Source organism: Schistocerca gregaria, chromosome 1 (assembly GCF_023897955.1).
Source record: "Schistocerca gregaria isolate iqSchGreg1 chromosome 1, iqSchGreg1.2, whole genome shotgun sequence".
In the NCBI taxonomy this organism is placed as follows: domain Eukaryota; kingdom Metazoa; phylum Arthropoda; class Insecta; order Orthoptera; family Acrididae; genus Schistocerca; species Schistocerca gregaria.
In genome coordinates, this window is record NC_064920.1 from 497106057 (window position 1) to 497250235 (window position 144179).

General features: G+C 39.8%; 3 protein-coding genes across 6 annotated transcripts in view; 1 reads left to right on the plus strand and 2 right to left on the minus strand.

Moving 5' to 3' along the window:
- LOC126353917 (threonylcarbamoyl-AMP synthase-like) overlaps positions 1–1070 on the plus strand; it is a 3159-nt gene extending 2089 nt beyond the window's left edge. Inside the window, exon 1 of the mRNA XM_050003152.1 lies at positions 1–1070. This exon is cut by the window's left edge and continues 2089 nt beyond it. The gene's annotated coding sequence lies outside the window, so the exon portion shown is untranslated.
- Positions 1071–13577: 12507 nt separating this feature from the next.
- Positions 13578–92415, minus strand: LOC126353918 (uncharacterized). Of its 4 annotated transcripts, none has more exons than XM_050003184.1 (5): positions 92318–92415; positions 91552–91723; positions 65109–65308; positions 50204–50247; positions 13578–15237 (listed from the first exon to the last, which is right to left on the minus strand). In XM_050003184.1, the coding sequence occupies exons 2-5, from the start codon at positions 91716–91718 to the stop codon at positions 14197–14199; spliced, it is 1452 nt and encodes a 483-aa protein (XP_049859141.1). In that variant the 5' UTR covers positions 91719–91723; positions 92318–92415; the 3' UTR covers positions 13578–14196. The 4 variants fall into 4 exon arrangements, with proteins under 4 accessions (XP_049859141.1, XP_049859121.1, XP_049859130.1 ...); XM_050003164.1 differs by lacking the exon at positions 92318–92415 and adding an exon at positions 92107–92300; XM_050003173.1 differs by lacking the exon at positions 92318–92415 and adding an exon at positions 91864–92241.
- A 50647-nt stretch (positions 92416–143062) lies between these two features.
- The window catches only part of LOC126353936 (S-adenosylmethionine sensor upstream of mTORC1), an 11054-nt gene continuing 9937 nt past the window's right edge, over positions 143063–144179 (minus strand). The window contains exon 3 of the mRNA XM_050003206.1: positions 143063–144179. This exon is cut by the window's right edge and continues 1363 nt beyond it. The gene's annotated coding sequence lies outside the window, so the exon portion shown is untranslated.

Here is a 144179-nt window from a genome sequence, read left to right on the forward strand (position 1 = left end):
TTGGATATTTCTGCCGTTGTGGTGACTTATTTAAGAAACCAAGTGGCATACTTCAATAATTGTGATTCTTCAATTTTTGTAATGTCGAAGTGTACGAATTAGCTTACTACCTTTTTGATGATAGTGTTATCTACAAGTTATTGGATGTTGTATCATGAAGTACTGCAGTTATTTTTCTCCAACTGTTAAAATATCTAGTGCATTTAAAATGAAATGGCGTGAATAACATATCGGTTTCAGTTTATTTCCAGGTTTTTTACACTCCATAATGACTTGGCATTTGCGAATTTAGGAGACGATGTAATTAGTTCCATAAGAAATATACCTGTGATACAGTTTATATAAATGTGTATACCCATTTTTCTTTGATTTCATTCATATGCATGTAATATTTGAGACTGTAATCTGAAAGTTACTGCCTGCATTTCCATTTTTGTATTTATAGTGGCTTAAATACCAGTCACCCATCAATTCCGTCAATAGGTGGGACTGGCACATATTGCTTAACATTGGTTATGGAGCGTTCCATGATGATTCAATCTAACGTAAAAGTATTTCCTCATCCCTTATTTGGTTCCCTTACAAAGAAAGGAAAACACAAAATTTTAGAATTTTTTCTCTCAATTTTTATCTTCAGGCATTTCAGAATGTAGAAGTTCTGGACTGGCACAAAATGAGACTTGCTGTCACTCTGAAAATAAATAACATTTTTTTCATCATCATTCAGTCTATGTGAAATTTGGTTGTTATATGCTCTAAATGATAAGGATTGTAAACAAAATTACCTTATACCTCTAAGTAAACTCATGAGGGCCATAAAAAAATATAGGCCTACTATCTATTCTTGTGTACCGATTTGTAAACAAACATGGCTTAGGTTGCAATTTGTGTCACCTGAATGGAAGGGGATTAACCCCATAATTCTCTTTCCAAAATATTCCCCAAGGCATGGGCTACCAATGGAAAAACTGAATATTTATATGAGGTTCAGCTGTTACGTATTTACTCCAATGAAAGTCAATTTCCTTGTGGCTGTGGTGGTTTCCTACCCCCCCCCCCCCCCCCTTCTTGCTTTGATATACATTTAATTGACCTCAAGACAATACAGTCTGTCTTCAATTGCCTGCAGAACACAAAGCACTCGTGATCACCTGCATTACCTTCATTTTGCATCTGAAGATATTAATTAAAAATTATCAGCATTCAAAATAATTACAGAAAACATTAGCTGTCGGATTCGCAAAAAATATTGTCAGTTCTATAAAACACTATTTTCAGGATATCGAAGTGTCATCAGATCACCGACAAATGCGTGTAATTATATATAGACATTCTGTGATGGTTGTTAAATAAACATTGCCCCACAATTTTTCTCAGGTCATATTTATTCTTAAGAGTTAGAATTTAGTGACAATATCAACAGTGTCTTCTACATGTACTATTTTTCGACAGTCTCCATTAAATTCTGTGGCCTTATGCCAGCATTGCATAAGAGCATGTATTCCCTATTGGAGGAAGCCTTGTCCCATGCTCATTGCCATGTATTCACTGCATGAATCTAGCTCACCCCATCCTCAAAGTTGTCCCATATTGAAAATCCCTAAGTGGAAATTCAGATAAAAAGGTTTTTCCTTCAATCTTGTGATGTGTGTTGAGCATTCATGGAAACCATCTTGAGCATGCATTTGAATGCCCAAGCATCTTAAATCATTGTATACTCATTTCCAATGCTCACAATAGCTGAAGAGTCAGTTCGATGCATCAGTCTGCATGAATAAGGGCATACGCATTATTCACTACCAGGGAGCAAAGGTTGTTCCAGAACATTCTGAATGAGGCACATGATAGAGCTCAGTATCTGCACTTTCAGATACTTAACTCTATCCATCATCCAACAGTACTCATATCAAATGCATCATTACCATATACTGCACACAAATGTTTATGGGCATCCACCATGTTTTCTTTTTGCACAGCCAAGAACTCAATTACTGCACATTGCTTGAAATGACTCTCTTGCATAGATGCCAATTTGATGGTTCATTGTGTTTCTTCCATCTGTTGGAATTGCTTGAGTCTTTGCACACATGCAAATGAAACATCAAATTTGAAGGTGCTAGGATACTTTCCTATATACATGGGTGTTAAAATAAAAACTGGAACATTATTTGTTGAACAATCCTTGTCATTGAAATTTCCAATCAAAATGCCACAGTGTGTCATATACCACTGTACTTATTAGAGAGAAGGGGGAGACTTAATTTTGGAACTGTACTACTTAGAACCAGTGGAAATGTATACATAGGGATCTCCTATATTGTACAAGTGTTAGATGAGTGCATGGAGGTTGCCATTTACAGTAGATTCATTGTAATGGTACCATATGAGCTGATGTCATAAGCCATAGAATGTTAAGTTTACCCACCGATTCATTTAGTGAGTGCTCAAGGTGAATTTAACTCATATGTTTGAGGCACTATAGACTTCACAGGAACTGTGACCAAATATACTGCTTCAAGTTAAATACATCTCTCTCTCTCTCTCTCTCTCTCTCTCTCTCTCTCTCTCTGTGTGTGTGTGTGTGTGTGTGTGTGTGTGTGTGTTTACTTCAAAATTACTAAATTTTGGGTTAATTGCTTCACAAACAGCTTTAATTGTTAATTCCAATACTAGATAGCCACTTACGCTCACATTCATCAGAATAACGTACATACCTACAAATTTCCACTGGTTCTAAGCAGTAGGATTATGTACTCAGCCATCACTCCCCCTTCCTATCTTTCATAAGACTGGTGGTATATAAGAATGTTCTGCACTATTTTGATTGGCTTTCATTTAGAACCCCTCCTAATTATACTGTAAACTCTTAGATGCATTTGTTTGTTATACTTTGAGATATATATAGATATCACATAAATAAACTTTTGTAGAACAGGCAGTGCTTTATGCAAAACTCTAAGCTATTTTATTTGAATAATGTGTCACATTTTATGTATATGTATGTTCCTAGACACTCTGCTAGCCCATAAGTCGGATTTTATGCAACTGACAACTTTACACAAATCCATATGATGCGGATCATCAGGTGTGTGTACTATGTGTTGCATAGGTACCTGAAAAATGCAATAACTGTCTTGAAATTGAATGTAAATACAGGAAATAAAAAGTGTGACTATAAGGAAATACTTTCATAGCACTAAATTGGAAATTACAGGTCAGTTTTTCTGTAATATCAAAAATTCTTTAATGTTCAAATATTCGTAAAAATAATTATTTAGAACCTTTTTGTATTTTAAGTGTTATCATTGTTAATGAAAGCAGTTTTGTGTGGAAACCAAAGAAATAGTGTTAACATAAGATGTATAGTTCGAGTGAAAAACTACAAATAAGTGTATCTCAGTAGACACACACTGAGGTGACAAATGTCATGGAATAGCAATTTGCAAATATACAGGTGGCAGTAGTATCACTTACACACGGTATAAAAGGGCAGTGCATTGCCAGAGCTGTCCTTTGTACTCGGTGATTCATGTGAAAAGGTTTCCAAAGTGACTATGGTCGCACAGCATGAATTAGTACACTTTAAACTGGAATGGTAGTTGGAGGTAGACACATGGGACATTCCATTTCGGAAGTTGATAGGGAATTCAATATTCTGAGATCCACAGTGTCACGAGTGTGCAAAGAATATCAAATTTCAGGCATTACCTCTCACCATAGACAATGCAGTGCTGGATGGCCTTCATTTACCAACCAGCAGCAACAGTATTTGTGTAGAGTTGTCAGCAACAGTGCATAAATAACCGCAGAAATCAATGTGGCATGTATGACAAACGCATCTGTTAGGACAGTGCGTCAAAATTTGGTGTTCGTGGGCTAAGGCAGCAGACAACGGCGCAAGTGTCTTTGCTAACAGCATGACATTGCTGATGCACATCTCCTGAGCTTGTGACAATATTGGTTCGATCCTAGATGACTGGAAAACTGTGGCCTGTTCATATGAGTCCCGATTTCAATTGATAAGAGCTGATGGTACAGTTCGAGTGTGGTGCAGACCACACAAAGTGATGGACCCAGGTTGTCAGCAAGGCACTGTGCATGGTAGTGGTGGTCCATAATGGTGTGGGCTGTGCCTAAATGGAATGTTCTGGGTCCTCTGGTCCAGCTGAGCAGATCATTGAGTGGACTTAGTCATGTTCAGCCATTCATGGCCTTCATGTTCCTAAATATGTCACGGGCCACAATTGAATGTGATTTGTTTCAAGAATGTTCTGGACAATTCAAGCGAACAATTTGGCCACCCAGACAACCCTAAATGAATTCTATCAAACATTTATGAGACATAATTGTGCACAAAATCCTGCATGGTGACGCTTTGGCAATTGTGAATGACTGTAGAGGCAGTATGACTCGGTACTGTGCAGGTGACTTCCAACAGCTTATGAGTCCATGCCATACCAAGTTGCTGCCTATGCCAAGCAAAAGGTGGTGCTACAGATTAGCAGGTATCCCATGACTTATCACCTTAGTGTATTTTCTGATCTATGGACTTTATTTCAGAAGTAAATAACTTACCTTTGAAATTACAGGCACTTAATGAGAACTGTTAAAAGGGATACGGAAAATTTAAACTCTGAAAATTAGGGGTAAATGTAAATGTGGAAGTGCCAGAAAATAATACGTTAGAAAATAATGTAGAAGAAAAGATTGTTGATATGGACATTCTACTTGATAAGATGAGGACCAATTTTTTAAAAAAGTCTCACTGAAGAAACTGACTATCTCACAACAGTGAATTGGTCTCTGCAAGAAATCTGAAATACTTTCAATGTGTGGCAAGTGCTGAATCTGTTTTAAAGAATAGTGTTTGTTAGTAGAACCTGATATGAGGAGTGATGACGCTGAAACTTGAAACAACTGATTTATACTCCAATTAAAATTACTTTCTGATTGACATTTCAGAGAGTTGAGTGAAGGGGCCAGCCAGTCAGTTGTAGTTGTTTCTATGTGTTAATGTGCTCACACTGTTGCGAGATACATACATGCAGAGCCCTGATTACTGTGGCTGGCTGCATGACAACAGCACTGCTTCTCCCCCCATCTGCCACAGCAATCTGCTAATCATGAAGTTATTCTAGTCAGAGTATAGTAATGGATTTTTATCAGCATATGGAACAGTCGAGACTTATGCTAGGTGTAAATCATATGGTACTCACAGAGAAACAACAGAAGGAAAGAAAATAGCCTAATTGATTTTGTGCAGTTTGCATGAAACAAACTCAAATTTTAAAATTGAGTACCCTGAAGTTAAAGTCATTTTTTCTAAATTTTGTTCACTCTGTTCCAAATTGTGTATAGTAACAGGTGCTAATGGTACCAACAAAGTACAATATGTGATCAAAAGTATCAGGACACCTGGCTGAAAATGATCTCTACAAGTTCGTGGCACCCACCATCGGTAATGCTGGAGTTCAGTAACGCCCATCCTTAGCCTTGATGACAGCTTCCAATCTCCCAGGCATATGTACAATCGGGTGCTGGAATGTTTCTTGGGGAATGGCAGCCCATTCTTCACGGAGTGCTGCACTGAGGAGAGGTATCAATGTCGTTTGGTGAGGCTTGATGTGAAGTCAGAGGTCCAAACATCCCAAAGGTGTTCTTTAGGATAAGTCAGGGCTCTGTGCAGGCCAGTACATTACAGGATGTTATCTTTGTGTAACCACTTTCTCACAGGCCGTGATTATGAACAGGTGCTCCATTGTGTTGAAAGATACAATCACCATCCCCGAATTGTTCAATAATGGAAATCAAGAAGGTGCTTAAAACATCAGTGTAGGCCTGTGCTGTGATAGTGCCACGCAAAATAACAAGGGTTTTACTGTTGGCACTACACATGCAGGCAAGTGACGTTCACCGGGCATTCGCCGTACACATACCCTGCCATCAGAACACCACATTGCGTACCGTGATTCGTCACTCCACACAACGTTTTTCCACTGTTCAATCATCCAATGTTTACGCTCCTTACACCAAGCGAGGTGTCGTTCGGCATTTACCCGCTTGATGTGTGGCTTATGAGCAGCGGCTCAACCATGAAATCCAAGCTTTCTCACTTCCCCCCTAATCGTCATTGTACGTGCAGCGGATCTGATGCAGTGTGGAATTCCTGAGTGACAATCTGGATAGATGTCTGCCTATTACACATTACGACCCTCTTCAACTGTAGGCGGTCTTTATCGGTCAACAGGCGAGGTCAGCCTGTACGCTTTTGTGCTGTACTTGTCCCTTCACATTTCCACTTCACTATCACATCAGAAACAGTTGACCTAGGGATGTGGAAATCTCGCTTACAGACGTATGACACAAGTGACACCCAACCACCTGACTACTTTTGAAGTCCATGAGTTCTGCAGTGCACCCCATTCTGCTCTCGCAAGACGTCAGAACACTGAGGTTGCTGATAGGGAGTACCTAGCAGTAGGTGGCAGCACAATGCACCTAATATGAAAAATGTATGTTTTTTGCAGGTATCCGGATACTTTTGATCACAGTGTATGTCTCAGAACAATTTATGAGAACAGGATTTTAGTATTAATGAGTGCCATTTAAAGACAACTATAAATTTCAGACATGTTGCTATGTGAGAACTCAACCCATGCATTTATACTGCAACACATTTTTGTAAGAAAGTTCTGGTAAAATGTAAATACTTTAGCAGTAAAGGAGACAACCCATTGAAAAGCAGACGTGCCGAGTCATTGGCAGGTAGACACAAAAAAAGGAAGAAAACTTGCTAGCTTTCAGAGTAATCCTCCTCCGAGTTTAGCTTGAAACCTAGCAAGTTTTCTTCTTTTCTGTGTGTGCCTGTGACAACTCAGCGCTTCTGCTTTTCAGTTAATGGCCTTATAACTCCTAAAGTATATATTGCAACATTTTAATGAATATGCTCCAAAAGAATAATTTTGTTGGGGAGAAAGTATTTGAAAAGTGTGATGAAGATGAAACCACTGAATTTGCTCAGTGGCTTTCAATGGAGAGAACACAAATGTTTTGCACAATTGCTGACTTTATTGATAGTCTTTCATCTAAATTGGAAAAATATGTTCCTCACTCTTTAAGTTGCAAGGTCTCAGTCAAAATATAGTAACGCACTTAAAAGGCTTACCTGATGTAAATATTGCCAGAGTATTGATGGGACTCTCCTGGATGAAGTTCACATACCACTGAAAACTGCTTCTTGCACTTGCCCTCAAAAACACTGAGGGTGAAAGACTAGTTCATCTTTTTGTACCATACCAACTGACATGAGTAATGATATCTGTATGGTCTACATAATTCAAAATTTGTGACAAATTTCATGAATGAAATTCGTGTATATCATTTGTTGCTGGGAGCCCCCTTCTGGGGAGTTTGGCCATTTAGTGCAAGTTTTATCTTATGTTGCTTTGACAACCTGCATGGGGGAAAAAAAGGTGATGGCTGTGCAAGCCAATACAAAAATAAATTTAATATTATAAACTTGTGTCTACATCAAAAAGATTCTAAGGTTAGTGTTAATTGTCGTTATTCTTTGCAACTAGCAGTGGAGAAACTGTGGTGGCATGGGAGACAGTTCAAATGCTCTGAGCACTATGGGACTTAACTGCTGAGGTCATCAGTCACTTAGAACTACTTAAACCTAACTAACCTAAGGACATCACATACACCCATGTCCAAGGCAGGATTCGAACTTGCGCGGTTTCAGACTGAAGCGCCTAGAACCGCTCGGCCACACCAAAAAATGTTTTACAAAAACCTCTACAAAGTCAAATATCATCATCAAAGTTAATTTCTATTTATGTTTGCAAAATCTATATGACAGACACATTTGGACCTTGCAGAAAATTTTGCAGTACTTCAAACACTGCTAGGTAACAGTAGTTTCCCGAAGTGTAAGCCATTAATTGATTGGGAAAGTTAGTAGCAAGTAATATGAGTAGTAATGTGGAAATAAACTGTAAATACAATTTAAGAACGAAATTTAAATTCTTTGTGAGAGTTGAATCCCAACTAGATATGTAGCTTGTAAAGATCCCAAGTTGTGGAACATCATTAATATCGCTGAAGTACATACAACAAAAAATTGTGTTAATGTTCAGTGTATGCAGACTTCAGGATCATTACCGTCTTTCAATTGGCCCAAACAGAGGATATTTGCCTAGTGACAGTTCTTCATATGGTTGCCATTATTCAAGCTTAGTCATAAAACACGTCTGTTGCGATTCATTCCTTGAGTTATTTTTAAACACACTACTACTTGTTGAAAGGATAACAATACTGATTATTTAAAAAGTTAATTTTACATTTATTTGAAGACTATTACACCTTGTAAAATGACCGAGTCAAAACTGATCGAAGATTCTCGTAACTAGATAAATACCTTAAGGCACAAAAACTCGTTAATTTTATTTTCTCAAGTGATAGCCCATGGTTGAAGGATTATTTTGGAAACAAATGGGGGGGATATCTTTCCCTACAAATGACATGCAATGTATTGTTGAGTGACGTTTTCTACAAAATGAAACAAGAAAAATTTAAACTCAGAATTTTTCTCTCTTGGTGAGTTTACTTGCGTAATTTTTGTACAATCCTTACATTTAAGAATACGTAACCCTCGAATTCATATAGTCATTCACACACAGTGTTTCAAATATCCTATCATGAAGGAAGCCAGGATGTAGAATGAGTCACATAATAACATGCTGAAGTAACTACTCTAGGCTGTTTCTGTGAAGTATGTTAACAACAAATCATGACTGGTACTAACCTTTGCCACTGTTACATTTTGGGCACATCATGTGACATGGTACATGTTTTCCACATGTGATGTTTATACTTGTGTTCATGGGACAGTGATACCCACAGAAAGTTGCCGTGTTTTGGCAGTAGAACAATGCTGCACCATTTCAACAATGTGTTGCTGTTCCTGCACAGATTGTGAACTACATTTTCAGGAGTAAAGTGGGAACTTGGAAGCATACCTGTTCTTCTTGGGAAGGCTACTTGCCCAATCACAAGCACAATGTGCTGAAAACTCTGGTATACTCTCTATGATCAGGAATTCAACATGTTGGAAACTGCCAAAAGTGTCAAAAAGTGCCAGTGGTAGTCTTCTATATCAGCAGGCGAACTACCACCATAGAAACCGTATCTGCGTATTAATTAGTGTTGATGTGTCGCATTTTAGCCTGTACATGTACAAAGACTGTTAACCAATGCTTCTCTCTAATACATTCTCAATACCTCATACTAATTCACTAACAACACAGCATGGACAACTGCACACTGAACGGACTAAATTGATGACAGGAAGACATCTTGAGCAAACAGCTGAAAGCAATGAGATATGTTGGGCTAAAATAAAACATCAGAGTCTGGGTGGGTAACACATATCTGGCACACCACTAGCCCAAAGATAAATGTACATTACGTGTGTTTCTGAAACCATTCAGAATAGGCCACATGCCCATATGAATATTTGAATGCTGAATGAAGTCCCCGAGTATTCACCATTTCTCCTGGAACATGCTGTATACAATACAAACAGCAAGGGTCTCAACAAACTTCCATACGGCACTCCTGAAGTTATTTCTACACCTCTTGCCAACATAACCATGTCCTCTACCATGTGGAACACATAAATTATGATATAACTTATGTAAAGAATCCTGCTGGTTTCTATAAAACTTGGTGAATGTGCTCTTGAACAATTTTTCCCTTTTTGAAAAAACTATACATTTCTCTCTCACTGCAGCTCCTGCTGAAAGCATCCCTGGAAAGCCTCTTTTTAGTATGGTGCACATCTGTTCCATCAAATTTTCCATAAGTCTTCTCTATTCTGAAATCTGGTCCTTTTCGGAGTCTTTTTCAGTACAAGGAAAAGCCTGAAATCACTCAGTGCTAGGTCAGGAGACTGACAAACCATAACGATGTTGTGTTTGGCCAAAAATTTCTGAATTAACTGAGAATGATGAGCAGGTGTATTGTCATGAGGAAGGTACCAGCTGACTGCTGCCCCCATGTCCGGCCATTTGTGACTCAATGCTTCAAGAAAACAATGCAGAACCTCTTGATTGTACTTCGTAGTGACATTAATATCTTCTGGGGTGTACTCATAAATCTAGGACTCATAAGTGGTGATAACTGTAAAAAGCTGGGATTATTGTTGACAGTATCCAGCTTGCCCTGTGCGATCTGCTCACTTGTCAGCAGCTGTGGCACAAATTTTGCTGAAATCCTCCTGAGGTGCAACTGTTCCTTTAAAATGGAATGAATGGATTCACTACTAATTTTAACCTCATCTGCAAGTTCTCTGGTTATAATTTGCCCATCCTGCATCTCCAGAGTCCTTACATGATCAACAACCACCTCACTTGTGGTTGATGAGAACCTACCTGAAAGTGCCTCACTCTTCACCGATGAGTGGCGATCTTTGAAGCAGTTACACCATTCCTTTATCTGTAGTTTAATACAAAATTTTATGCAATAACGTTGTTCCACTCACTTTTTCCACAATACAACGCACACTCTCCAATCCCCTAGTTCGTAAAAAAAAAAGGCAGATACTTTTTGAACAGCTCTCATACATACCACTTTGAATTAAAATGTCTACCGTGTAAATGTGGCTACTCTACTACAAACTTTATAAAGACTTACTATACTTTGGAACATTAAGGAGGCGAGGAAGAGAAAAGCAGCCAGGATGCCTAGGTAACATTCCAGAACTCAAAACTGTTAAGTGTGTTTTCAAAATTAGATCTTCTCTTTGAACAGCATGTTACAACTTTTTGTAAGCGAAAAAATTTTTCTTCGGCTAATTGAGCACTTTTCTGAATCAAATGAGTCAAAATTAGTTTCACTTGAGAGTAAATGTCACTTATTTGCACTTGGTATTGTAACCACAAACATTATCATTGTTTGTTAATTCCAATAGATCAATGTGACTGTGTAGCAACAGCTAAAATGAATAACTCTCTAAAGGTGTAAATGAGTGCCACAGTTTTGTTTAAATTTCTAACAGAGAAACTACCATAAATTATTATTTAATTAATTATTAGATAGAGGAAACAAATTAGCAAGGTAATTTTTCTCCCGTCACTAAATCGTGCATTCACACCGAGTGGACCAAGTTAGTGAACCTAGTTCTTTCAGAGTCGCCAGTACAGCTCTGCTGTCAGTGCATCTAAGAGCAATGCAGAGTACCTAGGCTTGATTCCCAATACTGCCAGGAATCTTGCATAGAGAACTGAAACAGTGCAACCACCCTTGTCAGTCCAATTGAGGAGTTATTTGAATGAGTAGCAGTTCCCATGTCATCAGCAATGTCTTGGAAAACAGTATATTGATCACATACTCCTCCATGCCACATCCAATGATTACCATATGCCAGGCCTTGCCAAACAGTTATCTGTTAGCTCTCTGCCTGTGCTACTGCCTAGTGCTCCAAGTGCAGCGGCTGGTGAGGTTGAAGAGCAAGGAGTGACAGGAAAAGGAAGGCTAGAGCCAAACGCCAGTCAGTTTGCCAACAGTACTACTTGCATTAAATTAGATTTATGTTCTGTTTCAGGAGTACTAGAGCGCCCACACACTTGACCACAAAAGAAAGGGGGAATAAGCCACTCATTCAATGCCAAAAGGGAATTGCCTTACTTTTCACATTGTTTATAAAGGCCAAGCAAAGAGATTAACATGCCATCACACTATTATAACACAGAATGTCGTAACACCAACCCCAGAGATGATATGATGCACTCGTTTTCAGACAAACGACAGTGAATGGAGGCTGTAGTAAGGAAAGTGACCATTAAGGAATAAAACTTAGTTAATTGTATGTAGAGTCATGAAATATCTTTTACTGTTGACATCACAAATTATTTGAATACTCTAAGTGTCTTAAAGCAAAGGAAGAATCATTTGGTAAGAAGATGTGGCGGAGAAGACTGATACTATCAAACAAAAATTACTCCTGAGGAAACATCATCTCAAGTGCATAACTCAAGGCAGTCTTTTGGGGACCAGACATGATTGAATACATATCAGTAATTGAAACATTTCATCAAAAGTTCCCAAAGAAGCTGCATGACTGAAGATGGATTTCGATTTGTGTGTCAGATCATTTTCACTTTTTACTGTTAATGTACCTCATTACGTTCGACTTTATGTGAAAGAAACTCAGCTCAATGACCTGTTTGTCCAATCCAGGAATTTACAAGACTTTTATAAAATGTTGCCACAAGAGCAATATCCCCAACTGCACAGCCAAGCCGCTTAAGTTAGTTTAATGTTTGGTCCAACAATGTGTGTTAACTTTTTTTTCCTTTTTGTCTTTCTTCCTTGCGAAAAAGACGAAGTCCCAGATTACAATATCTGTAACTCCACGTGTCTGACTATATCACAAATAACAGTTCCAGAATTATTACAAATTCTAAAATTAAAATGTGTAGTACAAGTTCATAAATATCACACCATAATGTTAAATGCCTGTATGTAATGCTTTTTTGTAATTCTGCTCACCATATTAGCACTATATAATGTATTTATTTATATCAAGTAATAAAAATAACTGCTTCGGCAGCTAAATTCGACATGAGATAAACGCCTGCTTGTAAAGGTACACCGCAATATTCATATCAGCTGCACTTCGTTGTAAAATTTGTAACCACCACTCACGAGTTATGCCTTAAGCCTGTTCTTACTCCTACCCATTAGGCAATACAAAGGCAACCTGATGGTGGAACATACGATCAGTATGTCCCCATACCCTTCAGTCATTATTGCCCGTAAATGAATGGTAATGGTGCTTGTCTACACAACAACATTAAATAAATGTGATCCAGAATGACATATTGTGAATGGTTTTTGTAAATGGGTAATGTACTATGTTCATCCCCCCCCCTCCCCCAAAATTGAGTTTTTCACTTTCTTCACTCCTAAATGAAGGGTGCAGCTTATATTTGGACCAATGATGTGTCATCCCCCTTCTCCCAAGAAACTAAAGCCACTGTTTTTTCAGGTGGAAACACACAGATTCTTGTTCCTGGGGAAGAAATATATAACAGCCTTTGCGCAGTAATAAAAAAAGTGACTGGTGGTTTCTGGAAATCAAATCTTCAACACAGAGAATTTGATCACTTGTATCATTCACAGATAAGTCAACATATGTTTTCAATTAAAAAGTGGAATTGATGTTTAAAAAAAGAATCTCAGCATGTTGGTAAATATGACAAGAGAAAATCTATAGCACAAGTCTACAGATTATATGGAACTTCTCTTCTGTTTAAACATATTAAGTGCAATTACTAACATCAGATTAATGCAGAGCGGAAACTAACAATTCTGACACAGTGCTTTCTCAAACATCAATAATAGATCAGAAGTGAAAAATAATATGATGGGTGTGCTCAACATAAATTCGTAATTATCTTTGTGGGACATAGTGCTGAATGTCACTTCTCCCGAATTCTGGTGAATATATTACACAATATCAAAACATAAAAATATGCAATACATTATCTTCAAATGGTCAGGTATAAGACAAATTGAAATAGTATTTTAATATATTCATTTTTTGCAGTAACATTCACTGAATATTTACAAAATATAATCAATTTATTTATTAAAGAAAACAGTCAATATCACAATGAGAGCAAACCTGTAATGACAAGATTAAGATGAAGTCTTAACTGCACAACAGTGCTTTGGGCTCACTGCTCTTTCTGGAAATATATCAAGCAAAAATTGTGCAGTTGTCATCAAGAATCAAACACTTGTACTTGTCTAAGTGTCCACAACAATCAATAATACAAACACAGGGAACCACAGTGGTGAACATCCACAAAAGGAATGTGAAGTTTACTTGGTAAACAATTGTATACCCGCTGTTGCTGCCAATATATAATTGTATATATACACACACACACACACACACACACACACACACACACACACACACACACAGCTTCACTCGCCTTGAACATAACTTCATTTCATTTCTTCTGTTTATAATAAATAAACAAAACATTTCAATCAATAACATTACTAAATTAAAACAAGAACTGATCAAGTAACTTTTTTATATTGGGACACTAATGAACACAATGGCCAATAAGCTATCAACAATTGATAAAATGTGTCTGACATCAACTCAACTCATTCCACCTAGAACTGAACATCTTGGCCTGAAGAAACGTGTGAAGAAACCATTTCATTCCACATGACTTCCACCATCTCCACTGTCCCATCATCTGCAACAGTCAGAACCTGCTTTGGCATATTTGATGTGTCATGCACTTCATCACCCTTCCCCACTTCCACTACCTGCACATATACAGCATTATTATCATCATTCATATTCTGCACTAGCAATGTCTGTTCAACGGCAGAGTTTTGTTCGGACATGTTCATAACACATATGGCTGTTGGAGCTGAATTTCCACCATTTCCATTTTGCATATGTTCCCCAGGCACAGAAATTCCATGATTCTGTGTTAAACTTGCAGTGTCCATTCGTAAACTATCACCACCATTCATTGCCACAGTGTTGAGAGTTGTCTCAATTCTTTGCATCTCTGAGACATTAGAGACATTACCAACAGAGATCTGTGATGAACCATCTGGCGCATGAGGAATATCTTGCAATGTTTGCTGTACAGAATCCAGTTTATGGGCTGACAGCTGGGGTGTACCAGAGGCAGCAGAAGTGACAACTGCTTCTGCTGCTGCAGCAGCAGCAGCACTTCTGGCAGTTATATATTCATTTATTTCAGCAGCTATCATTTGAACTGTTTCTGCATCTGAATCTGATGGACGATTCATACTGTCAGAAAATGGCTTTGTTGCCTGTCTGGAAAAGTTGCTGCTACTTGCTGATACAGGCCTAGAATTCTGTACAACAACTGATGTACCAGAAGTACTGCTTTGTGGTATTTCCGTCCTTTTCTTAAGAGAACAGTTATTTGAACATGACCCTGCTTTGATTTCACCGCCACAGAACTCGCAAAGATCTGGCTGCTTCTTCTTCACATGTTGTCGAATGTGATTTATCATAAAGGAATTTAAGTTTGTGGTATATTTGCACTTGTCACACTGCATCCAAATATCTTTTTTAGGGTCATTCTTCATTCTTTTGCCTGTTAAAGCATCTATAGAATTCTCACGTTCACTTTCTAGTTCAGCTAGAGCTGCTTTTCGTTTACGTGACTGAAAAACATAAAAAAAAATTATTAGCACACAATCATAACATCTACAGCTTTCAAACAAATGCCTGCATTGCTTCAGACTAGGACAAGACACAAATCCTCTCAACTAATTTTGACTTGAACTGGTGACAAATGCTATAGTATTAATGTCTCGGCTACATTCTATGTACTAGATGTTCTTGGCACATTAATATTAATTCAAAAGTAAACACAACTTACATCAAAGAAATGTCCATACATTACCGGACCATTAAAATAAAAGGAAGAAGAGAACTAAAAAACACTGAACACTGGAAACTGTGAGAGGGATGTTTGGTGCTCTTAATCAAAATGAGAAATCTGTACTTACCACACAATAGGAAGTATATAACAGCTAGAGCCTTAACCATTCCTTTTATGAATATGTAGAAACTTTTTACAAATAATTTTGCAGGATTTTGTGGCTGCAAATTCTACTCTTCAATATTTTTAAAAATTGCTACTGAATGCCACAATTTTATCAACGATATATGATTTGAGAGCAACCCAGAAACATGCCAATTCATAGCCATGTACCGAGTGAGAAGAGGACAGTGTTAAAAGAGCTAACAGGTATTTGGTATACTGCTGGTGTTGTACAAAGAGAAGTCAGCCTAACCCTTGTACTAGAAGAAACCGTTAAAAAGAACGAATTTTTCAATGTATTCAGTTGATTTAACGAGTTAAGTTTTAAACGTAATTTCTGTAAATTAAACATCAAACAACGTGTAATTTTAGTACCTATTATTGTAAAGACATATAATGGCCTGGTTCTTGGTCACGAGACAGTCAGTCCACGGCAAAGTTTCAGACAAGAACCTGTGTTGGTTAGAACAACAACAATGCATCAAATTAACTGTGAAATAAGTGTAACACAATTAGGCCGTGTGTTAAAACAATGGCATTGTGTGTTCCGTACATACCTTTCTGTTCTTCAAGAACTGTGAACTTTGTGGTTAGGTTTTTACTGCTTGTAGATGTTCAATAGTAAACTATTGTAGCAGCATGTGGAGGTTTGTCTGCAAACTATTAATGAGACTTATGGAAAGTTAAAACAATAGTGCACTGGCCATATATAACTGTGTAGTATTGCAGGATTGTGAACAGTGAAAGTAAACTACTGTGGAACGCAACTCTGCATCTGTTGGCTACATTATTTAAAGTAGTCTGTGTTGTACTTCCACGCCCCATTTTTCAGCCAGTATCACAACACAGTATGTCAACACTCGAGGACAACAAACGAAGAAACAAATTAGGGTGAACCGCCACATGTTGAGTGACATTATGATCATATTAAAACAAAACGGTATCGTTATAGATCCCACTGGTAATGCCTTAGAGCAAGGAAAAGGCGAACGCATCTAGGAAAAGTAAATTAGGTTGCAGCTTGAGAAGGTAGTTTTATTTACAAAACAAGTATTTCTGTGCTTGCTGCGGAGGATGACCACACAAACAAACTTGTTATTTGCGCCGCGCCAGGCATTTCCATGTGGTCCATACCAGAAATTCAGAAGACTTCATCTGAACATCCGTAAAACCACACAACACACAAAATTAAACATATGCAAATGTAACAGTCTTGTACCTAAATAAATCAATGTAAAAATTAAAAACAGTTCACCCAGTATCCAAAAAGCAGTGTATGCTGTTCAGAAAATGTGGTTAAAATACGAAATCAGACCCCTATACTCTAAAAAACAAGCACTAAATTATGAGTTACATAAGACACATTTAAAACTTGCATACACCATTAATAATATGACAGTTCTCTCTCATCTGGTCAACAAGGTCAAAAGGCATACAAAAACTGCTGTACAAAGAATTAAAGCAGTTCATAGAAAATAGATCAATCAACTCAAAAAAACTCCAGTCACAACACAATACCTGTACAAGCAACCAAGAAAAACACACACAAAAATTCTATCCAAGATTAGTGAACCTTACAGACACGCAACTGAACAGTAAAGAAAGACAGCTGTTGGAGAAAGGATTAAAATACATTGTAAATTCAGAAATAGATGAATGTTGCATAGAATATCTAGTTATAGAAGCAGAAAGTATTTTGACTAGGGAAGATAGGAATAAAAACATCCATGTCAACACTGGAATAACTAGAGAACAAAAAAACCGTAATATAATAAACAGTACAAAAACTACAAGAACACAGAATCTGCAACACTCCAAAAACTTTGGAGGAAGCTTCAAAATGGAAATGTTATCATTCCAAAAGCAGACAAAGGGAACACAGTTGTACTGACAGACAAAGAAAAATATATTGAAAAAACACAAACATTCATCTTACAAAACAACATTACACAATTAAAATCAGACCCAATAAACAGATTCCAGACACAAGTAAAAAACACTCTGAAAAATATAGACGTTGTACTGGATAACCTGAAGAAAATGAAGTCGACAAAGATTAATCCCACTGCACCTGTCCTCTGAAGCCAACCAAAGATCCACAAACCGAATACTGGATTTCAGGAAATCCCCACTTACAAGCTTGCAGGATACATATTAAAACTACTGTATGAAAAATTCAAAGTACAGGAAGACAGAACCATTAAAAACACTACAAAGCTCATACAACAAATAAAAGGTATACACAGCAACAATCCTCTCATTTGATGTAGAAAACATTTATTCCAACATAAAAGACGTACAATAGAGATCATAGATAAGAACCTGAAAACTTGCAGTCAACTCCTAGATGAACAGATTAAAAAAATACTCACACAAATAAAGCTCATAACAAAACAAAATTACTTCCAATTCAATAATGAATTTTATTGAGAAGAAGATGAATTACCAATGTGATCCCCCGTTTCAGGAGCTTAGCAAATATTTTTGTAAACCACACTAAACAAGTCATTTTCACAAAAATAGTAGCAAAATAGTACAATAAATTATATTGGTTCAGGTATATGGATTACATCCTTTGCTTAATAGACAAACCACAAACTAAGACTGAAAAACTACATGCTGGCATCAACAAGGTACATAAAAATGTAAAATTTTCAGTTGAAAGAGAACAGAATAATCAAATTAACTCTCCGGATATAACAATCAAAAAACAAAATAATAAGCATATGTTTGAAATTTACTATATTCTCACAGCAACGGACATTATCATTTCCAAATCTTCGACCCACCCATACTCTCAACAGCAAGCAGCACTTCAACACATGCTCCATAGACTCAACACAGTGCCACTCACCAAAGAAAACTATCAAAAGTAACTAGACATAATGATGCAGATAGCACAAAACAATGGTTATAATAGTAACATTCTCACAAAGCTAAACAACAAAACTAAAAGTAAAATAAAAGCAGAAAGCAACAAACCACAGACAACACCACAACAGAACCAAACACAAACTTGCTGTCCCACAGCAACTACACAGAACAATAAACAAAATATGAAAGAAAACACAAGATGGTAGACAATGACATACAAACACAAACTCACACATAAAATCACCAACATTTTCAAAAGATAATTAATTTTATTTACAAGAAATATAGCATACACAGCAGATAATACTATACGAAAATACACCCCAAAACTGACAAACAACAGACATACATCAGAAAGCAGGTATATATCAACTACAGTGTAACACTTACGAAAGCTGATACACAGGACAAACATGTATAACTTTTGAAGTCAGCTACACATGAGAGCCTGGAAATATGGAACAAACCACTCCACATTTGCAGAACATATAACAGAACATTACCACAAGCCTACCATTAGAGAAAAATACATGAAAATAATTAGAATCAACACCATTTAATCCTGCAAGAAAATTACCACATACAGAAAACCAAAGCAGAAAGGAAAACCCTGTTCAATCATCAAGTACACATGCAAAACAACTCATTGTTTACACTAATAGAATGATGCTCCTGAAGAGGATTCATATAATAATATCACCCAACATCTTTACACTCACTTATCCATGAACTCCTCCACAGAGCATTGAAACGAAAGGTCAAATTAGCCGTCACCAAAGCTTTCAGTCAATCATTAACAGCTAGTACATTCATATTTGACACACTGCACTCAACCCCCCCCCCCCCCCCCCCCCCCTCTCTCTCTCTCTCTCTCTCTCTCTCTCTCTCTCTCTCTCTCTCTCTCACACACACACACACACACACACACACACACACACACACACACACACACACACACACACACACAATCATCAAAACATCATGAACAGAAGCTGGTCTTGAACATATACTTTGTTATGGTGGCAACATGTAGGTAAACAAACCAAAGAGAAGGAAACACATAATGAAATTACAATATTTACGTTGTTAAAATCACAGTGTCCGAATAAGTAGCTAAATCAAATGGCAAAAGAATAATAGTACACCACAAAAAAAGGATGAGAAACCTGGGGAACTGCGGGAAAAAATTCGGAATACAAAATTGTGCTCATGTATTGGTAATAAAGTGGTAGTGTAACCTCAAGATCAGAGGAAAGGAAACAGATCAGAGCAAACTGTAAGTAATTACTTATTTACATAAACATTCAGTGTGAACTGTTTGATAATTAAAAATAATGAAACTGTATTATTATCGATCCCACTGATGAGGCCTTAGAGCTAGGAAAAGGCTAAAAGCGTCTGGGAAAAATAAGTTAAGTTGCAGCGAGAAAAGGCGGTTTTATTCACAAAACGAGTATTTTTGTGCTTGCTGCAGAGGTGATCACATAGACAAACTTGTTACTTTTTGTCTTATATAGGCATTGCCAACCCCAGCACCATATTCTGCCTGTTTACACATCTCTGTATTTCAATACGCATGCCTATACCAGTTTCTTTGGTGCTTCAGGGTATTAAGACATCAGAGAATAACTTCCATGCTACTACATGATGCCTGAAAGGGCAACAACTGTAGGGAATACTGAGACTAGAATAAATCTCAAAAATAATTTGAGGCTGTAGGATGCAAGTGTTATTCTTAGATGAACAGTTTGACAAAAGTGAGAAATTAATGGTGGGCCACAAACCATTCGGAAGACGGAGGACTGCCTCCCACCAACCACCCCCACCACCCAAAGAAAAGGGGGGGGGGGGTAGTAAACTTCAGAAATTGGAAAGCATGACTGGCTTCAGAGTTAACACACCATGGTAGTTCCTCATATGGTGTGTTTTCATGAAGTGGGTGACCACAATCTCCGCAAACTGGGTTGTCTGTACAAAGGGAAGACATGACCAAACTGCTGGCATTTAAAACACATAGGAGGGTAGGAAATAAAAGCAGCAGACCAAGATTTTAACATTACCACGAAATGAATTCCCCTCAAAACTGAAGATATAAGTTCCATTGTCAACCCTATTGTCTGGCAAGCCTTGACATACACAGTGTACAAAGTGGACCTCTCCTTTCTCCATGTTTTTGTGTAATCCCTCACCTATTTGCTCTAGTAAGTCACGATCAAAAATTGAACCTGTGAAATGTTCACAATCTTGTGGAGTGTTACAGCACCAGGTACATCACAAAGTATCTCACAAGACAGTAATGCTTGGGACTGGGTAGGGCTGATGTTTTAATTAAGACAAAACCACTTCGTAGTTACTGAGGGGACAGATCTAACCAAATACATTTTTAATATTAACTAAAAAGAAAGCTTCGTAGTGTCTCCATCAGTTTGGGCACAAACCAGGGACTGAGAGGGACACACCTGAGCAGTTGGTTTGATTTTATTTCCTCCCATAACACAGTCAAACAGAAAATGTTCTTGGGGTTATAATGATTTGCACTGAAGGATTCAGGTCCATTTGAAGAGTTTGCCAGAACCTCAGTGTTTCTTTTTGCTGTGCAAGGTATCCACTATGATATCGCCTACTCCGATTGGGGACTCTCCTCCTGGGACTATTGAGCAAGAGCACTCATCCTCATCACCACTACACCCTACTCAGTAATGTGGAAATTTGTCATTTACAGAAAAAAATAGCTCATGCAGATTTGTCCCTGACTATGCACAGAAAACATTACCTTTTCAGATATAGAAGGTTGCTTTGTAACTGAATACCAGCTTGGGGGTGAAGTGTTCATCCTCAAGTGCTTCCTGCACTGTGAGGCAAAACTGAAGGCACCAGCCATAATTTTTCGGTTTTAATTGCTGTACAAGTTGTAGATAGTACAGTATGATGCGTAACCGCCATCACAAGGTCTTTGCTGTACTATTCCAAGCTCGTAGCTTGCATGAACCCCAGATTTTTTTTTCCTCTCTCACTCTCTCTTTTTGACTGCATATGAAACATGCTCTTACACTCTTCACAGTTGCATCTAACATTCTTGGTAGACAAGTCCTTTTTGTTTACAGGTACAACTACAGTCCCTAAACTGTCGATACCAATACATAGTGCTATGTTTACAAGATCGCTCTTTTCCATAATTCCTTCTAAATACACATTGGACTGTTGCAACAGATAAACGTCTCGCATATTCGATCACACAAAAGCTGTTTTCTTGCTTTGTTGCCATTTTATCTATGCACTGCACTCTTAACGCCAACTGGTGGAAATAATGCAAACACTGGTAGTTTACAGTTCTATTCAGGCATGAATCATATTTGTACATGTAATATTTTGGAAAATCTAGAACTGCGAAAATGAATATCATTGACAGTAGCCCTGTAGTCAGAGATGAACTTTAAATGACAGGAAACAAAGAAGTACTGCAATGTCTTGGAGCCCCATCCTTGCCACGCATGTACTCGCAAAGGAGTTGTGAGCCTCTAGAGAAGAAGAGTGGGGTGGGGGTGGGGAGCGGCGTACAAAAAAATTGTGACTTGAAAAGCCTGAAAATGTGTTATGACAGTATTACGAGAAGGACCAAGAAATCATTCACGCATGACAAGGTACAATTTTAAAACACATTTCATTATTATTACTTATCATCATTACATTATTACATGTGCCATGTAAATGGGAGCAAAAGAATTGTCAAAATTTTTCAATGCTGAAATGCCTAAGTCTACTGTTTTGGAAAGTAGACAGAAGGTAACTGCAGCCCTGAAGCCCAAATTTATTCCTATTTACAACCCCAACAAAACAATGCAGATTTTCATCCCGATGTTATATACTGTACTTTGTGTACATTTTAATACACTCAGATAAAATTTCTGAACCAAATTTGATTTGTAAGGGGTAGTTTATAATATTATTTCTAACATACTTGTTCATTTCTTGTTCTGATACATATATTTTGAACTAAAAAATAACCTCTAATTACAGGCAAATACACAACACACATGCCAGGATTCTATTACAGAATCAAATCCCAGAAACAAAACAAAATACAGAAAATATTCTTGATGTGAAGTGCCAGATTTACAAAAAAGAATGCAGTGCGTCTAGCATGAATGTGAAATAGACGTACGCTACGTGCCTGGAGAACACGAAATAAGAATGACAATGCTGAAAACGAAACGCCAACAGCCTTGCCACAGTAGTAGCACCATTTCCCGTCAGATCACTGAAGTTAAGCACTGTCAGGGTTGGCTAGCACTCTGATGGGTCACCAACCAGTCTGCTGAGCGCTTCCGACAAGTGTGGTACACTCAACACTTGTGAGGCAAATTTGGGAGCTACTTGATTCAGAAGTAACAACTCTAGCCACGAAAACTGACAACAGCTGGGAGACCGGTGTGCTAACCACACACCCATCCAGATCAGCATCCAGTGATGCATAAAGGCTGAGGATGACACTGCTGTTGGTCAGAATGGTTAGGGTCTTCTCAGTCCTGTTCAGATGGAGTTCAGTTTAATACTGAAAACAGGTAGAGAACTTTACCAAAAAGAAATGAAAAGAAAATCAGGCTTTCAAACTGAGACTTTTGCTAATTTATCCCAATTATGTGTGTGTTTTATGGAAATATATTCAGTAAAGCCACCTTCATTACACTGTGGCTCCTGTTACTTGTATTTTCTGACTGTACTGAAATTTCTTTGTATACTCTTCTAACAAACACAGTACCATCTGCTTTTAAATTCCTCATCCAATGCACTGACGTCTATGTCGTATTGAACAAGTCAAATGTTGCAGCTATAATAATGTAGTGTGATATAACTTAAATCGTAAACTCAAACATCTTAGCATTTTGCATAGCAACAAACATTACCAGATGGAAAAAAGTGGAAAGTGGGAAAATTCCCAGATCTGACCTGAGACCGAATCTGATATCCTCTGGACTGTATTGCAGGATGCAACTACTGAGCCACCACCCGATACTGACAGATTTAGATATGTTTTGCTACCACATTTCATCATCAATGTGCATGCAATTACCACAGCACTTTTATTATAGTTAAAAATTTAATACACACTGTGTAGTTATTGCTACTCAAGCCTAGAGAACATTTTTGTAACTGGTGTTCAGTTGTTATTGGCTCTGTCAAACTCGATGTTCTTAACCCTCTATTGCAGCTTGTTTTTAGGAAACCAATTTGATGGAAAAAATATCTAAGGTAGTGTCTGACACACAAAATACTATATAGCATGTTAAACATAGACTTTTTAATTTAACTTGTATGTATTCAGTATTTGATGTTTGTTGCCATATGGCAACATCATGCTTGTATCACAGAATACTTACAATATTTTTATTTACTTACATGAATAAACAGATTGAAGAAAGATCTTGTTATTGTTGTGGTCTTCAGTCCTGAGACTGGTTTGATGCAGCTCTCCATGCTAACCTATCCTGTGCAAGCTGCTTCATCTCCCTGTACTTACTGCAACCCACATCCTTCTGAATCTGGTTAGTGTAGTCATCTCTTGGTCTCCCTCTACAATTTTTACCCTCCACGCTGCCCTCCAATGCTAAATTTGTGATCCCTTGATGCCTCAGAACATGTCCTACTAACCGGTCCCTTTGAAGAAAGATACAAAGGGTGAATCACCTAAAACATGCACCACAAATATTTCGATAACAGAAGGCACCACTGATATGTGGATTTCACATATTGGAATGGTAGGCATGGACCCGCCCATTCAGCCCATAAACAAAGTTTCAAATTTGTATTTATTTTAAGAAGGTACAAGTATTTTAATGGGAAAATGCCTATTAACAGTACCACAATAAAAGTAGACTAAATTAGAATGTCAGTGGTGTTTTTTTATAGGAACCTAGTGCACATAGTTTCCGAGATATCGTAATTTGTTCCATGTTTTCGTACAAATGAACGTGAATTTCACGTAGTGTGTATATGCAGCTAATTTTAGGATTTTACTGTCAATAGGCATCGTCCCATTTAAAAAAATTTGTAGCTTTTGTATAAAACTGCCCTTTTGACAATGTCTCAAAAATCTTTGTATTGGCTGCAAATATGCACACCCTTGCCTACAATTCAACTGTGTGAAAGCTGCATATATATAGTGCCTTTCATGTCTGAAATATTTGCAGTGTACTTGTTAGGGCAATTCATCCTGTATAAACATGCTCCTAAACAAAATCTTGAATATTTTAATGTGAAAGAACAGTTGTTATTTTTCAAGCATTTCTGTTGTATTCTTGCACAGTTTATTATTTTTCAAGCACTTCTGTTGTATTCTTAAACAGTTTGATACCTCATGTAATCACTGAGAGTGGAATTTCAAGAAATAGTTCTTATTTACAATGAAACATAAATGCACCTTGCATTTCACATTCTTCACTCTCATTATTCCCTTTCTTAATGGAAGTTACTTCCATATCCTTAATAGGCAAGTGTCTTTTGTCATCCAGTCACATGAGTTTTTCAAGCAATACTGCAGTTGGTCCCCCTCTGCAGTACAGGAGCTCTCAATTGAATTACTTCTAGGTCTTCCTTGCTTTCTTGTCTCGTTTTTCCACTGGAACAACAACTTGTATTGAACTCAGCTAATGTAGGTGTGCTTTTCCAATGCATTCCAGTTGATAGAGCAAGTCAGCTAATACAAGTCTGCTTTTCCAAGGAATTCCACTTGATAGTGCACCTCTTGTGTAAAGAATGCAAGCATTCACTACCATCAGATCAAGCATATGAAAAAATATTCTGAGGTCCCATTTCTTGGAACACATCTACATCCTGTACAATGTCACTCAATCCACAAGATCTACACCTCCAATGAACTGGTTATATTCCACTACCACCCTGGGGAAAGCCACTTTACTGATTTCCTCAACTTCTTGTAACATTTTTCTACTTCAGTTATTGAGTTTACTTAAAAAAATGCTGAGTAACATCACAAATCTGTTGTCTTGCCACTTTATAGCAGAATGCTGCATATTTATCAAGGAACACTGTCTTTCATCTACTGTACCCCTTCCAGATTTCTTCCACTTTCTTGTCACAGTCAAACATTACTTCAGACAGTTGGATCAAACAGTAGATTACTCTTTCTGTTAGTTTCATTTGCAGATCAGAATTACAGACTCAGCTGTCAAATAATATTTTACAATTTTTGTGCTCTGGCATTACACTAGTCAGTCTTATACCAATATTTCCAGTGGTTCCTGCTAGAAATATGTTCGTTTTGGTTACTCCTGCCAGTATACAGTTCAAAGTTGTAGATTAGCCATTCACATCATGCAGTACAAACATTTTGTAGCCTCATGTTGGCTGTTTTGGACTGTACCATTTCACTGAATGATGCCCTTTGAATAATATAATCTTTTCATCTGGAGTGATTTTTTCTGGCTTCAGAAGAACTTTAACACTTAGTGTAACCAACAAGGTTTCTAATTTTCTACATCATTTCATAACCTGACACCTTTGGGCATTATTCTTGTATTACCAGCAAAATGTATGTTACATTTTATTTGTTGAATGTAATTTACACTCTTTCCATCAGCTACAATGGAAACTCTAGTTTCAGAATAGGGTATTTGACTGCTTTCTGCAAATTGTCTTAAATGATTTATGCTCTAACATGCCTTCTCTCCTCTTGAATTTCAGTATTCTTGTATTAAAAAGGAAATGCAATTCAAATATTTTGAACACCCAATAAACCGCTCTGTTAGAGTCGTGTAATGCTTGTGATGTTACTGGGCAGCTTGCTGCTCCTATTGTCATAATACTAATTCTCTCAGTGATGTCTTGTTTTGGAATTTACGTTTCGGAAAATGAGTTACAAATGGTGTGTAGCACAATACTGTACAAATACATCTACAAAAACTCCTGAACAGTTGTTTTCGAGTTTTCCAGGGAATGAGAAGATACATACAATGTTGTTGCACTATACTGGCAAATTGCCACCACATAAATGCACAAGTGATAACTCAATTAAAAATGTTTTGTACTGTGAAGTTAATGTTAACAGATTCCTGACATATCCGAGATACGCTTTCCCACTGTTCAACGGAGGATAGTGCCATTCAGCAAAAGTAAACTCAAGTGAAAATTGTCTTTTCATTAAGACGGTGTACATAGGTCACTGGTTCAAATCTAACCCAATGGAACACTGTAAATAATTTGTTAAACAACTTGACTACTCACTCATATGAAAACCAAACGACAATTACAAAGCTTCACGTCAATCGAAAACAGAATATTATTGTGTTTTCCTTGCCGTTTACATGCACTACGCTTATAATTGCTGCTCACACACGACACACTTAAAAAATATTTTCTCATTAATATGACCACACACTTTTTACTTCATTTGAAACAATATTTTTATCTTCATACTGTCTAGGTAGGGTCCTTATTGTTTAAACTTTAGCAGTTTCATCATCTTACATAAACATGAAGTAAGTCTGCTTCAGACACAAAATAATGTTTTTCCTACAATGGATTTATGTCTCAGCACAGCACAAAAGCATTGTAGGCGGAAGTATCAATAACATGATAGAAGATGGTCATTGGGCAGCAGTTGGTTTTTCTCTTACATGTCTAGACGCCAATAAGCTGATCCAATATGTCTACTGCTCCCTTATTTGCATTGTAGTCCAATATTATTTTTTGTTTCTTGTCTTCTCTATTGCTTATTTCCTCACTGCAGTGCATTGTGCGTATCAGGACAAAATTTTTGTTCTCCCTTGGAATGTAAGATACAATCAACGTATCTTTAGTAAAAATAAAAAGAACTTTGAAGTGTGAACATATCTTTGGTTCTTGAAAATTTCTTGGTCATTCTGCCAGGTGGTAGTATCCAATAGGTGCAATATTTCGGCAAGCCACTTACTGCCATCTTCAGCCATTCCTGAAGTCTGATGGATTCTGACTTCATTATACGTTTCCTGCAGCATCTGAACTCACTGCACCAGAATATAAAGTCCACAATGGAGGTAGAAGAAAACAACCAGCTTCCATTTCTAGATGTGCTCGTCAAACAAAGACCAGATGGCACACTGGGACACAGTGTCTACTGTAAGCAGACACATACAGATGTGTACCTGCATGCCTACAAGTGTCATGCTCCTTCACAGTGAAAGGATGTCCTGAGCACACTGTTGCACAGACCACATGAAATCTTGGATGACAGCCTAAAAGCTGAATTGTAGCACCTATAGGCCGTATTCTGCGTGAACAGTTACAACAACCGCCAGATAAAATGTGCCTTAAGACAGAAGAAGCCAAGCCCGCAGCCTTCCTAGGACAAATTGGTTGCCATGGAGTTTATACCGTACACTGGGACACATCGGCAAATACTCCTAAAATACGATGTCAAGTTCATGTTATGGCCTCCATCCAAAATGGAGACATTATTTTAGGGTCAGTCAAGGACGACCTAGCACTCCACAAACTGGGAGTTTAGTGAATCCCTTGCCAGTGCGGGAAAGTGTATGTAGGCCAGACAATCCGGACAAAACAGAAGAGATGCAATGAACATAAACGCCACACAGATAACGCAAAGCCGACCAAGTCCGCTGTGTCACAGCACTGCATCTCACATGGACATGACATGAACTACAATGGCACAAGTTTGTTACAGCTATCAAACATCTTCTGGGGCTACATACTCAAAGAAACAGATGAGAACCAGCTGCATGACGAGCTAATAAATAGAAGAAGAAGATGCATTGTCACCAAGTGACAGAGTTCCACACACGGCCATGGCCGAGGAAGGCCTGCAGTCCATGATCTGTCGTGAGAGCCCACGCTTCCCCCACCACCAGCCGCAAACCACACAGAAGCGGCCAAGATGGAGGCTGCAGCAAGGGGGGTAATGAATGTATGAAGTTGTCATCCGTCAGAGATCAATCAGACTCCAGGAATACCTGGAGATGGCAAGAAGTCGGCTTGTTGAAATATCGCGCCTGTTGGATGACACCACCCAACTGAATACCCAAGAAATTTTCAAGATTTCCGTACACCGGGAAAACCTCAGATCACACGTATCTTTGGTTGATATTTGATTAGGGAGTTGAGGCTTATTTCTTCTCATCATCCCTAGCATTGTATGATATCTTCTGAGAAGTCCTTAGCCTAATGCATATGATGCAAAAAAACTGTCACATGTGACATTTTGTCTTTTGCGCTCACGTGTCTGATCCATGAAAACCCTCATACCATGATTTTTCTTAAGTGCTTGTCCAAGTAATTTTCCTGTGTAATTTTGCTTCTTCAAATCATAAGAAGCAGCACTAGCACACAATGTCCACTTTTTACCCATGTTTTGAGGATCTGCTAAATATACCTTGTCAGAATGGACAATGTCATCAGAAAGCCACCAGTTGTTCATCTGCAGATGGATACATTTGTGCCAGGATTATAAACTTTTGAAAATATTTCCACTCATTTATCCCACAGAACTCTTACAGGTGTCAACCTGTCATTCATCCTTCGTGCTCAATGATCAGACTTGCCATCTAAATGTGTGAGATGCAACAGAACAGTTTCAGTGGCATTACAAGAGGAAAGATGGTTCTACCTGTTGCTGGATCCCACAGATTCTTTGTTGATTCACCATATTATTCATACACAGCAGCCAGCAATAACAGGCCAATATTGGCTACTAGTGTAATTTCATCTAATGCTTCCCAGCTATCCCCATAAACTCTACCCAGAATATTAGCTACTTCCACCACAATACTCTGAATATGATCATTCATCATTACACAAAAAGACAATTTTATATCACTCACTCTGGCAATAGTCCATCTTGTCAGACCAGGAGTGAGTTTTATGAAGTTTGCATTAGATGCTCTTCCAGTCTGCAAAAACGGTTCTAAGCTTCATGTCTCTTTCTGTCTTTAGTCTGAATCAGTTGAACAGCTTACACATTGTCATTTGAGGTATCAATATCTGAAATGTCTTGAGAATCATGTGAAGAATGTGTGTTGTCCATCTCTGGTGCGATTTTCTTCTTCAGAAATATTCTGGTTGTTGTCAGATACTTTTACTAATGCTTCCAATTGCTCATCGGAAAGAATTCGTTTCACCATCATAGTCACACAGAAATTACTATGATGGATACACGAACTGTCTCTGTACACGACAGCTGATAAAATGTAAAGTGCTACAATGATCTGAAAGTCATCAGAGACTTGTATTGTTGCATAACTTCGGACGTTTCGACAATGAAGAATCAGATATTTACTTTGCCATAAAAAATTGTTGTGCATATATCTCAGGCATTTTGAAACAAAACTTGACTGACATTTATCCATTCTGTGAATTATTAAGCCCTTGAGTCATACTGACCCGAGGAACACCGGTGTAACACATTAAGTTTTAGCAAGGGGGATAAATACATATATTCTTTCTGACCCAAAGATATCAGCAGAGATCTGACAGAGGAGTGGGGAACTAGCTGCCTCAATCACCACTCCGTCACCCCCATGAAAAATTCTGGCATGTGAACATAGAGGGACAGTGACAGTGGAAGAGAGAAGACGTAGTGCCGGTGTTGGGAGGGAGAGTAGCAGTGAGGGGTAGATGCTAAATATGAAGCTTAACCAAGAAGAGAGACTGGGTAAAAGGTTTTATAAAGTTTTGGGTTAAAAGAGCATAAATACATTCAAAGGGCAAAACTTTTGGGGCAGAAGACAGAATGAGGATTAAGGCAGTCGGTTCCCCACTTTCCTGTCAGATTCTTTTAAAGAGGAACATATTCACACATTTTGTGCTCCGACATATGCATTTTGCCCCTGACTAAAATATCCTTTCGCACTATGTGCACGAGAAAGTTTGTCAATGTACCACTCCATATCACTCTTTCCAGCATTTCTTCCTACTGTACCCAAGTTTAGATTTTCCTCAGGTTTTCCTGACCCAAGTGTAATGTGATGCGAATACATAGAAAGATAGGTCCCTTATCATTTAGCTACAAAATAGCAGGTCAGCAACTGGAAGCAGTTAATTCCATAAATTATCTGGGAGTACGGATTAGGAGTGATTTAAAATGGAATGATCATATAAAGTTGATCGTCAGTAAAGCAGATGCCAGACTGAGATTCATTGGAAGAATCCTAAGGAAATGCAATCCGACAACAAAGGAAGTAGGTTACAGTACGCTTGTTCGCCCAATGCTCGAATACTGCTCAGCAGTGTGAGATCCGCACCAGGTAGGGTTGATAGAAGAGATAGAGAAGATCCAACGGAGAGCAGCGCGCTTCGTTACAGGATCATTTAGTAATTGCGAAAGCGTTACAGAGATGATAGATAAACTCCAGTGGAAGACTCTGCAGGAGAGACGCTCAGTAGCTCGGTACGGGCTTTTGTTAAAGTTTCGAGAACATACCTTCACCGAAGAGTCAAGCAGTATATTGCTCCCTCCTATGTATATCTCGCGAAGAGACCATGAGGATAAAATCAGAGAGATTAGAGCCCACAGAAGCATACCGACAATCCTTCTTTCCACGTACAATACGAGACTTGAATAGAAGGGAAAACCGATAGAGGTACCCAGGGTACCCTCCGCCACACACCGTCAGGTGGCTTGCGGAGTATGGATGTAGATGTAGATGTAGATATGGCAACAAACTGAAAATAGTGATTCTTGATTTATTATTCATTTAAAAAGATGGAGAAACATGATTTTTGCTACCATTAAGCATCATTTTACATACCTTAAAACCTAATTTCTTCAGGTATGACCCCAAGTTGCTGAAATAATTCACTCTTAAAAAGCCCCCCACCCCTTTTCTGCACATGAACATTGAATCACACTAATCCATTTTACAAACATGCAATCACTTTGTAGACAGCATGTGTGTGGGTAAACAACTACAATTGGTCACTGATCACATGGCAATCCACTTGATCGGATTTGGTACGTGGCAATACAGTTGGCTTGCTGTGGCTCGTGTATTTAATTATTAAGGGTGGCTGTGTAGCTTAGTTGTGTTTCATTTTATCCAGGTTGAGTAAGAACTCTGCGTTATGATGTATAGTTATTCAGGGACCATGAACCAGTCTCTTAAGTGAAAAGTTTAGGCCAGAGTTGCCATTTACAATAAGAAGTAATATGAAATACACCCTCTGATCTTGCAGTAATTAGTATTTTGAAGCTTCTTCGGTAGAATTAGAATTGATGGGAAATTCACAGTAATCAACACAAAACATTGGCAGCATTTGACAATTTTGTACAGTTATTTATGAAACAACAATGTGCATTATTAAAGTTTCAGCTTCTAAACAGAATGATGTACTGTAATGTTACATGGACATTTTAATTTTATTGTTCAGAACAAATTTGTTATATAGCTATACTCAAGCCCCCTGTAATTTCATATATAACTCTTCCTCATACAATCTATCAAGTGTTACAGCAATCAGCAGTGCTGTTATTAGCAACATTTCTACACACACACACACACACACACACACACACACACACACACACACACACACACACACACACAGAGGGCAAAACAAGCTGTGCAAATACTTGCAATCAAACTATAAGGTTAACGAATAAAAAAAGAATTCAGGGCTAATACATGAGAAACGAATTGTATTAGTGTTTTGGGAAGCTGTATGAAAGTCACTTGGCACCAATGAAAATTTTAATGTATTCTGTAAAGTGACACAGACTTCTAAAAGTAAAGAAATAAATAAAAAGGTTTAAAATATTACAATTTCTATTCTATCTATTTTTTGCAAAAGCTCATGGGGCTACACACAGTAGTTCATTTTCCATAGCAAAATTTCTCGACGTAGTGCCACTTTTAATACTAGTTGAAATTGCCTGAAAAATCAATTGTGTGTGGTGGTGTCAAAGCAAGTAACCGATTGCAGCAATTATCACTTGCAAAAGATCACTGCATCTACTGCTTACGCATGCATTTACATACAATTGAGCTTCAGCAAAGATTATTGATTAACTACAGTTTCTTACAACATTCTGAAAGTAAACGCAGTCTAGCTTGTGCAGCCAGACTGTGTGTTGCCAAATGGCAACAACATGCAATGGAGGGTTAACTTTTCACTGCAAATGTTTTGGATTTACCTTTCATACCCTGTCATTAGGTGCTTATAAAATGCCCTAAAATATTCACATTAATACAAGCAATCCCCAAGGATTGTAAGATCAATTATTACCTGTACACATTACTTAAATCATCAATCATTTCCTTATTCCAGCTTTACAGACCAGGAGGGGGAGGAAGAGGAGGTTGAGCTACAGCAGTGTGAGTGTGGAATATTAACATGTTTATCCAACATTTTTTGTTTTAGTAAGAACTTCTTTATTGTTTATTTCCCTTTAACTCATATTTGCGCCAACAAAAGAATTGCTTTGTAATATCACTATGTTCTGAACTGAGGAGCGTAAATTAACTTGGCTTGTTTTTAAAATTTAGTCACCAATCATAGGCCCTCCTTCATGGCAATATAACTAAAACGAACATTTATAGAACACACATCTTTAAGTTCAGCCAGATCTGAAGTAATTTTCTATATTAGTCGAAAGTCAACTGCCTTATACAATCGGCCCTAAGTCATTTAACCTCTCAGACACACCAAGTTACCATGAGCCATCTGAACTACAGTGAGTGGGACTTTGGCACTGTGTGCCAAAGAATGGCTGCAGGAAATGGATGATCCTTGCATTTAAATGCACAGCCTTGCGCATGAATATTCCGAGAGTCCACATTCCAACATAATATTAGAAACATACAATACCACCCAATTTGTGTAACAAATAAAGACACCAAGGGCAAAATTAAATAAACCTGATTTCTGGTTGCATCCGGGGCAACATTGGCAATCTTTATTCCCACATTATTCAAGACTGGAACAGGGAAGATGAAAATTATATTTGTGGAATATTTACACTGCTGGGCATTATTATTGCAGTATTATGAATGCAGTATGCAACAAACATCAATTTGGCATGATGTGTACTACACAGTTGGAAGTGTATCTGATCCAAAACAAGTGCACAAAGTACTGATGTTACATTTCAACAAGAAAACATAATATCAAGTGTTGCCTGTGCTGTATGATGTACTTCAATGCAGATTGTGTTCGACTGTTGCCTGGCCAGTTCTCTCATTCACTGAAAACATCTGGTCATGGGTTGCCAAGAGACTGGCAAGCCACCACTTGCAAGCTATTACAATTGGCATAGAACTGATGCAGTACAGAATGAAATACTCCACAAAACGTCATCATCATCATCATCATCATCATCTACAAATTTAATTATGTACTCTACCTACTATACTGTATATGAACAGAAAGTAAAGCTTTATTACTAAACAAAACACTTTATTGCCATGTTACAAAACTTTTACTTACGTACAACCTAGGTTTCACACTTCAAGGCCATTTTCCAGTGCACAAATCTAGTGCTTAAGATGCCATCTTTGGAATCCATTGTGTACTGAAAATGGAGTTACAGCCTGAAACCTAGGTCGCACAGAGGTAATTTTGTGAAACATGAAAAAAGCCTGGGGGATGTTTCCAGAATGAGATTTTCACTCTGCAGTGGAGTGTGCGCTGATATGAAACTTCCTGGCACATTAAAACTGTGTGCCGGACCGAGACTCGAACTCGGGACCATTCTAGAAACATCCCCCAGGCTGTGGCTAAGCCATGTCTCCGCAATATCCTTTCTTCCAGGAGTGCTAGTTCTGTAAGGTTCGCAGAAGAGGTTCTGTGAAGTTTGGAAGGAAGGAGAGGAGGTACTGGCAGAATTAAAGTTGTGAGGACCAGGGTGTGAGTCATGTTTGGGTAGCGCACTTGGTAGAGCACTTGCCCGCAAAAGGCAAAGGTCCCGAGTTCGAGTCTCGGTCCGGCACAGAGTTGTAATCTGCCAGGAAGTTTCATATCAGTGCACACTCCGCTGTAGAGTGAAAATTTCATTCAAGAATATAATGTTTTACAGTCATCTTCTGAGGAGGAACATTAAGATATAACACCACCACCCTGCACTGAAGCTGCAGCTGCAATTGCTGTTCTTGAGAGATATGCACCACTTCTGATGTCTCCACAGCATTTCAGGCTGCTCTGGATATGGTATTCCTCAGAGAGTAATAGACCAACAGTCCGACAAACAACAAGTAATTTATCAATGAAAACAATCAATTTCTGAAGAAAAAATCTACACCAAGTGGCAGCAGGAGAGAACACACACACACACACACACACACACACACACACACACACACACACACACACACACACACACACACACACACACACACAGTTAAGAAAATTTGCACATTTTTGGAGCTAGTGGCTCTTTCTTCTGGCACATGAGCTGAAGAGTAACAAAGAGGGATGAAGAAAAAGGACTGGCTAAGTTTAAGAAATGGAGAGTTTTGAAGGGTAGCCCGGAACACTGGGTCATGGCAGACTTGCCAGATGGAATGAGAAGGAAAGACAGATTAATGATTATTTTTTAATCCTTTAACTTAAAACACAGAGTTATCTCATTATTTTGACAGAAACTTAAAATCCGAGTGCACTCAGGGCAACTTAAGAGCATACCTTTGAAAAAATAAAACCCTGCTTACATCCGTTTCAGCACTAATAGTTAAAAGTTGGCTGCTTGGGAGCACCTAGTATTACTTTTGTTGCCTGATTGTTATGTATTGGTTGAGCTGGTTGCCATTATATGTCATCTTTATTGTGTGCAACTCTGGATGTGCACTTTCAGAATCTCTCCTGGATTATTATTTAGGCAACACTTTCTAAAAAGAATAGCATAGAGATCCTAAGCTTGACTTTGAAATTACAGAAAATGAAGAAGACTGTGAAGTTACTTCATTAGAGACTAAACGTAATGACAGTAAGAAAGATGAGCAATATGGTCGTCAGTGGGACAAGATAAACACATCCACTGTGCTCCAGCCAGCTCCTCCAAGATGTTCATAGGAAACCATTGTGAAATGCTTGGTTAGACTTCACAGCTAGACAGAAACTAGGAAGTGACTCCAATTTTCAGGATATTTTAGTCAAAAGTCCGTCCACTACAGGAGAATACTCAAGTTTTTATTACTGGCAATCTTCAAAATTTTGTAACTCATTATTTTGGACTTAAAAGCTTCTATATGTAATGACATTCATTACATGTTTTTCATTAATAACAAAATAACATTTTTTGGAACATAATTTAGAGGGAGAAAAATCATTAACCCATTAACACCTCACATTTCCATACGGCAACGGTACACTTTTTTTTAACATATCATGTGCTGGTGCCAGATACGGTCTTACAGTATTTAGTAACCTGAGTAAATAATGACTAGTACATCTTAGTTTGAACAATACTGAAAAGATGAGGATTCAGCAGGTGAGAACTAGCATGCGTAAATATGTTATTTCCCATAAACACCACAATTTTGCAATTAATATTTTATATCACTTACCAGTGTTAAATGTATCATTAGAGGCTACTTGCTAATTTATCATCTAGGCTTTTAAGGACTAGTGTAGAAGTCGAACTTCCCAATAACGAAAGAACAGGTATTGATTATGACACAGCCACTTCATTGTCAGGGTCTTTACACTTTTGTCAGATCCAGCTTCACATTCTACTCTACCTTCAACCAATGATAGTACTATACCAATCCCTTCATTGTCAAAGATAGCAAAATGGAGCAATGAAAGGAGGAGATCCTTCACAGGGGGTACACAGAGCAGATTTTGACACTGAACACTATACTTCATTTCCTGGAGCTGATTATTCTAACTACAAAAGTATGTCTGCTTTCGAGATTTTGAAAGGTTTACAGCAAAGAGATAATTGAGCATTTAGTTGATGAAATACGACATTATGCATTAACTGTCCACATCCAGATATAACAGCTGACAGGATTAAATACTTCATTAGGATTTTGTTTGTTAATGTACACAATATTCTAAAATCTGAAAGGGATTACTGGGATAGTGATGATGATGCCATTAAGGACTGAGTTCGCCCATTTAGGATCAGACAGACAAAACTGCATTTTTGCCACTTTTGAGTTGTTAGTACCATAAGGTACACGGAAACAAGACCTACATTACAATCAGAGAAGCATAACTATCTTATGCGGTTTCCGTTTTAGTTGTCAACATATCTACATTTTACGAGAAAGGGTAAGGACCAGACACATGGAATAGCTGATCCGTTTTTAGACCACAGGACACAGCGTTAATTTGTGAAACGAAACAGCTCTTAAGTTGCTCTGATCCAAACAGAACTGTTAGAAGTTGCTTTTTCCCGTACTTCTCTTTAAACTCATTGTTGCCGTCTCTCTGTGACAACAATGGATTGTGACTTCCTGGCAAGGAAGATAAATAGGAACGCGCAAACGCTATGAACTCAGTCTCCGACTCGCCTTGAAGATGGCTGGGAGGTTTCTAGCCGAAATATCGCAAGAAGAATTGTCACTGTCCTGAGTGCACGCCTGAATGATGATGAAACAAGATAAATATTGTTTCAGTTGTGAATGTGTTTACAAGCAAGTAGGAGCGCTATGGAGCCCAGACGAAGAAGGATGGTGAAAATGTGCCTTTAGAAGGAATAGAAGTTAATGGAATCTTGTATTATAACCTGTTTCTTAGTGTATATATTTCAGTAGTAAGTACTATAATAATAATAATAATAATAATAATAATAATAATGCTACTGCTGTTGTCATTATTATTATATTTATAATTATTGCTGTTATCATCATCATCATCATCATCATCATCATCATCATTACAGATGATGATCCTTCCTCCTATGAACCGGACAACACTACAGATACTGGTGAGTAGCCAACCAGTTACCAGACACTATAGCAATTTTAATTAATTTTCTTTTTCCTTCCTCTGAAAACCTGTCATGTTATTGTTACAGACAGCGGTGTTGGACATGGAACGTCCCTTGTAAAGAATGCCACAAAAACTGCTGAGGATGCAACTACTGCACAAGAAAATAATAACAGTCAGGATGGGGAAATTGCAGATGACGATGCTGGTACTGAGAATAATAACAAAACACGAAAACTAAAAAGAGTAGCAGTTAAAGAGGAATGGAAGAGAATCAAAGAAAAATCAGTTGGCAGCATGGTAGGGCATATATTTCTATGAAGAATTCTGAAGTTCCTGCAACAAAATATGAAGCCAAAAGATTGCTCTAAATGTCAACAACAGTTTACTAAGCAAGACAGACAAAATATCCATAGAGCCTATTGGGATCTTGGATCAGTTGAGCTATGAAGGCAGTATCTAAATAAGCTAGTGGAAGAAGAAGACAAACAAAGTGTGAGGACAAAATCAGGTAACGCACCAAGGAAGAGGATCAAGGAATTCTTTCTAATAAAGGGATATGATAATATTCAAGTGTGTAAGCAAGTTTTTCTCAAGACATCTGACATTTCCAAAACCTTTGTAAGAAATACTATTAAAAAAGAGATGTGCATCCTGTAATTAAGAAAGGGCGAAGAGGATGTCATGAGCCAGGTATAAAGAGACCAGAAGAAAGTAAAGTAAAGATGCTATAGTTTTCCTACCCTTCTTTCTCATTACAAGAGGAAAGAATGTACAGTAGATTATTTACCTGCCGATATGAGTATTAAGATAATGTGCGAGTTATATCGAGAACAATGCTATGAGGAAAGAAAGACAGTCCAGAAATTATGCCTGTACAGGAAGATATTCACAAAGGATTTTAATCTGAAATTCCACAGGCCACGAATATATATGTGTGATAAGTGTTTAAAGTTTTCACACAGTTCAGCTGAGGAAATGGAAGACAGAGATTTTAAAAGGCAACAGGAAGAGCATTTGAAAAGGAACAAAGTTACAAGGGACTTAAGAACATTAAGAAAGAAAGGGCTAGCTGAATTTGACTTACAAGCTGTGCTTTACTGCTTAAAGTGAATGCTAAGGCAGTATTCTATAAAAGAATGACCTCCGTCTACAATCCACAGTTCTTAATGTAGGAGAAAACAAAACCGATTGCCACATGTGGAACAAGACAACAGCAAAATGGGGATCTATACAGGGTGGCTTCACGTCAGTGGGATTTTTTTGAAAATTCATGCAGCTGGAAAACCGATACTCTTGTTTTCTGATACATGTGGGGGGCCAGAACAGGAATGCCAATACACTGGACATTCCAACTATCAGATAATGCTTTTTTGAGCCTGCATATTCACAAATGGAAGTGCATGCGAGCATTGAAAAAAAAGGTAAACATGTGGATGTTTTTGATCCCATTGGCTGGTACACAACTGTAAGAATGACCAACAGGTACATAGTAAAAGAAATGAATAACGCTCAAATTTTAGATTTCAACCAGCTTCAGAAGAAAATAATTCGGAATAGGAAAACAGCTGAGAATGGATAAACTGTGAAATGGCTTAAGACTGTTTGGGTGCAATATAGAAAAGATCAGCCTGACATGATGTTTTTCAAGTATTCGTACGATGATCGTGACTTTCAGGGCTTGCACATCAAGAAAAGACCTGGCCTACAAAATTCTTCAAATTCAGGACCTGAAGACAATATTCTGCACCCACCATGTGACAGTCCTGTCTGCGTAAGTAAAGAAAAGAAAAATGATATTATAGATTTATTTAATAAGTGTATTATGCCTCCTAGGCATCACACATTGTATCAAGGACTCAATGCAGCTAACGATTCAGAAAATGAGGAAAACATAGAAAAATCATGGGAATAGATTTCATGTTTGTTTGTTTGTTTGTTTTTTGTCTCCTTTATTATTGTTGCTAGTTCATCACCTTAGCTATTTCATGTAAACCACTAATTTTGGCTCATTTAAATGTTTGTGTTGTATTATTTTTTAAACAATACTCCACAAACAGAAAAACAGGTGTGAGGAAACAATGTGTTTCGTTAAAATGATTTTTCCTATGTTTGTTAAGTGAAGATTTAAAAACAAGAATATTATTTCTGCTACCTGTAAATTATTTCAATGTTACTTCATACAAATAATGCAAAGTGAAAATAATAATGACTTTTATTCTCTTGCTTGTAGTACTCATTGAATAGCACTGACACACATTCCCATAGCTTATTCTGTGTAATCTGTTTTTATATAGACATTACTAACAACTGCAGTAATCTTTAATATGATAATATTGCTTAGGTTGCATATTATTTGTTTGACATTCATATGTTATACAGCAGTAGCCATTAAGTTAAGGATCGGACAAACATAACTATGTGTATAATTTCATAAAATAAGTCATTAGTGTCCACGTAATGACTAGAATATGTAACATCTAGTAGAAAACAACAGTCAAAGTACACTCTATTTACCATAGAAAGGTTTGTGAAAAACTATTAGAAAATATTCATATATATATATATATATATATATATATATATATATATATATATATATATATATATTGACAAAATCTTTAAATTGAATTATCTCAAAACAGTTTTTGGAGTTACGTTTCTTTGATCCTAAATGGGCGAGTTGTGTGTGTAACTCCATGAGGCAAGATAAATTTCTACAAATCTGTCTATTTTTGCACTGTGCTGATAACACCAACACCGACCCTAATGATAAGGCTTGGAAAATCCGTCCAGCTATTGAAATGCTAAAGAACCTGAGTACAGATAATTCTGTACCTGAAGAGCATTTGGAATATGACGAATGCATGGTTGAATATTTTGGCCACTATGGTTGCAAGCAATATATTAGGGGTAAACCAATACAATTTGTGTACAAAATATGGAGCCTCAACACCAAGAATGGCTGTTTAGTACCTTGTCATCCCTCCCCCTCCCCACCCCAGACTACTACTCCTCCTTGCCCCCACAACCCAAATTGCTTCGCTCATCATGTGCTACTGCTCACAGTCTAGCACTGGCAGCCAGAGACTAGTCATCTGTGTGTGAGCTGCATCTGCGAGTGTGTGCATGTATATTTTTTAATTCCGATGAATGCCCCTTTGCCCGGAAGCTTACTTGTCTGACAGTCTTTTTCTTGTGCCTCTCTGCAACTCATACCTCCACTTTGTGGTGAGTAGCAATCTGTCCTTTTCATAATACTGTCAAGAATACATTAATACAGGCAGGCTTCTGTTTCACTGCAGTATTTGCTAAACGTTTTTGACATTGTTTTGCAGCCCTAATACATTGTTTAAGAAGTCATTGTCCACTTCTGGTTATAAAAGCTTTATTGCAATGTGCTATCTGCCACTTTCAGGTGTTATATCAAGTGAGTACCTTGTGATGCATTGCTCATACGCATGCCAGACAGCATTGTCTAACTGCATAGTCTGCCATTAGGCTTGACACATGCTGGTTTTCAGCTTGTGGCAACTGAAGTGTCCTATGAGTACAGAAGTGTGGGAAGCACAACAAAAAGGTGAAGAGTGTGCCTTCTACACTTGCCTCTCCAGCTCCCACTTTTTGAGTCATTAGTCTTCTGAGTGGTTGATGTGGCCCGCCATAAATTCCTCTCTAGCGCAATCCCTTCATCGCAGGATATCATTTGCATCGTACAGCCTCAATTATTTGTTGGCTGTAGCTTTTACACTCTGCTCCCTTCTTTAGAACCTTGGAGGTTATTCCCTGGTATCTTTGAGACAAATGTCTGATCATCCTGTCCTTCTCGTTGTCAGTGTTTTCCTTGTGTTTCTTCCTTCACCTATTCTGAATAGAATTCATTCCTTACTTTTATCAGTCCACCTAATTTTCATCATTCTTCTGCAGAAATACATCTAAAATGGTTTTAGATTCTCTTCTGTTACAGTTTTCCTACTGACCATGATTCACTACTATACAAAGCTGTGCGCCAAACAGACATTCTCAGAAATTTCTTCCTCACGTTAAGGCCTATGTTTGATACCAGTGGACTTCTCTTGGCCAGCAAAGGCATCTTTGTGTATGCTATGTGCTTTTACGTTCTCCTTGCTTGATCTGTTGTGGGTTATTTTGCTTCCAAGGTTACAGAATTCTTGAACTTCATCTACTTTGTGATCACCAATTTTAATGTTTAAGTTTCTTCCTCATCTCATTTCTGTTAAGTTCTCATTACCTTTTTATTTTTCTAGTTTACCCACAAACCATATTCTATACTCATTAGAATGTATATTCCATTCAACTGTCCTGCAATTCTTCTTCACTTTCCCTGAGGATAGTAATGTCATAAGTGAATCTTATCACTGATATCCTTTCACCTATTCTTGAACCTTTATTTTATTTCCTTCATTTTCTTCAGTGTAAAGATTGGGCAGTAGGGGCAGAGCACTGCATACCTGTCTTACACTCTTTATAATCTGAGCACTTCTTTCTTGGTCTTCCACTCTTATTGTTCCCTCTTGATTCTAGCACATATTGTATATCACCTGTCTTTCCCTGTAACTTACTTCTATTTTTCTCAGAATTTTGAACATATTACACTATTTTAAATTACCAATCTTTTTTCCATGTTGACAAATCCTATGAATGTGTCTTGATTTTTCTTCAGTGTTGCTTCCATTATCAAGCACACTGTCAGAACTGCATCTCTGGTGTCTTCACCTTTCCTAAAGCCAAAATGATCTGAACCTCTAAAAAATCCTCATGTTCTTTTCTATTCTTATGTATATTATTCTTGTCAGCAACATGGGACGCATGAATTGTTAAGTTGATAGGGCAATAGTTCTCACACTTATCTGCCCTTGCTATCTTCGGAATTGTGTGGATGGTACAGTGTCAATCTCATAGATTCTACACACCAACTTGAATAGTAATTTGGTTGCAATTTACCCCAATGATTTTAGGATGGAGTGTTATTTATTCCTGCTGTCTTATTTCATCTTAATTCTTCCAAGGCACTGTTAAATTCTGACTACTAGGGGATTCCCTGTACCTTCCACATCAACTACAATTCCTTCTTCTGTCACATCATCAGACAAATCCTCCTCCTCATAGAAGACTTCGGTGTACTCTTTCCACCTGTCTCCCCCCTCTACTGTGTTCAACAGTGGAATTCCTATTGCACTCTTAATGTTACACCCTTGCTTTTCATTTTACCAAAGGTTGTTCTGATTTTTCTATGTGCCGAGTCAGTCCTCCCAACGACCATTTCTTTTTCAATTTCTTCACATCTTTCTTGTAGCCATTCCATCTTGGCTTAATTCCCAACAGATTTATGCTGCTGTATTCCTGTCTTTTCATGAATATTTTTGTATCTCCTCCTTTCATTGTTCAACTGAGGTATTTGTTTGGTTACCCAAGGTGTCTTCTTCACTGTTACCTTCTTTGTGCTTATGTTTGTCTGTTCACCATCTGTAGTTTCCCTTTTTAGAGATGTTCTCTCCTCTTCAACTGCCTACTCTGGTGTGTGTGCTTTCATGAATGTTTCATCAATTTTTTGTGTTAGTATGTTACTGACTGCAATCACCACCACCACCACCACCACCACCACCACCACCACCACCACCACCACCACCATGTAGAATAATTCTTGAACAAATGAATACATTGATGAACAACACTTTCTCTCAGTGTATCTGTTTATTTACAATACAAATTTTATGAAGACTGTTAATAACTTTGAGATTCTTTGACAATAAAATCACATTTTCTGTGATTTTCAATTGCAGTGCTCAAATTTATGACCCACTACTAAATATTTAGTTTTAACAAAATTGTTAATTTAACTCCCTTCTCTACAGATGGATATTGTAAACGGTGCTTAACTAATGAGTTTTGTCCCTTCTTGCACATTCAGCAAATCAGTTCCACATTGTCAGTTAACTTCAAACAAGTATCATCATTCCTCAGTACTTCAGTATCCCACTTTCATCCACACTGATGCGTCTGGACATCTCCCTTTAATTTCAGTCTACTCTTCATCATTGTTAAATTGTGATGTGAATCTATATCTGAGCATGGGCAAGCAATGTTAGTGTTGCTTTACTATTGAATCGGATGAGAACAACCAAATCACTGCACAATTCACTGTAGCTCACACGCCCTACTTTTGTATTCATAACGAATGCTACTCCTCTATACCATTTTCTGCAGCTGTTAATATTATCCTACATTCATCTGAGCAGAAATCCTTATATTCTTTCCATTTCACTTCACTGACTCCCACTACATCTAAATCGAGCCTTTGCGTTTGCTTTTTCAGATTTTCTAGCTTTCCTACTACTTTCAAACTTCTGACATTCCATACTCCGATTCATAGAATCCTTTGTTATTCTACCTTTTTCTAATGATCACCTCTCCCTTGGAAGTCCCCTCCTGGAGACCCGAATGAGGGACTAAGCTGGAATCTTTTGCCTATGGAAAGATTTCAATAACAGGCTCCATGTCCCATGGATACCCATTATGTGCCTCTAATGCAATGGTTTCTATTTCCTTCTGCATCCTCGTGCCACAGATCATTGCTCATTCTTCCACCTTTTAATGGCTGATTCCCACTCAAAGAGCAACACAGTCCCTGAACCTCTGTCCTCTCCTCTGTCCATTTTATCAAGGAGTTGGAAGAACAAGGGTGACTTCTTATACTGTAAGTCCTTGGCTGCTGAAGAATTTTATTCAATATTTAAGCAGTTGGGGGGTTAACTCAGGACCCTTGATGCTCTGATTGCTAGTCTAAGAGCTTTCCATAGACCATGTGTTAAATTCTAGAAGTTTCAAACAGAACGTTCTGCGTGGGTAACAATATGCAACAGTATGATTTTGGCTGAAAAATAAAGTGCCAATAATACACCCACATATTCTCAATAATACTTGTTAAGTAATAGTGAGGAGAACTTGGAGAAAACACGAAAGTTAGTGTGTAACTTCTTTATTGACACTGTGTGAACTTTATTGACACTGTGTGAAACTGTGTGAAGAGTCTAAAACAGTAACTGCAAATTGATAAATTGCCATACAATATAGCAAGCTGTGGAAATTACCCAAGATACAGTGTCCACCCGCACATTAGCCAAAAATACGTCAGACCCAACGTCATTTATTTCTGTTTGCAAAAACATCAAAACTCGTCACATGTATTGTCTAAAATCACAAGAAGCAAATTTGTGTACCTCTGAAGAAATCCTTAACAATTTTGCCATTTTCACTAAGTGGCTTCAGACGACAAATTGCTGCATGCTAATTGTTGGACAGTATTATCAAAATGCTGAAAGGTGGGCTTTTTGAAAATCCTAGATTTGCATCGTTTTACTAAAACTTTATGGTGACTAATAACACAGAGCTTGGATAATATCAGGTATCGCTGTTAGCAATTCATATGCTTCAAAGGATTGTAGCTGGTGGGGGTGCAGAAAATATTAGAACTGATTTGCTGAACATGCAAGAAGGGAGCTTATAGGTTAATTACTTATTAATTAAGCACTCTTAACAATATCCACATGGAAGAGAAGAGAATTAATAGTTTTGTTAAAACTAAATATTTATTATTGGACTACAGATTTGAGCACTGCAATTTAAAGTCCCACCAAATGTGAAATATATTCTGTAATTTGATGTTATTGGCAAAAAATTTCAAAGCTGTTAACACTAATCACAAAATGTGTGCCGTAAACAAGCAGGTATGAGTAAAAGTGTTGTACATCAATGCTGTCATTTGTTTACAAATTATTCTACATGATAATGACAGACATGGATGAGCACTGGAAATCAGCAACATACTAACACAGGACACTGACACAAAAATCACGAAAACAGACATTTAACAATGTTTCAATTGCAAACAACGTTTCATAGATTTATCAGAATGTTTAGCACAAGAATGTTACTAAACACGAGACAGGGCACCCATTCCATCAAAGCCCTCCTCCTGCACCCCTAACTCTCAATGGCTACATAAAAGTGACCATTTATCTTCCAACATACTCCCAAGTCCAGCCCCCCCCCCCCCTCCCCAAATGCAAGCTATCACATGCTTGCCCTTAACCACAAGCTGTGTGTTCACTGCATTCCAAAATACTCTTCTGAGGACCTCAAAACTCAACAGATGATTGCTTTTCTGGGCTATCTTTCTTTTTTTTATGATGCAGAAACTTAAAGTCCAAACTTAATCATGACTGTTGTCAAAGTATTGGTTCCTATGCAAAAGCAGAGCCAAGACAGCAGTCACCCATCCATTAACAAAAAGCAGATCAAATTCTGACAAAGAGGAAAGTTATGGATACGTTAAATAGGAACCTCGTTTGTGGACTGCATGGAATGCAGGATAATTATTCTGAAGTCAAATGTGGAACATAAGCAAATCTGGGAAGGGACATTCAAAATAAGCAATGTGGCCTCTTACCTACGAGTTTCTTATTTTCGCACAACAAACGCTTAATCACAAACACAAGAATTAATGCATCAGTTCAAACAGGAAATTTTAGGACATATGTCCCACAGTCCCAACTGGGTGCCAAGTGATTTTCATTTCAAAACGCACTCAAAGAAGGGGCTTCGATTCTAACTTTTTGACTCTGACAAAGAACTTCAAGATAATGTCACAGGCTTGCTGCAATCTCAGAGGGAATTTGTACACTCATGGTGAAATAATGATAAACACTTAAATGAGAATGGTGATTATGTAGAGAAATAATATAATGCAGCAGTTTTAAGATTTTTATAATAAATCTGCTTTAACCATTTCATGATTTTATTTATAGGCTAATGGAGCTTACCTTCAGGAAAAATCATTTAACCAATATAACCATGGTTTTTCCCCCAAATTCGTCATTCGAAAAATACAGGATCGTCTTTTATTTACAGATCAAAACTAGCACAGCTGAGGTTAACATTTTTATGTTGTTTAATACAGTATATAGGGGTTGTCTTTACATTTACAGACGAAGCTTTGCCTGTTCAGATCACATGCAGATTTATTATGAAAAACTCCGAACGGTTGGGCTATGCAAACGATAATCGTTTTGGAAAAGGATCATGATTTCCTGATACACCAAAATGCTTGATACAATACCAATGTTGCTTGAACAATCTCTTCTCATTTGAGTCGCACAGCGCTAGTGCAAGACATACGCAAGAAACCATGAACTAACCACTACAACAATCTATTTCTCTGGTTAAAATTTGACAATTCTGTGAAGCACAGGAGGAAACAGCAATAAATTCTAACATCTCAAAAATTATTGTATTTGTACAGATTTTCAACAAAAGTTCTCAAACATGTATGGGTCCATGTACAAACATTACAGTGATGCTGCTTTTTAAGTGAATCCAACGTTCAAAAACGGAAATGTTGTCCTTCAAAAAACAGTACTTGATTCTGAACCCAGTTCATATTTTATTTGATTACAAGAGACTGTAATGATTTACTAAGTGGATTGCAAATGAGAAAGTTGCTGTTCACTTATTAGACTACTAGATTGCCAGCTTTTAATCAGCTTTAGAACATTATAGCAACATTCAGCTGAAACAAGGTGGAAAATTAATCCACTATGCAATGCCTAACGAAATAAATCATATTAAACTGTAGTAGTTGTTGCGAGAATAAATTATAGCGGCAAGACCCGTCATGAAGATAGTACGAACAGATGCCAGGATGAGCGAAGTTCAAGAATTGGACCGAATCGTGGTTGCGATCTTTTATTCATGTGTTAGTTGCTGTTGTTACAAATGACTTGCGCACTAGAAGATATTGCAGTTCGTATCTCACAGTTGCTCCAGCACAGCACTGTGGAAATGTTGGAGGGGGAACAATGGTACTATCTTGGCTGAGAACTAGAATAATGCAGGGACAGGAATAGTGAGAGGGCAGCAAATAATGTCATATCACCAACCATGGAAAGCTATAATGAATACTTCAGCTTTTTTTGGGACATCTGCCAAGTTTAAACTGCAGTTTGCCTGAATCCATTTGTAGTTGCAATTGAAATAACTTCAAACTGGACTTAAGGAGAAGTCTGGATACAGGCCACTGGTGCACTTATTTATTTTGTGCTGCAATGCTGTTGATGCTTACTGGCACATGATGGAAACAAAAGGGGGTATGTCAGTTGCTGGTCCTACAAAGCCAATAAGAGAGCTGCGGCCAGACAATATATTTGGTAGCAAGAGACATTGTAACATTCTCACGTCAGTGTAGAAGTGGAGCCCGAAATGTATTCGGATAAAAACAGCTGTGTTCTCAGGTCCCATGGTAACCACAGTCTCAGAAATCTCAATACATTCTGAAAAAACAGTCAAATATTTATGGCAACAAAGATAAAAAATTTCACTGTTCTGCTATTAGGATGATGATAGTGAAACCTTAGACGACAGGGTTAGTAAGCAAAAAATGTAGAAAATAAAATGGTCTGCAAATTAATGTAATCCAGTTCTTTTCATTTATTTTACTTCTCCATGTATTATCAAAATGTAGACAATCAATAAATTGCATAAATTTAGAATAGTTATAATATTAACTTTTCAGGAAATTTGTAATTTTGACAAGTCAAAATGTGTTAAAAATAAATTTTTCTCAGAAAGCTTCTTGAAAACAAAGTCTCATAATCAGTGGTGCCTTATACTTGGGTAAACATGGTAATTTCCTAAAAGAAATAAGGGGAGATGAGGGAGCTGAAAAGGAAGAGGAACATCACACGAGTCCTGCAAGCGATATTGAAATAAAGTAATATTGTTTAACACTTTCAACACTGGCATGTGCTGCTGGTGGCTCACACTAGATCCTCCCATAGGGCAGCGTGTACCACCAGTGGCTCAAGCTTCCCATCATACGGTGTGTACCATTGGTGGCTGGCACTCTACTACCAATTCTGCTAGAGACCATGCAGGATATGGTGGCTTCCATGCAGTGACAAACTCATCTGAAGCACTGGGCAAGCTCATTTGTTTGTTCAGAAGGGAATATCAATATTGTTTGCCTGCTTTTGGCCAGATGGCGTCTCACTACGATGACAGAATCAAGGCACACATCCTGCACTTTCTCAAAAGATTTTACTAAAAGATTTTACTAAACTATTCAGTAAAAAAGAAATCTTTTTGCCTTAATTACAGCTTTATTATGTCAGTTCCATGGTGCTGTGCCCATCATTATAATTCATTATGGTCATAGTTATTGTGATATTTGCAAATAAGTAAGACAGTGCACAAAATCCGAAAAGGTTCGCAATGAAAAATAGGGGTCACTTTGATTTTGAATTTGGTGCATATTACATAATATGCTGCTGCATATGAAATGTAGGTAACATACTGAATTTTTATTTAGACTGGGTGGAGGTCTCTGTCCTTCACCAGTTTCAAGAAATTTGATCTCACATAGCACACTGATTTGCAATTGTGTGCACCAGCAATAAAGCCAGAATGAAATATCCATAACATTCCTCATATTACATAAACAGTTTCAGATACTGAAACAAGATTTTGGCAAATACCATATGGTTATTATGCAAAACTTCATTACCTACATCATTAACTACATACCTTTTGATGAACAAATGTAATTTTTAAGAGTGAAATACAAAATAGTGTGGGTTTTGGAATAACATAAGTGAAGAAATTACATGTTTATTTTTGTACAGATGATGCGCTTTTTCATAAGCTACTGACCATACTTGTCCTCAGTTCCTCACTTAACAAAATACTGTTTCAGAATTCTTTCGCAACTGTGTCTGCACACTGTGTCAGTGAGGTGACATCATGTAAACTCTGCTGTGTATTAACAAAAAGAAGCAAATTTTTATATGGCAACAAGAGCAATGTAGGTTTTAATCAAAATTGGCCCCTCATGATGCTTCTCTGAAAGTTGTAAGTTGTTAACAAGTCTCGCAAAACTGAATTACTGCTTTCGTTGCCTCTTCTGCAGAATTATTTTTACATAGTAACCAATAGAGAGGTGACAGCTAGTTTTTTTCAATGGTCACCATGCATGTGGGTGTATGGAGGGGCTCCACTTTTACAAAAAAATGTGGAGCACAGGCTTCAGTTTAGAATTTCCCCTCCAGTGTTTGGGATTTCCCCTACAGTCTGTTGACCTGATCACCATCCCCAGTCCTATCACTCTCCCTATGGTTGCTCTGCCGAATGCAGATCTACCAGTCATCATATTCTGCACATACTCTACCAGCAATACACCAATGTTTGAACTATTATTTATCAGACAGGTGCAACAAACAGCTGTTAATACAATTCTGTGTGAGAGAACTTTATGAAAAAAATGAGAAATAACAATCTGTTATCAATCTAGCATAAAATTATTTTATGTAATCTATTGCCTTTAAAAAAATGGGCATACACCACTTTCAAAACACAAAAGTCAACATATTATAAAGTAGCCTAGGGCATTTGAATGAATACGACCACCATCCAATAGCAAGAAACTGGAAAAGCAGTGCCGGCAGATGAGGGGAACCAAGAATACAACTAGAAATCCAATTCTTAGTGCCGGAGTGAACAATTTTCTAGAACACTACACCGTGCCAAGGACATGATTCTTAAAAACAAACCCTTCAAAACACACACACACACACACACACACACACACACACACACACACACACACACACACACACACACACACACACTTGCCAATTATGCTCAAGAAAAATGAAGTATTAGCACGACAATACTGGAAGTAAAAATCACACAAAATTTATCTTTTAATAATTCAATGATCCTAAATGTTTTGCAAATTTGGTTACTGATGTACATACCATAAAATTTTCTGTAGTTGGTGCTGTTTTCCTCGAAGATGAGGCTGTATGGAAAACAAAATTAAAGATTGTTAGTAAATTTGTTTGCTTATGATACTTGATAATTAAACAACTCAAAGAAATATAACTGCATATGCTTCCGAGGCCAGAATCAGTTGACATAAACCTTTTTTTTGAGAATCGTACCATGTCATAATCAAATCAGTAGACCCAGAAGAAGGCCACTGTAACCGTGGCCGAAATGTGCATTCTCCAATATATTTTATTATATTATGACACAGTATAATAATTAGTAAACGTTTATATCAACTCAATGACAATTAGTAAATTCTTAATCTAACCGAAGAAGTATTTTTAATTATACTGTCAGTCCATGTTTTCTGTACTAGCTTCATTAAACCTGACTATACCAAGATGGCAGGTGTGAAAAGGTACCTTATACTTTTTAATTATATCTTCTACCAGATTCAATAACTGTTTTAATTTCATCCAGTTAAACTTAATCTATTTCAGAAATAGTAGTACGTATGACTTTTCACAACAAATACAACAGTCTATATTTCCAGATACTGGATCCTACTTACTTATCTTTAAAACTTTAAAAGCTTTGTTGTTATCAAAGATTAAAAAAAAAACAATTAACTTAATTTTATTTATTTAAATTCTTTTGTGGTGGTCATAAAATAACCACCCCTGCACTGAATAGTAAAAGATAATCAGTGGGCTTAATTTAAAGTTATTTGTTCACTGTCTTGAAATACATTACACCAGCCAAAATGAAGCCCCACAGTGCATGCTCTTCTCAAACACCAGATGAGTTGATTAACGTTCACAAACAGTTGGAATCTCCCTGACTACTGTCAAACAATTGGTAGCTGTTGTGAGTTGGTGTGTTGAAAGAGCTCTCCAGAAGTCGTTCTTGGGTCATTCCGGCAACTGGCAGTAAAGATTCAGAAGGCCAGTCTTGCAAGTGGAATTTCAACAAACCTCACGATTTGCAGCATTGTCCCCAAAACAGATCATGGTGCTTTCGTTCTGAATCAAGTAGAAGGACAGGATCAGAGACTTCCAAAGTTTTGTGACAAGCTAGGCTGCAACTTCCTGGACTTTCGCCATTGGGGGTTGAGAACTGTATAGTTTCCCTATATAGGTCAGTTGTCCACTACACATCAGAGGCTGCTACTTAGGTAGCTGACTGTGTGAGGTTTTTTAGATTAGGCGACTCTCCATTCAATCCAAATAAAGATAGCTATAGGAAACAAAGAAGTATCAGTGTAAGATAGAAAGAGATGCCTCCCACAGTTGAAGAGTATTAAAATCCTAATGGTGAACTGCCAAAGCAAACTCAACAAAATGTCAGAGTTTGAAGCGCTGATGAAAAGCAGTGGAGCTCATATAATACTACGTATCGAAAGCTGGTTGAAAGCTGAAATTGGTAGCAGTAAGATTTTTGGGGAACATTTAAGCGTACATTGAATGTGAGATTGGGTAAGACTCAGTACCGAGTGGGGAGGAGCATAAGAATCCTCCTATCGCCTACCAGACTCATCTGATGTAACTGAAAACTGTAGTGAAAACCTCAGTTCACTTGTGGGTAAGTTCCCCAATCATACTGTAATCATGCTTGGAGACTTTAATCATCCAACAATTAATTAGGAAAATTACAATTTTTTTTTAGTGGTGGACGTGATAAGACATCCTGTGAAATTTTACTAAATGCTTTCTCAGAAAACTACCAAGAACATCAGAGGATGGGCACATCGAAACTAGTATCAGTGACCATGACGCAGTTATGGAAACAATGATAACTAAAATACAGAAGGACAACTAAATGAAGCAGCAAGATATATATGTGTTCAGTAAATTGTATGAAAAATCAATAGTGTCATATTTCAACGAGGAACTTGAAACTTTCAGCACAGGGCGGGGGCATGTAGAGGACATCTGGCTATAATTTAAAGTAATAGTTGACCATGCACTGGATGTATATTATCCTGTGGAACAGTTCTTAATGGAAGGGAACCTCTGTGGTAAACAGCCATTGTAAAGGGACTTCAAAAGAAACAGAGATTACTGAATAATAGGTGTAAAACAAAGCGTTGGGCTGTAGATAGAGGGATGTTCAATGAAACATGTTTGGCTGACAAGAGAGCAATGAGTACGGACAGGAGGGTCATTGGTCCGTAACCTTACACACTACTTAATCTAAATTAAACTAACTTTTGCTATGGACAACATACACACCCATGCCTGAGGGAGGACTCGAACCTCAGACAGGGGGAGCCGCGCAGACCGTGAGAAGATGCCTCATACCGCGCGGCTCGTCTTTTGCGAGCGCATACGAACGACCACTGTGTGATTTTTGATTATTTACTTATTTTTCAGTGCATGTGCCGCAGTGTGCCATTTCAAAGCAATGGCGCAATGAAAATTTATCACAAACACATCACCAATGTTTATTAAATGCGGTTAATAACGCAGCAACGATATAAAGCTTGAAGAAATGTGATCATTGAGACTAGACAGTAGCCGAATGAGTAAGCCATGACCGGATAGTTTAGTGGTTTACAATATGAATGGATGTAAGTTTGTGTTCCACTGCATGCAAATATATATATTTTTTCCATTGTAGCATTGTTGACACAGTCTGGGTATTTTGTTATGAATGTAATGCAAGTATATGGAAGGAGGGTGAGTGCGAACACTACCAACACCGTCATAATCATTGAGGTTACAACTCCACCACTTTTCACAGTTAAAGTACAGGGGAAAAAAAATCAGAAAGTGTAATACAAGCATGTTCTGCAATAAATGATGCATTTCCATCTGCTTAGAGATTGAAGAATGAAATAAATATTTGGGTGTTTATTTCCGAATACGTGATGAGTTCCGAATGGCTGGTGAGGCAGATATCTTACAGGACAGCGTTCATTTCTAGGACGGAAACGAGCAGCTATAAAATTCATCTTTTTGGATTCCCAGCACGCTGGATTAATAACAGGAGAGCAACTTGAGTTAATCAGTTTGATGCAGAAAACAACCAAAGTTGCAAAATTCAGTTACTTTTGTTTAATTGATAATCAGTTTCACATATCAGAACCCTTTCTCAAATCATCCAAACAAAGAAAAAGGTGTACTCTGTGATAGTACGCAAACCACGTTAATATTGTGCATGATTGTGCTTAATCCATTAGTCAAGTTTTCAGAGACCATTCATTGGCAGGACTACTGTTTTGCACATGCTCACTGCCAACCCTTATGAATGAGTGCATATTTTTCTGTGTGTATTAACTTACAAAATTTTTAATTAATATCCATACGATTGTTTTCAAATTTCATTGAAATAAGGTTCGTTTAAGCAGCTTGCTGCGCATGCGCAGAGCTGAAATCGCATATAAGCAGCGCCTACTTCTGCTTCTGGCTACTTGGGACTGTGGGTGTTTGGTGTATAAACAGTGAGAGAAAGCAGTCAGCATCTACACGTAAAAAAATTTCTGAAGAAGCCAAGCTGCCAGATTCGTGGATGCGCATAGCTGTTTGAGTTAGAGTGGGGGTACAATTCACTTGACTCGTGTTTTGTTTGTGGCACGTTTTCAATCGTTTCGAAGCTATTGTAGTTCCCACATTCGGATATATTCGTTTACACTTCATTGCTAATAGTAAGGTAAGCATATCAGATGTTTTGTCTGTTTTCACCCATTTGTCCAGATCTTGGTAAAAACTGCTGAAAATGCAGTATATAAATATGTCTTACTACCAGCTGTATATATGTGTGTGTGTGGAGGGGGGGGACCTACATTAAAAGAAAGTATTTTTCTATTGAAGACTGAAGTTAAATACCTTTCGCAAACATTTATAAGAATTTTGTTACTTAAAAAAAGAAAAAAGGAACCTTCAAGCTTGGTGATATTCGTACAGAAAAATCTCCTGGGTATGCAGCCAAGGCATTTTATTTATTAAGAATAGCATTGCACAGGCAGAGATTTTTCTTTAAATTAAAAGATTTTCTTCTAAGTTTCATTACTGCTATTCCATAAGAAATTTCAACCATTTAACATGATTATAAGTCGATGAGAAAAAATTATCGAGTGTTGACTGCAAACCTGAAAAAAGGGAAAGTTTTATATATTTTTTCAATCTGCTTGATACACCATTGATAAATAATTTTTTTCCCTATATTTAAAATACATGTATCACTCCACACCATTGCGGCCAAGCGCAGCAACAGTATAAACAAATTTTAAAAATTTAAATAATAGTCTCTGTTGCACATACTTTAATGGTGACACGTTTCACACTCCTAGCAGATCTTCATATCATTCTTGAGCCGCGGAGACCGGCTTCTGTGGTCTCCACGGCTCAAGAACAATATGAAGAAGGGAAACATGTCATCAATAAAATATCTGCATCATACTGTTATTTTCATTCTTACCTTTGGTATTTCTTTTTAAATAATTATTTGTGTCAAAAATTGTTTTTAAAAATAATTTATCTCTACAAGTCTCACGTTTGGCCCACCCTATCTTAGGAATAGTTCTATTTTCAACATAGCATTGAAAAATTGGTAAATATGACAAAAATAGATAAGTAATAATAGAAAAAACTTGCCAGAAAATAACACCGACAAATAACACCGAAAAGTGCAAAAAATAACTCCAATTTTGGCCATAAAATAACACCGATTTTTTCCTGTCCCTAGCAATGAGATATGCCTTCAACAACTACTGTAGTAGAATATTGTCAAGTGATCTTTCACAAACCCCAAAGACATTCTGGCCATGTGTAAAGGCTGTTAATGACACCAAAGTTAGTATCCAATCTCTACTAAACGAGACAGCAACTGAAATTGAGGGTAGCAAAGCAAAAGCTGAAATGCTTAACTCTGTTTTCAAATGTTCCTTTACAAAAGAAAACCCAGGAGACATGCCCCAACGTCATCCTCGTACCACTGGAAAGATGAATGAAATAAGTATTAGTGCCAGTGGTGCTGAGAAACAGCTGAGATCATTAACATTGAACAAGTTCCAAGTCCCAATGGAATCACTGTCAGATTCTATAATGAATTTGCAGCTAGGCTAGTCCCTCTTCAAACTGTAATTATTGTCGAGCCCCCGAACAAAAAGCCATGTCCTGTTCTTGCAAAAAGGCACAGGTCACACATGTCTACAAGAAGGGTAACATTCAATATTCTTGCCATCGATTTGTTTTACAATCTTATAACACAGTCTGAGCTCAAACATAATGAGCTATCTTGAACAGAATAACCCCCTCAGTGCCAACCAGAGTGGATTTCGAAAATATCATTCATGTGAAACCCAACTCGCACTTAATGAGCTATCTTGAACAGAATGACCCCCTCAGTGCCAACCAGAGTGTATTTCGAAAATATCATTCATGTGAAACCCAACTCGCACTTTTCTCGCATGACATAGTGAAAGCTTCGGATCATGGCAACCAGTTAGATGCAGTATTTCTTGATTTCCAAAAAGCATTTGACTCAGTACCACACCTACACTTATTGATAGAAGTACAACATATGGGGTATCAAGTGAAATTTGTGACTGGACTGAGTACTTGTTGGTAGGGAGGACAAAGCGTGTTATCTTGGATGGAGAGTCATCGTCAGATTTAGAAGTAACTTTTGGGACTCTTTCCATTCAGGTTGTATATTAATGGCCTTACAGACAATATTAATAGTCAAATCAGGCATTTTCAATCAGATCTTGATAAGATTTGAGTGTGGTGCAGGTTGGCAACTTTATCAAAATGTTCAGAAAAGTAAAATTGTGCACTTCACAAAATGAAAAAAACATAGTACCCTGTGACTATAATATCAATGAGTCACTGTTGGAATCGGCTAACTCGCGCAAACAGCTGGGTTTAACACTTTATAACCATATAGTTTCAGTCGAGTGTAAAGCAGGTGGTACACTTCGGTTTATTGGTAGAATAGTGGGGAAGAGCAATCAGTCTACAAAAGAGATTTCTTACAAATCACTCTTCCAGCCAGTTCTAGTATATTGCTTAAGAGTGTGGAACCCATACCAGATAGGCTACAGGGGATACTTAATGTATAAGGGAAAGGTAGAAAGATTTGTCAGAGGTTTGTTTAATCTGTGGGGGAGTGTAATAGAGATACTGAAGTAACTGTATAGGCAGACTCTTGAAGACAGGTGTATACTACCCCGAGAAAACCTGTAAACAAATTTTCAAGAACCAGCTTTAAATGATCATTCTAAGGATATACTACAACCACCTACGTATCCCCACATTAAGGATTGTGAGGATAAGATTAGAATAATTACTGCATGCACAGAGGCATTCAAAAATCATCCTTTCCACAGTCCATACACGAATGGAACAGGAAGAAACCCTAATAAATGGGCCAATGGGAAATACCTTCTGCCACGCACCTCACAGTGCTTTGCAGAACGTAGATGTGGACGTGGATCAACACGTGGCTCCAGCACATGATAGGTGCCAAAATTGGACCACTTCTTCATAACAAAATAAACAAAAAGACAGCAAATATGAAAGTGGGATGAAGTCTGCGACGTTGTTAGTCACTGTACCACATTGACATTAGTTAATACTCTCATTATGTGAGCCAGAGGGGGTTTCAGTACAGTGACATTACTGCTTCAAGAAAAATTCTAAATGCAGTGCGAAAGAAGTCAGCTCCTCTAAGAAGCATATCAACATCACAGACTATTTTAAGAAATAAACAGCCTACAGTACTTCTGCACAGAATATGGATAAACTTTCAAACAAAGAATACAAGGTTGAAAATATCTCTAATTATTTGTGCCTCTTTTCTCCTACATTACCCCAAAGAATCAGGAGTACAGCATATTATTTTTCTGTGTGTCTACTGAGAATATCTATATAGCTTGATTGTCTCATTTTCAATCTTGATCACATTCAGGCCAATTGCATTCAGATTAAATTGTTTGACTTATTTAGCTACACAGTTTATAGGTGTATTTGCATGTCCATGCTGTGGAATTTACATTAACAAGGCATGTGAGTTACTAAATTTCTTTGTACTATGTCAACTTTATCCTAGGTATTTATCGAATTCATAAATCATAATGCGAGCTAGAAAAATTAGATTTAAGTGGTGTTATGGAATACAACAACTGTGTCACAAGGTCCCCACCAGAACACCATAGATAAACACTTGTTTATATTCTGCCACCAAGCTAGGTTTTTTTTTTTTTAAAGTCAAGAGTGATTGCACACACATGAGAAGACGCTTATGTCTTGCTACTTCATAGAACTGCCAACTATAACGATGGGGGTAAAGAGAAGGAAGAGTAGGGTTTAATATCCCATCAAAAGCGAGGTCTTCAACAAGTCTATCCTGTGCAAGCCTCTTCATCTCTAAATAAATACTCCAACCTATCTCCATGTGAATCTGCTTATTATACTGTTCTAAATAATTAATGGAAAATCTCATACAAAGAATATCTTTGGCTTCCCTCTGACAACCATGCCTCCATCCTTGCTACCCTCCCTGTTTTCCTTTCCCTGTTGCTTCATAACCTGGGTTGTGAGTAACTAAATCCACTTTCCCTTCTTCCCTCACTTTCCCCTCTCTCCTCCCTGATGAAGGCACATTTATTCCGAAAGCTAGGAACGTAAATTTTTGGTTGTTTTTTGTGTATCTATCAGCTGTACTGAGCTGAGGTAAGTACTGGCCAGCCCCTCTATCTCTTTGTTAGTATTATACTGTTCTCTTGGTCTCCCTCTACAACTTTTAGCACTCACACTTCCCTCCAAAAAAACGGACGATTCTTTGATGTCTCAAAATGTGTCCTGTCACCTGATCTCTCTTCTATTTAAATCATGCCATAAATTTCTTTTTTCCACCATCATATTCAGTACTTCATCCTCAATTACGTGCCCTGCCCATCTAATCTTAAACATTCCTTTGAAGCAACAGATTTCAAAAGCTTCTATTTTCTTCTTCTCTCATTTCATTTCCACACAGGGCTACACTCCAGACTACTACTTTCATAAAAGACTTTATAACACTTAAATTTATGTGGATGGTAACAAATTCCTCTCATTCGGATATGTTTTCCTTGTTACCAAAATGGCTCTGAGCACTATGGGACGTAACATCTGAGGTCATCAGTCCCCTAGAACTTAGAACTACTTAAACCTAACTAACCTAAGGACATCACACACATAAATGCCCGAGGCAGGATTCAAACCCGTGACCATAGCGGTCGCGCGGTTCCAGACTGAAGCGCCTAGAGCCGCTCGGCCACAGTGGCTGGCTTTCCTTGCTACAGCTAGTATTCATTTTATATCCTCTCTCCTTTGACTATCATCAGTCATTTTACTCCCTGAGCAGCAAAACTTACCTACTACTTTCAGTGTTCCATTTCCTTATATAATTCCCTTTGCACTGCCTGTTTAATTCGATCCCATTTCATTACCCTTCTTTTGGTTTTGTTGTTGGTCATCTTACATGCTCCTTTCAAGCAACTGTTTATGCCATTTAACTGTTCTTCCACTTCATTTGCTGTCTCTAAAAATTACTATGTCATTGGCAAACCTCGAAGTTTTTATTTCTTCTTCCTGAATTTCAATTCCTTCCCCAAATTTCTCTTTGGTTTCTTCTCTCGCTCACAGACACAAGTTGATTTAAGAAAATAATAATAATAAATCCTGTGAGAGGTCCCAGTTTCATACATCTTGATGGAAATTTTGGCAACAACAACAAAAAATCACAGAATCTGTTCAATTCATGAGGTTACTCATCATATTATAGAAAAGTTCTGTACCAGGAAAGGAGCTGCAGCAATGGAATGAACAGTTTAATGGGTATAGAATATTGATTGAGAGTAAATTGAAGAAAGATGAAAGTAACAAAAAGTAGTAGAAATGAGAACAGCAAGAAACTTAAGTTCAGTATTAGTGATCTCGAAATAGAAAAAGTTAAGGAATTCCACTGTCTAGGCAGCAAAATAACCCACGATGGACAGAGCATAGCCTGTAATTTTTCTTCACTTTCACTGAGGATAACAATGTTGTCAGTGAATCTTACCACCAATACCCTTCACCCTGAATTTTAATCCCTCTCTTGTCTCTCTCTGTTCTTTCCAGCATTGCTTCTTTGTTGTATAAACTGAACAGTAAGGGTTTAAGACTACATAGCTGTCTTACATCCTTTTCAATATGAGTACTTGTTCTTGGTCTTGCACTCCTATTGTCCTCTTAGTTCTTGCACATATTGTATATTACCTGTTTTTCCCTATAGCTTACCCCCTACTTTTCCTCCGAATTTCAAACACATCTTGCACCATTTGGCACTATCCAACACTTTGTCCTGCTCGACAAATCCTATGAATGTGTCTTGATTTATCTTTAGTCTTGTTTCCATCATCAAACACATCATCAGAATTGCCTCTGGTGCTTTACCTTTCCTAACGCCAAACTGATTGTTATCTACCCAATCCTCAGTTTTTTTTTTTCCATTCTTCTGTACATTATTCTTGTCAGCAACTCGGGTGAATGAGCTGTTAAGCTGATTGTGCAAAAATTCTCACACTTGTTGGCACTGAAAACTTCAGAACTGGTTGTACATTGCCAGTCTCATACATTCTACATAAACGTGAGTAGTCGTTTCGTTGTCACTTCCTCCAGTAATTTTAAGAGTTCTAGTGAAACGTTATTTATCCCTTCTGCCTTATTTCATTTTAAGCCTTCCTACGCTCTTTTAAATTCTGATTCCAATAATGGATCCCATTTCTTCTCCTGTTGTCATCAGAGAAGACCACCTCTTCATAGAGGCCTTCAATGTAGTTTTTCCACCTATCTGCTCTCTCCTCTACATTTGACAGTGGAATTAACATTACACCCTTGCTTTTAATTTCACTGAAGGTTGTTTTGATTTTTCTACACACTGAGTCTGTCCTTTCGACAATCATTTCTTTGTCAATTTCTTCACACTTTCCATGCAGCCCTTTTTTTCTGTTACCTTCTTTGTAGCGGTTTTCTCTCTCCAACTTCTGTGATTGCCTTTTTTTATTTTAGAGACGTCCATTCCTCTTCAGCTGAACTGCCTACAGGAGTATTAATTACAACTGTATCTATAGCCTCACAGAATTTCAAGTGCACCTCTTCATTCCTCAGTACTTCCATATCCCACTTCTTTGCATACTGATTATTTCTGAGCGGTCTCTTAAGCTTCGGGCTACTCTTCATCATTACTAAATTGTGTATCTGCTTCTGGATACACCTTCCAATCCAATAACTGACTTCAGAATCTCTTTCCCATATCACACGGTCTTTTCCAAGTATACCACCTCCTCTTGTGATTTTTGAACAGAGTACTCACTATTACTAGCTGAAATTTATTACAGTACTCAATTAACCTTTCTCCTCTCTCATTCCTTGTCCCAAGCCCACATTCTCCCGTAACCCTTCCTTCTACTTCATCCTCCCCATCACCAATGCCTATTAGATTTTCATCTCCCTTTACAAACTGAATTACCCATTCGGTATCCTCATATACTTTCTCTCTCTTCACCCGCTGCTTGTGACATCAGCTTGTATATCTGTACTATTGTTGTCGGGGTCCGTTTGTTATCAACTCTGATGAGAAGAACCATGCCACTGCACTTTTTTACATTAACTCATTCTGTGCCCTACTTTTCAATTCATAATGAATCCTACTCCCACTATACCATTTTCTGCTGCTGTTGATATTACTCTATATACACTCCTGGAAATTGAAATAAGAACACCGTGAATTCATTATCCCAGGAAGGGGAAACTTTATTTCGCACATTCCTGGGGTGAGATAAATCACATGATAACACTGACAGAACCACAGGCACATAGACACAGGCAACAGAGCATGCACAATGTCGGCACTAGTACAGTGTATATCCACCTTTCGCAGCAATGCAGGCTGCTATTCTCCCACGGAGACGATCGTAGAGATGCTGGATGTAGTCCTGGGGAAAGGCTTGCCATGCCATTTCCACCTGGCACCTCAGTTGGACCAGCGTTCGTGCTGGATGTGCAGACCGCGTGAGACGACGCTTCATCCAGTCCCAAACATGCTCAATGGGGGACAGATCCGGAGATCTTGCTGGCCAGGGTAGTTGACTTACACCTTCTAGAGCACGTTGGGTGGCACGGAATACATGCGGACGTGCATTGTCCTGTTGGAACAGCAAGTTCCCTTGCCGGTCTAAGAATGGTAGAACGATGGGTTCGATGACGGTTTGGATGTACCGTGCACTATTCAGTGTCCCCTCGACGATCACCAGAGGTGTATGGCCAGTGTAGGAGATTGCTCCCCACACCATGATGCCGGGTGTTGGCCCTGTGTGCCTCGGTCGTATGCAGTCCTGATTGTGGCGCTCAACTGCACGGCGCCAAACACGCATACGACCATCATTGGCACCAAGGCAGAAGCGACTCTCATCGCTGAAGACGACACGTCTCCATTCGTCCCTCCATTCACGCCAGTCGCGACACCACTGGAGGCGGGCTGCACGATGTTGGGGCGTGAGCGGAAGACGGCCTAACGGTGTGCGGGACCGTAGCCCAGCTTCATGGAGACGGTTGCGAATGGTCCTCGCCGATACCCCAGGAGCAACAGTGTCCCTAATTTGCTAGGAAGTGGCGGTGCGGTCCCCTACGGCACTGCGTACGATCCTACGGTCTTGGCGTGCATCCGTGCGTCGCTGCGGTCCGGTCCCAGGTCGACGGGCACGTGCACCTTCCGTCGACCACTGGCGACAACATCGATGTACTGTGGAGACCTCATGCCCCACGTGTTGAGCAATTCGGCGGTACGTCCACCCGGCCTCCCGCATGCCCACTATACGCCCTCGCTCAAAGTCCGTCAACTGCACATACGGTTCACGTCCACGCTGTCGCGGCATGCTACCAGTGTTAAAGACTGCGATGGAGCTCCGTATGCCACGGCAAACTGGCTGACACTGACGGCGGCGGTGCACAAATGCTGCGCAGCTAGCGCCATTCGACGGCCAACACCGCGGTTCCTGGTGTGTCCGCTGTGCCGTGCGTGTGATCATTGCTTGTACACCCCTCTCGCAGTGTCCGGAGCAAGTGTGGTGGGTCTGACACACCGGTGTCAATGTGTTCTTTTTTCCATTTCCAGGAGTGTACCTTATATCAGAATTCCTTGTCTTCATTTCATTTTGCTTCATTGCTCCCAGCTATATTTAGATTAAACCTTAGCATTTCCCTTTTCAGATTTTCTAGCTCTCCTACCATGTTCAAGCTTCTGACATTCCATGCTCCGACCCTTAGAATGTTATCCTTTTGTTGGTTATTTAATCTTTTCCTCATGGTCACCTCCCCCTTAGCAGTCCCCTCACAGTGATACTCATTGTATGTCTTTAATGCAGTGGTTCCGATTGCCTTTCTGATCATTATGTCACTGATCAATGCCCCTTTTAGGGGCAGTTTCCCACCCCAAGGGCAAGAGAGGGCACTGTACCACTGTCCACTCCTCCACCCTCTTTGACAAGGTCATTGGCAGAATGAGGGTGACTTCTTATGCTGGAAGTCTTCAGCCCCCACTGATGATCAGATACCCATTTAAAATAGACCGCAAAACTTTTCATGCTATTGGCCGTGGGATAGACAATTCTCAGGAGTGCACAGACACTAGTTCCACCCACGGCATGTGCTGCAGTGTTAGTTACAGCAACAGCAACCTCTTTGATAACTTCCACCAAGATAGGAAGCCTTCCTCTTCTAGGTGCCACACCAGGCTTACCCATATTTTTCGAATTTCATGATCATTTTCTTTAATCCATTTTATGACATTAGGCCTCTCCTCAAACCTTTCTGTTGATGATACTCTTTCAACGCAGTGCTGTAATTGTTACCATTCACATGAAACAGTTTCACTAACAGGACGCTGTCCGTCTTCTAAATAGCCACATTGTTTAATCGCATTACAGGTTATCAAATGACAGGACAGGTGTCATACCATACAGTGTACAGCACCAGATTTGCACCTGGTGGCTAAAATTAAGAGCTATTTTTTTCCCAGTAATTATTGGTTCCATATTAACACATTAGAATATCCACAAGTTTTACTGTCATATGATAATTATGGCCCAAGTGGATTTCTGTGAGTAGTTGCACTTCAATAATAACTACCCAGAATTTCTTATCTTAGCCGTGGCACTGTTTTTAGTGTTCCCCAAAAAATTAAATCAGTATGACATATGCCCCTTCAAAAAAGTCAGTTAATACACAAAAAAATATAAGAAAGAGAGGACGAAAATGTTAAAGGTGAAGTCTATGAGGGTGTCTAGATATACAGATGTACTAGAGAGCAAGTTCCCATATCTGAAATTTGGGAAACTAGTTTCAGGTGGGCCTCTGCAGTGTGGCAGAAATTCAGGTCCCTTAAATCATGCTGTAGACAATACTCCAGATATTTAAAGCATGCCCATAACTGGTCATTTGATCTATACCCATTCAAGCACTAAGATAGTTTAGTGGTGACTGTTCCTACATAAAATGCTGTGTGCTGGGCACAAGTTAGTTGACGAATGAAATGGGTTTTTTTTTTTTTTTTTTTTTTTTTTTTTTTTTTTTTTTTTTTTTTTTTTTATACTTACATGTGGTGGAGTTGGAGCCTGGCGCAGACTGTAGTGGTTGATTAAATGGGGCAGATTTTACTTTTGACAATGATTATACGGGTTGGAACTCTGAGGTACGGAAAATGATTTGGATTTGTCATATGGTTAGACTACGACATTATGGAGGTTAGGAGGGCAATGGAAATGGATGGGTGAAATGGGGAGGATATGAGGAGGTGAGGATCTTACTTCAGAGCTTAACTTGAGAAAGTAAGCCTTGTCAGAGTATTGGATTGAGGCATTCAATACCTGGGTGCTGCTGGGTGCTTCTGAGCTTTCTGGAAATGAAGTGGAAGGAGGATAAAGTTCAGAAGACTTGCCTGCAAATAAGATCTGTGGGGTAACTGTAGGAAAGGAAAGCCTGGGAAAGGTTGTTGGAGTAGGTGTTTGAGGGATTCAATGGTGGAACAGATATGTTTGCTGAGGATGCCAACAATGTAGAGAACGGAGTGTTTGATGTAGAAGGTATGGCAGCTGTTGTTGTTTATTGGTCAGTTTAATGAGACTGAGGTTAGGAGGTGGCCTTCACCAATGTCAAAGTCAATGAAAGTCACTTTGGATTTGAACAAGGACTAGGTAAATTTGAGTTGCAAAAAGGATTTAAGTTGACTTAGAAAGTGGAATTGTTGTTCTACATCTGAATATAAACAGTTACTCTGCAATTCCCATTTTGGCAGACTGTGCACATAAAACATTACTGAAGATTTCTCTGTCTCTCTAAATATATAGAAACCAACATTTCTCTACGGTTTCACTCTCAAATAAGATGTGAGCAAAATGAACACCTAAATCATCAGCAATGTTTCCTGGAAACTTTTTTTGCCAGTGGCTGTTTGATATATCTGCCCCACTAGTTCTGACAGCCTGAATTTTATACTAATCTGTAAAACAAACAAGGACTTCCCGAATTAGAATAAATATGTTTACTGCATCATCACAGACCAGCTTCACCAGACCAGGCTCCTGCAAAATTCAAATGTACGATAAGAGGCATTGGTCATAAACAAGGCCTCTAACAGATAGTCGCTGATGCAACTGATCACTGGAGCCTCTCCACATAAGTCTACACAAATACTGTGTTTTCTTCTTAAAATTTTGTAATCCTAAAGCCTTGAGCAACAACAAGAAAATGACAGGACAGTTCATTATCATGTTTTCTAAAGCTGCAGTTTTACATTTTGTTATTTGAATAGAAGGTCCATATTTAGATTATGCATTCAACTGACCACCATATTTATTGATTAAGTCCATACCTGACGATACTTGAGGCAACGGTACCCCTGATGTCTTATTGTTCAGCAATTCTCCCTCTTCTAAAGCATATTTCTTCTCCAAAAATCGAAGTACAACATTACGAACAGATCCCATCTCAGTTTCCAAACGATCCAGAGTATTCATGAGGTTTGCGCAACTACGGCAGATGACATCATCCTCAGATATTACTACCATGTACCTGTAAAAACAGACTGTAAACATTTCACATTTGGGAGATTCTGTAGGTAGTATTCTAGGTTTCGATCAAGAGGTCAGCTTTATTTTTGTGTGACATGTTTCACTCTTACATTCATTACAAAATTTGGACACCAACAATCTGTGCAGATGATGCGGAGGAAGGGAAGGAGAAGGGGGGTAGGGGGGAGGGAGGGGAGAGAGGGAGGGGGCAGAGATGGGGGGAGGCAGCGGGTATCAAAACAACTTACTTCGACAACTGCTATATTGTTAGCTCTCAACTTGGCTGATTGAAACAGAGAAAGTACACAATGCAGCAATCATTCAATGGATTAAATAAGTTGAAATAAGCCCAGCAGCTTAAATAAGGCACGATGGATGATTTCTTTCTGGTTAACAACTGCTTGCCTATAAAAGACATAATTATGAGAATAGAACAATACTGCTGACCATATGTAACACCTGTGATTTTTTCCCCATCCTCCCAACTGTGCAACACAGTCAACAATTAACAAAGAAAACTCACTAGTCTATCAAAATCAAATGCCTTGTGAAAATTCATATTAATAAAACTATTTCAAAGCTATTCTATATTCTACAATACTAACTGCATTTTTTCTATCTGCATGAAAACTGCTGAACATATCCCAAACATTGCAAATGTCAGTTAGATTTCCAACTGGACTTCACTATACTGCAACAACATAGATAGTGCTACTACTGGAGAAATCAATACTCTAAAACAATTGAACATATTTCTGACACACCACAATAAAACTGGATTGAAAAACAAGCTTCACATTCATAACACGTACAGAAGTTTTTTTAAAAAAAAAAGAAAACGGGGGGGGGGGGGGGGTGCAACTGTAATAAAGGGTACTTCCCGTTGACAGAGAATCATGAAATTTTTGCAAGAAACAAGGTTCCACAGTACAAGTCATAGAAAATAATTCGAAAATAGTTAATTTGTAAATATGGGGTATGAAAAATTTATTTCTTTTGTTGTTTGTTATCCGACACCGAACTTTAAATTAAAACAATAAGTAGTTCTGCATTCAGGCTGACTGAATCACAATGGTAGAAGTCAAACATCAGTCAAGGAATGACTTTATTGGTCATATAACACGTTTCAGAATTTATCCACCATCAGATATTCGGGAGTGATTATTGCACATAAATATGTCGTTTCAAATTGTATGTGAAATAAACATTCACAAACTAATCTGTGAACGTCTGTTTCACATACAACTTGAAATGCCATAGCTATGTGCAGTAATCACTCCTAGATATCTAATGATGGACAATTTCTGGAACACATCATATGAGCAATAAGATCATTCCTAGCCAGATATTCAATTTTTAGCACTGTAATCCAGTCAGCATGAATGGAGAACATATTAAATAGTGAGTGGCACAAAGTACTTTGGGTAACAGCACACTTTCACACTTTCCTTTTCCATTTTGTGTAAGTCAGGTGCCAGTCTCTGCACCAAGTCACCTGCACGGTTCCCTGCATTTCAGCAGAATTTTTCAAAATTCCACTTTCCTATAGATAACAGTGTAATCAGCTAACTCCCTCAATGATCTTCAAATGTTATCCACTGGATGATTTACATGTATTGTCAGTCGTAATATTCCACCAACATACCCTTGAAGTATGTACAAATTTACTTTTAAATATTGCTCCACTAAGAATGTCATGTTGAGTTCTAAGTGTTAGGAACAACTGAATCCAATTACAAATCTCATTACATTTCTTCTAAGCTTATGTCTTGTGCACTAAAAGACTGTGTGAAGTTGTATTAACCGACTTTTTCCAGAAGTCAAGGAATGAAGCGTCAACATGTTTGCTGCAATCTATTGACTTTGTATATCATACTCAACAAATAAAATATTTATGTATATATAAAACACTGAAGAAGAGAAAATGAGATTTTCCATTAATTATTTAGATCAACAAATAAAATGCTGTTCAAGATATCTTGTTGTGTTAGAACATGTTCCAAGATTCTACAACAAATCAACATCAATGGTATTGGACGGTAGCTTTATAGATCACTTCCACTACCCTTGTTGTAGATGGGTATGACCTGTGCCCTTTTCCAAGAACTGGACATGGTTTTTTGTTCATGGGATCTACGGTACATTACAGTTAGAAGACGGGCTAATTCTGCCACAAATTTAGTATAGAATCTGACAGGATTCCATCGTGGCCTGGAGCTTTGTTCAATTTCAACAATTTCAGCTGTTTCCCAACACCACTGACACTAATACTTATTTCATTCATCTTTTCAGTGGCACAGGAATTAAAATGGGGCACTTCTCCTGGGTTTCCCTTCACAAAGAAACATTTGAAAATGGAGTTAAGCATTTCAGCTTTTGCTTTGCTACCCTCAATTTAAGTTCCTATCTCATTTAGCAGAGATTGGATACTAACTTTGGTGTCATTAACACGCTTTACATATGGGCAGAATTTTTGGGGGGGGTCTGTGAAAGATCACTTGACAATATTCTTCTGTAGCCATAAAAGGGCTCTCTTTCGTCAGCCAAATGTGTTACACTTTTTATCTATATACTTTGCTTTACACATATTATTCAGTAATCTCTGTTTCTTTATAAGTTTCTTTACAGTGACTGTATACCATAGAGGTTCCCTCCCATTATGAATTGATCTACGGGGTATATATCCAGGGCATGGTCAACTACTCTTTTAAACTAGAGCCAAGAGTCACTTTACATGATCCTGCCTGTGCTGAAATTTTCTAGTCCCTCACTCAAATAGGACACTGCTGATAGTTTTTCTGGTTTACTGAGCATATACACCTTCCTGCTTGGTTTAGTTGTCCTTTGTAGTTCGGTAATCACAGTTGCCACAATCACATCTTGGTCACTAATACCAGTTTCGATGTGGACACCTTCAAAATGGTCAGGGCTATTTGTTACCATTACAGCCAATATATAGGGTGATCAAAAACCACGAAATAATGTAGATAGAGAAGTAAAAATTGACGCACATGCTTGGAATGACATGGGGTTTTATTAGAACCATAAAGAAACAAAGTTCACAAAATGTCCGACAGGTGGTGCTGGACAGCAAAACTGCTACCGTGACAGGTGAGAGGTAAGCCGATATGTTACAGAATCACATCATCTCCAGCCTGGCTGATAAACACCTGCTGGAACATACAATTTTTATGCAGGATGGCGCTCCACCCCATATTGGTAGACACGTGAAAAATCTCTTGCGTGCATCGTTTGGTGATGATCGTGTGCTCAGTCGCCACTTTCGGCATACTTGGCCTCCCAGGTCCCCAGACCTCAGTCCGTGCGATTATTGGCTTTGGGATTACCTAAAGTTGTAAGCATATCGTGATCGACTGACATCTCTAGGGATGCTGAAAGACAACATCTGACGCCAATGCCTCACCATAACTCCGGACGTGCTTTACAGTGCTGTTCACAACACAATTCCTCGACTACAGCTACTGTTGAGGAATGATGGTGGGCATATTGAGCATTTCATGTAAAGATCATCATCTTTGCTTTGTCTTACTTTGTTATGCTAATTATTGCTATTCTGAGCAGATGAAGCGCCATCTGTCTGACATTTTTTGAACGTTTGTATTTTTTTGGTTCTAATAAAAAAAACCCATGTCATTCCAAGCATGTGTGTCAATTTGTACCTCTCTATCTACAGTATTCCGTGATTTATCTAGTTTTCAAATTTATACTGACAATATGATCACCCAGTATTTCCTTCATGAGTGGGGTTTCTAACTGTCTGTTCTAGGTACTTTTCAGAAAAGGCATTTAGTAATGTTTCACAGGCTGTCTTACCGCACCCACACTAACAAAACTTTAATTTTCCCAATTAGTTGTTGGGTGATTCCTGTCTCCACTGATGACTGAAGTATGATGGGGGAACTTATATAAAGCGAACTGAGGTTTCATCAAAAGTTTTCGGTTACATCAGGAGACAAGTCCGGCAGGCTATGGAAGGGTCCGAAATCATTTTATGCCCACCTTGCCCCCGCCCCTCCTTCCGTACTGAGTGTTGCCCAAATAATCTAGCAAGCAGCTTCATTTTCTGTGTCAGTGGATCAGAGTTTCTTGTCTGCGACAAAGACACCACCTACAATTTCCATTTGCCTATCCTTTTGATACAAACTTAAATTTTTCCCAAATATCTCACTGCTATCAATTTCAGTTTTAACAGCTTCCTGTACCTACTATTATTTGAGCCTGCTGCTTTTCATGAGCGCTTCAAATTCTGGCATTTTGTTGTGAATGCTCTGGCTGTTTACCATTAGCAATTTAATATTCTTCACCTGTGAGAGGCACCTCTTTCGATCTTACACTGATACTACTTGTTTTTTCAACAGCTGTCTTTATCTGGATTGGATGGAAAGTCGCCTCATCTAAAAAACACCTTGTGTGCACCCCACATACAAGTCAGCTACCTAAGTAGCAGCCTCTGGTGTTTAGTGCATAGCCGACCTATTCAGGGGAACTCTACAGTTCTCAACCCTATGGTGCAAGTCCAGGAAGTCACAGCCTAGCTTCTCACAGAACTTTGGAAGCCTCTGTTGCACTCCTTCCACTTGACTCAGAACCAAAGGGCCACGATCAGTTCTGGGAACTATGCTGCAAATTGTGAGCTTAATTGAAACTCCACGTGCAAGGCCGGCCTTCTGAACCTTCTCTGCCAGTTGCCAGAATGATCCACGAATGACCTCAGAGCCCAGGTGACAGGCATCATTTGTTTCAATGTGTGCCACACAATCTACAGTTGGTTGCACTTTGTTCCCTCAACAGCTGCCAGAATAACCTCTTCAATGTGCCGGAAGAGGGTCCCAAGCATACACACTGAGTGCACCTGGCATCCTTACCAGTCCCTTGCTGCCATTTCCCTAAGGGGTACCATCACTCGCCATATGTTTGAACTGCCAACAACTGTTAGACCCCTACCATTTTGTGATTGCTTCCTCCTGACACTGGACAAAACAGGTTTCCCCAAAACATGTGAAATAAGTCCCACTGGCTCAATTTCTAATTTAGTGAAAAACAGCACCTCAAACTTGTTGGTTAGGGGGATTGGTACAACACCCTGAGTCCTCCCTGCTCCCCATCCACCCTGTGCAGGATACCTAGTTCTACCACTGACATGCAACTTGCAGTGAAGTGGATGGTTAACGACATATCCTGTACTTTCTGCAGACAAGACAGGACCAAAGGAAGAGTTAGTACTTGAGGTACCTCTGGTATAGGTATCATAGGCACACAACTCTTGGGAGCTCTTACAACACACTGATTTGTAGCAGCTGCCAATTGTTTAACAGTAGTCAGGGCAATTTCCACCTGCTTACGAATGTCAACCAAATCATCCTGTGTTTGAGAACAGCATTCACCTATTTTTATTTTGATGTAATTTCAATTAGCTTAAATTTTGGGATTTTATGAATACATTCAACCTGATTCTTTTATACACATTGAGCATTGTTGCCTTACAGATTAACTGTTTTACTGAATCATTCTACACAATGAGTTCAGAATTCCAAGACAAGTTAAAAGCTCTGCATTAGGGGAGCTTGATTGAATTAATGGCACTTGCCATACAGTAGGATTAATCTGTGATATGGAGGTAAAAGAATACCAATGAAAATCTTTCAGCTTTGTACGTGTTAACTATTTTGCAAGCCACTGAATTATGCACAAAATCTAAATGCTTTACAATAGCAGAAGCAGCAGCAGCAGCCAAATCAACCTAAGCCCAGGTGCGCTTTCACCACAAAGCACTTTTCTTTCACTACTACAAATTTTTGCAAAGATCATGTTATATCTCTTTTTTTAGAAGAGAAACATACAATACACAAACCAACTGATTTGGAAATAGCAGATCTGCTAAAATTTATGATTAAGTCTGACACAAAACTGGGGAAATACCTGTACCCTTTACACAAATGATAATGATACTTAAGGCTTGCACTATGTTAGCATTTCAGACAGCTGACTGTCCTGCTTGGTCATTGCACAATGTGACTTTGTTTGTTGCCACGGTTACTGTTGCATGACATATCACTGTATTGGTTGCTGTTATTTCTTGTGCGGTCTTAACAATGTCAGAAAGAAGTTTGCTGAATAGAAACATTCCACATAGTTCTCCTGGCCAGAGGATTGGTATATGAGGTCAGTCGAAATGCTTGGTTTGTGAGTTACATGCCTATTTTCAGACTGACTCTCCATTAACAATGTAATCAATAGAACTGCTGCAGGTCTAAACATAAACAAAAAGATTATTGTGAGGATTGGTAAGCAAACATTTGAGATATAAAAAGGAAGCTGGCTTAAAACTCTTGGCAGAAGACTTATGTCTAAATGGATTAACACAACAGATTGATTTGCCAAGGAAGCAATCTGTCGTCACGTTTAAGAGTATCCCCGCGAAAAGGAGAATCAAACTCAGCAAGGTATTGCAGGTCTTTTTTAATGCAGCTCACACAGTGTTGCAAGATCTAGGATTTTACTATGAGCATTTCTGTGGCCTTAAGCTGTTGATGGAGAGGGAAAGTGTAGCAGAGCTAATTTTTTAAGGCAGAACCGCAGCATGAATATCCAAGTCGTGTGGCCTAGTAATAAGTGTGTCAATGCTGGGCATGTTGAAAAGCAGGGCTGGATAGATGAAATAGTAAAGAAACAATGGCAACACCTTTTGTCATGCAGGCACCGCAAAAGATTCTCCCTCAAAAGGTCTCTTGTTATTTAAATCAAAGGAGACAAGAGATTATCATCAAGAAATTAAGAACATTACGTTTACAAACTGGTTCACAGAATCAGTAATTCAGAATCTGGGAAAATCCTCAAAAATTGTTCTAGGTAATGCTTCTTAGTGTCAGTTGTTGACAAGACACCTATCACAGCAAAGAGAAAGAAGGAATGATTAACTGGCTTCAGCTTCATAACACTGATGTAAGCGGTAACCTTAGAAAGCTGGAGTTTATGGAACTAATCTTTCTCCATAAAACACAGTTCCTCATAAACAAAATCTACGAGCTGACAAAAACATATGGAGACAAAATCTTCAAGCTACCATTTCAACCAAACAGAATTAATATAGACCAAAATTAAAAGTTTACGTTGCCAGGAATAATAATAATAGTAATAATAATAATAATAATAATAATAACAACAACAACAACAACAACAAAATGCCCATTCTGCGGTCTTAAGCACTCACAAAAGAAAATGTTAGGAACATAATGTCTGAAGACTGAAAGAAGGCCAACAAATACGAACAGAGCATCAGTGAAGGAGACGATTATTTCATTACATAATAATGGTAACGGTAACCGTGATATTTCAAGCACCATCAAAATGATGAGTGATGTCAGTGGATTTTTCCACATTCACAATATAAATCAAATACAGGCAGATTCAGCTACACATTTGAAGTGTGCAATTTGCAATGGAAAGTAGATACATAAAAAACTATAATTTCATAAATTTTTATATTTTAATAAGAAGGCCTCATCAGCAACTAACGTCAAACACACTCCATCTCAGGAATTAAGTTCATACCACATGCAATAATACTGTTTCAAAGTGCTGAAGTTATGTTTTTTGTATTTCTTTTGTTCCTTCTCCCAATACTGATTGGCCTATTTAAGAAAAGTCAAAAATTTGGTAACATTGTCAGAAATTGCATTTTCTTAATAATTTATTGATGCAAGTAAAACTGAAATGAAAACAGTGCAGTTCTTCCAGAACATATTGACGCAAGTTCCACAGTTATAAAGTGAGTAGATTGTGAGTTTTAGCAAGTCAAATGAAATTTAAGATTATGCTGAATTCCATACGGGACGTGGTAACTATGCCTCACACACCCACATGTTCCTGCACAACTGTAAATTATAAAGTAATTTTGCACAGACTATGGTTTAATTTTGGCCTTGTCGTGTCTACAGGATCAATACGTATGGGGGGGGGGGGGGTGTAGTATATTTCTAGACTCGTCACTTGTAAGGTGATTCTTGAAATTTTGTCAGTTAGGCATTCACAGAATAGTTATTGTCTATATTCAAACAAATGTCATTTCAGTTTTTCAACCATCTCCGTGACAATTTCTCATGGGCTAAAAAAACTTGTGACTATTTGCACTGCCCTTTGTTCAGTATCATGTTAATCATAGATGGTACAGGTCACATAGCTGCATAATATTCTAAGATGGGCTGAACTGTTGAGCATTATTAAATATATACGTGAAGGCTTTCCGAAACAATGTTTTATTAATTAATCAGTACATGCATAACAACAACTACACACTCCAGAACACATAATGAAAACCGAGTAATTACAACACAACAGAGTAAACAAAGAAACTATCAATATCAATTTACATATCTTGACATGTTTCTTTAAATTGACATCGACACACAGTATGACTGTACATTCACTCCTTCACTTATTTTACAAGGCCACAGTTTCTGACACATGTTTCATGTCTGGCATTGCTAAGTGGTTTTGTGAAAGCATCGTCTAACATTTCTTCAGGGGGCAGATGTTCAACATTAATAACACCTGACTCATAAAGCCTCTCTCATAAAATGATACTTTATATCTTGATCCAGAGTTGGTCACTAGGTTCTTGGCCAGTTGAATGACTTCTTATCACAATATACTATAAGTGACTATGAGAATGCTTGGCTCTACCTCACACATAAGTTGTCCCAACCACAGTAAATCTTGAACAGTTGATGCCAAGGCCATATATTCAACATCACAAGTAGAAGTTTTTTTTGTTTTCTACTAGATCATGAAATTAAAAGAGTTTTGCAATTTTATGCATGAACCAGTAACAGGATGTCTGTAGTTGATTTGCAATTTTATGCATGAACAAGTAACAGGTGGTCTGTCATTGATTTTATTTCCCCAATCTGCGACACTGAAGGCCATTATTTCTGTTACCATCTCTAGAAAATTCTAGCCTGTAGTCCATGGTTCCTTTTAAATATCTAAGCAATCTTTTTACAACCAACAAATCTTTTTAAGGCAGTGGTTATATCTGCTAAGGAGATTTACAGTGAGATTTGGGATAGATATAGACTTCTTATTGCTTCTTCATATGGTACTTTGGTATCACGACTGCTTCAAAGTGCAAACAAAGTTCAAATGGTGTTGACACCGGCTTGGCTTCATTCGTTCCAAATTTCTCCAGTGAAATATGGAAGCGTCTGATTCCACCCATCTGCTTTGACCCATGATGTCACAAATATAGTGGAAACGACCATCCACTACAACTCCAATATGGCGTCTACGACGTCATTACGTAAACATGACAACAAACACGAAAATAAATCGAAAAACCAACACACCCACACCTTCCACAAAAAACCTAATCAAACTAACGGGACAAGCGTGGGGAAATTGAGGGTTTTTGGATGGGGACAAACTAAAGGTAAACATTCGCCCCTACACCAAACGACAAAAAACACTAAAATAACAAGACCCCACAACCTTCCCAAATTCCACTACACACAAAATCCACTGGAATCGAACACTTCCCTTGACCTAAATAGGTCAAGAGAAACAACCAATACCACACTATAAATCTCAAAACTTTCACCACCTCCACCACCAAACTTAATCTTACCACAATAAATCACCGAGAGAATCAAAATTGCAATTGAACACTTCCTTTAACCTGTTATGGAGGTTTTAATGTGTTGCAGAGTAGCTGGCTTTCCCTTTTTATTTTCGTGGTTGGCCAGCCACTGTAATCTGCTTTCATGTTTTACTCTCTTCTGTTTCTAGTGTCTCTCTGATGTTTTCTTGTACTCTTTTGTTCCTTTTAGTGTTCATTGCCTTCCCTTCGTTCTTGTGGCTTTTCCTTTATTTCCGTTTTGAGTTATATGTTTCGTCCATTTTATTCTCACATTGGTGGCATTGTTTTATTAGGAACAAGGGACTGATGACCTCGTAGTACTGTCAGGAAATTAGGGGATCATGATAAAGGAAAAATCCTATGCAATAAAGTTCTGGAGAAGGGTCGAGGGAAGCATCCGATTCCACCTGTTGGCGTTGACCTGTGACGTAAGGCTGTTGCGATGTGCGACGTCTCAATGGCGCGAAGTTTACTTTGTCAGAATGGCGTGTTTGCAGAAGTCGTTTTGATGTGATCGGTGGTGCTATCTGGTGGTGTGTTTATGAGTTGTGTGTTAGGTGATGTTTTTGGTTTAGTCTGCGTGTGTGGCACGTTTAAAGGTGGCATATTGTTGCGGTCAGTGGTTCTCTTTGGTGGTGTGTTTATGGGTAGCTTGTTATGTGGCGTATGGGGTTCACTTGCAAGGTATCATTGCAGGTGTGTGGATCGGTGGTGACAGTGCTTTCAGCGGAATATTTTTCAGTGAGTTAATGAATTTGGTTTTGTTATGTCGGCATTATTGTAGTTTTTCTGTTCACAGTGTGTGAATTTTGGTAAATTGGTTTGTTTATGTCTTTGGTAGATATGGATATGGCTGACAAGGTCAACAGTTTTTGGTTGTTAGCGATGTTGGGGGACAGTGCACTGTCTCTAATAAAATTTCTTCAGCTATTTGGCCTGTTGGGGCGTAAGTCGTGAAGTGTTCATTCTGTTGTGAAGAAATGAGGCTTACTTAATTTCCGGCGTCTCTGACCAGGCCAATGCAGAGCCGGCAAGAGGACAACCGATTCCCTGCGAGAAGACCGCATGGAAGACTTCCACACATTAGTAGTCTCCTTAATGACACGCAGTTTGTTGTGTGGGGTGTTATGCCATTCCGTCTCCCACAGCCAGAAAACCCTGTGGTGTAAGACAGAACGCAGGTCAGCTTCGGAGATGCCTATCTCCAGAAGTTGTTTCTGCATCGCCTGTTTGGCCAACCTATCGGTAAGTTCGTTGCCGAGGATTCCAACGTGTCCAGGGGTTCACACAAACACCACGGAACGGCAGGACTGTTCCAGGGCATAGATGGACTCCTGAATTGACGCTACAGAGGGTGGCGAGCATAGCACTGGTTGATAGCTTGTAGGCTGCTCAATGAGTCAGTACACAAGAGAAATGACTCGCCAGGGGATGAGCGAATGTACTAAAGAGCACGAGATATGGCCACAAGCTCTGCAGTGAAAACACTGCAGCCGACTGGCAAGGAGTGCTGCTCAATATGTCCTCCATGAACATATGCGAAGCCTACGTGACCATCAGCCATTGAGCCGTCGGTGTAAACCACTTCAGAGCCCTGGAACACGTCAAGAATCGAGAGGAAGTGACAGCGGAGAGTGTCGGGGTTAATGGAGTCCTTAGAGTCACGCAAAAGGTCCAGACGAAGCTGCAGCCGAGGTGTAGACCATGGAGGCGTAAGTGAATGGACCACAAGTAAAGGTGGTAAAGGGAAGGACTCCAGTTCGAAGAGAAGGTACCACACACGAATCGCAATCGTTAGCCCCGATCTGGGCAGCCAATGCGGGAGATGGACTGCCGGAGGCAGAAAAAGCTGCAGCAAAAGGAGACGGTAATTCAGATGCTCAGGGGAACTATGAATGTGTGCTACATACCTGGCGAGCAGTTGTGCACATCTGATCTGCAGTGGAGGGACACCAACCTCCAGCAGTACGCTGGACATCAGACTCGTCCTAAAAGCTCCCGTCGCTAATCGAACCCCACAGTGGTGCACAGGGTCAAGTAACTGCAATGCTGATGGTGCTGTCGAACCATAAACCACACTCCCATGGTCAATTTGGGATTGGACAAGGGCTCTGTAGAGCTGCAGCAGCGTACAACAAAATGCACCCCAATTGGTGCTGCCAGCACTTCTGCTTAAGCGGACGAAGATGAGGGAGCCAAGTCAATCGAGCATCGAACACCAGTCCCAGGAATTGATATGTCTCCACTACAGAGAGTGGATCGTCATTAAGGTAAAGTGCGCGTCCTGGATAAACACCATACTGACAGAAGTCCATGACACACGACTTTGCGGCTGAAAAATGAAAGCCGTGGGCTAGAGCCCATGACTGCGCCTTGTGGATGGCTCCCTGGAGGTGTCACTCACCAACAACAGTACTGTAGAGCAGTACGAAATGCAGAAGTAGTCTGCATACAGAGAAGGTGAGACGGAGGGCCCAACAGCTGCTGCTAGACCGTTAATGGCCACTAAAAATAGAGAGAGACTCAATGCAGAGCCCTGCAGGACTCCAGTCTCCTGGATATGGATGGAACTATGGGAGTCACCAACTTGGATATGGAAAGTATGAAGCTACAGGTGGTTTTGGATAAAAATCGGGAGTGGTCCCCAGAGACCCCATTCATACAATGTGGCAAGGATATGATGTCGCCAAGTTGTGTCGTATCCTTTCAGTAAGTCAATAAAGACGGCAATCAGATGTTGCCATCTGGAGAAGGCTGTTCGGACGGCACGACTCGATGGGCACAAGATTATCAGTCGTAGAGCGACCATGGCAGAAGCCACCCTGACATGGAGCCAGCAAGCCATGTGACTCCAGGACCCAACCCAACCACCGACATACCATACATTCCAGAAGCTTACAAAGAACGTTGGTGAGGTTGATGGGCCGATAGCTATCCACATCAAGCGGGTTTTTACCAGGTTTGAGTACCGTAACAATGGTGCTCTCCCGCCATTACGGTGGAAGAACGCCATTGCACCAGAGCCGGTTGAAGATGATGATAGGAAGATGTCGCGCGTAGTCAGATGAGAGATGTTTCATCATCTGGATGTAAAAGCGGTCAGGCCCAGGAGCTCTGTCGGGGCAATGTGCAAGGGCAATGAGGAGCTCCCACTCTGTAAATAGGATTAACTGCAATGTGTAGTGAATAAGAGGACGTTCCCTTCCAGCCGCCATCTGAGAGTGCGAAAGGCTAGGGGGTAATTCTCCAACACAGAGGCTCAAGCTAAGTGCTCGGCAATCGCGTTTGCATTGGTACATAACTCGCCATTTATGGTAACACTGAGGACAGCTGTTGGGGCCTGGTACCCGAAAACACGTTTGATCATTGCCCACACTTGGGAAGGTGACATGTGACACCCAATGGTGGAGACTTGTCTCTCCCATCACTCCTCCTCCCATTGTTTGATAAGGTAGCGAACATGGGCACGGAGCCGTTTAAAGGCTATGAGGTGCTCCAGGGAAGGGTGCCACTTATGAAGCTGTAGAGCTCACCCGCACACCTTAATTGCTTCAGCAACTTCCAGCGACCACCAAGAGACTGCCTTAAGCCTCGGGCACCCTAAAGAGCGAGGGATCGCATTTTCTGCCGTGGAAACAATTGTGCTAGTCACCTGCTCAACCATCAAATCGATGTTACCTTGTGTGGGAGATTCAGCGGTGACAGCATAGGTGAAAGTTCCCCAGTCTGCCTTGTTCTAAGTCCATCAGGGCAGGTGTCCGTGTACCTGATGCTGGGGCAGTGACAGGAAGATGAGGAAGTGGTCATTACCACACAGTTCGTCATGTGGATAGATGGGAGAAGTCCTGGGCTGAAAACTGATAAATCAACAGCCGAGTAACTACCATGAGCCGTACTGAAATGTGTGGTGGCCGCAGTATTTAAGAGGCAGAGGTCAAATTGCGACAGGTAAGTTTCCACATCTCTGCCTCAGCATTAAAATCTCCCAAAAATAGGAAAGGTTCTGGGAAATGATCAATCAGTGCAGCTAATACATTCAGGCATACTGCACCAGCTGGAGGAAGATATACATTGCAGACAGTTATTTCCTGCGTCATCTGTATTCTGACAGCCACAGCTTCAAGAGAGGTTTCAAAGGGCACAGTTTCACTACAGACTGATTTTAGGACATAAACGCAAATTCCACCTGACACTAGATTACCGTCGCTACGGTTCCTGTAATGTTTCTTATAGCCACAGAGGGCAGAGGTCCACATTGCTGGGAACCAGGTTTCCTTGAGGGCAATGCAGATAGCAAGTGTAAAGCTTGTTCAGTCAGGCGGTGGAAAAAACCGCCGCAATTCCACTGGAGGATGACATCGTGAGACTGGGAAGATATGGAACATTCAATGAGGTAGTTTACGCCTTAAGAGTCAACTGCTGCCACCGATTTATTGCCTGAGCAATCTATATCCATTGTATCTGATGGTCTGGCAAGATCTAGGTCCTCTGTGGACGCCAAAATCTCCACCCCATCCTCAGCCACAGAGCTTGTAGGTAGTATTGGTGTGGGTGCCACCGCAATTTCCTTGGTCTTAGGGGTTTTCTTTTTGGATTTATCTCACTGCTCCTTGGGTTTCCCTGACTGGGAGGACTTCACTGGCTCAGTCTCCAGGACTGAGGATGAGTTGAAGCCCTACAACCAGCTACTTTTGGGCTCTTCAACCAATGGTGGTATCTTTCCCACTAGAAGAAACATGGGAAGGGAGTGACCCAAGGGACCCGTTCCTAGCGAGGAAAGCCGAAAAAGACTTACACTTCTCTGGCTTCGAAGTAGGGACAGATGTTCCCGATGGTTGGGGGGGGGGGGGGGGGGGGGGGCGGCCTTCCTCACGAAGTAGGTGCTGCAGGAGCAACAGGAAGGGAAATGCCCCCACCATCAAGGGTGCAGGTGTAGTCTTCTGGCTCGGAGAGGTGACCTGTGTTGGCGGAGCCGATGGTGCCAGAAATGTTGTAGAGGCGGCGTAAGACAATGTCATCCACTCAGGACGCAAGTGTTCAAATTTTCTCTTAGCCTCAGTCTGTCTAGGGTCTTGTACTCCATGATTTTTCCTTTCTTTCTGGAGAATCCAATCAAGCAAGCAAGGTGAATGGTGCTCTCCACAGTTGACACAGATGGGAGGCAGGGCACATGGAGTATTGGGATGTGATGGGCGTCCACAATCTCTGCATGTGATGCTGGAAGTACAGCGGGAAGACATATGACCGGACTTCCTTCTCTTAAAGCACCACATCGGAGGAGGGATATAAGGCTTTACATCACACCGGTAGACCATCACCTTGACCTTCTCGAGCAATGTATCACTCAAAGGCCAAGATGAAGGCACCGGTGGCAACCTAATTATCCTTTGGACCCCGGTGGACACGCCGGACGAAATGTACACCTCGCCACTCTAAACTGGCGTGCAGCTCATCATCGGATTGCAAAAGAAGGTCTCTATGAAATATGATACATTGGACCATATTTAAGCTCTTATGAGGCATGAGAGTTACAGAAACATCCCCCAGCTTGTCACAAGCGAGTAACTCCCATGACTGGGCAGAGGATGCTGTTTTGATAAAGACTGACCAAAATCTCATTTTGGACAAGCCCTCCAGCTCCCAACACTTGTTCTCTAAATGCTCAACAAAAAACTGAGGCTTCATTGTCATGAAAGGTTCCCCATCATCCGCCCTGATGCCACCCACTCCGCCCAGGGACCCTCCCCACAGGTGCCACCCAGCCACAGTATAGGCCACCTGGCAGGATGGCCATTGCCGGGAGTCCCGATGCCCCTGTGGGGTGGGCATCTTAGATTAGATTAATTATTCATTCCATAGACCCATAAAAGAGGGAATCCTCCTGGGTGTGGAACGTGTCAGATAAACACCCCTTGGCCATGCAGAACTCGATACTGCATAGTGCATGGTGGAAAATGCACCCAGGAAGGTGTCCTCGCCCAAGAGATGGAGAATGGGCAGTGTGGTAGATGGTGAACGATTTGATAGGTTTGCAGCTGTAGACACAGCTTCAACGCAATACTCCTTTGGTAGTTAGCATTGAATATCATAGTACGAGCCTTTTCGACCAAAGTTCTATTAGCTCTCTCGGCAACACTATGATGATGATAATATGATGGATGATACCCTCAAAAGCCAGAAATCCTTTTCGATCATCACTGACATACTCCTCTCCACTGTCAGACCACAACTTCTTGATATTTCTGCCTGTCAGCTTTTCCATCATGGCTTTGAAGGTTTCAAATATCCTTATTACCTCAGATTTTTTTCCTTCAAGAAATGAACAAATTTGAATCTCGAAAAATCATCAATAAATGTGAGGAAATAATGACTTCCACCAATAGATTCTGTCTCCATTTGCCCACACAAATCAGAATGTACTAAGTCTAAGATGTGTTTAGAATACCTTTTGCTAAGTTTGAATGAAAGACATGACTCTTTTTCCCACGATGCACAACTCACAGGGATCCTTGGCCACAATATCTTCATTTAGTCCGGTTGAAACCTTTGACAACTTGACCATACGTCTGCAATTCTTATGTCCTAGCCCACGATGCCATAATTATGAATTCACTGTCTTTTGTACAGTAGCACTCTTTCATCTCATTTTTATTTAAACAATAGATGCCATTCTTGGCAATGTTCTGGCAATTAGTTCACCTTCTGCATCTTAGATGAGTCCACCTCAAGTCACTATATGTTCTTTGCTCACAATTTTACTAACTGAGAGCAAATTTACAGCTGAGTTTGGGATATGAATAATGCTGGATGCTTCTACTGTTTTACCACCAGTATAGAAGGTCAGATCAACACTTCCACTAGTCTGTGCTACTAACCCATTATCCCTCATGCTAGTCACAGAACTATTACATGGATTGACATTATGAAGCTTATTTTCATCATTAGTAATGCGAGTCAAGGCACAGGACCACATATCCTTTTCGTGAGATTGTTTAACAGCAGCAGCAAGAAAAGCTTTGTTTTGTTGTGTGTTTCCTAAATACACATCCACCATCGTACGTTTTTGACAAGCTTCCTCCTTTTTTCCTTGCTAGAACAATATTTAACTATATGATGCGGTTTATTGCACTTGTAGCATTTAATAATATGTTTTATAGGCCTCTTCTTATCTGTATATAGAACAGGCTCTTTATTTCCATCTGCACTTTCACGTTTGACACCTTGTAGCAGTTTAACTAAAATAGAGAACAGTGGCACACACGTCATGGGAGATTCAAGTGTCATGATCATAGGCTGTTAATGATCAGGTAATCCAGTCAGAAGCGAAGTTCCTATCCACTCTTCACTCACGGCAGACCTCATTTCGTTTAACTCAAACATGGTTGTTATTCTTCGATCACAGCAGTCGCTAACCAGACATGCATTTATCTAATTTGGTAGTGATTAATGATCTAAAGCCCACTCGTATGCGAGTCCTGAGTCTTGAAATGCCTCTTCCAAGGCCGACCAGGCTTCTGCTGCCGTTTGTGTGCCCCTTATATGGGAATAACTAATCCTGTCAACGGAAAGTATAACCCACAAATGCGTCTTTTTGTCTCTCTTCTTCCAAGAATCGTCCAATTTCATCAGATCGCAAGGAGTGTTTTCAACAACATCCCACAATTCGTCATGAACCAAATACACCTTCACGGCAAATTTCCATGTTGATTAATTTGCACGCCCAATCAACTTTTCAACAACTGTAAGTCCAGTTGAGGCTGTGCCACTCATTTGTAGCAAAATGAATGATTGGCACAAGCGTGTGTACCTGGGCCCATAACTTTTGTTCAGTATTTTTTACTACACACATGGAAGCTTTCCAAAACAACATTTTATTAATTAATCAGTACATGCATAACAACTACACACCCCCAGAACAGAATGAGTAATTGTAACACAATGGAGTAAACAAAACAACTGTTGATATAAATTTACATATGTTAACATAAACGAGGCTTACATAAGCCATCTCCTTTATAGACAGACTGCATTTCTCTAATATTCTAAAAATGAATTGAAGTTTGCCACCTCCTTTACTTATGGATGAATTTCACGTCCCTACAAATAACAACCAGGCATCTATATTAGCTGCCAACTGAGGAGTTATTTGTATGAGACGTAGTAATTGCACGGTTGCAAAGCCATTAACGGCTGGGAGTCTAATGTGCTGACACTACACCCCTCCATACCATAGTCTAATGACATCATTGGCTGAGGACGAAAGGTGGTCAGTCGGTCCCGATTACCCCTTATGTGACCTGCATGGCAGAGCATTTGTATAAGCTGACTGTTTCCACTTGTGACTTATTGATACCATAGGCACACAACACTTTTTGTTCTGTTTAATACTTTATTCTACAGTTCTCAACATTTAAATCAAGTTGCCAATGTTTCCATCAGTCTGAGATCTTATCAAGATCTGACGACATCTGTGCAGATGGCATAATCCCTATCACTTCAGGCTGGGTGGTTACCTTCATAGTCTCAGATGTTATTGGATGTAGCATATGGTAAAATTCAGGAGGAAGTAAGAAACACATTTTCTTTTTTGTTTTCTCCAAGAAAAAAAATCCTGTTCCGAGATACATGCCTCCAAAGATGACACAGCAAACACCATTCTGAAGATGAAAATTTTGGAATTTTTTTTTAAAAAAACTACATCTCTGTAACAGTTCTAGATATATTGTTAGAGTTTTTTATATTTGAAAAGTAATTGTTTTACGGTTACACTGGTATCCTTCGTTTGGACATATCTGTCAAAAGTTCTTTTACTGTCACCTTTTGAATTTTTTTATAATTTACAGAATTTTTTTCTTCCTTCAAAAACACCAATCCATCGAAGTTAGATTTTTTCCCCCTGTTGATTTGTACCACGTAGTACCATATGCTCTATAAAGGAGAACTTCCACTTTTAAGTTGGACAGGTTTTATTTTTTAAAAAATCATTTTTTTAACTTTCAAGGGTAATGTATGTCTTCGCTGAAGTTGTTTCTTACTAATTTCCTTGTTACAATGTTTTTTTCTATTGTCTTTGTTGCAGTTATTTCTTATCACACTCTTTGTTGCAGTCACTTCTTTCCATTTTCATTGTTGCAGATATTTCTTACACTTTGTTGTTGTTTCTTGTCGGTTTCTTCGTCATGATTGTTCACTGCACGTTCCTGTATTGTAGTTTTTCAGTGCTAAGCCGTTTACTGAAGAGACTTCTAAGAAATCTGAGACCATCCAGTGAGTACTGTGTTTTCATGAAGAATTTGCCAGCTGACAAAGTCGCAGAGTGTTTTGTGAAAAAGACTGCTTGAAATGTCTTCTGACTGGGGCCACAGGGAGTCAGTGTGCTGACTATTTGCATATCCATAAAAGAGTGTGTGTATATATCAAACACAAACATACACACAAAATACAAGCTTTGGCAACCAACGGTTGCTTCATCAGGAAAGAGGGATGAAGAGGGAAAGACGAAAGGATGTGGGTTTTAAGGGAGAGGGTAAGGAGTCATTCCAATCCCGGGAGCAGAAAGATTTACCATAGAAGGAAAAAAGGACAGATATACACTCACGCGCACGCGCGCACACACACACACACACACACACACACACACACACACACACACACACACCAATGGGATTACCTTGGCAAACTTTGTATGTAAACTTGCCACTTTCCCATTCCTGATGTCCAGGCGGAGCTTCAAGGAATCCTCAGAACCTTAGGCCCCCTACAAAACCTTTCACCTGACTCCATCAACCTTCTGACACCACCGACACCCCGCACCCCTACCTTCTACCTACTTCCTAAAATTCACAAACCCAATCATCCCAGCCGCCCCATTGTAGCTGGTTACCAAGCCCCCACGGAACGTATCTCTGCCTATGTAGAGCAACACCTTCAACCCATTACATGCAGTCTCCCATCCTTCATCAAAGATACCAAGCACTTTCTCGAACACCTGGAATCCTTACCCAATCTGTTACCCCCGGAAACCATCCTTGTAACCACTGATGCCACTTCTTTATACACAAATATTCCGTACGTCCAGGGCCTTGCTGCGATGGAGCACATCCTTTCATGCCAATCACCTGCCACCCTACCTAAAACCTCTTTCCTCATTACCTTAGCCAGCTTCATACTGACTCACAACTTCTTCATTTTCGAAGGCCAGACATACCAACAATTAAAGGGAACAGCCATGGGTACCATGATGGCCCCATTGTACGCCAACCTATTTATGGGTTGCTTAGAGGTAGCCTTCTTGGTTACCCAGGCCTGCCAACCCACAGTTTGGTACAGATTTATAGATGACATCATCATGATCTGGACTCACATTGAAGAAGAACTGCAGAATTTCCTCTCCAACCTCAACTCCTTTGGTTCCATCAGATTCACCTGGTCCTACTCCAAATCCCATGCCACTTTTCTTGACGATGACCTCCATCTGTCCAATGGCCAGCTTCACAAATCCGTCCACATCAAACAAACCAACAAGCAACAGTACCTCCATTGCGACAGCTGCCACCCATTCCACATCAAACGGTCCCTTCCCTACAGCCTAGGTCTTCGTGGCAAACTAATCTGCTCCAGTCCGGAATCCCTGAACCATTACACCAACAACCTGAAAACAGCTTTCCCATCCCGCAACTACCCTTCCGACCTGGTACAGAAGCAAATTACCAGAGTCACTTCCTCATCCCCTCAAACCCAGAACCTCCCACAGAAGAACCCCAGAAGTGCCCCACTTGTGACAGGATACTTTCCGGGAGCGGATCAGACTCTGAATGTGGCTCTCCAGCAGGGATACTTCCTCAAATCCAGCCCTGAAATGAGATCAATCCTTCACGAAATCCTCCCCAGTCCACCAAGAGTGTCTTTCCGCCATCCACCAAACCTTCGTAACCTCTTGGTTCATCCCTATGAAATCCCCAAACCACCTTCCCTACCCTCTGGCTCCTACCCTTGTAACCATCCCCGGTGTAAAACCTGTCCCATGCACCCTCCCACCACCACCTACTCCAGTCCTGTAACCCGGAAGGTGTACACGATAAAAGGCAGAGCCACGTGTGAAAGCACCCACGTGATTTACCAACTGACCTGCCTACACTGTGAAGCTTTCTATGTGGGAATGACCAGCAACAAACTGTCCATTCGCATGAATGGACACAGGCAGACAGTGTTTGTTGGTAATGAGGATCACCCTGTGGCTGAACATGCCTTGGTGCACGGCCAGCACATCTTGGCACAGTATTACACCGTCCGGGTTATCTGGATACTTCCCCTTCAGTATATCCTCTCTTCTCGTTACCCACCAGGCCTCAACCTCCTCTAATTTCAAGTTGCCGCTGCTCATACCTCACCTGTCATTCAACAACATCTTTGCCTGTGTACTTCCACCTCGACTGACATCTCTGCCCAAACTCTTTGCCTTTACAAATGTCTGCTTGTGAGTGTGAGTGTGTGTGTGCGCGCGTGCGCGGGCACACCTGTCTTTCCCCCCCCCCCCCCCCCCCAAGGTAAGTCTTTCTGCTCCTGGGATTGGAATGACTTCTTACCCTCTCCCTTAAAACCCATATCCTTTTGTCTTTCCCTCTCCTTCCCTCTTTCCTGACAAAGCAACCGTTGGTTGCGAAAGCTTGAATTTTGTGTGTATGTTTGTGTGTCTATCAACATGCCAGCTCTTTCATTTGGTTAAGTTACATCATCATTGTTTTTAGATATATTTTTCCCACCTGGAATGTTTCCCTGACTTTGTTCATGTTGAGAATAAGTATTCTCATTTGAAGACTCTGTATCAAAGTAAAGATGTTTCCAGTGACGATTTTTTGTGTTCTAAATGTTTTGCCAGAATAACAACAATGTTAGTACCTGAACAAGGTGAAGCCTCCCATGGTGCAGATGATGCTGATTTTGCATCACCAGAGGAAGAATTGAATACCCTGAATCAGTGAACTACAGAGGTAAGTGTTAGTCCTCTTAAGAAGCCATGTCAGTGAAGTTGAGTCATAATCTCTATGCATCAAGAAAGCACAGAGAAATTACTAAAGCTATCTATGAATACACTACAGCAAAACTGACCACACTCTTCAAAGTAGAAATTTCATCTTCAAAAGAACTGAACCAAAGCATCCTTGCATCTCTCCCAAAGAACTTTTTCTATTATTCCAGAGACAGTTTCAAAGAAACCAATTTTGAAGCACATTCCACTGGTATCAAAGTAGGAATTAGAGAAATCAAGAAAGGTGAGTTCTGTAAAATGAGTCTTTGGAAAGCTGGATCCTTATTATGGTCATCCTGTAGAAGCAGCCGAAATTCAAGTAGTGCAGTCATTTTAGCTGGAAGATTAACGGAACTGTTCCAAAGTACCACCAAAAAAAGACACTATAACACTAATAGTTGAAGGTCAAAATGTTGTGAAAGTGAAGAGGTATATGACTCACAGTATTAAAGAAATTTTTGCAATTTATAAGATCAACTATACAACTTCACATATTGGAAGATCCAATTTTTATGCTTTACGACCTAAGAGTGTAGTTCCACACCCACCTAGAGATGTCTGTTTATGCGTGTACTGCATGAATTTTGAACTGTGTGTGGTAATTTTGAAGAACTTACTGGAGGACGACATATGACACCTTGGTTGAGTGTGTGAAGTCATTAGTAGTCTGTGACATAAAGCAAGAGACTTGTTCGTTTCAAGAATGTAGTGACTGCCCTGTACAGGGAGGACTGTCTTTACAGACACTTGGCCTGGAATATCCAGCAGATAACTCTGCAGAAATTACATTGTGACATTGGAGGAAAATAAACTAATTAAGAAAAAAGGATGCCTTTGACAGTTTCACTGATGAACTTGGTAAATGGTCTGTGAAAGCATTAACACCCCAGCATCTGAAGAAATTGCAACAACACCACATTACAGAAGGGAAAGGGTGTTGTACAAGCTGAAGAACTATGTTTTACGCTTCACTGTGACTTTGCTGGGAACTGGTCTGTAATTCTCCCACAAGAAGGACAAGGGTATAATTGGAGTAATGACCAGATTTCAAATTTTACAGGAGTGACACATTTTCAAAACAAGACCACAAGTGTTGCAGTTATAAGTGATGACACAGGACATGACTCAGCATATGCTTTGCTAGGAATGTGCAAAATTCTTCAACTGCAAACAGGGGCAGAGAAGATCATCATCATTTCTGATGGTGCTCCTCGTCATTTTAAAAATCGTTACCAGCTGTTTGAATCTAGTTAAGTTGCCTGTGCCAACTGAATGGGTATACAGTGCTACTGGTCATGGGAAGGGTTCTTGTGATGGTGTAGGCAGCCTGCTAAAGCACTATGCTACAAAACAATCTTTCCAGGCCAAATACAGCTGTGATTCAGAATAATGAGGATTTTACAAGAGTCGCGAAATCCACAGCCCTAATTCTTTTGTCCAAAGGGGCATTTTTTTGGAAGAAAAATCATAAAGTATAAAAAAGTTCAGAATGAACTTTGACAGGTTAAGTCCAAATGGAAGATTTCTTTATTATCATAAAGCAATGATCTTTGTTCCTGAGATACAACAGTTTAAAATTTTTTCCAAAGTTTGCATCTTCAAAATGGTATGAGCAGTGTCATCTTTGGTGGGCTGTATCTCAAGAGCAAAATTTTTGGGGGGAAAACAAAAAAAACAACTTGTGTTCCTCACTTAGTCCTTCATTTAAACATATGCTAAATTCAATAACATCCAAGACTATGAAGGTAAAGATTTTTTCCTAGCCTTAGCTAACTGCATCACCTGAAAAAAAATCTGAAATTATTTGCGATTTCATCAATATATCGCAAGAACAGCAAGAGTCCACTTGAAGTGATTTCTAAATCTTTCTAAATCTGTCGATCACACTATTTAACATAACATGCTGTACTCTCCCTACCAGGAAATCCTCAACCCAGTCACAAATTTTGCATGAAACATAGGATCATACTTTCATTAATAAACATTGTCATAATACTGTGTCAAATGCTCTTCATATGTCAAGGAATACAGCATCTACCTGCCACCCTTGTTCCATGGCTTGCAGGATATAATTGGAGAGTTGGTTTTCACATGATCTATGTTTTCTGAATCCATGTTGGTTGGCTGATTTATTTGGGGAGAGGGCCAAACAGTAAGGTCATCAGTCCCATCAAATTAAGGTAGGAAGTCTGCTGTGCCCTTTCAAAGGAACCATCCTGGCATTTATGCGATATTCCATATAAAGTAGGGCACACTTATCATTTTAAAAGTTTGAAATTTGATTCTTTTTGTATATTGCTTGAAAAGGCTGGACTTTTTACTGTGTGATAATGTCTATTGCCTATTATTGCTTTCCCTCCATCATTTGTAGCTAGCCCTTTTTATAAGGCCATACATTTTTCATGTGATGACTGTAAATTATTGGAGATTTTGGACCTAGATTTCCTCTAATTGGTAGATAAGAATTAGTATTTCATAGTTTATATTACACTTACATACCCTAATGTACTGCATAAACAGTATAAAATTGAAGTAGGTAAATTACAAGTTATGATAAATAACAAAACAATAGCATTGACGTTTACGTAACACGAGCCACTTTCATGTAATTAAGGTTTTATATTAAGAGCAATGTTAGGGCTAACTTCATCTTGTTCAGCAATTCACTTCTTTGTGTGCATGTGTAACTAATATCACTATTAATAATTTCCCAATTTCAACCAATACTGTAAAAACAGAAAATTAAATGTGTAACCCAAGTCACATAATCTGAGTTACAGTTATATTTTTCTAAGGTTAAAAGAATGGGATGCCCTTGATAGCAGCAGAAAGACAGAAATTAATAGCAGCAGAAAGAAAGAAAAGGAGGTAGGAAAAGTTAAAGAGTGAAGAAAAATAAGAAGAAGCATCGGGAAGAAGCTATAAAAAGTCAACAGAAGCAGAAACAAAAGTTTCTGCATTTGAGTTCACATAAACAATGACTTTTTAGAGGAAAGAAAAGCTAAAACTAGGGACAGAGTTAGAACAAACAGTGTAATGTAAGATGCAACCTAGTAAAGCTGGTTTATCACAATATAAGTCTTCTAGTACTCTAGGTAAAGCCACAGCTCGAGTTTGAAGTTGTAGATGTTCATGAGCTCTTCAGTGGCTTGCATGGAAATTCATCAGATGGAAAGTCTGAAAGACACAGTCATTGTAGAAGTCCACAAAATACAGGCCTTGGTTCTGAAACTAGAGACATGATAACTGCTTTCTACTGTCATGTCGTCAGTTGCCAGCCACCAGGCAGGGAGGGCAGAATAGTGATTAGAGAAAATAATGAGAAAAAGACAGTTTACATTCATAACTTAGTCATGTCCAATTCATGGAAACATACGAGGTATTCAAATTGGAGCACCCTGCAATTAAAATTGGGACATCCGAGTTTACACATGTTCAATTAAGCAGCAAATTACCTCATAACATATGTTTGTGCACGTATCGCAAAAATTTCATAAATGCTATCAGCAGGCTTCATAGGAAACATTGTAATATTCTAGTTTTTACAGCAACAAATTTGCTTAAACCATGATATGCCAGCCACCCATTGAGCTTTGTTGGTGGAATGAATGAAAAACGTCAAAATGGTAGAAGTTTCAGAAAAGCTGATGAACTGGAAATTTTGAATTTATTGTGATATGTTTGGAAGATGGAACAAAACAACTCCAAAATTATTAAAGTCAAAGAAGAAAGCTCTATAGCTGATACAGTGAAATACAGAATTTCCATAATTCCTCAGTTTCTTGTTCATTGCTGTACAAAGAGAGCTCAGTCTGCATCTTAATATCAGCAAAAGGAAACGGTTCTGAACCAAGATTCTACAGAGTTTGCAATGCTGCTTATTGGTTTTGCTGAAAATTATGTTTCTGTTTATGAACATGAGGTGCAAAGTGTGTATTGAGCACAAGCACATGTTAGTATTTTCACTGTGTCATTCTGGTTCTCATCACACAATTGTTGATGTTTCAGAAGCAGAACACATTCCAAGGATACCGGGATTGTGTACATTGGCAAGGTACTGTCACCTATACCTGAAAATTTGGAAGGTAGTTTCAGTCTAAGCAGACCTGCCTCACAATTTAAAAACAAATATATTACTGCCACTGTATCTCAGCTCCAATATTTTCCTTTTTTGTTATACATGAACAAATGTTCACACGAATTTTATTATTAAAAACAAACTAAGTGTTGGATAATATACAGAGGAACATAATAAAGTAGTCAACACTTGGATAGCCATAGCACACACTGACCGTGACAATTTTTCGTACAAGTCACAACTTCGCAACTGACCCATGCACAATTACTAGTAGTATATCAGTTGAACATAACTCGTGGTCTGCTAACAAATTGTTACAGAAGCCGTTTGGACATGAACTGCATGAGTTCTCCTATGTATAAGCAGTTCTTTCACGCTTATGGAACATGTGCTTTAATATTTTTCATTCTTATAAAACCAACAATACTACGTCAACCAGGACTGATATAACATCACAACAATTTGCAATTAGTTACAACATACCTTTCACCGACAAGCTGACCCAACTTTTCAATTAATCTTATCCTGGACGTCTGTGTTCTGCAAGTAGCAAGAATGTAGTATCTTCCAGTCGCTGCTCCATCGCAAACAAAACATCTCATCCTGTCTTCGTGCCCTGCGATACTCGATTTTTCCGTTGATGCAGCCATTACGCCTACCAAAAGCAAGTTTCATAAGAAGGATGACATCCATGAGTCAGTACATAAGCTAACATCACATCTTCTACAGAGATACAAGAATAATAATAAAATTTCTAACTACGGTGAAACTAAACAACCATGGCCAAACAATTACCGAAGACCCACACACTTATTGCCAGAACGAACAATAACAAGGCTGATTCCTGAAAGTTACTTGGCTTAATTCATGCACGTGCCCCCCTCTTCAATGGTCAACTGTAGAGGTATTTACAGGGATAATTTTGTGTATTGCATTTACAGTCCGCGTATACCAAATTGTGTACGTTGACAACACGCTATTAAAATTTACTTCTTCTGATATTCATTGTAATAAAGGGTCACACACAAGATAACGTACACATTCTATATTAATATTCCCACAATTACTCAAATATTTTAACACTTTAGCTAGACATTGTCACATTAGGTTTTCCAGCAATTTCAACATTCGCGGTATGACGCACTGGTTGCCCTTCCCATGATTTCCCTGTAAATAAAGAAGGCTGTAGGATTGAAATATTCCAAATTAATACACTACTACGGAAATTCAATATCTGTTCAATATTTACCTTTAGCAAACAGAAATAGAATAACAACGGACACTATCAATAATCACTTATTTTAATTTCAAATCCACACAAACTTGCAACAAATACAAGTTCATCATCCAAGATGGCAGCACCTGCTAAACAATATGAAATACTAAAATCAACTATCTTTGATTTAAAAAAGAAATGTCCATCACTGGAAACGTCAGAAGTGTGACTGGTTGTAGGAGGTGTTTACTGAGTGCATGTATGCGTGTTATATGTATCAATGTGGTCGTTTATGCGGAATATTTTCGTCTTCATTTGGTGTAAAAGTATTAAAACTCTATCCAGTTGATTGTGAGAAATAAATACGATCTTTTTACGAGACCTCATTCCGAATTGACTTTAATGTTCTTAAAAACTGTCAATGAAAGTACTTAAAACAAGTAGCATTCGTTAGTATCCTCTAAACGATGCATTCCTTTCATTTGTTACATTGCTAAAGTGTCACGATGGTGCTATATGTAAGCCTACACATAGGAAATAAACAAGTTTACAATACAATAAGTCGCATGTATAGAACATAGTGAAATAAAGTTTCAAAATTTGTCTGTTACTTAAGGTTTCGGGGCCCAATGGAAGGAAGTCGACTCTAGAACTTTGGTGGTGGCTTTACACAGTGTCAGTATTTTCCAACGTTTTACATGTTCTTTTGTAAGTGAAGATCAAAACCCTATCTTCCGTCATTACCTACTGTTCTAAACAGCAGTGAACAGTGAATACAAAAACGATGGGCTGGTGTCACCAACTCCATATCAAATACCCTTAGTCCTTTAATTCCCACAAAACAACCATGTACTTAAAAAGGCAGTGAGGGATCTGGGGAGACTTTATAGTCCACATATGAATATACATGTAACTGTATCGCAGATTGATAAATATATTTCAACTTTTTGTAAACGACAGTGCAAGATTTGTTAAAACACGTTTTCATTCAGTCAGATAGTTTCTGGATTGTAATGCAGATTTCAAGTAACATATCAGCTGCGTTTAATCTACATGTGACTTGAAGAAGAAGCACATACCATTTAGTATGGTACTATAGTAGTTCTGCATGTACTCACCTGACATAAGACTGTTGCCACATGCAACCTACTTTCAGGGGCGAGAGAGAGAGAGAGAGAGAGAGAGAGAGAGAGAGAGAGAGAGAGAGAGAGAGATTAGATTAGATTTCCTAACATTTTAATTTATATTTGACTTAAACAAATTTCTCATTTCTTGGAAATGCACTTTTTGCTGTTGCCAGTCTGCATCTTCTATCCTTTCTACTTCGGCTAATTTGGTTATTTTGGTGCCCAAATATCAAAACTCGTCTGCTGTGTTGGTTTACATCCTAATCTAACTTACTTAGCAGAATCTGACTTGGACTACAATGCTTTTGTCGATGTTAATTGCTATTCTCTTTCCCAGCCCGTTCAGCTGCTGTTCAAAGTCCTGTACCATCTTGAATTACAATGTTATTGACAAACTTCAAAGTTTGAATTTCTTTCTCTTGAACTGTAAGTCCTTGGACAAATATCCCTTCAGTTTACTCTACAGCTTGACCATTGTACAGACTGAGTAAAATCAGGGGTAGGGCTACTTCAAAAGAGTGAGACTAGGAAATAAATGTCATATAACGTTGTGAGGAATGACACTTAGATCACTTTGTTGAGTGGATACTGTAGCTCTGAATTCAACAGAATATTTCATCCACAGCTTATTGCTTCTCTAAAAGTGACACATACTCCCCAGTACTGTGCATAACAAAATATTGTTTGAAAGTTACAGAAACTAATGAGATTCACTTACGTGGTTGTAAGTTAGTATGGTACAGCTATAAGCATAATACAAGGGAAAGAGGAGTTTATATCTGAGGCACTGCCCTATTGTGGGGGTCATACAATGGTCTGCCGCATCTCTCTCGTCAAATGCCTAGAGCTTGCCGTTCCTCCTCATCCTCATCTCCTCCACTTCCCTTGCCACGTATTATATACCACTTAGCCATCCTTTTCGTGGTCTTCTTCTCATTCTTCTTAAAGGAGGTTGCCATGAAAGTGATATCTTTGGCCAACTATGTTCTTTACTTCTTCTGACACACCCCAATCATCCAGGCTGTCTTTCTTCTATTCTGTCTGCAATACTTTAGTAGGTCTGCATCCTTTTTCTTATTTACTCATTTATTGTGCAGTCAAGTCAGCAAATTCTTCATGCTCTCTTCACGTGATCCATTTCCAAATCTCTAAGTCTCTCTATTTCTTTCTGTGAGTTTTCAACACGCACTCACACAGCTTTTTATAGGCTCCAAGGTGCATTTGTATAACCACATTTTAACCTTTAAACTCATATTTGAGGTCCAAAGTAAAGGATTTAATTTCTGGATAGCTGCTCTCTGCCAGACAGATATTCCATCTCAAAATTCATTTTCAAACCACACTTCTGTAGTCTTCCAACAATTTTCTAAGCATGTAAGATATATCCTCTTCTTCATTTATTGCAAAGAAATTATCAGCATACATTGTGCATATTTACACTGCTTCCGTACTTCAGTCCCCAAGCCCAAGCAGTTTATACACCAGTGGTCCGTTACCGTCTACACATACATCTTAAGAGTATGGGCAGCTGACCTTCTTTCAGTCCTCTAGTTATTATGAAGGCCTTTCTCCTTCTTTCCCCATTTTGACAGATCATTCTGTCAACTTGAGAGGGTTACATACAATTATTGGTAATTCTCCTGATCACAGGATCTCAAAGAGTGGAATAATGGCCCATGCCATAGGCTTTAATTGGTACTGCATCAAACAGCTCTTTGAGTGTTGTTCTTCAGTAACAACTTTGAAATATAAAAATACCAGCGTTCTGACAGAGTGTAGATTCCCAACAGGGAGCATTTTAAACTTCTACATCTACATGGATACTCCGCAGATCACACTTAAGTGCCTGACAGAGGACTTATTGAACCACCTTCACAATAATTCTCTGTTATTCCGATCTTGAACAACACATGGAAAAAATGAACACCTATGTCTTTTTGTGCAAGCTCTGATTTTCCTTATTTTATTACAATGGTTGTTTCTCCCTGTGTAGGTTGGTGTCAATGAAGTGTTTTCATATGCAGAGGAGAAAGTTGTTGATTGAAATTGCGTGAGAAGATTCCAGCACCACAAAAAATGCCTTTGTTTTAGTTATATCCCCTCCCCCCAAATCCATGTCAGTGACACACACTCGCCTATTTTGTGATGATATGAAACATGCTGCTCTTTGTTGACCTTTCTCAGTATACTACATTAGTCATATGTCATAAGCATCCCAGACCATGGAGCAGTACTCTAAGAGGACAGACAAGTGTAACGTAGGCAGTCTCATCAGTAGATCTGTTACATTTTGTAAGTGTTCTGCCAGTAAAACACACCCATTGGTTTGCCTATCTCACAACATTTTGTGTGTGTTCTTTTGAATTTAAGTTACTTGTAATCATAATTCCTAGGTATTTAGTTGAATTTACAAGCTTTAGATTAGACTGATTTATCATGTAACTGAAGTTTAACAGATGGGTCATTCCATGTGAAGTGTCCTAGGGCTCCCAGCTCAGCCATCCTTAACTTTGATGGATATAGTTGAGGACCCTACATGAACTTAAGTTCCTCGCTCCTGTAACTTGGTTCAGGCGCTAGAGCCACTTTTGTGAACACCACTTTTACCAAGACCTAAAAGTTGCGAAGACATCTTCAAGTTTGGCATTCCACTGTTCCTAATGCTTCTGGATACTGTGGTACAACTTTTTGTGTACACACAAATAATGGAAGTAGAGTTCAGAAAGCATTGGATTTGGCATAATCCCAGTTCAAAGTGGGTAACAAATCATGTTGAGAGAAATTTGTCGCATACTGTAATGAGGCATAAGTAGCGGAGAAAGTGTGCTATTGACCTAGTATTTTGCCAAACTACTGTCTGTCTGGGTGTTTAGTATATCGCAATTTTCGGCCTGGCTTGTGTGTTTAATTACTGTGCTACTATCCCTTAACTTTGCTAAAAAAACATGAATGTATCAAAATATACCCATGTTCAAAGTTGAGATCTCAAAATGGGCACTTACCACATTACATTCATTAACACCATTCAACAGAGCACATTTCATTCTATTAGAAAAACTTATTTTCATTTTGGTGTCTTTTTGGGTAAGGTGCAAAAATTGCACCTAAGCTTTTGAATTTTTTTGTAATTGGAGAAAAATCCTTCATTGGTCCGTGGTGGCTGTGCCACTACCATCTCAGTGACTGGTAGCCGCATCGCCAAGGGGCCACGCCCGATAGCCATGCAAGGTCAGCCATGGGTGGGTTTCTTTACTGCAGGTTCCCAAGCCACAATGTGAGTATCTAACAGGTTCCCTAGCCTGAATGTGAGTATGCTTTAAATTTATTGTTGATGTCCAAAACTATTGCTTCCGGCAAACTGTATTGCCGCCCCATCATTGAAGCAGCTGGAACTAGTATAAGTGCAGTTATCTGTTGTTCTGGAATCTAGCGTATGTCTCTTCTAGCTGGCCAGTGAAATGATTGTGCATCTCCATGAGAATGCATGAAATTAATCAAGGCATCTTTTTCTTCACATGAAAGTTCACAGATATTTCCTATCCACCATTTTCCATCATAAACGCAAGCGACATACTGGCCAGGCTGTAGTTGAGTAATGGCAACTTGTTTAGTAGCAACTTTAGCGTATCGATTAACACTTGCTATAAAGGACAGCGTATCATTTGATACTCTATGAATGTGAAGTCACTTTTCATTACTTGGCACAAAATGGTGATGGTCTCTTGTACCATACACTGTACATCCATCCTCAAAATGTTTTTCTTGATCAATTTTTGCATCTTCAATAATTTCTTTTTTAATATAGATAAATTCAGTGCCGTGCACATGTTTTTGGCAATATTTAAACAGATCAGTTAGTGTTAAGATTTGGTTGTCAATTAGGTACTGCTGGTCTTGCTGCTAAACGCTTAACTGTGCCCCCAATTCCGTCACATGATTGCCCATAGCCTGTTCCATTATGCAGTAATGCCAAAATCTTTTTTTGTGATGGCAAAGATTTCAGAAGCTCGTAAAATTTTGATACTGTGCAGCAGAACCATCACTAAACCAATGAATATGCTTATTTTCTTTAAAAATGCACTTCAGGGATTTGATAAAGTATGTTAAAAACACATGCACTGCAACTGTGTCATGTCTGAAGCAATCATTGATTATGCAGTAGTTGATGCTTATTAGGTCTTTGTAGTAAATGACAAATGGACGTATTCTAGTGTGACTATTTTCCCAATGCAATCCTTGAACTGCATCTCGGACAATAAAGGAGTTATTTTCAGCGAAATCCATTAATATAATCAGTTCCCCTGGTTTGTGAGACCACCTTTAGTGAACTAGAGATGCTTGCTCTGATGCTTTGCAATGTAATGGTGAGTAAAAAGAGTCAAAAGTTTTGTAACTAATAGTTCAGTGAATTCTTCAGCTGTCATTTTTCTGATTTCTAATGTATCTCTGTCAGTGCAAGTCCATTGTTTAACTGAATTGTATCCTCACGATCAGTATCTGCAAAAGTGCTTTCCAAATATTCCTGTAGAGTTGCTGTTCTTTGACATACTTCACAGTGATGAAGCATGCAATCCTTTGTTTCCAAATTACAGACAATTTTGCTCAGTAATATTTTGTAATCTTCTTTTATTGGGCTATATGCCAACATTAGTTTCACATTTTCATGTATTGTGCAGACACAAACTGAATGTGAACCAGCTGTGCCTACAGTCACACACCACTTTGGCCTTAATTCACAAAATTTGGAAAATCCAATTTCCGGTCCATTTTTATTGTGGTACGCAACAAAGTTTAAGTTTCTCATTCAATCCAAACAGTAATACAGTCTTTTTTTTCCTGTACAAATCCGACTAAACTCTTCATCGTAAAAATGTTCTATGGCCCTTGCCTTCACAGCCCCAGAAAGCTTTTTCCCATATTTACCTTTGGGCTGCGCCAATATTCCCTGTTAAGCTTTTAACTTTCTCGCCTTCCTTATCAGTCTTTCTGAAACACAAATTCTTCCATAGTCTTTTTGATAGACCAGCTTTGGGGAAGTAAGGTCAAAATTTGAATTTTCTCATTACGATTTGATATATGTAATTTGTCTTTCAATTCTTGGATGAGCTGACTGTAATCTGGAAAAGTCGAGCATTGCTTGCTTGTGGATGGTTGCTCCAGTTACTGGGATCAAATCCTCCCTCTTCTGCAATTTGCTAAATAATTGCACCTTCAACTTGATATATTTTGTGCTTTGCATGTCCTTTTGTATCCCTTGCACCAATTCGTTGAAATTTTAATGGTGATATTGCAACAGCTGTTAAGTTTGTATTCAAATTCTGAGCAACATTAGTCTCATCATCTTCATTTGACTGAGATGTAACTTCTATTTGTGAATATTTCAGAGTATCAAATTCTTTTCTACATGAAGGGCACATTTTTGGCCTGGTTTAATATCAGACACAGTTATCCTTTTTAATAGGTCAGCTGTTTCTAAGTTGATAGAGCACAAACTTTTTTGTGCAGTATGTTTTTTCTTACCAAATGGGTTGCAGCATGATCTTTGCAAAAATTCAAATCTTTGTAGGAGTAAAGCTTCATGGTGGAAGCATAGTTGAGCATTTTCAGTAGAGTGGAAACCACTCCGTCTAATAAGTAATTCTTGAACTCTAAGGAAAGTTCCTTTACAGCTTTTAGTCCTTTTGAGGCACTGTATGTCGTTCAATACATGGGAAATCAGTATTGCCAAAACTGCATACATTAACTTGATCATGTTTTTCCATTTTAGCAACAACTTGATATGCTTCAGGCACTAAAATCAAATTGTCAAGTTAAAATGAAGAAAAGAAATAAAATTAATAAGCATGCAGCTTCACAATAATTATGTAGCAATCTCTAGTACAGTTAAATGGTTAGACCTGTCACAAACAGGTTTAAAATCACCAAATAAACAGGAAAATGAATATTTAAACACTGCAGACATAATCAACAAAATTTCAAATTTAAGGTGCAATTTTTGCACCTTACCAAAAGAGGCGCAAAATTAAAATAATTTTTGTAATAAAATGAAATGTGCTCTGTTGAATAGTGTTAATGAATGTAATGTGGTAGGTGTCCAATTTGAGATCCAACTTTGAACATGGGTATATTTTGATGCATTCGTGTTTTTTAGCAAATTTACAGGATGGTAATACAGTAATTAAGCACACAAGCTAGGCCCAAATTTGTGATATGCTGAACACCCAGATAGACAGTAGTTTGGCAAAAGACCAAGTCCATGGTGCACTTTCTCCACTACTAATGCCCGTTGTATGGGACAAATTTCTTGCGACATGATTTGTTGCCCACTTTGAATGCATTGCTTCCTCAGTCTACATCCATCATTTGTGCGTAGAGCACAAAAAGTTTTACCACTGTACCCAGAAGCAAGAGTCTTGTTCTTTTACATTAGGAACAGTGGAATGCCAAACTTGAAGATTTCTTCCTGACTTTTCGGTCTCAGTAAAAGTAGTCTTCACGAAAGTGGTTCTAGTGCTTCAACCAAGTTACAGATGAGCATGAAACTTTGTATAAGTTCTGATAAACACTGTACAAAATTCATAAAAATCGAAGATGGGCGAGCTAGGAGCATTTTCTAAATTGGGACACTTGGCATAGAATGACTCAGATTCCTTTTAGCACTCTTATAGATGACCTCACACTTTTCATCATTTAGGGCCAATTGCCAATTTTTGCTCCATACTGATCTTTTCTAGATTGTTTTGGAATTTATTTTGATCTTTTGATAACTTGACAATAAATGACAGCATTATGTGCAAACAGCCTAAGATGGCTGCTCGGAATGTCTCCTAAATTGTTGATATAGAGAGGGAACAGCAGAGGACATGTAACACTACCTTGGGGAACACCAGAAACCACTTCTGTTTCACTCAATGACTTTCCGTCAAAAGGAGGATCTAGTGCAACACTGATTGATCAGTTATTTTTGGTTCCAGCTGTCTTTTGTTCAACAGGTGTAGGCCACATAATAATACACTTCTGGAAATTGAAATAAGAACACCGTGAATTCATTGTCCCAGGAAGGGGAAACTTTATTGACACATTGCTGGGGTCAGATACATCACATGATCACACTGACAGAACCACAGGCACATAGACACAGGCAACAGAGCATGCACAATGTCGGCACTAGTACAGTGTATATCCACCTTTCGCAGCAATGCAGGCTGCTATTCTCCCATGGAGACGATCGTAGAGATGCTGTATGTAGTCCAGTGGAACAGCTTGCCATGCCATTTCCACCTGGCGCCTCAGTTGGACCAGCGTTCGTGCTGGACGTGCAGACCGCGTGAGACGACACTTCATCCAGTCCCAAACATGCTCAATGGGGGACAGATCCGGAGATCTTGCTGGCCAGGGTAGTTGACTTACACCTTCTAGAGCACGTTGGGTGGCACGGGATACATGCGGACATGCTTTGTCCTGTTGGAACAGCAAGTTCCCTTGCCGGTCTAGGAATGGTAGAATGATGGGTTCGATGACGGTTTGGATGTACCGTGCACTATTCAGTGTCCCCTCGACGATCACCAGAGGTGTACGGCCAGTGTAGGAGATTGCTCCCCACACCATGATGCCGGGTGTTGGCCCTGTGTGCCTCGGTCGTATGCAGTCCTGATTGTGGCGCCAAACATGCATACGACCATCATTGGCACCAAGGCAGAAGCGACTCTCATCGCTGAAGACGACTCATCTCCATTCGTCCCACCATTCACGCCTGTCGCGACACCACTGGAGGCGGGCTGCACGATGTTGGGGCGTGAGCGGAAGACGGCCTAACGGTGTACGGGACCGTAGCCCAGCTTCATGGAGACGGTTGCGAATGGTCCTCGCCAATACCCCAGGAGCAACAGTGTCCCTAATTTGCAGGGAAGTGGCGGTGCGGTACCCTACGGCACTGCGTAGGATCCTACGGTCTTGGCATGCATCCGTGCGTCGCTGCGGTCTGGTCCCAGGTCAACGGGCACGTGCACCTTCCGCCGACCACTGGCGACAACATCGATGTACTGTGGAGACCTCACACCCCACGTGTTGAGCAATTCGGCGGTACGTCCACCCGGCCTCCCGCATGCCCACTATACGCCCTCGCTCAAAGTCCTTCAACTGCACATACGGTTCACGTCCACGCTGTCGCGGCATGCTACCAGTGTTAAAGACTCCGATGGAGCTCAGTATGCCACGGCAAACTGGCTGACACTGACGGCGGCGGTGCACAAATGCTGCGCAGCTAGCGCCATTCGACGGCCAACACCGCGGTTCCTGGTGTGTCCGCTGTGCCGTGCGTGTGATCATTGCTTGTACAGCCCTCTTGCAGTGTCCGGAGCAAGTATGGTGGGTCTGACACACCGGTGTCAATGTGTTCTTTTTTCCATTTCCAGGAGTGTATATATTTTTAAAACCATGATCTCTTGGGGGATTATATATTAGCACCAAGTGTATAAATTGTTAATTGTTTTGTACTAATCTTTAAATCAGTAGATGGGATGTCACTATATTCTTAAGAAGACATAATTCTGATAGCTGGTATTCTTTCGTCTTGAAAAATTGCTATGCATCCAGCATGATTTTGAGAATTTTTGCAGTGGCATATAAAATCTTTTAGTGCAATAGGGAGGTCTTCTGCGGTATTTTCTGTGACGCCAGAAATTTTTGCTTTTTATTTATCAGCAACATACTCCATTATGAGTTGTTTGCTTTGATGGCCATTTGCATTAACAAAGCCCATAGTTACGTTAGTTTTCCTTAGGAGAGAGCAGACCATTCTCTAGAACTATATGTTGGTCTTTGGAATCCTTGAGTTTGACATTCTTCCGGTCTTGCTTTGTTTATATAATAATACCAGACTGGATGCCATGGATTTTTCTATTCAACTTGATTCATGGCCGTAAAAAGCTTTTCCTTTCTATCCGAAAAGATGTTGACAAGAGCAGTAGTAATTGCACACAATAAAACATCAGTATGTTGAAATATGTCTTCTGGTTTTGTTTTGGGCTATGGAACCGCTGGGGAGTCAACACATTTAATATCAGCTGCAGTTTCAATGCTTGCAGGCTTGGGGTATTTTGGACATTTTACATTTGTTGAGTGGTGATTTCCCTGGCAATTGGCACATACAAATTGCTTTATTTCTGAATTGCATCTACAAGAAAAAATGTCTCCAGAGCATTTACTACACCGAACATTATTTTTACAGTTTTCCATTAGGTGATAAATTTATAACATCTAGTACATCAGTGCAGAATCTGTGTTGTGGAAAGGGGAAGTAGGTTGGTTCAACTTCATGAATTTATCTCAAAAATTTAAGGTGGTTCTTGAGTAAATAATTTGCTGTAGATTTCTCATGTGTAAATACCCGACACATTCTTTGTTCTTTGGTAGTTAATGTAGATTTTACCCTTATTGCATTCAGTATGCTCAAATTAGAGTTACTTCTTAGAACCTCCACTATTTCTTTGGGATTAATGTCCAGATCAACATTTTTAATGAGTACATATAAGATAGGCAGGTATTTCTTAGTTTTTTCATCTTGATTGTGGGCTTGTAATCTTGATGGTGTAACTTTAGCTTCCACTCAACAGTTTTATAGGAATTTTTTTAAGTCTGGTTAAGATGTCTGGATAGTAACTTATTACTTTTGCAGATCTGTCTGTCTCTGAAAGTTAAAGCTATGGATATAGTTTGGCACTCCAAATCTCTTAAATGCAGAGTCAAAGTTCTCTGGTTTTCTTCATTTTCCAAGTTACTTATATACAAGGCAACCTCCCTTCCATTTGGAGTTATTAAGATGTTCTCTTTGTCTATGAACTCTTCAGTTGCAAATAAATACCTTTTTTTTAATTGGGCTTTGTCAAAGTCCATTTTGTTTTCACTTTGGTTTCTTGTGTCTTCCAGTTGGTAGTCTTCTTCTATTCAACTTGTGTAGGCCGATCAGAATTATTTGGTATTTCTTGCTTTTTTAAAATTTGGTTTGAAAAGCATTATCTGCCATTGGATAATATGATGGTTTGGTCAACGCAGGATCTATGGTGTCAGCATTGGCATTTGCCATCTGATTGGTTGTTGGTTCTGAACCGTTTGGATACACTCATAAGTTGCAGACCAAAAAATTACAATCGGTTATGGAATATGGATCCATGTCCAACAAAACAAAGGAGAAACTGGAGTTAAAATGCACCTGTAGGGGATCCTAGCCACTGACCTTTGCCTCTGCACCCGTGGGTAACCCCAACATGAACAAGGCCCTGGAGCTCGTGCCCCTTAGCCGCGTGCCCCTTAGCTAATGCCCTAGATCTGGCTAATCCAGGATAGACTAGATGGTGGGGTGAAAGCTTAGATGAAAACAGAACATCAACTGCCGGGGCAGCACTACTGAATGGGGTCGTCAATTTATAGTAAACATGCTACTAGAGCTGTGAAAACAAAGGAATCAAAGACATTAGCTGCCAGTGGGCATTCATTTATATCAATGGAGCAAGTTGAAAATTTATGCCGAACTGGGATTCAGACCTGGGTCTTGTGTCTTGAATATACTGCAAATTTAATTTAACTAAAATTGCAAGCTTCTTCATGTACATAACACATGCTGGAAGGCTCTGTTTAATGCATAGCAAAGGATACTTTGTGCCAGTATCAGCAATGTTTCTGTCCTTTTCTTTTTCTGCATTGAGTGAGAGGGTGGGGGGGGGGGGGGGGAGGGCAATGTTTTTTTGCGCTTGCCATAATCTCTTTTTATCTTATTTTCATGATACAGTCTTCCTCAAATATCGGTTCTGTAAATTAACTTGATAAGTTCCACGAAAATTACGTAGACTTTCTACCATAACTTCCCACTAAAGTTAACTGAGCTGCTCTGATACACTTTCATAGGGAATACACTGACCTGTTAAGGTCTTAGCAGCACATCTCGGAATTTGTTCAACGTGTGCTGTCATGCCTACTTGAAATGATACCAAACACTGGAGCAATAGAATAGAATTGATCCAAAGGTGTTTTCTACGTGTTTTTCTTTACAAATAACTGATCTTTTCCTGAGCCCTCCCAAGAAATTTAAATTTGGCATTCACTCCTCCTAATTTTATGTATTTGTCCTCTTTCATTTTGCTCCTTTCCTGAAGATTAATCCTATTTTTGTGTGTGTATATGAGAGAGAGAGAGGGGGGGGGGGGGTATTACTTTAACCTTCAGACTAACACTTTCCAGCATCAACAGCAACTAACTAGAGGGGTGAAATGAGAATTCACACTATAATGATCTTTGAACAGAAATGAATGTTAAATGGAACAAAATATGTTTAGTAACTGATGAATATACTTTATTTGTTAATGTAACACATTTAAACAATTAATTAAGGCTACAATGATGTGGTTACAAAGTTTTATAATAATGCCCGTTTTCATTCTCTCTCTCTCTCTCTCTCTCTCCCCACACACACACAAAAATTGAATTAATCTTCAGAAAATGTTATTCTAGTTAAACTATCCCTAATGAAACAAAACAAATCTTCAGATTTCCAAGTATGTGTCTACTTCACGTTGTCACTGCATGGAACACAAAATTTTCTTCAAATGTTTTGTGCATATACATTTTTTGCCCATCTCACAGGATATGCTACATTTCGACAAAATTTCTTGGTCACCACTGGTACCAGCTTCTTTTTCAAAGCTGGACTTGAGCAGGAGGTTAATTTTCTCTTCACATAGCCCCTGGTTCTGGAACAAGATTTTTCATTTTGCATTTACCATTATCTTTGTAAGTCCTCTAGGTCATTAAAGTCATTGTTTGACTTGGGGTACAATTAACTCCTTGGAGAGATTCAGCAGAAAGTTTATCAGTCCGTGCGTAGAACTTGATGGAAGATGATGATTTTAGTGTCTTCCGTAATACAGAAGGATTCAAACACCCTATGTCAACAATGTTGATATGTTAGACATAACACCATCTTCTTCTTGCTCTTTTCACAGAACATTCATTGACCGTGTTGTCCATAGTATCAACACCAATTTTGGTGATGTTATAATGCAAAATAATATCTGGTTTGTAGCTTTAAGTATCATCACTTACATTTGTTGGTGCTAAGCATAATCTCACAAAGATTCAAAGGTAACCTCATTATGAAAAGTGGAGACAGACAACATTACTGTATTCCACAACAGAAAATTAGGTGTCTCTTGGCTCTTCGTTCCACAAAGAGTCAAATTTCTCTTGTAAAGTCCAAAAGCAAGTGGAAGAGATGTAAAAAAAAAAAAAAAAAAAAGAAATATCAGTGGTGGTGCCTTATCCTCCTGTAAGAGAACCAGTTAGATCCAGCACTACTATTTGTCTTTTTTTCTGAAGTATTTCCTTCTTTTCTGCCATACACTTGTAAACTTAGTGCATAATTTTATTTGGCATCAAACAAGCCCATCCTTTCACCCTGTACTTAAAGGGGTTTTGACCATATAAACAGCAAACGGACAATGCCCCCAAAAAGAAGCAAAATGTTTATCTCCTGTAAGATGTGAAAGAGGATTGTAATTAACAAGCAGTGGTTGACAGTAGCTCTGATAGCAGTGAATTTATCATTCTTTCTCCTTTATTTCTTGTAGTGATATCAAATCTTTGATGAATGCAGATAACTACTGGTCCTGAAATAAAGTTTGAGACATTGAAGCAAGGAAAATGTCTCTTTTGTATATACGCTGATGGGGAAGGGGAATGCAAAACCAAAAAATAATTAATGTAGGTAATGAAATTGTAGGATTACACTTTCTAGATAACATGCTCAAGTGATTTAACACTGCAAGCTAACAGGTTAACATTAGTGCGAGATAAGCCATTGCATATGTTAAATGCCGGTACGAGGGTGGTTTGAAAAATTCTCAGGACAGAATAGAAAAAAGTACTTACATCACTGAAACTTTTTTATTTTTCAATGTCATCTCCTTGTAGATGAATGCACTTGCTCCAGTGATGGTCCAGTGCCTTGATCCAGTGTCGAAAATGAGGTCCCTTCAGATCTGCAAAATAGTTGTCAACTCCAGCTATCAGTTCTTTGTTTAAAGTGAATCTTCGTCCACCAAGAAAAATTTCCTGTTTTGGAAAGAGATGGAAGTCTGACGGAGCCATATCAGGTGAATAAGGTGGGTGTGGCAACATCATACTTTAGTTCGTGTAATTTTGCCATGACGATGGCACTTGTGTGCGGGCATGTGTTATCTTGATGGAAGATGACTTTCTTCCTTTCTAAATCTGCCCTTCTTCACATACCTTTTGTTGCAATTTGTCCAGGAGGTTAGCGTAGTATTCTCCAGTAATTGTTTGCCCAGTGCGAAGATAATCTACAAACAGAATCCCCTTCGTATCCCCGAACACTGATGCCATGACCATTCGAGCCGAAAGAATTGTCTTTGCTTTCTTTGATGGTGGAGAATCAGCATATTTCCACTGCTTTGACTGTTATTTTGTAATTGGGGTGTAGTAGTGCACCCAAGTTTCATCTGTGGTCACAAATTGGCGCAAAAAGTCTGGTTCGTTTCTCCTAAAACAGGCCAAACATTGTTCTGCTATGTCCATTCTCACGCATTTATCATCCAGCGTCAAGTCATGGCACCCATCTTGCAGGTAACTTTTCCTTTGTAAATCATCAGTTAAAATGTGATGTACCCTTTCAGATAACATCTGGCAAGCATGAGCAATTTCACGCACTTTGTCAGCGATCTTCCATGACCGTTTTGTGCACTTTCGCAATGATTTCTGGAGTAATGCCATATCTTAGCCGATCACCATGCAGATCATCATCTAAGCACTCGTCACCAAATTTAGATTCATTTGTCCACTTGGCAGCAGTTTAATATGAAGAAGCAGAGTCCCCTAGTGTATTCTGGAAATCAGCATGAATGTCCTTTGCTTTCATACTTTCATTTACGAAGTACTTAATTACTTCATGAATCTCGTCCTCTTCTCCACCACCCCCCTTACACACACAAATCACTATGTGGGAACAACAATGGAGTCACATCACTGTCACAGCTGTCTTCCAAGAGCACTGCCATGGCACGTGATGGCAACAGTCTGTTGAATATCACATGAACAATTAGTTGTGCTAGCGCTGACCTCTCGTGGTGATTCCGAGAACTTTCCAAACACCCCTCAAACATTAATAGCTGATGGAACCATCAGAATGTTAAATGCAAGTATGCTCACATGCATGCGTTGTGTTGTACAGGTGCCGGATGTCAGTTTATGAGATGGAGTCCCATGCCTATTGCACTTGGTCAATCAATACAGGGCAGTTAATGCTGTTTGTGGATGACCGGAGTTGTCATCCGAGGATGTACTTGATTGGAAACAGATCTGGTGATCGAGCAGGCCAAAGTAACATGCTGTTCATAAATGGCAACACAAGAAGTCAGATCACCCATGCAATATTGCATTTAGGGTGCATGGGAAAAACCATGAGAGTGCTCCTGCTCTCATATGATATCACACCTCAGACCATAACTCGAGGTGTATGTCCAGTGTGTCTAGCATACAGACAGCATGGGTGCAGGTCCTCAACTGACCTCCTCCAAAACCAACACACAGTCATTATTGGTACAGTGGCAGAATCAGCTTTCATCAGAAAACACAACAGACCTCCAACTAGCCCCCCCCCCCCCACCCCCCCACCCCACCCCCCGCCGCTCGTTCGTGCTTGGCTACCACAGGGCCCGGGCCTTTGCAGAATTTTTTCCCTTCCGTGCTGCATGTCTATCCTCTTGCAATTCTTTTTCCCCTTCCTTGGCAAACATGTCTGGGGTGTTATTGGGAATGTTCTACATTGTCTGTCGCTGACATAAGTACAGTCTCACCATTGTTTTTTTGCCCCCTTTTCCTTTCTTTGTTTTCCGTCTCCTCCCGTTCCTCTGCTTCGGCATTTGAGATCTCTCTCTTGCTTCTTCCTCCCTGTGCACTCCTGAAGGCCGGCCCACGCATCTGACACATAAAAGGTTACTTGTTAATGCTTAATTCCCAGCCTCGGGTCGACAGTTAGGGTTTGCACGCACGCACGCACACACACACACACGCACGCACGCACACACACACACACACACACACACACACACACACACACACACACACACACACACACACACACACACACACACACTGGTACAGGCCAGGTCCAGGGAGGGGTGACTGCCTGAGCTGCAACCTTCCCAAATTGGCGATTGTTCCCACTGTCAGGTGTTTGGGAGGTGTGACCTGAGGTGTGAACAATCACCTAAGGCAAGTGCACTCCCTTATGAAGGGGGGCCCCCAGTTGGAAGGAGTGTGCCAACAGAGACGCTGGCAGTCATGGGGGATTTTCTTACAGTGAGTTAATCATCTTCACAATCAACATCTACAAAACATAAACTTAATGAGGCTATTGCTTCTAAGTCCCTTCCCGCTGCATCACGGTTCCTCATGTACTGAAGACAGTCAGTCCTTCGCCAGGGTAAATCGTTTATTATTCAGAAAGTTGTTGTTGCAGTTGCCGGCCCTGTGAAATCCTGCTCTCATTTATTGAATGGCACTTTGCTTTTGGAGATGACTTCTGATTTCCAAGCACCATTGCTTGCCGCCTCATTTCTCCATGGCTACCATGTTCGTGTCAAGGCCCATAGAACTTTGAATTCTTCCTGTGGTGTTATTTACACTAGGCTGCTCGATAGCCTAACCAAGGCCAAAATCCAATCCTATCTTTCAGTTCAGGTTATCATTGCCATCTATCGTGTAATGAAAAAGGTAGATTCCTCCTTGGTGCCCCTCCGCTCACTTTTTCTCACCTTTGATAGAGTGGTGCTTCCATCCAAGATCAAAGCAGGTTATGAAATTATCACAGTCCGGCTGTACATTCTGAACCTGATGCGCTGCTACCAGTGTCATTGTTTCAACCACACTAGAACGCCTTGTCGACACCCAACCAAATGTGTAGCCTGTGCCGGGGAGGGGGGGGGGGGGGTACACAAGGGCGATTGTCTGCCTCCTTCTCCCCACAGTATCGACTGCAATGGCAGCTGTGCTGCCTCCTCTTGGGATTGTCCCATTTATCTTGATGAGCAGGGGTAAAGGAAAAAGTGCCTTACCCAGTTGCTCCCAAGTTATTGGCTAGTTGCAAACCCTGCATTCTCGCGTCTGGCACCTATAGTTCTCTTCTTGTTATCCCTCACTCCATGAAGGACATGCCCACACAGACATGTGGCCTCCAATTCAGTTCTGAGGTTGTGAAATCACCCAGTGTCAAGGTAGCATTGCAATCCCCCCTCCAGCTGTGCAACAAGCCATAAAATTCTCACCTTAACGGGTGAAGCCACCAGTTAGGCAACTGGTAGGTTGGAAAGAACAAAGGAGTACTCCTGTGAAGACTTGCTGTGTCCCTCCATCTAACTGATACCTTAGTCTTCCCCTAACTCGAATAAGTCCACCAAAGGCAAATGGTCTTCTTCTTTGCCGACTCGAAGTTCCTTTTCGAGGGTGTCACCACATGATATACCTTAGCCCGCCTGGCCTCTGTGTCGTGGTGCATACCACCAATCTTTTTTCAGCATTGCATGTGCCCTGTAATAGCGACTCTTCACTGGCTCTCACTCGGTAGCAGCCGAGGTGTTCCCCTACATATCTTCCTCATCTTGACTCTCCTCAAATGGAACGTTCACGGACTTTGGTCCCACAAAGAGGATTTACGGCTGCTTTTAGCATCGCAACACCCCCTTGTACTCTGCCTTCAGGAAACAAAATTGTGCCCTCACAAGTGCTTGGAGCTTTCACATTTCTCACCGGTTCGTTTTGACCTTCCCCCTGAGGTCAGCATCCCATCTCATGGGGGCATCATGCTGCTTATACGGGATGACATTCATAGTCAACCTATCTCTCTGACTAACCAATCTTCACGCTGTTGCATTTCGCCTTTTCCTTCCCCACCTGGTGTTTTCCCTCTGTACCATTTATATCCATCCATCATTTGATGTCACCATGGCAGACTTCCTTCATATTATTGGGCAGCTACCTCCCCCATTTTTGCTATTTGGTCAGTTTAATGTGCTTCATACCCTTTGGGGTTCTCCCAGGATCTGTCAGAGAGATGCCCTCTTGGCTGACCTTCTTAACCAACTTAACCTCTTCTACCTTAAAATTGGAGCACCCACTTTCCTTTCCAACTCCCCACTCACATACTCCCATTTAGACCTATCCTTCTGGCTGCCCATCATCTTAAGTGGTCCATTCTTTCTGACACCTGCTCGAGCAACCATTTCCCGTGTACTACCCCATCTGCGTGCACACCCAAATGGCAGCTTACTAAGACTGACTGGCAGCTTTACTCCTCCCTGGCGACTTTTGAACAACAAGATTTCCTCAGTTTGACCAGGTGGAATATCTCACAAAAGTTATCATTACTGCTGCAGAACATTCCATTCCTCGCACTTCCTCTTTACCACATTGTGTCCCAGTCCTTAGGTGGGTTGAGGAATGCCACAATACAATTTGTCCACAGAGATGTGCTCTCCGCATTTTTAACCGTCATCCTATGAAGACAAACTGCCTTCATTATAAACACAAAGTGTCGTTGCATTCTTTGGGATAGCAAAAGAGCTAGCTGGATTTCATTCACTAGTTCTTTTAACAGCTCCACCCCTTCCTCTGTTGTGTGGGCCAACTTTCAATGGCTCTCTGGAACCAAGAGCCGTTCTCCAATTTGTGGCCTGGCAGTAGGAATGTCATCATGGACATATCGCTATCTCCAACTCCTTGGGCCGCCATTTTGCGGGCATTTTGAGCTCCTCCCACTATCACCCTGCCTTCCTCCATCAGAAACGAGCGGAGGAAGCTTGAGCGATACCCTTCTCTTCTTCGAATCCTGACTGCTACAATGCCGCCTTTAGTATCAGGGAGTTAGAGCAAATGCTCTCAGTTCGTCCCGATCCTCTGCCTGGGGCCAGACGCTGTCCACACTCAGATGTTGCACCACGTTTCTCTTGTGGGGAAGCACTTCCTGCTTAATACGTACAATTGCATCTGGGCAGAGGACACGTTTCCTGGCATGAAACCACCATCATACCCATGCCTAAGCCCAGTAAGGACAAAAACTTTCCTTCTAGCTACTACCCCATCTCTCTCACCAGCTGTGTTTGCAAGATGATGAAACATATGATTCATGCCCAGCTGGTATGGTGGCTTGAGTCTCACAATTTACTGACGAAATCACAGTGTGGATTTCAAGCGCTGTGTTCTGCAGTTGACCATCTCGTTACCTTATCCACCCATGTCATGAATGGTTTTCCTCAGTACTTTTTAAACATGGGCTTTCATGGTCATGTTTCATTCTAAGCATCATCCTCTTTGCTATCACCATTAATCGTATAATGGCCTGTCACCCACCAGGCATCTCCGGCTCCCATTTTGTTGACGATTTTGCCGTCTACTGCAGTTCTCCACGGACCTGTCTCATTAAGTGGCACCTTCAGCAATGTCTTGATCGTCTTTACTCTTAGAGTATCGACAATAGTTTTCGCTTTTCCACTGACAAAACCATCTGTATGAATTTCTGGTGATGCAATTGGCTTCTCCCACCATCTTTACCCTTCTGTTCATTAAAACTACAAAATTTCTGGGGCTCATTCTCGATTGGAAACTCAATTGACCCTTCCATGTGTCTTGCCTGGCAGCCTGCTGTACGCAGTTCCTCAATGTCCTGTGTGTCCTCAATGGTACTTTCTGGGGTGCCAATTGAACCACCCTCCTCCGTTTGTACCAGTCTCTTGTTCGTTCGAAAATCGATTATGGGTTTTTTGTTTATGCATCTGCACATCCACCCCTCTTATGCCATCTCTACATTGTCCACTACCGTGGCATCCGTTTGACCATTGGCACCTTTTACACTAGCCTGGTTGAGAATCTGTATTCTGAAGCTGTTATAAACTACCACTGTCCTACAGCCATGATGTTCTCCTCAGCAGGTATGCATGCTGTTTATCTGCCAAGCGTTCAGTCCACTTTCGGCACTTGCTATGGTGGCTTAACTTCACACTAACTGCAACTTTCTCAATGGGTGTGAACCCTTCACCACCTTGGCTTCGTGAAGAGGCCCATGTTAACCTTGGCCTTCATTCACTTCTTAAGGACACTATTCCAGCCTCGGTCTATAGCCTTCAGTTTCACGACCTTCGCATGGAACTTAGCGCTAGTACTTTGTATACACTGATAGCTCTCAGACTGGCCATAGTGTTGCGTGTGCCTTTGTCATTGGCACCTGTATCCTTCGATACTGGCTTCCGGCACACTGCTCAGTATTTACAGCCGAGCTCTTTGCCCTGTATCAGGCCTCGCAGTACATCTGGCGACACAGCCTTTTCAATTGTGTTCTCTGCTCAGACTCACTTAGCGCCCTTCGAAGTCTGTGTGTGTTGTACACCGCCCATCCCTTAGTGCAGTGGGTCCAGGAAAATTGTAACTTGTTCAGTCTTGGTGGAGTTAATGCCACATGTCTGTGGGTCCCTGGTCTTGTCAGTCTGCCAGGAAACAAGGCTGCTGACACTGCTGCCAAGGCTGCAGTCCTTGTACCTCAGCCCGCAAATACCTCTATTCCCTCCCATGATCTCTGCGTTGCCATCTGTCAGGAGGTGGTGTCCATTTAGCATCACCAATGGTCCTCCCTTCAAGGGGATAAGCTACAGCCTATTAAGCCTTTCGTGGCATGCTGGACAATCTCCTCTCGACCCTCCCACCGGGAGGATATTATTTTAACTTGGCTGCGTATTGGGCAATGCCTTTTCAGCCATTGTCATTTGCTCAGTGGCATGGCCCCACTACTTTGTATGCATTGCGCCCAAAGTTTAACTGTCTACCACTACCTGCTGGACTGCCATTTTGTACCAATTTATGTTCCATATTGGGTTTGCCATCTGATTTATCAGCCGTTTTAGCTGATTACACGTGGGCTGCCGCCCGCGTTTTACTTTTTATCCGTCTAAGCAATATGACGAAAATCATCTAATTTTTAGTTTTGGATCTCCATTTTTGTATGTTTTTTAGCCCTTTTTCCACATGCCTTTTTTAGCTGTCTCCTATTCTGTCCACTGGGACTGAGATATAGTCATTTCCCTCATCTCTGTGTTTGTGTTCTATAGTTTTGACTTGGGCGTATATGACCTCAGTTGTTTTTTGTACCCTAAAACAAAACAAAACAGCTGCCATCAGGGATGCCAACAAGCATTTGTCCATATCTAAACTGATAACAATCAAAATAATGAGGGTATTCAGCAGATGCCACCGAGCATTCCTGTTTCATGTGCACACTGCAGAGTTTGCCAACCTATCTTCGATACAAAACTTGAGGAGCAATATAATGATGCCTGCAGGAAATGGGAGCTGCTTAATGTGCTAATCAATGTTGAAATGTCTCCATGACTGGACAGAATTCATAATCAGATGATAAAATATCTTAACGAGGAAATCAAAACATGCATCACACATCCTATAAGTTTTTAACCATATGTGCCACGAGGTACCCAGACAATCCTTATCTTACCAGTTTCACACATTATTGTTCAGCTGTCCCATCAATGTTAAAGAAACCATAACAGTTCAGCAGAAACCATAACAGTACGGCAGCATGTTTCCCTATATTGCACTCCATATCATTCAAGTGCAGCAGCCATCATTTTCAGCCCTGAAATGTCTCACTTTCCTTTTCTTTCGTAGCACATAAAATGGCTATTTATCTTTCCAGCTGTTGCTTTTGGATCTACACATGAAGCACTGATGAGCACACTCCCAGTATAAAGCAGTGCTGTTCTTCAGTGTGCACTAATATCACTCTGCCATGTAAAACTAAATGTAGTCTCCCAAAGCACCATAGGTCTTCCTTGTAAGGGAAGCTGAACTATTGTCATTAAGCTGTGCAGCTATTAGATGGAGAGTGTCTTTGTGAGAAGTGGCAATGGATATCTACCAGGTATACTACACGTAGTTCAGTGCTTTTCTGCTATTCAGTAGGGGCAGTACAAGGAAAAATCAAAGAATATAAGGCTGTACAAGGAAAAATCAGAGAATATAAGGGGAACCCTACTTCACTACTGTTTTGTGAATGTTCTCAGTAGCCTTGACTGCAAGATCGCATCAAAAGTGCCATCATATGAAGGAAATAGTGACATTTCTTGTTAACTGACACACAAGCAAACATAAGTATACAGTGGTTTACAAAGACATTGTTCTCAGCAATGCTAAATATGCAATTTAACAAAATCATAGATAATTATTTCCTGAAATTATAAGAATTCTGTTCTGGATTAAAAGTCTGTACCACAGATTCCAGGAGGGGGCAAGTGCCTCAACTCCCCACCCCCCACCCTTGTGGATGTCAAATGATTAGAATGAAGACTTCGTTTTAACCATCTCTCATTGTCACGATGAGGTGAATACAGAGTTATAAATACAAAATCAAATAGGTTTAATGCAGGTCTAGGTTTAGCAATGAATAAGAAAATAGGAATGTGGATAAGCCACTATGAAGGGCATAGTGAACACTTTATTGTAGCCAAGGTAGATATGAAGCCCACATCCACCACAGTAGTAGAAGTTTATATGCCAACTAGCTCCACAGATAATGAAGAGCTTGAAGAATTGTATGATGAGATAAAAGAAATTATTCAAATAGTTAAAGGAGACAAAATTTTAATAGTGTAGTAGCAACTTCTGAAACCGAATGTAACAGCACCACCATACGTAGCGGGAAGAGGTAGAAGGCACCATAGTAAGGCTCATCTGAGGTTTCCAAGTGATTTATTGTTTCCAACTACAGTGCCGCATTCCCCTCGGTCTGCATCACCAGGTCCCGCAATGCTGAGGACACCACTTCGCTGACTGCAAATGGCTTGGTGCAGAATGGCTGCCTCAGCAAACTGTGCACACACTGCTGTGTGTTGGCCTTGTACAGCTGCGATGTCAGGATGCACTGGCAGTCGACTCAGCGGTTTTTGCCCCTGCCGCCTCAGCACCGCTCGCCAGGAGCCGCAGGTGTCTTGCTGCACACTTCTTCGCCATTGTGGTTCAGATCGCGGGCAACAACAAGTGCCTGTGATCCGATGACCGAATCTGCAGCCCTCACCTCGGGATGCCTGCGGCGTGTGATGGGAGCCAACAAGACTGTTTGCAGTAGTGAGACGTGGCATGGCCTGCCGCTGGCTGGCTGCGGACACCATGTTGCCCTCAGAGGGTTGAACCAGCAACCCGCCATGGACTGGAACGCTGGCGCCCCATCTGCTGCTGCGTGTAGCCGGTGGTGTGACATGCTCCGCCATCCAGGAGAGCTATCACACTTCAATGCTTTGTTAGTGAACCAGTACCTATTTATATGCGGCTGTGTGCCTCTGTTTCACTGAACACGCCGCTCTGTGTCACATACTCATAACACTTGGGTTGGCCAATGGGCTCCTTCTGCCTGTGACTTGCACCATGCAAACCACTGCGTGTACTTTTTCTGGCGGTTCTACACCCTTATGGCTTCTATTTTACTTGGACAGATGTATGAGGCACATACAGAAAGTAAGTACCATTTTGGAAAAAACTCGTAAAAATATTTTTTTTTTCCCTTGCCAAACCAAAAATTGATTTTTTGCAAGAAAGAGCATTTCTGTAAGTGTTTTTCTACATTATTGGCACCATTGTTCACACATTTTTCTTAGTGGGAAACCAACGTTTCTACGCCATCGTCATAGGAAGAACTGGCAACTTCAAATTCAAGAACAAGTGGTAGTCAGAAGGTGTGGGATTGGGGCAATTCCAAATAAAATTTGTGGGTTACTCAGTCAAGGCCTTGTGCTGCCTACATGACATTATCTCTGAGGAGGCACTCCCATTTTGCAGTATTTCGTTTATTCACCTAAAAACATCAAAGGCTTACAAAGAACTGGACATGGCGGAAGAGAGCAGAGATAATCTTAGCTTAGCGCTCAAATACAATGCTCGGAGTCTAGATACAAATGTATATCGATGCTGGTGTCAACCTCATCGGCGCCACATAGCCCCCCCCCCCTCCCCCCTTATGGACTATTGTAGAGAGGCCGAGGAGGGGGTGACCAAGGCGTCGGCAGGTGTGGTCCACGGGAGATGGACCACGGTCAGCTCAACAGCGTTGTCGGGGAGTTGCGTGGGTAGATGTCGTGAAGGAAAGTTCAGCCACCGAACCTGGAAGCCATTGAAGCGCGCCGGGCGTCATACTGGTCGTGCGGCAACAAGGAGGCCGGCGGTTTGCGGATGGAATGGAGCGACGACTACGATGTCTCTGGTGGGTGTGGCGAACACACGAATCGTGTCCAGGTCGACATCAGGCGAGAGGGGAACACATTTCACCAGGTTGTGTCATGAGCACCGGATGAAGGGAAACACACGACGAACAGTGTATCATCGCATAGTATTATAAAGATGTCGTGGATTATATCCAGGGGGACAGGCACAAACACCTCGAGTGAGGGCCCCCCCCCCAAAGAGAAACCTCGACAGGGCGAGGCAGGCGGCGAGGGAGAGGTCGAAGGGATCGACGAAAGGCCGGGCGGCGAGGGCGTGATCGTAGGTAAGCTCAATGTGGGGAGCATGTGATCACTCGACTGAGTGCATGAGAGCGGAGTAGAGGGCTGAGGTCGGAGAAGAGCTCGACGATTGGAGCTAGAAGTCACTTGACCGAGTGTGTAAGTCCGACGTGGAGGGAGTGGTCAGAGTGTCGTGAGCCATGACAGTGATTGGCGTGGTCGTGGCCTGAAGGGGGCTAGAAGCGGGCTCGACATGAGCAGGCTTAAGTCTGTTGAGAGAGACTGTAACAACTGAATCTTTTATCTGGATGTCATAGATGTTGGCTGAGCGCCGGAGAACTCAGTACGGGCTGGTATATGGAGGTTGGAGGGGAGCACGGACAGTGTCATCTTGGAGCATGACGTATTCGCAATTGTACAGAGATTTTGGGATGTGAACCTCAGGGCGGGAGTGGCTGGCAGATAGAGTGTTATGGAGGTTGATGAAGTGGCGTCTGACCCAGTCCACGAAGGTGGGTAAGTCAGACTGAGGGAGAGAAGCAGAAGGGCTCACAAGTTCGCCAGGAGGAACAATGTTCTGGCCGTATACTAACTCGGCTATTGAGCCTTTGAGGTCTCCCTTATAGATCGCACAAATGCCGAGTAGCAGAAGGGGAAGGGCCTCCGTCCATAGAGAGTCGTGGCATTGAAGAGCCACCTTGAAAGTGCGGTGCCAGCCCTCAACTAGCCTGTTAGTTTGCAGATGATATGCTGTGGTATGGATGTGCCGGATGCCGCAGATGTTACAAATCTCGTTGAACAGGGCCAACTCAAATTGTCTGTCCTGGTCAGTCGTGATGTTAGCTGGACATCCGAAATGCGATACCCATGACTCGACGAAAGCGCGAGCAACAGTTTCTGCTGTAATATTGGGGAGGGGGACAGCCTCAACCCAGCAAGTTTTTCAGTTGATAGACGAGAGAACATAAGGAAAGCTGTTAGAGGGGGAGAGAGGGCCGACAATGTCAATACGAATATGCTGGAAACGCCCAGCAGGTAGATGTCGGCGATAATAGTTAACCGTCCCCAGAAAGTGCTGGAGCTCTTTGAATGACGCAGGTCTGGGTAGGTTTAGTATTGTTAGTACTTTCTCAGGGGGCGGTGAAATGCCGTCGGCAGAGACCTGAAAACCAAGAAAAGTGACAGGGGGTTGATGTAGCTGCAATTTGTCCTGGTTGGTCTCGATGCCTGCTGCCGCGAGAGTTATCACATGTCGAATGTTGTCCTCGATGGAGGAGCTGAACACAAGAATGTCATCAAGATATGCAAAGCAGAATTTTAGGTCGAATAGCACTTTGTTGATGAAGCATTTCCAGGTCTGGGTTGCATTTTTCAGACCGAAGGGCATGAACCAAAACTGAAATAACCCGATCGGGGTGGTGATTGCTGTCTTCTCGATGTCTTCAGGTGCCATGGAGATCTGGTGGTAGGCTTGTTTGCAATCAATGACAGAGAACGTGGTCGCACTTGCGAGGGAACACGTAAAGTCTGCAATGTTGGGTATGGGGTAGGTGTCCATAATTGTTCGTGCGTTAGTTGACGGCAGTCTCCGCACATACACCAGGACCCGTCTTTCTTGGGTGTCATATGTATGGGCATAGACCAGCTACTGGCAGGGGGTTCAATGACACTGGAGCTTAGTAGTTCAGAAATCTGCTTTTTAAGGTCGGAGAGGCGCTCGTGACAAAGTCGACGTAGTTTACTGACTATAGTGTTCCAGGTAGATGAGTCCGGGGCATCGACCAGGTCAGCAATCAAGTCCTCCTGGTTGTGCAGGTGGGTGATGAGGCACAGAAATCTGGTTGACTCATCGAGTTTGTAATGGTCGACCACTTCGTCTGCAATTTTGAACCAGGTTGTAGCTCTGTCGGGATTAAATGGCGGCAGCATCGGTAAGTGTTGTAGAATGTTCGGAAGAACAGGTTGAGTTGAGTTCGTCGGGGCACTGCCTGAAACGAGCTGTTGTTGCTGTAGTATTCCAGGAGAGTGTTCCTCCAGAGGATGTGGCAACAACGGCTGTTCAGGAGGCAGCGTGAAGATGACACGTTGTGGTTGACACCACTCAAAACGGTGTGCAGTTAAGGTGAATGTCGTGGCACAAAACACTGAGACGTAGCAATTGGACAGAGGTGGAGGTCAGGCACAGATAACAATTTATTGTTCCTATACTAAAATGTAGACTTTCACGGCTGGAAATGCCATGTCCATTATGATTATCTAGGCTGTTATGCTGTGGTCGGTTGATGAATTTTGTCGCGGACACAGTAAATTGAGACAAAATTCATGAACTGACCACGGCATAACAGCCTGGATAATCATAATGGACATGTTATTGTTCCTGTTGCAGGCCGAGGTATCGAAGTAGGAAGGCTGATGCTGAGCCGAGGCCGGCGCAGGCGTGGTCGGATGCTGAGTAGGTTGACCTGTGAACGAAGCAGTCCCGGCCACGTGGCAGGTATCTGTGTGGTACTTAACGGATTGTGGCGTGGCAAATCATTGTCCTGGCGGTGGTAGGTTGTCCAACGAAGCATCTGCAGAAATCGGCATTGGTCCCGTGCTCTGCATGGAGATCTGTAAGAGGTAACTGCACAGTCGATGAGGGAGGGCACATGTGGTGGGAACAAAGGCGTTTGATAGCCGGAGTCATGCACACTCCTAACTTCACTTATTGTTGCAGGCTCGAAAACGTCTGGCGAAATCGACGTAATCGTCGAGTAAGAGGCATCGCATTGCAGTCATGGCGGATGTACATCACCCCGCGCAAAACGATGCATGTCGATCACAAAATCCAGCGTTAGGCATTGGGCCGAAGTCATTGTTCAATTGCTGTGTCAATGTAATACATGCGGAAATAACCGACATGGAGGTGGCTGATACAGTAAAACGGCAAAAACGGAAGACGTTACAACTCAGGGTCACCAGTGAAGAGGAAATTCGGGTTGGTTACACCAAACAACACTCCCATTTTGCAGTAATTCATTTATTCACCTAAACACATCAAAGGCTTACAAAGAACTGGACATAGCGGAGAGAGCAAAGATAATCTTAGCTTACTGTCCGAAGATGATGCTAGGAGTCTTAGAGACAAATGTATATCGATACTGGTGTCGACCTCATCGGCGTCACATCTCCATTTTTCTAGTGTTATTCAAAACCTTATTCAACAATCTGATGGGGAGCAGTTTGATCACCTGCTTTACAGTCCCAGTCTCGCACCTTCTGACTACCACTTGTCCTTGAACGTGAAGCATGATTTTGGAGGAAGACACTTTGACAGTGATGATGACACAAAGAAAATGGTGTTCAGCAGTGGCTGTTATCACTGTCAACATTTTTCTATGAAGGGGGCATTGAAAATTTGACTTCCTGCTATGACATAGGTCTGAACTGTGGTGGCGACTATGTAGAACAATGCTTGTTCTTGTAAAAATAAATTTTAGTTTGAAAAAATGTATTTATGTTTTTTTCCAAAATGGTACTTATCCTCTGGACATACCTCCTAGAAGTAACTCGGGTGCCCCATGGAACTATGTTGGAACCCTTGCTGTTCATATTGTATATTAATGACCTTGTAGACAATGTTAAAAATAACCTCAGACTTTTTGTAGATGATGAAATTACCAGTAATGAATTACTGTCTGAAAAGAGCAGCACAATATGCAGTCAAATTTTGATAAAATTTGTAGTGGTCCAAAGGTTGTCAACTTGGTTTAAATGCTCAGAAAAGTAAAATCGTGCACTTTACAAAGTGAGAAAAATGTAATGTTGTATGACAACAGTATCAGTGAATCACAGTCAAAATGAGTTAACCGATACAGATAAATACCTAGGCATAAAAATATATAGGACTGTAAATTGGAACAATCACATAGTCTTAGTAGCAGGTAAAGCTTTGTGACAGACTCCAGTTCATTGGTAAAATACTAAGGAAATGCCATTAGCCCACAAGGGATATTTCAAATAAACCACTCATGCAGTCCACCCTAGAATATTGATCAAATGTGTAGATCTGTACCAAATAGGACTTAGAGGGGATATTGAATGGATATAAACAAGGGCAGCACATATGGTCAACAGGTTTGTTTGAAATGTGTGTGCGTGTGTCACAAAGATATTGAAGAACTGAACTGGCTGGTGCTTGAATATAGTTTGCATCTATCCCAGAAAAGCCTACATAAAAAGTTTCTGAAACCAACATTAGCCCTTGGAGTACCGTGGTTCCTGCCTGAAACCACTATTTTATTATTATTATTATTATTATTATTATTATTCTTTCCTTTCTCAGACAATATGTCTGGTTAAAAATGGAAAGTGACGCAAACCTTGATCAAGTGTGACTTCCTCTGAACTGTACGGTATATGTTACATTGCATTTAGGAACTTTCGGGTAATGGAACATGTATCAATAATTACAGATTTCTGTAGTTGTATATATAAGTTTGGATGTAGCTGTATTGCGTTGATGTACTGGTGGATATTGTGTGGTATGACTCCTGTAGTTCATAGTATAATTGGTATAATGCCAACTTTATCCTGATGCCACATGTCCTTGACTTCTTCAGCCAGTTGAATGTATTTTTCAATTTTTTCTCGTGTTTTCTTCTGTATATTTGTTTTATTGGGTATGGATATTTCGATTAGTTGTGTTAATTTCTTCTTTTTATTGGTTAGTATGATGTCAGGATTGTTATGTTGTGGTGTTTTATCTGTTATAATGATTCTGTTCCAGTATAATTTGTATTCATCATTCTCCAGTACATTTTGTGCTGCATACTTGTACGTGGGAACGTGCTGTTTTATAAGTTCATGTTGTAAGGCAAGCTGTTGATGTATTATTTTTGCTACATTGTCATGTCTTCTGGTGTATTCTGTATTTGCTAGTATTGTACATCCGCTTGTGATGTGATCTACTGTTTCTATTTGTTGTTTACAAAGTGTGCATTTATCTGTAGTGGTATTGAGATCTTTAATAATATGCTTGCTGTAATATCTGGTTTTTATTGTTTGATCATGTATTGCAATCATGATTCCTTTCATCTCACTGTATATACTGCCTTTTCTTAGCCATGTATTGGATGCCTCTTGATTGATATTTGGTTGTGTTAGATGATACAGGTGCTTGTCATATAGTATTTTATTTTTCCAATTTACTTTCTTCGTATCTGTTGATGTTATGCGATCTAAAGGGTTGTAGAAGTGGCTATGAAATTGCAATGGCGTAGCCTATGTATTTATATGAGTGATTGCTTTGTGTATTTTGCTAGTTTCTGCTCGTTCTATAAAGAATTTTCTTAAATTGTCTACTTGTCCATAATGTAGATTTTTTTTATGTCGATAAATCCCCTTCCTCCTTCCTTTCTGCTTAATGTGAATCTTTCTGTTGCTGAATGTAAGTGATGTATTCTATATTTGTGGCATTGTGATCGTGTAAGTGTATTGATGAGTGCTTCTAGGTCTGTGTTACTCCATTTCACTACTCCAAATGAGTAGGTTAATATTGGTATAGCATAAGCTTTTGTCTTGTTTCTTGCTGTCAATTCTGTTTTCAATATTTTTGTTAGTCTTTATATATATCTTTGTATTAGTTCCTCTTTAATATTTGTATTATCTATTCCTATTTTTTTCTGTATCCAAGATATTTATAGGCATCTGTTTTTTCCATCGCTTCTTGTTTAGTGTGTTTTCCCTTGACTATGCTATTTTTCTTACATTTGTCTGTTCCAAAAGCCATATTTATATCATTGCTGGATACTTCTGTTATCTTTAGCAATTGGTTGAGTTGTTGATTTGTTGCTGCCAGTAGTTTTAGATCATCCATGTATAGCAAATGTGTGATTTTGTGCTGGTATGTTCCAGTAATATTGTATCCATAATTTGTATTATTTAGCATGTTGGATAGTGGGTTCAGAGCAAGGCAAAACCACAAAGGACTTAATGAGTCTCCTTGGTATATTCCACACTTAATCTGTATTGGCTGTGATGTGATATTATTTGAATTTGTTTGGATATTATGTGTGGTTTTCCAATTTTTCATTACTATGTTTAGGAACTGTATCAATTTAGGATCTACTTGTGTATTTCCAATATTTGTAGTAACCATGAGTGGGGTACATTATCAAAAGCTTTTTGGTAATCAATGTATGCGTAGTGTAGCAACCTTTGTTTGGTTTTAGCTTGATATGTCACCTCTGCATCTATTATCAGTTGCTCTTTACATCCTCGTGCTCCTTTGCAGCAGCCTTTTTGTTCTTCATTTATAATTTTGTTCTATGTTGTATGTGTCATTAATTTCTGTGTAATGACTGAAGTTAATATTTTGTATATTGTTGGTAGGCATGTTATTGGGCGATATTTTGCTGGGTTTGCTGTGTCTGCTTGATCTTTAGGTTCCAGATAAGTTATTCCTTGTGTAAGTGTATCAGGGACTGTGTATGGGTCTGCAATGTAACTGTTAAATAATTTAAATAAAATAGAAAGAAACTTCCACATGGGAAAAATATATTAAAAACAAAGATTCCAAGACTTACCAAGCGGGAAAGCGCCGGCAGACAGGCACAATGAACAAAACACACAAACACACACACTTAATTACTAGCTTTCGCAACCGATGGTTGCTTCTTCAGGAAGGAGTGGGAAAGACGAAAGGATGCGGGTTTTAAGGGAGAGGGTAAGGAGTCATTCCAATCCCGGGAGCGGAAAGACTTCCCTTAGGGGGAAAAAAAGGACAGGTGTACACTCGCGCGCGCGCGCGCACGCGCGCGCGCACACACACACACACACACACACACACACACACACACACACACACACACACACACACACACACACACATCCCACATCCTTTCGTCTTTCCCTCTCCTTCCTGAAGAAGCAACCATCGGTTGCGAAAGCTAGTAATTCTGTGTGTGTGTTTCTGTATTTTGTTCATTGTGCCTGTCTGCCGGCGCTTTCCCGCTTGGTAAGTCTTGGAATCTTTGTTTTTAATATGTTAAATAATTTAGTTAGATGTGAATGTGTCGAGGTGAACTTCTTTAGCCAGAAATTTGCTATTTTATCTTTTCCAGGGGCTTTCCAATTGTGCATACAATTAATTGTTCGAGTGACTTCACGTTGCAAAATTATCGCTTCAGGCATTTGTGGTGTTATCTTGTATGTGTCTGTTTCTGCTTGTATCCACTGTGCATGTCTGTTATGTTGTACCGGGTTTGACCGTGCGTTGCTCCAGAAGTGTTCCATGTCTGTTATGTTTGGTGGATTGTCTATTTTAATGTGGGTGTTATGTATTGTCTGGTAAAATTTCTTTTGGTTTGTGTTGAATGTTTGGTTTTGTTTCCTTCTATTTTCACTTTTTTGTATCTTCTAAGTCATTTGGCCAATGCTTGTAATTTCTGCTTCTGTTCATTTAATTGCTCTATCGCTTCTTGTTGTGAGATTTTACCTGACCTTTTTCGTTTTTTGTCTGATATTTCATTTCTTATAAATTGTGTTAGCCATCCTATGTCTTTTCTCAGTTTTTGTATTCTGATCTGTAGCCTGTGTTGCCATGCTGGTTTTGTGGGTTTCTTCTGTGTGATAGTTGGTTCTGATCTCTGCCTAGTGTGTGTATTTAGTGTAGTGAGTGCTCCTATATAATAATAATAATAATAATAATTATTATTATTATTATTATTATTATTATTATTATTATTATTATTTCTTTATTTTCTCAGACGTTATGTCTGGTTAAAAATGGAAAGTGACACGGACCTTGATCAAGCGTATCAATAATTACAGATTTCTGTAGTTGTATATATAAGTTTGGATGTAGCTGTATTGCGTTGATGTACTGGTGGATATTGTGTGGTATGACTCCTGTAGTTTATAGTATAATTGGTATAATGTCAACTTTATCCTGATGCCACATGTCCTTGACTTCCTCAGCCAGTTGGCTGTATTTTTCAATTTTTTCTCCTGTTTTCTTTTGTATATTTGTTGTATTGGGTACGGATATTTTGATTAGTTGTGTTAATTTCCTCTTTTTTTTTTTTTTTGGCGTGTATGATGTCAGGTTTGTTATGTAGCGTTGTTTTATCTGTTATAATGGTTCTGTTCCAGTATAATTTGTATTCATCATTCTTCAGTACATTTTGTGGTGCATACTTGTACATGGGAATGTGCTGTTTTATAAGTTTATGTTGTAAGGCAAGCTGTTGATGTATTATTTTTGCTACATTGTCATGTCTTCTGGGGTATTCTGTATTTGCTAGTATTGTACATCCGCTTGTGATGTGATCTACTGTTTCTGTTTGTTGTTTGCAAAGTCTGCATTTATCTGTTGTGGTATTGGGATCTTTAATAGTATGCTTGCTGTAACATCTGGTGTTTGTTGTTTGATACTGTATTATTATTATTATTATTATTATTATTATTATTATTATTAAAGTATCAGTGTCATTTGCATGAAACCTCCAGTGCTATTGCATGACAGAGACTTCTAGTGGTACACTGAGGTACTTCTATGAATGTAGTGCACAGTAGTAGCAACAATTGGTGCAGATAGTGTGCTACATGATTGTAATAAATTCTGACATGGTTTTTCTTCTTTTTTATGGTGCTAATATTGAGGTGGTCATTGACAATGAAAGCAAGTGTATCTAAGTTTTTGTAACATAAACTTGAGTTTATACTATTACTTTTATGAATATTGACAAAATGAAATGACAGCGAGTGTATGTAGGTGTAATTTTGATAGAAAATGTACTAAATTTGTGGCCCATTTTTACTTTTTATTTAGGACTGTAATTTATTTAGGCATTATGAGTTCATGGAAATTGAGATGTGGAGTTTTATTCAGGAAAAAATGTGAATTTGCTTTCAAATATATCACATGAAATGATGGGTGGTTGAGAAAAGTGAAACCACCATCTTAAAAAATCTGATTGTTCACTTTTTGCCAATTTCTTCTTGTAATCTTTGCTTACTATGATCATAAAGGTTAATTATGTGAATTTTTTAAAATTATTATTATTTTATTTATTTACTTTTTTCATATCGGTGGGAATCAAGAGGTTTAAGTGGTGAATCTAGGAATGATTTACACTGCTCCTGCACACCCACAAGGATCACAAAGACAAGATTAGACTAATTACAGCATGCACAGAGACATTTAAACAATCATCCTTCCCAAACTTCATGCACAAATAGAATGTGAAAAAGCCCTAATAACTAGTAAAATGGGACGTAGCCTATGCCATGCAGTTCACACAGGTTTTCAGAGCATAGGTGCAGATGTAATATCGGTGTACAGGGTGAGACAAAAGTCTGGATATATATCTAAAGTCGAATGATGTGAGGAATCATAATGGTTTTTACCTTATACACAATTGATTTCAAATGTCCCCACAGATAAGAGTCAAGAGGTGTCAGATCAGGAAACTGATTTCAAATGTCCCCCCAGATACAGTTTGAGAGGCATAAGATCAGTGGACCATGGAGGCCATTCAATAGAACCCCTCCTACCTATCCAGTACCTCCAAGTTATTCATCCAGAAACTTTCTGGTGTCAGCAGCTTAGTGGGGAGATGCACTGTCTTGTTGGAAGAGGGTTGAGAAATCACTTTGCAGATTCAACAGCGAGGAAGCACATAATCATGGAGCATATTAAGAAACCTTTCCCATTCAAGATCACAATATACACTGGACCCACGATGCTTGTGTCTCAAATCCCACACCACCAGTGCCTTCAAGGGATCCACCCAGGGGGTTTGCATCTGAGTAATGATGGTGATTCTGTTTGTTTATTTCCCGTTGCACTTGAAAATTAGCTTCATCACTAAACAACACCTTTTGTATGAAGTTTTGATTCCTAGTACACTGATTCAGAGCCTATTCTGTAAACTGCACCTGCCAGTCAGGGTCACCCTCCGAGAGATGATGATGATGATGATTATGATGATGATGATGCTGTAACTTATATGGGTGCCACTGATTTGAGTGCAACACATGCGGGATTAAACACTGGCTGACACCAGATATTGCTGATAACCAGCGTGTGCTGCAATGTGGACTTTTTATAGACAATGCTGCTACAATTGTGGTTGCAATCTCCTCGTTGGTGGCTGTTCTGGGATGTCCAATGTGTGGCTTGTCCAGCACAGAACGTGTTGCTGGAAATTTGTCCAATAACTTGGATACTGTCATATGTGAAATGTCGTTTCTCTCAGGATGCCGGGCATTGAAGTTAGCATCAATCATTCTGGTACTTCATCCACCACTCATTAACACTGTGTCAATTCCTTTTGTATAAGTGCCATTGTGGATAACCTGCAACAATAAATGGGATTCATCATCTCCTTGCAATTTCAAACTTTAACAGGTCTTTCCCACCCAAATAAAGATACCTTAAAACAGAGGGTCACGAGTATATTCTTGAGAAAGAAGCAGCTCAAAATGATGTGCCATATGATCCTCCTTCCCATTTGAATCATGTATGGCTATGGTGGACTTCAAGATGGTTGCCACTGTCGTCATAGCTCCTATACATTGTCCTCCACCTACAAACACCCCATACCAGACACCATTATGATTCCTCACATTGTTCTACTTTTAGAGTGGTGTATCCAGACTTTTGCCTCATCCTGTAGATATATAATGTTAGTCAATAAAACAACTAAGTATAATATTAATGTAGGGTGCACGAAATCTTTACTATCTTAAGTGGTAGTTGATCATAACCATATAAAACTTCCCACTCGAAGACTTTATCCCCTAAATTTTCTTGCTGTAGTTAAAAAAAAGTGCTCTGTAAAACACGCATGTAACTGGTGCTGTGCAGGAAGTTTTGATTGAGTTTACCCTCATTATACAATAAATTATCACTGAAGATTTTGTATATATCGGTAACACCTGCAACATTTTCGTTCTACCATTTCAGCAAACTGATAACTGAACATTTTACTTTCACAAACACAAAATTCTGTGTATCATGTATTGTTATTTGCCATGTAGTCCATCTGTAGTTGAACAGTATTGTACATAAACCTTACCCATGTAGGATTATTAGTTTCATTCTAATTCGCCAGTTTACCATCAACAAACATCAGATTTGAATGAGATAAAACAAAGCGCAAGATCTGTATTGTTTTGTTTTGTGAAAAACACGCTGTTAATAGAACCCCCTTGAATATTACGAAGAGCAGAACTTATTTTTACCAATTTGGAACATGTTTTCGTACAGTGAAAATTTTTGAGTAAATCAGCATACAAAAATACAAGTTTGTCAAAATTGAAACATCCAGCAAGAATTGCCCATATGAATTCATATTTGTAGAATGTATAGAACAGTGTACCAACAATTATTGATAAAGATTGTGGATAAATTGCATACATGTAGGCCTAGAAGCATCTTTTCTTATATGAATGAAAAATGTTATGCCAAGCTCATGAGTGAAAAGTCAATTGAAATGGAAATGTGAAAATCAAATGCCAATATGAGATTATAAATAAGAGAAGGAGTAAAGGTATTGACTCACTATATAGTAAGGGTGTTGAGAGGTTGATAGGTACAAAACAAGATCGAAAATATTGCTGAGCATTCTTCAGAGCTATCTACAGGAAACACCCGCACATCTACATTGTCTCCACAAACATTTACCAGCACTGTTTTGTCCTACATGGCTACATTGTGCTGGCATTGTACTAGTCTTGTTTATGTGCCTATTGACCATTCTAATAAACGGTTAGCTGTTAACTTCCAATAATTATATTACATATGGGACTTTACCATATTGATTGGGATAGATAGTTAAAGTTTTGTATTGATGATAATGAAAAGACACCCTACAAAATGTTTTCGCTGAGAAGAACCAAGAGCAGATAGTTCAGAAACCTGCTCATGATGGAAATATGTTGAACCTTCTAGCAACAAAGAGACCTGATATCTATGAGACAGTCAATAATGAAACCATTATCAATGACCATGCTACAGTTGTAGCAACAATGATTACTAAAGTACAAAGGGCAGCTAAAAAAGAGGAAAGTTTTGCATGTTTATTAAACTAGATAAAGAGGCAGTTGTGTCATACTTGAAGACGAACTCAAAAATGTTTTCCTCTGAACTGGAGCATGTAGAAGAACTGTGGCTCAAGTTCAGAAGAATAGTTGACTTTGGTAGATATGCACCAAGTAAAACAGTTCATGTTGGGAAGGACCATCCATGGTATACAGTCACTGTAAAGAAACTTATAAAGAAATAGCAACTTTTGTATGATATGTGTAAAACAAAATATAGGGTTGTGGATAGGGAGGTACTGAATAAAAGACATTTAGTTGCCAAATGTGCATTACGTGAAGCCTTTAGTGACTACAGTAGCAGAATATTATCAAAAGCTCTCTCAAAAATCCAGAGAAATTCCTGATCGTTTGAAAGGCTCTCAGTGACATAAAATTTACTTTTGAAACACTTGCAGCTGACGTAGGAACCGAAAGTGAGGGTAGCAAAGAAAAAGTTTCCAAACATTCCTTTATAAAGAGAGATACAGAAGTATTGTCTCTGCTTAGTTTTTTCACCACTATTGAAATTGCTGAAACTGAACAATGCTCCAGAGCTTGTGGCAGAATCTGTCAGAGTCCACTGATGTTTTGCAGCTGAGTTAGCTCCCACTGTAAACATAATAAACTATAGATCCTTTGATGAAAAGCTCTCAGGTTGCCAGGCATGTGACAGTGTTAAATTACCACGGTATTTTGAAGAGTGTCATGCTCATCATCGTCTAGTGAAGTGTGTAGCTACTGTGGATGTTTTGATATTTATACTAGCAGTGCGCCCTTCTCCGTCTGACTGCTGGCAGTTTGATCCTGTCTGGTTAGCAGGTGGGGAGCTGGGCATGTGATGAGGAGTAGCAGAGGTGTTGGGACACTGTGCACAAATCTCGTTTATGTATTTCAGATGTGTCTTGTGTGCTGCATTGGCATTAGCACAGCATTTCGTGTCTACATTTTGACCAGATTCTTGGGAACCCTTATTTCTATGGATTCCTTTGTAGTGTTGACCAAAACAGCTAATTGCTTGGCATAGTGTCTAGCTTTTTTGAAATTAGTGTGTGGCCGACATGTGTGCCATGCTGGGCACTTATTAATTTTTGCGTGTGACCCAGTCATACTTGCCTGATGTGCTCCTCACATATTTTGAGGTACACTGCTGCATTTGCCCAATGTATTGCTGGCCAAATTCACAAAAGATATTGTACATAAATGATATGTTCAGTTTTAGGGGGTCTTATTGTAGTGCAACACGAGATTCCGCACAACACACGGCTACAAGAGCATGCTGATTGTAGGTGCAGCATCTTATGTCCCACATTACTCTCACTGACATCGTTAATCCACTCTCTCTGTGTCACTCTATCTTGTATCTCATCCTACCAATCCCTCCCCACCCCCCACTCCTCCTCTGTTCTGTGCCAATTAACACCTACTAATTTCACCTCATCCAGTCACATCTGCTGTCCTCCTTCACACTTATCCAGACTCAGACCTGCAACTCGCAGTAATATATTTTTTTTTTTTTTTACCTATCTTTTCTTTGATCTTAAAGTGACTTCACACCAATTTTAATGGGTCTTCACCTATCACTGTCGTCGACTCCCTCAAATTTCATCATGTTTCCCCCTTTTGCATCCTTTTTGTGAATTTTCAGACATTATTCCATGTTACTTATGTAATTTTTTGCATTTTTTTCACCACCATGAATACTTGTTCCTTCCATCTGCATCAACCAACATAATGCTCCAAAACCATATCAATCAAGCCCAAACCTCCTTGCAATACCTTCTCTCCCTCTGTAAAATTCTCCTGTTATGCAGTCTGAAATTCCTGGAACCCATAACACACACTGAAACTCTTATCTTCCAGGGACTAGAGCAACATGCACAAAGCCACCCTGCCTTGAGTACCACTGTCCACCACCTTTATAACAACCCCCAGACATCCCCTCATAACTGACAAACCCTGTCTTGCGGACCATCTACACATACCTCATCTCTAAAACTTTCTCCCACCACCACCACATAGAATCCAGAACCCAAACAGACCTGAAACAAAGTCATGAGCCTTTCCTCCAAAAGCCTTAGCCCTGAAGAAGTATCAGTCCCTTCCAAAGGCCTCATCTTTTGCTCCACTCCCAAATTCAGTCATGCAGGACTTGTTAAGGACCTTCTGTCCTTCTCCTGGTCCCTACAGTGGAAACACTTCTTCACCACCAACCCTACCAGTCAGACTCAACCAAAGACCAATGTTGAACACTGCCTGACTCAGTTCACTCCTCCATCCAACAATGATCCACCCTCACTGCCCTCAAATCACCCACTGGTAACTTTCCAGAATTTCTCAACCTCGAACCTTTCCCCACCATCATTCCACAAACCCCTCAACATGCAAACTAACCTTACATCTGCAGAAAGAACAGCAGTCCATCACTTAAAGCTGATCCCAACCTTATAATCCTACCTGTGGAGAAAGGCACCACCACTGGTATTTTGAACTGCAAGGATTACCTGGCAGGAGGACTCCACCAGCTGTCAGATACAGCCACCTACAAACCTTGCCACAGGGACCACATTCCAGAAATCCAGCAGGATCTCCAGTCTCTCCTCAACTCCCGGAGTCCATCTCTCTCCTCACCCCTACCGCTCCCCGCACTCCTACCTTCTACATGCTTCCTAAAGTCCATAAATGCAACCACCCAAGACACCCCCTTGTGGCTAGTTACTGTGCCCCCATTGAGAGAATCTCTGCTCTTGTAGAACACCACATTCAGCTTATTACCTGGAACCTTCCCTCCTACATAAAAGATACCAACTATTTCCTCTACTGACTCTCCACAGTTTCTGTTCCTTTACATGGTGCCCCCTTACCACTATTGAACACTACCTTTCCCAACGCCCAACTGATTCCAAACCAACAACGTCCTTCCTAGTCTCCATGATCAACTATTTCCTCACCCACAATTACTTCTCCTTTGAAGGAATTACGTACAAACAAATCCGGGGTACAGCTATGGGCACCTGCATAGCACCATCCTATGCCAACCTACTCATGGGCCATCAAGAGGAATCCCACCTAAACACTCGGATTTCTAAAACCCTTACCTGGTTCAGATTCACTGATGACATCTTTGCGATCTAGATCGAGGGTGAGGACATCCTATCCACATTCCTCCAGAACCTCAACACCTTTTCCCCCATTTGCTTCACCACATCCTACACAACCAAGCAAGCAACCTTTCTAGATGTTTAACTTCACCTCAAAAATGGTGACGTCAGTACCTCTGTCTATATCAAACCTACTAACCACCAGCAATACCTCCACTTCGACAGCTGCCCTTCCATACAGCCTAGCCCCTGCTGTCATCGCATCTGTATTGACAAGCAGCTCCTCTCGAAATATACCGAGGGTCTCACTGAGACCTTTACAGACCGTAATTATCCTCCCAACCATGTACAAAAAGAAACCTCCCTTGCCTTATCTTTTCCCATAGCCCACCACCTCCCTACATCTCACCATCTGGCCACAGATCAGCATTCCCCTCGCAACTTAGTACCACCCAGGACTGGAGCAATTGAATTGCATTCTCCGCCAGGGTGTCAACTACCTCTCATCGTGCCTTGAAGTGAGTAATGACCTGCCTACTATCCTTCTCACGCCTCTCATAGTGGTATTCTGCTGTCCACCGAACCTTAGTCTACATAATCCCTGCTCCCAACCTCTTACCTCATGCCCCATATATCTGTAATTGACCTAAATGTAGCATCTGTTCCATACATCCTCTCACCATCACCCACTCCATTCCAGTCACAGACATCACCTGTCCCATCAAAGTCATGTGATCGAGCTAAGTTGCAACCTTTGTGCTCTATTGTATGTGGGAATGACAACCAACAAGTTGTCTGTCCGCATGAATGGCCACCGACAAACTGTGGCCAAGAAACAACTGCACTAGCCTGTTGCTGAGCATTCTGCTCAACACTACATCCTTCATTTCAATGACTGCTTCATAGCCTGTGCCATATGGCTCCTTCCCACCAATACCAGCTCTTCTGAATTGCACAGGTGGGAACTCACCCTTTAATATATCCTATGTTCCCATAATCCTTCTGACCTCAAGCTTAGTCAGTCATTATCCTCACCCATCTAGCCTTTCTCTGTTCCCATTTCAGAACTATGCAGCCTTCTTTTCCAACAACGCATCCACAGTCTTTTTACTTCTCTCCTTTACCCCCTCCCCCCCCCCCCCTCCATCTAATCTATCAACTGCACCTAGCTGCCTTACCCTCTCTCCACCTCGTCCCTTCATATTTCCCAGCAGCATTTCACTGTCCCCCACCCCTACCATCCAATCCCTCCCCTCCCCGCCCCAGCCTCCTCTTTACCCCCACCCAGTTGCCTCTCCCAACATGCACTACTGCTGCTGCTGCTTGTAGTCTTGTGCCTATCTGTGACTCAGCATATCTGCTATACGGTAAGTTGCAACTATCCTTTTCATAATATTTATGTTGTGCTGTACGGAAACACACTCGCCAGCACGACTGTGGATTCTTTGATTTGCTCTGGAAGGATATGGAGTGGAACTGTAACATACAAAATATTAGTTCACTTTATTATAATATACAGGGTGTCTGGAAATCCCTGTTACAAAATTCTAGTACTTTTAGAAAGGAGTGAGTACATAATATTTTGAATAGGAACCCATGTCCAGAAACACATCGTTTCCATGCTACATCTGTTTGAAAACATGTTTCCTTACTAGATACGCAACAAGGTAGTCATAGTTTTTTTGATGTCTATCTTATGTCACTGATGTGGTTCGAGCCTTATTCATGTGTCTGTGAGTGTTAGAACAATGTGGCTGAGTGCACATTTGCATAATACACCAACATGATTCATCTGAGTGGTGAAGTTCACAGTAATGGAAGAGCTGCTCATCACCTTAACAGTGTTCAACTCCATTGCATACCCTTTTTGCCACAATTACGCACTGGCTTCGAGAAAGGATACCACACCGTCAGCAGGCATGACTGTGGTGCTCCAAGGATATGCCACACAACTGAGTTGTAAGAGGCTGTACAGCATCACATTGAAGAAAACCTATCAACAAGTACATGAGTGATTTCTTTGGCTATTAATTAGTGGAATTGTAAAACAAGTGATGAATTATGCCACACCTAATCAATTACCTGTAAATGTGGTTGCACTACATAGTTTCAAATGATTGTAGCACAGAATGGTACGTTTCTGGATACAGGTTCCAACTCAGAATATTTCGCTCTTCCCTCTACACATTTTAGAAGTTTTTAATGGGTATTTCCGAAGGCCCTCTTCTGAGTATTTATAACTGTATTCTGAGTATTTACAACTGTCTCTGAACATTTAATTATCACTTGATATACACAATTTTACAAGATGCTGATACTGACAATTTTACAATACTCTTCACTTGAAACCCACCTGACAGAATGTTCATATAATGTTTTGCATAATACACTGGTAACCTATCCAAGATGATACTGTCATCTTGATCATTGACTGCAAACTGCGGCGAGCGTTCCTCTGCTCAACCATAATTACACCTCAGTTGAGGTGGTGTAGCAAAGCTCTAGAAGGCATGGCTATGCCAGCATTACTCATCTGTCAATATGGCATTCACCAACATTACATGTCTGTGATTTTGCTGTGAGGTGCCAACCTTGCTTTCGCACCCTGTTTTTTGGATGAAACCACACTTCAAAATAATATTTTGTACTCTTATCCTCTTAGGCTGATGAAAGATGTTCTTGGGAGCTGAAAACTTTGTTCAGATAGTTGGTAAGTGTAAAACATCCCACTGTGCATTCTCTCGTTTTTATGTCTTTGTAGGCAACGTGTAAGTCATGACATCTCCGGACATTGGTAAGGCATGACAGTGAATAAACCTCTCCACATGCTGTGGTGAAGCACTTGTTCTTTGGGCGTCACTGCTTGAAGTGCCTTGGAAGTCAAAGAAGAGACACAGGCACCCAAAAATGTAAACAAGTGGAAAATAAATGAAATTGGTTTTAAGAAATGTCACTTATTCAGAAACTGTTGGCTGACATCAAAGGAAGATGTATGCATGTCAAAAAAACTGTCTGAGATCTGTTCACCTGGCATTGTCATTGAACTTGTATATAGAGGTAACATACAATACAGAACAGTTAATGATATACTATTTCATTCTTTCATAAAGAGCTGGCATAGATCTGAGCTCCCTTACAGCCTTCAACCGTCTGCAAATGGAAACGTAGTCACATAGCCAGAAGTAGTTGAAGTAAGCTAAAGGTGATCACATAAAGCATCATGGTGACAGATTGAAGGAGAAGTGAAGACTTAATTACAACGCAAAACCAGAGACACTTTTATTTGACTTCATTATGCAGAGCTAAAGTACTTTTTCATCTCAGGTGGTTGCCAGAAAATGGCTTTCATGTTATACAGGGTGTACATAAAGTCTGGAAACACTTTCAATTATTTATTGAACAAGAACTAAACATTGTACAGATGTCATAAATAATGCATTCTGAAAAGAACCACGAGTGACCCAGCAGACATCAACACGGTAATCAAATTTTTGCCATACCCATCCCAGCATGGCAGTGTCGACTGTGGACGTCGCTTCCTGTATTCTCTCCCAGTGCTATAGTACATGGTAGAGGTGGTAATTACACCAGATCTTTAATGTGTCCCAGCAGAAAAAAAGTCTCATGGAATAAGATCTGGTGATCGGGGAGGGCATTTCATGAAAAAGCTGTCCCCTTCTGTAGCACAGCCGATCCATCAGTGTGGCAGCTCCATGTTCAGGTACCCACGAACTTCACGTGAAATTGGGGTGGAACCCCATCCTGCTGAAAGACGAACAGAGAGTCCAATTGTATTTGAGGCATTAGCCATTGCTGCAACATGTCAAGTAGGAATATCCGGTGACAGTGCTCTTGGTGAAGAAGAATGGCCTGTACAGTTTTCTATGTGACAAGGCACAAAAACCATTTACCTTTGGGAAATCACACTTAAATGCAATGCATTCATGTGGATGCTTTGTATCCCAGAGCTGTCCAGAGTAAAGAAGGAAAGTCTCTCCTCTTTTTCCTTCTCTTCGCAATTTGCTACATCTTTTCGCTTGAATACCTTAGTAATCTCTGCTTCACTTTACACATTTTCGTGTACCCCTTCCTCTAGTGCTGTAGTTAGAATGGGATTGTTTCCTTATTGCAGATCATATGCATTCTATGCACCGACATGGTGAACACTTTCTGCCATTGCACTGGAAATTGGCCTCTTGTTGCATGGAGGTACATGTCTTTGTGAATCTTTTTTCTATATGGTGCATTGCCTAGTGTTCCATCTGCCTCCTCCTTTGTTAGTATTGAAGAACAGGAATGAACCATTCTCCTCTATTTCCATAGGGAATGTGATGTTTTGATTTATGCTTTTAGGGTGGTCCAGAAACTCATCCTACATCTATCTGTCATGTTCCAACACCACAAAAGTATCATCGATGTAGCTGAAGAAGTGCTCAAGTTTTTGACAAGCAGTTTGAAGAGCCACCCCCTCAGAGTGTTTCATGTAGAGATTTTAAATCCCAGGGGCCAGTGGAGATCCCAAGGTCACTACATCCATCTGTTCATAGTGCTCTCCATAGCAGTTGAAGTAGAAGGTTGTCAGTGCATGTTCAACAACTTCAACTACTTAGGGCACTAAATGTTGAATAAGGAGAACCAATGAGTGTTTAAGAGATACTTTCATAAAGAGTGACATAATGCAGATCACAAGCAGGTCATCCCTTTGTAGTCCATGTTTGCAAGTGCTTTTGTGATATTGGGCAATTTCTTCACATGGTGACTGCAGTGTTCCAGAAGGGGCTTTAGAAATGCAACAGGATGTTTGGCGAGTCCATAATAATGTGATTTAAAGGTGTCAAGTATTGGCTACAGAGGCACACCTTCACTGTGGACTTTCGGAAGTCCATACAGGTGTGCACTGGCACCCTGGGATACAGTCACCTTTTCAGTTCCTCTGGTAGATTTGAGCTCTTCAATAGAGCAACCATTTTCCAGGTCATCATACAAGTCGGGTCCTTGTTGAGCTTCTTGTAAGCTGGGTGCTGTAGCAAAACAAAGCCAGTTTTATGGTGGTAGTTGTTGATACATGTCATCATTGTTGCTTTCCCTTTCTCTACTGGAAGGACCTTAGTGTCAGCATCATCCCTCAGTATTCGGAGAGCCTCCCATTCCACAGCAGTCATGTTCACTTTTGGATGTCTGAAGTTGGGACTTGTCAACGACCCTACAGGTTTCCTACCTGATCTCCTCTGGGTCTTCCTTTGGTGGACCTTGAACAGCTTTCTCCATGCCCCCCAACAATGTAGGATTTGAGTATGGTCCTTCAGATGGGTGCCAAGAACAGCCCTCTTCATGGGCTGAAGTACTAGCTGAACCTAGTATTTCCTCTGTCAAATTTACAGTAGCTCTAGTGTTATTTGCATCCTTATTATTCAGGAGAGCTCCTGACAGTCTATCAAATTTGCAAAGCTGTTTTGCAGCAGCACATCATTTGTGGACCTTGCTCTAGTGTAAGAGGTTCAGTCCAACCCAAATTTGTGCTTGTCGTGCCCTTGTCATATGCAGCTGGCATATAAGGCACACACATTTTTGTCCACCTCTTTCCCTGTGAAGCAAATATGCTCCCTTGCTATTGTCATGCCTGCTCATCATAATATCTGGTTGATCTTCGATTTCATTGGGTGTGGTAATTCCACACAAAGGATCCAACCTTAATGATGACCTGGAAAATGGTGCTCTGTTAAAGAGCCAGTACCAGAGGAAGTTAAGAAGCTCCTGTATCCTAGGGTGCCAGTGACACCATACCTGTAAGGACTTCCCAAAGACTACAAGAAAGTGTTCTGTTTGTAATGAACCCTTGACACCACTGTCTCGACTCTTATGGACTGGCCAAATATCAGGTGATGCTTCTGAAATATCTTATGGGACATTGTGCTCACTACATGAAGAACTTCGCTGATTTCAGGCAAGTACTAACAATATGTGACTACAAATAGATGAAATCAAACAGTGGAAAATCCAGAATGGAATGTAACAATATAACGAAAAGGATAGCTGCTAGTTGTGCCTTTCTGTGACTCAGTCTCTCTGCTATATGGTGAGTAGCAACTACCAGGTGTAGAAGTATGAAACCGTAATTTGGTTGCAATAATTACACATCTTTTGTTTGAAACTGATAAACAATATTTTATTCACAATAATCTCCATTGCTGTTTATACACTTTTCCCACCTCTCCAGTAGGCTGTGAATGCCAAACAAAAAAAAAAAAAAGAAAAAAAAATTCTTTTGAAGTAAACCAGTCAGTGAGCCATTTTTGTACATTTTCATGTGAATTAAAGCACTGTTCAGTGAGAGCGTTTCCCAGTGATGCAAGTAGATGATAATAGGATGGACCCAAGTGTGGAGAATAAACTGCATGCCCTAACATTTCCGAACTGAATGCCTGGATCATTTCCCTGACCCGTTTTGCTGTGTGTGATGGGGCGTTATCATCGAGTAATATGACTTTTTGTTACCTTTTTCCTTATTCCGGTCATTTTTCTTGTAATGCTTGATTTAAATTGATCATTTACTGTTGGTAGCAACCAGTGTAAATGGTTTCACCAGGTTTTAGCAGATGATACCCTTCTGGCCCCACCGAACACAGAGCATTGTCTTCTTTCCAAAGTCATTTGGTCTTGCAGTGGATTTCGATGGTTTGCTTGGATTCATCCAATGTTTAGGATCCATTTTTCATCACCTGTCACTATTTGATGGAGAAGTGACTTTCTTTTGTATCTAGCAAGCAGCATTTCACAAGTGGTCTTTCTAGTTGCTTGCTGTCATTCATTCATTTTCCCACAGCTTCCAACCAAAGAGAAATGGCTTTGTGTCACATTTGATTGTTCTGTGAGTTCCTGTTGAGTTTGAGGATCATCTTCATCCAATAAGGACTGCAATTCATTGTCTTCAAACTTTTTTTGCACTCATTTTTTCTCACATCAAAATCACCACTTGAAACACTGTTTTCTCAAGAATGTGTTCACCGAAAGCTTTGACAAACATCTGATGCAATTCTGCAACAGTTTTATTCAACTGATGACAAAAAACCAATGCTGTCTGCAAATCGTAGTTCACAGGCATAAAATTCGACATGTTTACAGGTTTGAAACAGATACCAATCTATGAAACTTGGGTTACTGTACACTGATATTCGTCGTCAGCCATCACGGGAAGCAGATGGCACTGCAGATGCGGTCTCACGGGCCCTATACTGAAACCTAGCACCATTTATAGAGAAATTCTGGTTTTGTACTTCTACACCAGGTATCCTTTTCATTATATTGTTACAAATTGATGACCTGCTTGCAATCTATAATGTTACATAACTCTCCATGAAAGTACATCTACATGACTGCTTGGCACCTCTTATTCAACATTTTGATCTGCAAATAGTTAAACATTTTGAACATGCACTGACAACAATTTACTTCAAGTACAATGGACACTTTTGTGAAGAGATGGATGGTGTAGCCATTTGATCCCAAGTGGCTCCTATGATTTCAGGTCTCTACATGGAACACTTGTCAAAAACTCAAACACTTCTTCCTGTAAGTCAATGATAGGTAAGTGGTGTGTGAGCTTGGGAGACTGGTTTTGGTTGAGTTTCTGGACCACCTTAATGGCATCCATCAAAACATTGCATTCACTATGGGAACAGAGAAGAACAGTTCTCTCCCTTTTGTGGATATACTAATAAATGAGAAGGGAGATTGTATATCAGGCCATACACTATTTAGGACGGAGACCCACAGTGACCTGTACCTGCATGCAGTGATATGCCACCATCCATAACAATTGCAGACAGTGCTAATCGTCTTGGTACATAGATTATGTATCATCTGAACAAGGAAATCCTCTGAGATGAACTGATCACTTTCACAAAGTGTTTCATTAAAATGTGTCCAGTGAAGCATAGATTAGTAGGGAGTTCAAGAAAAGAAAAGATGCAGCAAACTCAAAAGAGAAGGAAATAGACACGACATTCAGCTTCCTTCCTTTCTTGCTTGGGACTGCTCTCAACCAAAACGGCGGGACTGCTCGAAAAATCGAACATACCATAATAACCATCTTCTGACCACTGCCTAAAATGAAAGAGTATCTCAGCTCTGTGCCTAAAATGAAAGAGTATCTCAGCTCTGCAAAAATCCACTGAAACTGAACTTACCTGGGATATAAAGCATCTCTCTTGAATGTGGCTACCAATATGTCAGGCAAATGTAGTGCTGTACCTTGAAATGCTGAGGAGTACAAAGAGCATGTATGACTGGGTCTTTGGAGTAATCAGTGGTACCAGAGCATACCTTAAAGGAAGACCATACTTTTGACTCAGAACACCAAGGCACTATGCTGAGCAACCATCCATCCCAACATTATAAAGGAATCCATAGAAATATGAATTCACAAAAACTTCGCAACAGGGAGAAAGTACATGAACTCAGTTCAGCATGGAATACAATGCTAGTGGCAACAATATGACACGAATGTGCACAGCACCATACAGCACTCAAGACATAGCTGGATTGTGCAGACAAAGATTTGAACACAGCATCCAGTATGCCCGCTACCTCCATGGCTGAAACCTCACTCCGAGTTAAAATGTAATCTCAGATTCAATGACCTCCTCAATGCCAACCAGCAAGAATTTTGAAAACTTCAATCACACAAAACCCAACTTGTTGTTTTCTCAGACAAAATCATGAAAGCTATGCATCACACCAACTACATGGATGCAGTATTTCTTTCCTTTCATACCATACCAAATCTTACTATGAAACAATTTTAAGGTAACTAATAATAAAATGAAAAGCAAAATTAATTTTGTATCTTAATCAATGTTATATAATTGAAATCATTTGGGTGACTGTCAAAGAAATTAACAAAATATTTCATATCTTTTCAAAAAAAAATTAAAGTAATGTAATAAATTTAATAATAATGTTTGTCACAACAAAATATTAATTATAACCAAAAAACAAAAAAGTAGATGAAATTTCCTGACACATTAAAACTGTGTGCCAGACCGAATTCAAACATGAAACCTTTGCATTTTGCTCTACCAACCAAGCTATCCAAGCACGACTCATGACCCATCCACACAGCTTTACTTCCGCCAGAACCTCATCTCCTACCTTCCAAACCACCCAGCTCTTTCGCGAAAGTTGCAGGACTAGCACTCCTAGCCATAGCCTGGGGGCTGTTTCCAGAATGAAATTTTCACTTTGCAGCAGAGTGTGTGCCGATATAAAACTTCCTGGCAGATAAAAGCTGTATGCGAAACTGAGAATCAAACTTGAAACCTTAGCTTTTCGTGGGCAAGTGCTCTATTGACCGAGTTACCCAAGCATGCCTTACGACCCATCCTCACAGTTTTGCTGCTGCCAGTACCTCATCTGGCAAGGGTCTTGAGTTTGAGTCTCAGTTTTAATCTGTCAGGAAGTTTCATATCAGCACACACACTGCTGCAGACTGAAAATTTCATTCAAGAAGCTGGATGTCTTATGGTATAGTAAATACAGTAATTTGGTGAAAAATAAAAAAAAGCAAGCGTGTTTAATCCAAACAACAATATACCATAACAAGCTGAGAGGCAGACCTTATAAATAGGTAGGACATGGAGTCATAGTAACTATTATCGATAACTGGGTCTCATTTTGTGTGTGGTTGAGACTAGCTACGGCTGCGAAGCTGTCTGTAACTTCGTCTTGTGCCTGAAGAAAAGAAAAGTTGGAAGCAAAACATGTCAAGTTATTATGAAATAAAATCCCAGATCTCGTTCATCAAGCATCAAAGTTAAGAATAATATTCTGAATGTAAAGTTCCTATCTTAACATGTAGCGATATGTTTCAGTTATTTGGCCACTAAAAATGGCCCGCTGAACAACCTTAAATGAAGATACCAAAATTTCATGATGTTTTGATGAAGTAGCTACCTGGTTGGGAGCATATAGCATGTTATCTTGGATGATATGTCATTGGCACAGGAAGAAGTAACTTCAGGCATGACCCACAGAAGTGTGTTGGGGCCCTAGCTGTTAATGTTGTATATTAATAGCCTTGCAGACAACAGTAGTAGTCAACTCAGACTTTTTGCTGACGATGCAGTTGTATATAATGTCCTTGCTGGAAAAAAACTGCACAACTATCCAGGGAGATTTCAAAGTGGTGAACAGTTTGGCAGCTTGTTTTAAATATTGAGAATGTGAAATTCATAAAATAAAGAACAATATTACCTTACAACTACAACATCAATTAACTAGGATCAGAATAAGTAAATAATAGCTGGGTGTAAGATTTGTAGGGATATGAAATGGAATGGTCTCTCTGGCTGAGCCATAGGTAAGGCAGGTGGCAGTCTTCAGTCCATTGGCAGGGTGCTGGGAAAATGAAATTCATAAAGGAGACTGCCTACAAGCCACATGTGTGTCCCATCTTAGTGTCTTGTCCTATTGTGCTGGACTAACAGGGCTATTCAATATTTACAAAGGAAGGCAGCAAAAATGGTCACAGTTTTGTTTGGCTTTTGGGAGAGTATCACAGAAATGTTGAAAACCTTGATTGACAGATATTGAAGACAGATGCCAATTATCCCACAAAAGCCTCAATACATTGTTTCAAGAACCAGTATTAAGTGAAGAATCTACAGAAATTCATACTCCTACATACTGCTCCCAAACAGAAAGTGAATATAATAGAAGACTAATTACAACACAAAAGGAGGCTTTTAAGTAATCACTCTCTTCGCTCTTCATGTGCAACTGGAACAGAAATAAACCATCTGCCATGCAATTCTCAGGGTTTGCAGAGTATGCATGTTTTATGGATTTAATTACGAACTTTGGTGAGGATGAGTCCTTAGGAACATATACAGGCTCTCTTCCTTTCCATATTATGATGTTTCAGAATTCTGATTGTGAGACATGAATTTAATTCTCAACAACAAATCATGTACAGTTTTGTAATCATGATAATTTGTATAATTTCTTGTGGTATTAAGCTTGTATCCTCCTTGGCATTGCAGTTTTCACTAATATCAGTGAACACCTGTAATAACATTGTGTCATAACAAATAATAGCTATTTTTTTTTTTAGTTGTTGCTGTATTTATGTTTAGCAGTTCATCCAATACAGTAGCTCTTAAAAGAAATTTGCATGAGCCCTTGTAGGAGGTGTGATCGAAAAGTAATGGGAAATTTTTGTTTTTGGGCTTTATACATCCAATTTTGTTCCTGACGTGTTTGCATTTTCATCTGTTTTGAATATTTAATTAATTGTTGACAGTCAACATGTGTTTTCGAATACTTGGCAAATTTTAAGACGGATCAAACAATTTGCATTAACTTTTGCATGAAAAATGGAATAAAGTGTAGCAAAAGTTTGTTCCAAAATTATTGATTTTTGACTAAAAGCAATGTCACATAGACATTGCCGGGGATTTATGAACAACATAGACAACGATCCACAACTTCTAAAGAAGATTATAACAGGTGATAAAACATGGGTATGATGTCTAAACCAAGGCCCAATTGTCCCAATGGAAACTGCCCCTGAAGAGCCGAGACCGAAAAAATTTGACAAGATCAAATGACATGTGAAGGTTCTCCTCACTGAAGGGGACAAAGTTGATTTTGATGAATAAATAAAGATTCTTTATGAAAACAAATATTTCCATCACTTTTTGATTACCTCTTGTTTAGTTTGTAGATGTATGGAAGAAGCATCAACAGCAGTCTTTCTTACAGTCAAATGATATGGAAAGCTCATCATTATGGCAAACATTTTTTAATAAGTCTTTGTATATAACAACATGTTTTTAAAAGAATAAAATTATCACTTCAAAAACTATTTTTATGAACTCTGAAACAATATGCTTTAATATAAAGACACAAAATATGCCTGAGACATTCATACTATTAATGAAACTATTGTATTTATACAACACAATTTCAGAAAGAACAAAATGGGAGGCACACATTCCAGCCTTCCATATTGCTTACAAATGTAAAACTACTGAGACAAAAA

What these genes read in the sequence shown, in the direction of transcription:
- LOC126353918 (XM_050003164.1), bottom strand. An exon ending in GGTCAGCTTGTCGGTGAAAG is followed by an intron (nt 65,309 to 91,551) that starts GTATGTTGTAAC and finishes CTGTTTTTACAG; the next exon opens with GTACATGGTAGTAATATCTG. An exon ending in CAACTACAGAAAATTTTATG is followed by an intron (nt 15,238 to 50,203) that starts GTATGTACATCA and finishes TATGTTTTTCAG; the next exon opens with TCACGTAAACGAAAAGCAGC.